Below are 144,179 nucleotides of genomic sequence, written 5' to 3' on the forward strand. Positions count from 1 at the left end.
GAAGTCGACACTCATCCAGACCATCAAAGATTAACAAAACTAAAACTCTTCAAAGCTGCAGATCCCTGCTTCCTATATTAAATGAAAAGGGGAATGATAGTTCACCAAACTGAACTTTTTCCTCATCAACATATTTAGCTCTCTGAAGGAAAATGGAAATATGAACTGGAAATTCTGTAATTTTGCCTTGTGCCCAGTCCAGCACAAACTTTTGTGACTATGACTGTTTTTATTAACTCTGTCATCACTGTTCTGATTGGCTTATCACTTCCTGTGAGGATTTGAAGATGTCTTCACGTCACAGTTATTTTGCTTATCCCTACCCCTTTGCTTGACAATGGAACCAGGGATTCCCTTTCCTAATAAATAGACAGGGGGCGACGGATTTGCTTCAGATCGAATTTGGAGATCTGTATTAAGTATCTCTGTTCGATCTCCTTGCAAAATTATTTGAAAACTAACCTCATTGTTGTCTCTCCTTCTTGTGTTGTTAATGAATGTTTTAGGTGTTTAAACCTGACAATATTCCTGCACAAGCCACCACACTACATGCCATATGAATCAAGAAGGATAAGCAGATGTATTCTCCCACAACATTCAGTCCACCAAAACTGAATTAAATTCTATTTAATTCAATTAAATTTTATTTATATAGTGCCAATTCATGAACATGTCATCTCGAGGCCATTACAAAGTCAAGTTCATCATATTATACAGATTGTGGTCAAAAAATTTCTTATATAATGGAACCAGTTGATTGGATCAAGTCCCTGACAAGCAGCATTCACTCCTGGGGAAGCGTGGAGCTACAGGGAGAGTCATCTGCATTGTCCATGGCTTTGCAGCAATCCCTCATACTGAGCATGCATGAAGCAACAGTGGGAAGAAAAACTCCCCATTAACAGGAAGGAAAAACCTCCAGCAGAACCAGGCTCAGTATGAACGGTCATCTGCCTCGACCGACTGGGGGTTACAGAAGACAGAACAGAGACACAACAAGAGAAACAAAAAAGCACAGAAGCACACATTGATCTAGTAATCTGTTCTACATTAGATGGTAATTCAGCACTTCATTCCCAAATAACCCATCTTCTGACAAAAGAACACAACCAATTGCAATACCAATCAACACCATAAACACACAAGATTTGTCCCACACACATTTAAGCCCCGGGGGGAGTTCTCATATACCCAAGCCCTTTTCAGTAAGATTAGCAAATTTTGCACATTTCTCAAGGCACAATTTTGGCACAGTCATAGTTAGAGATCTGAAAAACAAAGGTGCAATGTGTCATGATTTGTCTTAGATGAACCCGGACACAGCACACACACACACAGAGCTGGTTTCCAAGGTTTATTGAGACAGCAGGTAGTGGATGATGAAGCCAAAGTCATTTACCAGGCGGAGGTTGCGGGGGTATGGGAAACTGGCAGGCGAGAACAGACCGGAGCAGACAGGAACAGAACCAGGAGACGAGCATGAACGAGACAGGCATGGTGTTTCAGGAGACTGAGACGAATCGGCAACCAGGACAAACTGAAGGTGAGTCTTTATAGTGGTGAGAGCAGGTGGAGCGAGTCCGTGGCTGATTGCAGTCCTGTCAGGTGTTCCCAATCAGGGCTGCACTGAGGAAGGAACGAGGAAGTGTTCAGAATGCAGCCTTCAGGCTGCATCATGACACAATGATGGTTGCTTCCATCAATTCAAATCAATTCAACTTTATTTATATAGCACCAATTCACAACACATGTCATCTCAAAGCACTTTACAAATTCAAATTAAATCATATCATCTAGACAGATTGTCCAAAAAGTTTCCTCTCTAAGGAAACCCAGCAGGTTGCATCAAGTCTCTCCAAGCAGCATTCACTCCTCCTGAAAGAGCGTAGAGCCACAGTGGACAGTCGTCTGCATTGTTGATGGCTTTGCAGCAATCCCTCATACTGAGCATGCATGAAGCGACAGTGGAGAGGAAAACTCCCCTTTAACAGGAAGGAAAACCTCCAGCAGAACCAGAACCAGGCTGAGTGGGAACTGGGAACTGAGTGGGATCCGCTACGACCAACTGGTCGTTAGAGAAGACAGAGCAGAGACACAGAAAGCACAGAAGCTCACTTTGATCCAGGAATCCTTTCTATGTTATATGGTAATGGTAGGTGATATGCCTCACTGGATGTTGTTACAGCTAAGATAATGTACCTAGTATGAAGAGAGAAAAAAGGAGAGAAAATAAAGTTAAAAGTTGAAATAACAAGCAATACATATTGGAGAACAGTAGGACTCATTCGAGTGACAAAAATAGACCATCATGTCCTCCAGCAGCCTAAGCCTATAGCAGCATAGCTACAGAGCTATGCTGCTATAGGCTTTGTCAAAAAGGAAGGTTTTAGTCTTAAAAAGGGCCAAAACTGGGAGTTGGTTCCACAGGAGAGGAGCCTGATAGCTAAAGGATCTGCCTCCCATTCTACTTTTAGAGACTCTAGGAACCACCAGCAGACCTGCAGTCTGAGAGCGAAGTGTGTATTGACATTTTCTGTTTACATGTGGGTTTATTTGCATATAAGGTTGCACACAGGTCAGTTCAGTTTTTCAACTGAACTGTATTTACATTACTGTTTTCATACACCATTATACGTAATGTATACATTACGTATAATGGTGTAGCAGATGTTCACAACACATCTTATTTGGAATAGTTAAAGGTCTATAAGTTTTCCGTAATTGTACTGGTGCACATGGGAATGTACGGCGGATGCAGCTTATTTGTATTTATGCTTTGAAATGTAGTCTTCTTTATCCTAATGACAAATAGGCAATTTATCTGTTAGAATCAGACCTATTCTAATAAAAAAACATGATGGGTGTTCAATGTGTCTGTGTGGAAAAATATAATCAACATAACCATTTGAAAATGTTCATTTACTTTATGTAAATTGTTGTAAATGTCATGTTTATCTGTTATAATTACAGTTCTATAAATTTGTAAGTGTGACAGTGAAAACTATTTAATAGTTTCAGGGTGATCAGACAAGATCAGTCTAAATGCCAACATAATATTTTCTTGTGTGTAGCCCTGTTTTAGTCCTGGATTATGGCTTGGCAGTAGGTTTTGTAATGAACTATGACAATGATTATGACACCACCTTTCCTGTCAGCCCACTGCAGGAAAAACGAGCCACTAGAGTCGTAAAAACCTCAAAAAAACAAAAACAAAGCAAATCCAATGTGTATGTGTGAGAGATGCATTAGACTGCATTGGGTTGTTGTGAGATGTTAAATAATTATTACCCTGTATATTAAACCATTTTGTAACAGTTTTTGTGTAATAAAAGAGAGAAGAGAGAGACCTTATATTTAATAAACCACATCTAATTTGCTTCTTGTTTAATATATTTGTTTTTAGATTTTTATGATTTGTTCCTTTTAGATAAGTTTTTGATCTGTTAAGTTTTGGCCGTGGGAAAGACACCGTCTCAATAGGGTAATGGGTGGGTAACAGTACAGAAGCTGCAGAGAGGTGTGTTAAACTACGGCTCTGCTTCCTGGTCTGGACCCTGGGTTGTCAGCATTTAGGAGAAATAATGAATCCGGCCAGATTCCTAGAAAGAAGAGCTGCACCCTCCAAAGTAGGATGGATGCCGTCTCTCCGGATCAGACCAGGTTTTCCCCAGAAAGTTCAGCAGTTATCAATGTAGCCCACGTCGTTTACATCTACACTGACAAAAACAAAGCCTGCCCTTATTTTCTTGTTCCTCTACTCCTTCATCACTGACCTGCTAGACAGAATGAGTGAAGTAGAGTCCACAAGCTATATGCACATATACAGCACAATGCATATATTTCATCTTAAAATGAAGCGCAGAAGAAGATTTCTTCTAAATAAATACATTTTTGCGTGAATACTGTAACATTCCATTATGACACCCAAGCACCAGAGGGAGGTTTTGCTGCTAACACTTTATTTTAGGACGAACAGAATGGGACAGCTTTCACCCCGCCAGTCCCCGAACCACCACTCCTCTCCTGGAAGCCACACATTTCTTCCAGTATAAACCCAAAACAACCTAACCTAAAGAAACAGTTAGTGTGCAACAGCACTTAGCAATGAGGTCTAATACGGATCATTACAATACATTTTATTTATTGATTAAATTTAGTTTTTAATTTTAATGTTTACAAAGGAAATGTTTATTTACATGTCTTTATTGTGTGGGTAAAATACACAGACCGCCATTACATTTTTATCTCACACACCCGCTAGGTGTACTTCCAACATTTCCATATTTTTTTCAGGTGTGTTATGTTGTGTGGGGCAAAATGTGATTGTTTTTCTTTGTATGGGTTTAAACCATATAAGCCTAAACTCATGAAAAGAAAACATCAGGTTCAATGCTCCTTCTGTCCTGAGGCTATCCTATCAGGCTCTGCTCGGGTCCCATCCCGAAGCTCATCTGCTGCTTTGGGTTCCGCCCCTAGGCTCACCCACGGTCCTCCAGCTTCCTCCCGTCAGCCTGCTCCTGCACTCAGCTTCCATCTGCTCAGCCCAGTAACAGACTCTGGTTTTCTACCTCCCCAACTCATCTGCAATAAACTCTCAAAACGAGCTCTGTGTGTGTTTGTTTTCGGGTTAATCTCAACAAATCATGACAGAATTGAGTTTTTGTGCTTTGTTGATTGAAAAGGTTTGGGTTGTTGTCGCACATTTTAACAACTGATTCAATTTTGCGTGGATTACTACACTTTTACACAACATTAATTTTTGTACATGGTGAGTTGTGTGCAAAACATTGTGCAGCAGGGTTTTTGTGTGTACCCTCAAATCTTTCAATGGGGCTATGTTCAGTAGACTCAGTAACAGTTTCTACTCATGGTCAGTCAGGCTTCTGAAGTCAAAATAACACATGGACTTCTCAATCCAACCATACGTAATGCAATGTCACTTTTGTAAATCTGCTGGTCATGTGCAATTTTTTTCTAGCTACGAGTAATCTCCATTTTATTTGAATTATATTTTTTAACTTACAGTTTCTATTTATGTTCGATTTTATTATTTATGTGGTAAGTGTTTATTTTTTTTTAAATGTACTGTTCAGTGAATGATCTATATTTCCATCATGCCCTAGTGTATGACAACATAAAGCTATTTTATTCTATTCTAACAAGACTGCCTGCTGCACAAACAGCTGGCCTCTGGTTTGGAAAAGGAGGAAATCTTTCACTTGGTCACCAAGTTCATGATAGTTGCCAATGGTGGGCACGTCTAACCAAAAAGTTAGCTTCGCACACTAAAATTCTGCAAACAAATATATCAGTTTTGCAACCGTTAAACTTATGATAAATAAGGAAATACAGGAAGTTAACCCCAGCTACTTACTGATAATCACCGGCTGTCACTAAGTCTGTGTCACACGTCTTCAGACAGAAGGTGCTGCGCGCACACACGGCACATGATGAACATGCACAGTGTTGCATGTTTGAGGGGATAACTGCTTCAGCTCAGGATAAATGACTCAGGCTCCTCTCCTGTGGAACCAACTCCCAGTTTTGGTCCGTGAGGCAGACACCCTGTCTACTTTTAAGACTAGGCTTAAAACTTTTCTTTTTGACAAAAATTATAACTAGTGGCTCATGTTACTCTCAGCTACCTTTATAGTTTTACTGCTATAGGCTTAGGCTACTGGAGTATATCAGGATCTAATTTTCTCACTCTATTGAGTTCTACTGTTCTTCAATTATGCATTATGTGTTGTCATTTCTGCTTTAACTTTTTGCTCTCTCTCTTTTCTCTTCATAGTAGGTACACCTGGTCTGGCGTTCTGTTAACTGTGACATCATCCAGAGAAGACGGCTCACCCGCTACTACCATCTAATGTAGAACAGATTACTGGATCAATGTGTGCTTCTGTGCTTTTTTTGTTTCTCTTGTTGTGTCTCTGTTCTGTCTTCTGTAACCCCGGTGGGTCGAGGCAGATGACCGTTCATACTGAGCCCGGTTCTGACGGAGGTTTTTCCTTCCCGTTAATGGGTGGTTTTTCTTCCCACTGTCGCTTCATGCTTGCTCAGTATGAGGGATTGCAGCAAAGCCATGTACAATGCAGATGACTCTTCCTGTGGCTCTACGGTTCCCCAGGAGTGAATGCTGCTTGTCGGGACTTTGATGCAATCAACTGGTTTCCTTATATAGGACATTTTTGACCAATCTGTATAATCTGACCCAATCTGTATAATATGATTGAACTTGACTTTGTAAAGTGCCTTGAGATGACATGTTTCATGATTTGGCGCTATATAAATAAAATTGAATTGAAATTGAATTGAATTAAACTCTAAGTTTTACACAGCAGTGGAAGCTTTTGAGAAGAATATTCTATCCCTCTGTGCCCAGGCAGCTGCCTTTAGAAAAAATGGTGCATGTCAGGAAGCCACTCGCGTTGCCAGATATTGAGAGAGAAACCACCAACCAGCACAGTGTACCTTGTTAACAGTATAAATGAACAAGCCCAAACTCGCTGACAATAAGCAGACCTGGCAACACTGCTGGAAGGCTGGAACACAGTTTGAAGTGGAGATCCCTTTTCCTCTCTGTCATCAGACTCTTTTTATAAACGTGAAATAAGTCATGACGTTTTGGGTTAGTTAATGTTGTAACATCAATAATATCAATAGTGTTGATTCTTAATGTGCTCTATTTTTGAATTGAAAAGCATAAATAAAAACCAGTTTCATTATTGCTGTGTAGAAAGTTTTTCCTATTTTCTACATACTGGTTACAAATCCTGCAAGGAGAGCCATAGGGTAGCAAGACAGTAAGCAACCTTTTGTACGGAAGCAAGTTTTGGAAAAAAATAAAGGGTCCCGCTGAGCCAGTCTCCTTCCACTTCTTGCAGTGCCAGTAACAAACCTAGAAAGCTTGGTTGCACTACTAATTAAAGGGTTAGGGTCACACAGTGGCACATTGTTTACAGAAAAAAAATTAGATATCTGTCAGGGTTTATACAGGAATGATTAACCCTAATTTAATGCTTTTCAATGCTCTTTTAATGCTCATAGAATTTTAATGGCATCAACAAATACCCATATATATATATATATATATATATATATATATATATATATATATATATATATATATATATATATATATATATATATATATATATTATACCTATTCTAACCTATTCTTTAAAGGCAAAAATATGGAAACCCTACTCCAAGCCTTCATTCATCATGGCTGGATTAGTGTAATTCTCTTTATCTCTGAATCGGTCAGTCCTTACTCAGACGTGTGCAGCTGGTTCAAACGCTGCTGTACACCTTTTAATGGAAAAATATAAAATAAAGCATATTACCCGATCCTGGCTTCCCTTCACTGATTACCTGTTTTTCTTAGAGTTCAGTTAAAATATCTTCTGTTTATTTTTAAGGATTTAAACAGCTTATTGTTATTGTTGTTTTGTTTTTTTTAATTGTTGAGTCTTTACCCAAGTCATTTTATTAGATGTTATTTTGTTTTACCTTGTGTTAAAGTGCTCTTTAAATAATGATGACAATGATGATGAAATATGATCACAAGAAACTTTTGCATCTTTACCCAAAAGCTGGAAAGAAAAGAGACAAAAAGATTTTTCACACCTCACTTAGTAACTCAAGGAATTATTTTAGACTAAATATTTTAGGCTAAAATATTCAACTGTTTCTTGGTTGTTTTTTCATAATGTTTTTTCTTCAATCCCACTGTTATGTTTAGTAATTTCTGCCAAAAGCTGCAGCATTTTCATTTAATCCATCTGAAAATTGCAGAATTTGCAAGCCCTGCTCTGATTGGATGGAAAGAAACCTGTCTGTGATTGGCCGGTGAGGTGGAGTTTTTGAAGTCACGAGCACACAGACAGAATCCAGCAGCGAGCCGCGCACAGCTGATGTTGAGCGTGGAAGCAGCAGGTCACAGCATAGTGGGTTGAGAAGAGTTTATCAGAGTTGAGCGCGCACGTGGCGTTTAAACGCTGAATACCTGTCTCACTGCGCGCTCAAACAAAAGACACAGATATCGCTGCAGAAGTGGCTATACGTAATTCTGACTGAATAATAAGTGGCGATACGCCGTATACCCGCGTACACCCTGGACTACACTGTCTGACTTCATGTGAGATCGTGAAGCATTGACACCCATTGTGCAGCTTAATTATTTTTTTTACAAACACGGCAAATCCTTCGTCATCTTTACCGTTGACAGGCTGCAGCCATGTCCCGAATTCCTCGTTTTCCATCCACTTTTTTGAAATTTGCAGTTTCCCATTCTCTAGCTCTTTCTCCGCCTCGAGCTTCTTCCCCAACATTGTAAAAACATACGGCTTTACGATCAACCGGAAGCAGTTCAGCGCAAACACGCGGAATTAGTTATATCTGATAATATATCTGAAGAAACTGTTTTTATGACCGCATTTTTTTTTTAGAAAAAAAAGGCATTTTTAATGCCACAGATAATCACATGTAATGACTTTTATTGCCAATTAAGGCCTTAATTTAAAAAAAATGTATTTAATGACTTTTAATGCCCTGCGGAAACCCTGCATGTTTTTGAGTAACCGGAGCCGACCGCATCATAACAAGAAGAAAAAAAGGTAAGGAATAAAAAAGCATAGCTATTATCAATGGCTAGTTGTTTTTTTTCTTTTTTCTTTTGGACCCATGACTGACACTGCTTAGAGAAGTCTGTGCGAATATGTACTGAGAGCCAGAACAGTGATGTAATGATGTCAGTGCATCCCTCCTTGCTAGGAGCTTCCTTGGTCAATGGGCTTAATTGACAACCAAGTGTAAGTCACACACAAACCTTTGTTCTCAGGCATGCGGTCAGCCATTTAAAGTTGCACACCGCTCTATCTTTGTTCAGTGTTGACTTTTGTGTTATGAACATAAAACATTGAATTATACCAGGGTCTCACCTTTCTTTATTGGCAAACTTTTTATGGGGAGATTCAAAAAGACATTTTCTTATGAGACATCACCCTTAACCTGCAGACATGCTGGCTACCTTCCTGGCATCGATGAATCATTACATGAAGGTAAAAACTTAATTCTTCAGCCAACAATGCAGCTAGCCTTTGTGAACCTATGCAACCACCAGACTGAAGAGGAACCTTGTTTTATTTTAATGCATGTAGTCTTTTTATGACATGTATATGAAATGACAAAATACTTGAATATTGTGGACGAAATACAACAAAAATTGGTCACACGTTAACATTTATGATTACATAGCTCACATACCAGCAAACTACAAAAATTACTACTGTAGGTCAGAACTGAAAAGCAGTGCTGCAATGATCTATATGGTGTGAGCTGATCAATTTATACGAAAAGATAAAAATTTGGACTAGGACAATATTCACAGGCTTACCTCCAGTTTGACAGAATTCATAGTTCTGAATGAGCCTTACTTTTTCAATTTATGTAAAAAAAATCTACAAGATCTATGTTATGAGTCAGTGTTTTCAAGTTCTTTTTGGTTCACTAAATTCCCACCCCATTTAAGTTACTTCTTTCCATTGCTTCCAATAAATAAAGCAGATGTAGTGTAGATTTGATTCTCTATCCCATTGCACATGATGGCTTGATTGTGCAAGAGTTCTGTCCCAGTGCATCTGATTTCTTCACATTGGTATCTGTTCTTATCCTAATATATCCAGATACACAGGTGTGGATTTCATCAGCGCCAAAAGCTTCTTTTGAATCTCCTTAATAATGAGGCGCTGTTGTGGCTCCCTTTGCCAGCAGCCCAGCATGATATCATAGACTTCCTTTGGACAGGTTCTTGGGCGCTCTAATACCCTGCCCTGAGTAATGCATTCAATAACCTGAAAAGGAACAAAAACTTTGGTTAAAAATACAACAAATGCAAAAAGCCAAACATAAAGGCCATTATGAATTTTCAGAAGTGTACCCCTCTGAGATTACTTGAGTACATGCACTCATGAACACTAATTGGACATGTTAAAATAAAAATCTTGATGTATCTGACAATTAATTATAAATCTAAAAAGGGTTGAATAGATTAACCATTTTATATTATACCGTATCCAATATAAATACATAGGCTGTACCTCATTGTTGGCTAGCTGAAACCATGGCTGTTTGCCATATGTGAAGATCTCCCACAGAATAACTCCAAAGCTCCACACATCACTCTCTGTGGTGAATTTCCTGTACATGATGCTCTCTGGGGGCATCCAACGAATAGGAAGCATGGTATGACCTCCAACCTAAATAAGAAAGAGGCATTGGGTCAAAATATGAACCTGAAGAATATTGTTGTTTTTAGGTATTTTCAGAACTCAAAGCTAAGCTCAAAAGTAATAATAATCGTGTAGCTTGGCTACACATTATGCCATGCATTTACTGGTTTTCAATCATTGGCCTAAGCCAGACTTGAAATTCCTCTTCTTAAACTCACTTTGAAAAAAATAAAGTAAAAGAAAGATGGACCGTAATAAGCTAAGTTTCATTATTTTAGATAGAAAGAACTAAAAAATAGTGATGTGAAGAACTAAAGATATCTTTTTAGATGTAATATGGTATGACGGCACACATAATCTCTCTGTGCCGTTCTCCTACTTACAAAGCTGAGCCAGCCCTATGTGCATGTATGTCCATGTGAACAGCTGCCACTCAGGGCATATCATCCCTCCTCATAAAATGCCACCGTCAGAGCAGTGCAGCGTGTAAGCAACATGCCGACGAGCACGACCAGCGGATCAAAATGTTCTCTTACTAACATTATAAAGTTATGAGTTCTTACTTCTTCACCAGACATTTTCCTTTTAAAAAGTGGTGCAGTTCTGCTGTGTATTTATCCTTTGCAAATATGCAAATCATTTTGGCAGATTATCACGGACGAATGCATTCATTTCAAGAAAATGTTTGCAGTGCCTAGGAAGAAACTGGCCAGAAGGGGAGGGGATGGGTGATGGTGGTGGTGGTGATTGTTAGATCAATTTCTTTGCCAATTTATTCCTAAATTTCTGGTCTCAGAATTGCTAATTTTTCAGTATGTTCACCAGGAAATAATGTATCAATTTTTCCATTTTACTCTAAGTTATTATTTAGTCCATTCAGTAGTGAAGTTAGCAGTTTAGTGTAGCTGGAGAATTTATTGGCTCGTTCATATTAACTGTAAAGTTCAACTGCTTAAATGAATACATTCATATTTGTGCTTATTTTGTGTAAAGGCATCACTGTATGAAGACCTGTGCTTGTATCACCCCCTTACGGTTAACTGTTACATCATCTGTGCTGTCTATATTGACTTTGCACTGGTGCTGTCCTACCCTTAAAGACAATAAGAATGTTTCTTAACCAGAAACCATGGGTACATAGCACAATGCAGTCCCAGCATTCAGATCAGGAGACAGACTGGCCTACAGCACATCAAGAAGGCAAAGCACAGGTACATGCAGCACATTGAGGAACATTTCAACAGCAACAACCCACATAACAGTGGAGAGGCATCAGGACCATCATGGACTATAAGCACAGTGGCGAGCTGTTCAGCAGCAACCCAGCTCTCTTAAACACCATTTCATGCTTTAACTCTCCAAGCAGCAGAGGCCTGAGCATCTTTCGCAGACAGAGGCGTAGCATCAGCCTCTTATACTACATCAGCACCAAGACCTCCACCTTAAAGAAAGTCAACATCAACAAGGCTGCAGGTTCAGACATGGTCTCAGGTCTGGGGCTAAAATCATATCCTGAACAACTTGCAGGACTTTTTCTGGACATATTCAACCTCTTCCTGCAGCTCTCTATGGTCCCTGCCTGGCTGAAATCCTCCATCATTGTACCTCTGCCCAAAAAAACAACAACCATCACTTGCCTCAATGACTACCGTCTTGTTGCCCTGACCCCAGTCATCATGGAGTGCTTTGAGAGGATCCTCCTGAAATACATCAAGGGTGCCATCCCCATTGGCCTGGAATGGATTCCTACAGGGGGAATCGCTACGCAGAGGATGCTGTCTCAATAGCACTTCATGGGGCTCTATCTCATCTGCAGCATCCAAACACCTATGTTAGAATGCTATTTGTGGACTTCAGCTCAGCTGTCAACGTTGTGCTCCCAGATATGCTGGCTCTGAAGCTCCACAACCTGGTATTAGCGCCACCACTCTGCTCCTGGTTCAGTGACTTTCTCACTAACAGGCCCCAGTGGTGAGGGTATGAAAACGCACGTCTGCACCACTGATCCTCAACACTGCCATGCAGCAGGGTTGTATCCTCAGCCCTGCTCTCTTCCCCCCTGTTCACACTCAACTGCTCTGCTATCCACCCCACAAACATGGTTGTGAGGTTCGCGGATGACACCACGCTGGTGGGTCTCATATCCAACAACAATGTGACCCACTACAGAGAGGAGCTCCACAATCAGACACAGTGGTGCTTCAGGAATAGCCTAATCCTAAACACCAATAAAGAGGTTATAGTGGACTACAGGAGGTCAAGGAAGACTGAACATGCTCTTCTCTGCATGGTAGAGCATATGGACAGCATAAAGTTAGGGTATCAAAATTTCCTCTGACCTCTTCTGGACTGTGAATGCTTTCCACCTGGTGAAGAAGGCCCAACAACAGCTCTTTTTTCTCAGGAAACAGAAACAGTCTGGACTTTTTACTCAACTGCTCATAAACTTTTATAAAGATAAAATCTTTCCCAAAGCTGTGAGGGCTATCGCCCCTTGCTGATAATAAATAAACTAACAGCCTAGTTCATAGGCTGTTACATGTTACAAACTGTTTCCACGTCCTGACTTGATGAGAGTTATTTACACTGGCTCTCACATGCTAATGTCTATTAGCACACTTCAGTTTCTCAGGTAATGTCTGTTTGGACATCCAGGCAAATTGCACAGGTCTGAAACTTGAAAGTCTAAATTTATTGCACAGTCTTTTCCTGTGTGCACGAGTGAATCAAATGATGGAACATTCCTGTGATACACTCATACAACTGCACAATAATCTATGTCGTCTGTAAAGGGACTGCTGTCTGACCTTTTGACTGCGAAAATTAGCCTTATTAGATGCTAAGGATTATTTGCATGCTTTAAACTTGTTGGCCAAGGCAATCAACTCATTTATGGACAACAGGTTTGGAAAGATTATGTCTTGTTGTGCCTGTCTGTTATTTATAATCTGTGGGCATTCTGAGATGGTGTCTGTATCATTAAAGATTTCAGTATGGTAACACATAATGACAATATTGGAACATTTCTTTTCATATGAAAATTTATAATGTCATATTTTGACTTGACTATTTTGACTTTGTCATTCAATTATGCATGTTAAATTGGTCGGTTTTACAAGACACCTTTACGACAGCATTTTTTATTTACAGGCACTTTTATTTTAGATTATTTAATGAAAATAACAGAGAAAGTTGTGGTATGTGTGAATAGACAGATGTGTTTCTTACCCTGTAATAATCTGTGCTGTAAATGTCTCTGGACATGCCAAAGTCTCCTATTTTCACCAGAAGGCCATTCCCCACCAAGCAATTTCTTGTTGCAAGATCACGGTGGACAAAGTGTTGGGATGCCAAGTAGATCATCCCACCTGCGATTTGACTCGCTATGTGAAGCATCTGGGACAAACCCAGCTCCCCGTTGGTCTGAAGAGGAAGCCCGTCAACCAGGATTGTGGCATCTGGTCCATGGGCTCTGAGAAGACAGTGTCAGGTTTAAATACCCTGGTGTATGTTTGGTTCTTACTTTACTGAATACTTTTGAAGCACTGATCAAATGTATTGGTTTCACAGAAACTGTCTCAGAATTTGTAGAACATTTTTAGAAGGTAATACAAATCTATAAATTTTGTAAAATGCCCAGATACTCTAAATATGTATTTATTTTAAGCAAATCAACAAAAAGATTCCTCTTACATTCAAATAAAAAATTGTCCATAGTGATATTAGGTTTTTGATTAATTCACATTATCATGTAATACCTATGGGTTTTCAAACCAAAACCAAATAGAACAAAAACCATGTGAATATGTTATGGACTTACAAAGAGGAAGATTCTAGTTTTTCAGTTTATTTATTTTCAAAGACAGAAAAGAGTAAATATCTAATAAAAATAATTTGTTGCAACCCTACTCTTAAAGGGACCCATGATTACTTGAACATGTTGGGCTTAATATAATGTTGTCATATTCCTATTAACTTAAAAATTGCTGTTTGTGATACGTAAAAAATTTAATTACTTCAAAAAACTGTATATCCTTTCTTATGTTTTTCATTCATGGAGGTCGCAATTTTTTCACCTGGGCAATGTATGCTTGGATTGATGACCCGGTTAGGTCCTACAGGACTGGGACCTACAGCCTTAACACAGGAAGGTTAACATTACCCAAGTTTACAATGCAACACGATATTGCTGTTGGCTGTAATTTCAAAACAAAATCCAACAAAAAAAGTGAAGTGAGTCTTCATCGCTTTCAATTCAATTCCATTTTATTTATATAGCGCCAATTCATGACACATGTCATCTCAAGGCACTTTACAAAGTCAAATTCAATCAGATTATACAGATTGGTCAAAAAGTTTCCTATCTAAGGAAACCCAGTAGATTGCGACAAGTCTTGACGAGCAGCATTCACTCCTCATGAAAGGGCATAGAGCCACAGGGAGAGTGGAAAGAAAAACCACCCAAACCACCCGGGAAGGAAAAACCTCCAGCAGAACCGGGCTCAGTATGAACGGTCATCTGCCTCGACCCACTGGGGGTTACAGAAGACAGAGCAGAGACACAACAAGAGAGACAAAAAAGCACAGAAGCACACATTGATCTAGTAATCTGTTCTACATTAGATGGTAGTAGCGGGTGAGCCGTCTTCTCTGGATGATGTCACAGTTAACAGAACGCCAGACCAGGTGTACTTACTATGAATAAAAAAGATGAAATAACAACAAGCAATGCCAATTGGAGAACAGTAGGAGAATTCAGCAGAGTGAGAGAAATAGACCCTGATGTCCTCCAGCAGCCTAAGCCTATAGCAGCATAACTATAGAGGTAGCTCAGAGTAACATGAGCCACTCTGACTAGAAGCTTTGTCACAAAGGAAAGTTTTAAGATTAGTCTTAAAAGTAGACGGGGTGTCTGCCTCACGGACCAAAACTGGGAGTTGGTTCCACAGGAGAGGAGCCTGATAGCTAAAGGATCTGCCTCCCATTCTACTTTTAGAGACTCTAGGAACCACCAGCAGACCTGCAGTCTGAGAGCGAAGTGCTCTGTTAGGAACATACGGGGTAATCAGAGCTCTGATATATGATGGAGCTTGATTATTAAGGGCTTTATACGTTAGAAGGAGAATTTTAAATTCTATTCTTGATTTAACAGGAAGCCAATGAAGGGAAGCTAAAATTGGAGAAATATGATCTCTCTTGTTGATTTTCATTTTACCCAATGAAAAAAAAGAAGCGCGCAATGGGGAAAGCCGTTGGAAGAACCCATCTTCTGAAGGACCCGCATTTGTGCTCTCAATACTTCTCTCCTGAAGACTTTGTATCATTAACTGATTTGATTGACTTTGTTGGTATATTTTTACCAACAATCATTCAATTAATAAAAATAAAAAAACTTTAAAAGAACCTTGCATATGTGCAAAGGACCCCCTGATTATAACCTTGATTCTTTTTATTCATTTATTTACAACAGAATTAGCACTTTTCTTAGTGGGACATGTTTTTGCCAAAGTTTCAAGAATCTGTGTATTATTATTATTATTATTATTATTATTATTATTATTATTATTATTATTATAGTTTTTACCCATTTCAACATGCTCCTGTTCAAGCTGAAAAGATTTAGCATTACTCATTTGATTGGACGGAGCAAATGCTAAAGGACATGGCATACGTCATTTACCCAGAATGCATTGCAGTGTAAACAACATGGCAACGTCCGTGTATCAATATTTCCTTTAAATTTATAAAAGCTTAAACAGCTTGCACTATTTTTACTGTATTGTTTTTACATCTAAAATAGATATTTCTCAAATAAAGTCTATTGTTACATGTAATTGTGGATCCCTTTAAATCCAGATATGCAGCTTACAGAAGACTTCTTTTTCACAACCCGTTCTTGTGGGTTGACCACCCACAGCGCTTTGGGTGGTCAACATGACTGGAAAAGCGCTATATAAGTTCAGTCCATTTACCATTTACCATTTACCATTTTGTGCAGATCATTCAGTGTTACTGTCAGACACTTGACTATTTCTGTCTCCATAGTTTCATATTTTCTTTACTGTGTCATTTAGGATACATGTTGTATTATAAATATTGTATTGATGCTGTCACACAACATTAGACTAAGGATGTGCTCTTTTAAATAAAAACTGGAACTTTTTATTTTTTATGCCATGTTTTTTATATTTCTGTTTTTCTATTCTTGTTTCAACTTGAATTGTACAGGATGAATGTAGAATGAGTTTTGAAAAGGTTACCCTAACCCTAATGACCTGGCATTTTAACAGGGGTCTTTGAACCCCTGTTTCAATCATCTCATTCCAGCATTATAAAAAAGAATACATTGCTATGATTTTGTCTTTTTTAGTGGCTAAACTGTGATGTAATGACATGTTGGAAACCATGAGGTTACTTCTCACTTAAATACATGGTCAAAAAAATTAAAGATATTGAGATTGAGTGAAATTGCAATATAATGTAAAGAATATTTGAAGTTAGTAGCACCTACCTGAGAAACTTATTAAGATCTCCATGTTTCATGTACTCAAAAACCATGATAAGAGGGTCTCCATCCACACACACGCCGTAAAACTTGACTATGTGCTCATGCTGGAGGTTGGTCAGAAGCTCTGCCTCATGCTGGAAATCCTTCCTGGCTGCAAGTGTTGGGTCCTTTAGAGTCTGGAAGCAGTAGGAGACATGAAATATTTAAAATATTGAATATGATGGTGAATATTTAGAGGTTTAAACTTAAGCACATTCGTCTTACCTTCACAGCGACCAGCATTTTATCCTTGGTTGGGCTTAAGTTGTAACATTCAGCCAGGAAGACCTTCCCAAAGGCACCTTCACCAAGCTCCCTCTTCAAAATAATATCCCGACGTTTAATATGTTGAACATCTGAGACAGAACGATAGAAAGAAATTGAGTAAGAATTTAAAAAATTTGTTTTTTGACATAATTGGTTTATAATGTCAGATTGATTTTCCTGATTTGGCTGTCTCTTTAATTAAAGCCATTTTAAAATGGAATTGTTCATGATTTTATAAATTTACAAAAAAATAATAAATAAACAAGCACTAAAGTGCTTAAAATAAATATGCCAGTTGGAAGTAATTTACCAGACATACAGATCAGTCCAGAGTGGCTCGCTTTTTTTTAATGAAAGTAGGCTGACAGAAAGAGGGGTGGAAGAGGGGGAGAGATATGCGGCAAAGGACCGCTGGTCAGATTTGAACCCGGGTCGACCGCGTCCAGGACTAAGGCCTCCGTATATGGGTCGCGCTACCTGCTGCGCCACCAGCAAGCCCAACGCCAACCTTTTTGAAATTGAGAGCTACTTCATTGGTACTGTGCCATCCGAAGGGCTTCCTGTATTGACCTTTTTTTATTTATTTCTTTATTTCAGAAACACAAGTATACAATAAATGACAATATATGTCCTGGTAACATGAATAATTAACAAAAAACAGTCTTAAAAAGGGTGTATTGGCAAAAGCAATGAGTTTATAATGCCCACCCTCCAAAACCCTTTGAACTAAAGCTCACCTTAACTTCATGTAATATGAACATGTTTTTAATGCTTTTAAATCTTTGTAAATACAAGTATGATTAAAATGAAGGGTTATGCTATTTTCGAACAGGCTTGAGGGCACCACATGTGGTCCTGGGGGCCACCTGGTGCCTACGGGCACCATGTTGGTGACCCCTGAACTAGACCATCAAAAATATCCACCAAAGGGCAAAGGTGGAGGCATCACAAGTGAAATGAATATGATTTCTCCAAGTGTCCAACAGTCTATCATATCAGTTAATGATACAGACTTTTGAATTGTTTTACTTTCACCATACATGTTAATATATTTTTAATTTAATTTTTTTTGCTGAACCTAAGTCAAGCCTCAATGACTGCATGAATTCTAATAACTGAATGTAATTTTCTCTGGTCCCCTGCCTGATCTGACCAGTGATGACATGTTTAGCCGCACGTCATCATTCAACCGCTGGTTGTCTAGGTGGTGTCCTGAAAACGACGTGGGCTACATTGATAACTGGAGAACTTTCTGGGTAAAACCTGGTCTGATCCGGAGAGACGGCATCCATCCCACTTTGGATGGTGCAGCTCTTCTTTCTAGGAATCTGGCTGGATTTATTAGTTCTCCTAAATGCTGACAACCCAGAGTCCAGACCAGGAAGTGGAATCATAGTTGTAGAAGCCAATATGTACAAAGTCTATATAAGAAAGGAAATGATGTGTGTATGGTTGTGTGTTTCACCCGAAAGGAAAATCGGTTTTGACCGCTTGGCCGGGAAATGCTGTCACCACACAGCTGGCCGTTTGTATTATCTTTCGTTATAAGCAAGCAAAAAAGGAGAAATAAATCGGCTTTTAACTGCAAGAACAGCGTCTGGAAATTTCCTGTTTTCCACCTCACCCCGGCAAATACGCAAATACACTTAAAAACACTCCAGGGGCTTTAAGCATCGGCTTAGCCCCTACAGTAGTTTAACACACTTCTCTGCAGCTTCTGTACTGTTACCCACCCATTATCCCATTGAGACGGTGTCTTTCCCACGGCCAAATCTTAACAGATCAAAAACTGATCTAAAAGGAACAAATCATAAAAATCTAATACAAATCCATACGGCTCACCTTGAACCAAAAAATAAATCAATTAAATTTGGTATATTAAATATAAGGTCTCTCCCTCCAAAGACTTTGTTAGTTAATGAATTGATTTCTGATAATCAGATTGATTTATCAATCTGATTATCAGGCTACCTGGCTACAAGAGGACTACGTTAGTATAAATGAGTCAACTCCCTCCAATTATTCAAATTTCCACATTCCCAGATCTGTGGGAAGAGGAGGAGGAGGGGCAACCATCATTCAGTCTGATTTATTAATTAGTCCTAGGCCAATTAATAACTACAGTTCTTTTGAACATTTAACCCTCAGTTTCCCACATCCAAACGGCAAAGCAATAAAACCTCTTCTGTTTGTTGTTTTGTATCGTCCACCAGGCCCTTACACTCAGTTTTTGGATCAGTTGTCAGACTTCTTATCTGATTTGGTGATAAACACTGACAAGGTTATTGTAGTGGGTGATTTTAACATCCACGTTGACACAGAATGTGATAACCTTAGTGTAGCCTTTAAAACTATCCTAGATTCAATTGGTTTTGCTCAAAATGTACATAAACCGACATATTCCTGTCTTCATACTTTTTACTTTGCACTAACATATGGCATTAATTGCAAATAATTAATAGTATTTTCTTACAACCCTGTCCTATTTGGCCATTTTTAACAACCTTTGAGTTCAACTTAACTAAGACCCCCCCACCACAAAAAAAAAAAAGGTTTCATTAAAGCAGATGTTTATCAGATAATGCTATATCAGACTTAGAGGTCTGTCCTCCGCATCACAGAAATGCCAAGCAGATGGCAGCAATTGCTCATTCACAAATTGATGCCTTTGTTAATGGTGTTACTTGCTCATTGCCGTTCTGCATTAGACAACGTAGTCCCCTTGAAAAAGAAGGTGATTATTCGCAGGAAGCTGGATCTCTGGGCTAATTTAGACCTGCGTTCTTTGAAACACAACGTTAGGAAGTTGGAGGGAAAATCTAGAGGAATCTTACCTAATCTGGAAAATCAGTCTACTGCTGTATAAAAAGACCCACAGAGTTAGAGCAGCATATTTTGCTGCCTCAGCCAACCTATCCCTACAAGAAACCTCTTGTCTTGTCTCATGTGCCCTTCTGCCTTGACACTCCCAGTTCCTCTGTGGTCAGCCTGCTGGACTCAGAATCTCTGCTCATGTTCATTTCTCACTTATCTTCTACACTTCATCATAGGTTCAGGTCTGTCACTGCCTGCAACTCCGGGTCTGTGTGATCCTGCCTGCAAATTCTGTCTTAATTCTGCCTGCCATCTCACCTGCACCTGCTACTACTTTGTTTGGATGTGTAGTTGGAGCAAGGAGTGTGACGTGAAAGATGGATAAAATGCGACATGACCGTTCAGACTGCGGATGCTTTGAAAAATATCTGATATGTATCCTAATTAGGACCATATATGGAAGTGGCACAAGTTGGATTTTTTTTAGGTGAAAAGATCAGAATTGGAAAAATATTATATGGGTCGCATATGGGCCAAAAGATCAGATTTGAGTTGCACTTCCCTGCAGTGTGAACATAGCCTAAGTTAAATTTCTTAAAGTGAAAGTCAAAGGCCTGGTTCACACTGCAGGAAAACATGAGCCAAATCTGATTTTCTGCGGGTCAAGTGACCAGGTCAGATGTTCAGCACACCCCTTCGCTACTGGCTGCTAGACTTCCTCACCAACAGACCTCAGACGGTCCGGGTCGGGCAGAACACCTCAGATGTCATCACCCTCAGCACGGGCTCCCCTCAGGGCTGCGTCCTGAGCCCCCTGCTGTTCACTATGATGACTCATGACTGCGTCCCCAGGTTCACCACCAATCACATCGTGAAGTTTGCTGACGACACAACGGTGGTGGGCCTGATCAGAGACGACAACCACCAGGACTACAGAGAGGAGGTGGAGCAGCTGGTGGGCTGGTGCAGAGAAAACAGCCTGATCCGGAACATGGAGAAGACAAAGGAGATCATCGTCGACTTCAGGAAGAACCAGCCTCACCACGCTCCACTGCTCATCAACAGCTCAGCTGTGGAGGTGGTCAGCAGCACCAAGTTCCTGGGGGTGCACATCACGGACAACCTCACCTGGTCTGTGAACACCACGTCACTGGTGAAGAGGGCACAGAAACAACTGTACTTCCTGAGGAGGATGAGGAGAGCCCACCTGCCCCCGCCCATCCTCACGACCTTCTACAGAAGCACCATAGAGAGCATTGTGACCAGCTGTCTCTCTGTGTGGTGTGGAGGCTGCAGTGCCTCCGACTGGAAGAATGTGAGGAGAGTGGTGAGGACAGCAGAAGGGATCATCGGGGCTCCTCTTCCCTCCATTAAGGACATTTCATCTCAGCGCTGCGTGTCCCGAGCCCATAACATCATCAGGGACCCCTCACACCCCCACCATGGACTGTTCTCCCTGCTGCCCTCTGGGAAGAGGTTCCGCAGCATCCGCTGCAGGACCACCAGGTTACACAAAAGCTTTTTCCCTGTTGCCATCAGACTGTTGAACTGCTGAACTCTAAACTGGACTCTGCATCACACATGCACAGAACTGAACCATATAGCAATTTTGTATGATTATTTTGCACTACCAACATTGCTGAACTTTTATAACCCATTTAAATTTTAAAGTACACAACTAAATGTTTACTGCATTTTGCACCATTATTATTTTGCACTACCAACATTGAACTTTTCAAACTAATGCCTTTTTTGCACCATTATCTTTGTACTATAAACATGGTTGAATATTCTTCTGCACACTGTTTTTTCTCCTGCATTGTTACATTCTTATCACTCCTGCACTCTATATTGTAATGTTATTTTATTTCAGTTGCAATCTCATTACATTGTCGTAAACTGTATGCAATGAAATTTCGTTTTGTATTCATACTGTGCATTCAAAATAACAATAAATTTTGTCTAAGTCTAAGTCTTTTGTGAGGTCATTTTGGAGCTGCAAACAGTTCATACTGAAGTCAGATATCAGATATCAGAATCAGAAATACTTTAATAATCCCAGAGGGAAATGACAGCTATAGGCAGTGTTTTAAAAGTAATGGAAATGAGCTTGCAAAAAACCAATGTTTTCTTTTGCCATTCATGTTCTATAGCTCTTCCCATATTCAGTTATTAGTTTTGCTCTTTGGGTTTTGCCATAAGGTTCACATCTTCATGTTTTAGATTTGGAAGATGTTTTTCTTTGCTATTTTTGCCTTTGAGTTAATTCTTGCATTAATTTTTACTTGGAGTCTTGTGTTTGTGTTTGTTGGTCAGATTATGTCCTTGTATTTCTGTTCAGCTCCATTCATGTTTATTTCAGTCTGTCACTCTCTAACCATAGCCCCAGCAAATTTACCTCAATCCAGCTGTTCTGTGCTTATTATCCTGTATCTGTGTCACCTGGGACTTTGCATTTTTATACCTGCCTCCCACAGTCTGTCTCTGCCAGACCATCAGAAAGCCGTTGTGTGAGTTAACCTTCCAGCATTCCTTGTCTAATTGCCTGTTTTGAGCCTAACCTCAGGTTTTTGGATTCTCCCTGTTTGCTTTGCCCTTGCTGTACACTTCATCAGCTTAATGATTCTGGACATGGCCTTGGACTGTTTTGATCATGATTCCAGGCTAGCCCATTGTGCTGGTCTGCTTTCTCCTAACTGTCATCTCCTGCTGTGAGTAGTCTGCTATACTCTATACATTATCCTCGACATGCCTGTTTAAAAAAAAAAAAATAAATAAATTCTTATATACTTTTAAGCATAAATCTGTGTCCAGCTCGAATATCGAGTTCCAGTCGTACAAGCTTCACAGTAGCATAAGTCAAGTGGAAAGTTTTTGTGTCTCAAGTGTGACTAAAGTCCAAATCTCAAACTCGAGTTTCAAGATCAACTTACTCTTAAGACTGTATGTATGTTTTCTGACTAGAAATGATCTACAAATAAACATCACCAGAAACTTGGCTCCTTCTAGATGCCATTACTCACAGGTGGTTGGTTTGGTGCAGTTGTGTCCATGTCTAAAGTACTGTGGGTTCTCTATAATAGGGATCCTGGACATTCCAATCACCACAGAATCTAACCCAACATCCAAAGCACAGGGGCTTATAACGCCATGGTTGACATGGTGGAGGGGACTGGCAGAGTTTTCTTCCCCACTCATCACTGTTCCTGGGCCTGGAAAGCAAGAGAAAGGAATACTTTAATTTAGTATTGAACTAATAGCTATAACAAGACAACAAAATCAGCAGCCACTCTTTATTATTTGCAGTTAAACCCACCTCTGAGGAAAATAATTTTTTTAATACTTTTAATGTACTGTTTACATGAAAGAAAGCATGAAGAGCAACCCATGTATTCACACCATTGACAAGGATTAAGTGAGGAGAATTACAAAATACAAATGTTTCAAAGTTCAGAAAATCTGTTCCAACAAATTCAATTTCTACATTTTTATTTCCTCTTACATCTTCACTACCTGTGTCAAATTTATGGATTTACGGCTTGGTTTGTTCTTTTTTTACGTCTCGGCATTGCGCTACAACAGAATATAACATTAAAGCTACATAGTTTGTCTTTCAATCAAGAATCTTTACTGTCATGAAATATTGTCTAAAAATAATATAAGTGTGTGAGACTGACTCAGAATTCACGCAGATTCACACATAACATGCAGACATAGACAAGACATAATGTTCAAATCATTGAATACACTGACAACACTTCCTGGGAAGCTGAAAGTGTGCAAATAATCCTTAGCATCGGATAAGATTTAGATGTTTGAGTCAGAAAAGACAGATAGCAGTCACTTTACAGAATTATGTAAATCACTGATCACAAATGCTCCCTGAGAAGTTGAGAAGGGTGCAAATAGTCATTAGCAAAAATGTCATTAAAAAGTGCAGATGGTTCACAATTAGATCAATAACCTGTGAAACCAGCAGCATGTTCAGTGTCAAGTGTCAGTGTTCAGTGTCAACCACTGCTCACTAACAAGAGTTGAGCAATTATGCCAATGATTATCACTGTCTGAGAAAAATGAACAGCATTAACTAAAGCTGTTGAAAACAGTTAAGCAGTTATCAGCCAATTTAAAGGAATACATTCGGTAGTGTGGGGTAAAGACATCCTTGTAATGGTGTTATGCCATCGCGCTATGGCAAAATTCAGAGTGAATTTTGAACAACGTGTGACATGGGGAAGGAATCAAACTGCCCTGCTGCAGCTACAGCCCTCACAATAGAGATTCCCAGTTGCTACAAAACCTTTGCTCCCATAGGACAATCACTTTTCAGTCTTCACATCTTCTGCCTGGGACAGCTGGAGGAGAGCGTGGCTGGAACCAGACCAGCCACCATGCGGTCCTCACAAGGCCCAAATGCCCACAAGCTGCACAGAACAGGCCAGCTGTGAAACTCATCTCCCCCTGCATCAATGGAGTGACAAAAAGGGGGGGGGGGGGATTATCGTCCTCTGCGTCGGAGGACCCAACTGAGTTCGGAGATTCATCGACCAGAATCAGAAGCTGAGCTGCAGTCTAACTTCTGCGCAACCAGCCGCTCAATTAAAGTTTGTTTATTTTTGTCAGCTGTTGCAGGAAAGCGGACACGAGCCGACGCGGATCGGTCGCCTTCCCTCACCAAACGAGCTGAGAGTGAAAAGGAGCTGAAATGGCAACCGGGTCAGAGACTGCATGCAGGATCTGAGAGCTGCCTGCTCCGACCACGTTTCAGCTAGCTCATGGCCGCATGTCTACTGCTGCTACTCCTTTCGGCAGCGGGCTGCTCTCTTCCTTGGATGGCCAGAGTGAACCGAACTCACAGGAGACACCGACAGGTCTGGCAGGATCGAGGCAGGGAGACTTACATGGTTTGTGTGAAAAGTTTTGGTGTGATGCGGTTACATTGTGTTTTTAAATGATCACCACTTTTATGTTTTGTCTTTTGTGTCTTTTGCATGTAAATAGTTCCTTAGCTTAGCTTCTTTTTATCTTCATTTTGCTTAGTAGTTCTAGTTAAGTTTCACTAGCCTAGTAGAGAGGATTTGTTGATTGAAATATAGTCTCAATTCAGATAAACAGCATTCTATAGTGATGTTCTCTGGATGTTCACTTTATTTCTGTTATTAAATTTGTCACTCCTTTATTCTATGTGTGTGCGGAGTTTGCTGTTAAAAGATCGCCAGTGTTCAAATCATTCCTTTCAACCATTGTCCTGATATCAGCTCAAGAGCTGATATTTACCAGACAATACCAAACAGACAGTTATTTATTAAAAAACTTTTAAACAGTGTATAACAATACACAACAACGGGATTGTCTGAGAGCAAAGAGCAAAGTCACTGAAGGTTTATGTGCAACTGTGTTGCAGCAGGAATGACAACACACATACCTGACTAGCAACATATAAGTTCCTGACACTACTCTAAAACAAAGAAAGTTAGCAGTACTCAACACTAAACAGATCCTTTTGAATAAGGGCTTGGCAGTGTAACAAAGATATCATATGCTGTTTTTTTGTTTTGTTTTTGGTTGTTTTGCAGAACAATCACAGTTCCGGAAGAAAGATGATGATTATCATGATTTTGATCAGATTTAGCCAAGATATCAGGAAAGGGATTGTGAACCTCCACAATGTTGATTTATCCTTGAGTACAATTTCCAGATGTGTGAAGGTTCCATGTTCATACATAGAAAATTACTTTATATGCAAGTATAAATAACATGAAAATGTGCCGCCATCATACTGTTCAGGGAGCAGAATGCGTTTTGGTGTGAAATTTGTGTGGCATTACCAGAACAAAACCTTGTTAAGATGTCATGGACGGATCCAAAGTATGCCTTGCCACTGCAGCTGTGATCCCAGTTGGAAGCTTTGATTAAGAAAATATACTCCACCTCTCGCCCATTGACAGCTGGAGATAGGCACCAGCACCCCTCACAACCCCAACAGGGATAAGCGTGTAGGAAAATGGATGGATGGACCTATGACCTAAGATTTATGATTATCAGATGTGACCACCTGTGACATGTGACCTATGATTTATGACATGCAACCCTTAGGTTGTGACATGGTATTTATGACTTGTGACCAATGACTGTCTTAATGATGACCAGATGCTAGAAGGCGTGTTGAGACAATGGTCCTTATATTTAGCACATTACAGGCTTTAACCATATAATGACCACCAAACTCTGCAGACTTACACATGCATTTAGGATCTTACCCTTTAGTCATTTTGTTCTCTATAATTAAATTTTGCTATATTTAGAAATAGTACAATGTCATTATTCTTTCATATGAAAGAATCAGACTTTCTTTCAAGCTGTTATCAATATTGACGTTTTAACCATAACGTATACTTCACACATTTAAATAACTGCTTCAAGAATAGGTTTAAATTCTGTCTGTACCATTTGAACATCTCCTGATAGCGACCATCATGGAGATTACCGTATTTTTTGGACTATAACACGCTGTGGTATATAAGTTGCATCAGTCAAAAAATGCGTCATACAGAGGAAAAAACATATATAAGTCACACCGGACTATAAATCGCACCAAACTATACACATGTATTTAGACATTTGTTTCACACAGTCCAAGACTAAAAACTGACATTTATTCTGGTAAGCCAATTTATTAAATTGCATAGCAGCATCTACAACCGGACATAGAACATACCTGGGAGGACGAATGCGGTAAGTTAGCAACTTCAACCAGCAAAGTCTTATCCAGCACATTTCAGCGTAAGGGCCATTACACTGATGATTAAACCAAACTGATCTTGGTGTTATTTTCAACCAAGACATGTCAGTTAAATCCCATATTAAACAGGTTTCCAGAGTTTCCTTTTTTCACCTCAGGAATATCGGCAAAATTAGAAACATTCTGTCCAGGGGTGATGCTGAAAAACTAGTCCATGCATTTGTTACTTCAAGGCTGGACTATTGTAATTCTTTACTATCAGGAAGTCCACAAAATGCTGCGGCAAGAGTTCTGATGAAAATCAATAAGAGGGATCATATTTCTCCAATTTTAGCTTCCCTTCATGGGCTTCCTGTTAAATCAAGAATAGAATTTAAAATTCTCCTTCTAACGTATAAAGCCCTTAATAATCAAGCTCCATCATATATCAGAGCTCTGATTACCCCGTATGTTCCTAACAGAGCACTTCGCTCTCAGACTGCAGGTCTGCTGCTGGTTCCTAGAGTCTCTAAAAGTAGAATGGGAGGCAGATCCTTTAGCTATCAGGCTCCTCTCCTGTGGAACCAACTCCCAGTTTTGGTCCGTGAGGCAGACACCCCGTCTACTTTTAAGACTAATCTTAAAACTTTCCTTTGTGACAAAGCCCAGTTCTGCTGGAGGTTTTTCCTTCCCGCTAATGGGGAGTTTTTCTTTCCACTGTCGCTTCATGCTTGCAAAAAAAAAGCATTGCAAATATGATTATTGGCAATGACACAGTGCCAATAAAGTAGCTCTTGGTGACCCTTGGCTTAGTGGTTAGCCGTTGTAGCTCCATTGCTCTTGCCATAGACTTTGAACATGGCTGAGAGTCACAAGAAGCGAACCGCATTCATGTTTATGAGAAGAAGAGGAAGGACTGAGTAGAAAGAATTAAGATCAAAGTGGATTTGGGAGATTTTTTTCATGTAATCTCCCTGAAGAGCAGAAGAGCGAGGTAAGATGGTTTTGCGCATGTGCAATTATTCAAAAAGGGACTTGGGGAAACTTCCCGAAAAATCGCTGACCCCAGCTTTGAGTCAAAAATAGAACTTAAAATTCTCCTTTTTGCATATAAAGCCCTTAATAATCATTCAACATCACACATCAGAGGCCTGATTGCCCAATACTTTACTAGACTGCATGTCGACTGATGGTTCCTAGAGTATCTAAATGTAGAAAGTACCCCTGAATCATTTCTTCTGTGTTTTTTTTAGTGTAAGCTCTGTGTTCTCTAACACCCAGTCGGTCAAGGCAGATGGCACACTGAGCCTGGTTCTGCTGGAGGATTTGTCCTATAAAAGCAGAGCTTTTCTCTCCACCGTCGCTACATGCATGCTCGGTATGAGTGATTGGTACAGACCAAATGGTGTACAGAAGCACACACTGAACTCACATTGAGATCTCTCAAAGAGAGGAATATGTCCGTAAGGGGTGTTTATATGATTCTAAAATATATGTGTTGTGTATGTGAACATCTTGACCAATCATAAACCAGTCCATGTTTGTTGTCAGCCATTGGCTCCATCAGTTGTTTTGTTGGTGCTTTCCAGATGTTTCCAAAAAGCCATTATACAAAGTTATTCCTATCTGTCAGCATGACCCAAAAGGAAGCATGGTATCTATCAAACACATAAAGAATTAATGTTATGTCAAAACAGTATAATAACAATTATTTTTTCCCCGCTACACTTTTAACACAAATGTTTTTGAGTTTTTTTTTTAGTTGAGTTTGGTAACACTCACTCATCTAAAGCAAGAAAAGGTTAGTCTAATTTAATTTCTTAAACACAATAAATTTTGGTGTCTTGTTATTCAGTATAGGTAAATATTTGTCTTGAGCAATGCCAAAGAAAGACCATCACTAAATTTAAAATGAAATATGTTCCGTATTGTACAGTTAATAAAATCAATATTGTATTAAAACGGTCAAAAATTGCTTTTGCTATTCTTTCTATTGACAGACACAATTGCTGAACTTCATCATATAACATGCAATTAGACTGAGAAATGTGTTTCGTCCTTACCTTTAATGATGAGTTTGGATCGTCGTCCATACTTGTTTATCAGAACAAAAAGAAACACGAGGATTACACAGACAAACACCGCCAAGCCTACTGCCATGGAGACCTGCAGGAGGGGTCAAGTAGTTTGTTGGTGAGTCAAATCTAGAACAATTATTACATCTTTAATGTATTCAAATACAGTATACTTGACATCTGCACTCCATGTTCTGCACTAATATGCTCAAGTAAGTGACTATGATTAAAAGTTGTTTTTTATTGGACACTTCCCATCCCAATTTCTTTTGTTTTAACTGATTTAATAATAATATGGCCAAAGTGAGTCAAAGTTCATGTGACGACAGATAACAGGTGAGAGTCGTTTGTAAAAAACAACAGGCATATTTCACATAATTCTTTGTTAGTGCCTCAATTTTTGTACTCGTTATACTAATTATATGCTACAGACAAGTGGCACCTGAGGTTATCCACTAACTTCTAAATATTACTTTTAGAAATAAATATCCAACATTTGTATGACCCGTTGGTCAAAATGTCTAAGCCTTGTTTCCTTGCCTTTTGAAAAAGATTAAAAACAAATCAAACGTGTGAGGCAATACTCCAGCGACTCACCCCAAAAGGATCTTGTAAAGGTTTGTGTGGCTCCGCAGTTGGAGTTACTAGGAAGAAAGGCAAAGTTTATGGTAAACAGGTTTTGCAAGAACACTAAAAAGAAATAATTTAAATAATTTCCCTCTGGGATTATTAAAGTATTTCTGATTCTGGAGAACAAATTGTCATTATCTCCAGGTGTCTGATTTTGGATAGGCGTTTTAGTTCCTGGATTGTGCCTCCTTTGGTTCATTATACTTTAGGGTTAGTATTGTATTAGTGTTGATTAGTTAATGATTCTGCTTTTAGTTTATTCTATATCATTTTATATCATGGTCTGTTAGATTTCTTTGTTTCCTCCGTGTTTGTCCTGTCTATGATCTTCCCTCAGCTCTCTGCGCTCCATGCCTTCTTTCCTCACTTCCCCTGTCTATAAACTTCCTCCCATTCTAATGGTATTCACCTTCCATTTGTTGATTCCTCTGTTATGCTACCTCAGATTCATCATTCAGCTCATAGTTCTTTCTCTATGTCCAGCGCTTCACTGTTCAATTGTTTCTTTAAAATTAAATATTCTCAAATCACTATGGGTCCCCTGAGTTACTGTCTTCAGTTTGGTCCAGCTGCCAGCTTCCAGAACATAACACCAATAGAGTTGGACCAAGATAGAGCTGCGTTCATCTTTATACATTCAAATGCCATGGCTGGAGGGAACCCCGGAGATCCTAATCTGGCAAGTCAGATTGATAATATATGTACCACTCTCGGTTTAGTTCTACACTTCATCAGTCCTGATGGGCCTGTTGCCATCAACTCCGTTTGGGGAAAGGAACATTCGACCGATCACGATATCATGTATGTTAAAAATGCTCAATATGCTTCTTGCTGTTCCCCCTTCCAGTATGAAATCATGAATTGTGACAAAACAGACGTGATAGCAGTAGCTACACATGTGTTCCCCTGTGTGTAGAAGAGGTGGATAGGAGGCAGGACAGAGTGGAATTGTCACCCTGATGTATAAGAAATGGGAGGAACAGCTGAAACAAAAAAACGACATAACGTCCAAACTACAGCACAGACGATGTCTAAAAAAATGTAGGAAGTATGTGCATTAATCGCGCAATAAAAAAATGTATGTAGTTAAAAGAAAACTGCATTAACATGTATTTATTTGTCAACTTTGAAAGCCCTAGGTTTTTTTCAATGTTCGACTTACCATGCCACCTTTCATTCATGAACTCATAACTTTGTTAAAGTATCACCTGTAGTGTGCCTTTTTTAACTACACAATTACATACTGGGTTCATGGAAGGGGCAAGCGGTTTACCACAGGAATGACTGGGGAGATGTCCATTTTTCTCTTGAGCAAATTTTGGTCCCCCACCCAGGCAGCCATGGTGCCCTACGTGCCGTATGTGACACAGGTGGGCAGAGCGTCGCCACTGGTAGGACGGAGTAGGAAATGGACAGATGGATTGAGGCCTCAGCTGCAGTGATTCTTCCACTTCCCTAGTCTGTGACAGAAAAGCTATTACCTTCTAGTGGTTCAGCACCTTTGGAAGCAATCACCTACCCCTCTTGGACAACATTTAGGCACACTTATTTAGCCTGAATGACATTGTGATATCCTTCCTGTATATCCTGGTCAAGTAGATCAGAGAGTCTATGTCTTGCCCCTTCAGAAGCCAAAAAGTTTGATCAAGTCCACATTTAACAAACCAGGAATATGTCACGTCAGTCAAAATTTGATCCAAATGGCCAGAAAGAATAGCAGAAGTGAGAAAGAGGAAGAAGCACTGAATTTTACAAACTGACTGTTCACAGTCAATTTCATAACCATGGCAGACTGAGATTTAACATTATTTTCATTTTTCAAAGCAGTCTTTGATAGGTCAGAACACAATGTAAAAGAGGTGTCAGTTTAGAAAATAATAATTTATCAGATTTTATTTACAAAACTGCACTCTGCTATGCAGTTGATGGAAAAATATTTACTGGGATTAAGCTATCGAAAACATCTCATAGTTGCCAAGCAACATTTAGCATCTTTCCATTGATATCTTGAATATTTGTCTTTGGTGATGAGCTCCAAGCAGGGTTGGGCCAAGACATGAGCAAACTAAGCCGCTGTGCAGCTTCCTTTCTATGTAGCTTAGACAGTTTTGAAATTGGTGCCTAAACACTACAATAGGATTCATGAAAATGTACTTACCATAATCGTAATCTGAATCCATTGAAGAAGCAAATAGGGAAGACAAATGCAAACTGTAAGGCAATGTACAAACAATACAAATATTCAAATATTTATAGTAGAAAAATTAACATAAACGATAATATATAAAAAGGGTTGTTCTGTCCAACTACCATACAAAAATATTATATATTATGTCCTCTTCCAGATATGTGAGTGGTTCAATACTACAAACTATTGAACCACTACAAACCTAAGTGGAGGTTGGGGAGAGCATGTGATTCATTCACATGAACTGCCACAATGCCAGTTTCCAATGTCTTTTCCAAGTGAGACCATCTTCACCTTGAAAGCTGGTTCACTTAAGATGACTTAAGTGAACCAGCAGGCAGAAGTAACAAAAGGTGTCACAGTTAGAAAACTGGTGTGGCAGTGATAGTGGGTCAAAAAGCAGATCAGCAGAGCTGATTGAATATTATGGAGTGTTTCTGTGTAATCTGACCCAATCTGTATAATATGATTGAACTTGATTTTGTAAAGTGCCTTGAGATGACATGTTTCATGATTTGGCGCTATATAAATAAATTGAATTGAATTGAATTGAGTTTCTCTTCATTTCATATTTGAGATTTTTACTGTAGATTCTAATTGTTTGATATACAATATTTACCTTTTTTTTTTCTTGCTTTGATTCTGCCTCCAAATTGCATCTGCCGTCTATTAACATTTTGGTCCTCACAATACAATTAATGATACATATTGCAGCACAATATTATCCTAGTTATTTATGACAGCATTGGAAAAAAAGGGGATCTTGAAAAACCCTAAAAAAAACTTTAATTACCACCAGAGAAACACATTCCCATAAGCTGAATAGTTCTTTCTAATGTCTGGAGAAGTAGCCAATCATTACTTACACTGAATATAAAAGGGATACAATTATTAAACATATTAGGTTATAATTCCACTAGACATAAGCTCTCGATATTTTGACAGTCACATCTTACCAGAAGGGGGCATTTCAAGGAAGTGTCCATACACTGTCCTGTTGACCACACCCAGATAGTTGATTGCTTCCAAGGTATAGTTGCCATTATTATAGTGCGTTGGGTTTTTAAAAAGAAGGCACCCCTCTATGTCATCACGGAAAACAGCCATATCAGGTCGAATGTACTCACTGTGGAAAATTTCCTGAAAGGGTAGAATAGAATTGAATAGATTAGAATGGAATACAAATAGCGTAATGTCAGGCTAATGGAGGCACACACATACACATAAAAAGAGCAATAATAATAATAATAATGATAATACTAGATAAGACTGAATGTACAGTAAGGTCAGAATTGCATCTTGTGAAAAAGAGCACACTCAGAATCTAAGAAATATGAAAATAACAAAAGATCACCAATGTCACAGTCTTTATTATCAGTTTAATCTGATTAACAGTTATTTATATTATATATATATATATATATATATATATATATATATATTCTTTATATATATTTATATATTGAGAGCATTTTTGTACATAATATAAAAATTCCTCTGTAGGCTACAATATTCTTCCTATCATTTATTTATCCATAATAAAATGATGCTACTAGAGCTGCGCCTTTAACCCCTTGGGCCGCTAAAACAAATTGATTAAGTCTGTTTTCCACAACCTATCAGATTATATGGCTCTAGAGGGCACTGTTTCACTGACTCCTCAAGAACAAACGTAACGTCCTTCAAGTGCACAGACTCAATACGCAATCTCACAGCCCCAAAATTAAAAACTACAAAACATAAGCCTCCGTGACAACACTGTTAAAGGAAAGAATGTTATGTTATTTGATATTTTTTATAATGAGCAGGTCATTTTGTTTCATATCAGGTATCCTACATTAACTTATTTCAATTTGTTTTAGATTCTATGCTTAATGTTTTTAAATGCAAATAATGTTCGTATTAATCATTGATGCCACTATTAAAATCTAATATGGGGTGAACATATTTTTGCAAAGGCTGACTCCTGAAAAAGCTTCATCCTTCTAATGCTTTTCTTTCAGGAATTATGGAGTGAAAAAGTGAATAAATGTATGAATACAGCAACAGTATTGTTCATCTAGCTATACTGTTTTCTACTAATTTCAGATTAGATTGAGGTTGTAACCCTAACCCAAGGATCCAGGAGGTAAACAAAGACCCTTTTCTGCTCAGTGATACTTTACAGCTGATTTAGAGTGATCTCAGGGCATTCCCGTGATAAAAGGAAAACATAGTGCATGCAGTGTGTTCTCGGTGTGTCTCAGGGTCTCTACAGACTGCATATGATTAGTGAGAATAATTTCAAAGGTCTAAAATGAATGATTGCCTTATTACAACAAAACTTGTTTTACCTTATTTTCATGAAACCATCTTAATGTTGGATGGGGTGAACCCCGAACAGTAAACTCTATGCATGTGTCATGGCGGCGTTCAGGCTCCTTAAGCTTCACAATGGAGGGAGGAACTAAAGGGACAGAGGAAAAGAAGACCAGTGTCAAATTTAGTTCTTAAAAATGTTTTGAGGTCACTTACACTCATTGCAAACCATTTTGTTTTTTATTATTGTTAATTTATTTAAGCATTCACACTTTTTTTTTTTTTTTACTTTTTTAATCTTTAAAACAACAAAATGAATTTACATTAGTCATCTATATGCAGAGAACTAGCAATTCCTGCTGTTGAATACATGCGGTTGCCATTTGGGAGCTCTGAAAAATATAAGTACTGGTCACGGTTTTTGGTATGTGTGATAGAAGCAAAGGACTCCAAATCAGAAGCACCCGGAAAGCCATGGCAAGTCTAAAAAGATAGAGGAAAAAAATCTTGTTTCCTGTTGGTGAAAGCTGTCACAGTGGCGGTTTGCAGCTAACCTTTTTTTGTATGATTACCTAGTGTACTTTTTTAATATACTTTGTATATATACAAATGAGAGTTATTAATCTGTTTTCCATTGTTTGAAAAAATGACAATGTGAATTCTGTTCGATTCTAATGAGGAAAATAAAGCTGAAATATTAATGGTAGAAACAAATTTGGACTTTGAACCTCTGAAGATCTCACGTTTGTGGTCTTCACAATTAACAATTGAAACCTTTGTGATATCCAGTCAATCAAGGCAATTTAAAATCAATATGCTACTCTCCCGATGATTTTTACCACAATATGATATGTCCAAGCACTGTTGAGTAGAATGCTTTCATTCATATTCAGTGCTCATTTCTGGCTTCATGGAATTTGGTCAAAAAACTTTTTTCATTATCTAACATGATTTTGAGCTACTGTGGTAAAATATAATTGTAACCATTTAATGTTAAATTTAATCTGGTCTAATATCTTTGTTTGTGTTGTATGTATCAACTTACAGTGAACAATTAGGTGAACAGAAGCTTTGGCTAAGCCTACGATGTTGGTAGCAGTGCAAGTTAGCATGAAATTGTTGTCCTCCCTGCTAACGTTGACCAGTGTTATGTTGATGGAGTGAATACTGTTGTTATATACTTTAGCCTGGAGGGACAGCAGAAAACAAGAAAACAGACAAGTTGACAAAAGCAACAAACCTCTGATGAAAACAAAACGGGATCAAAGCTTCATAAAAAAGAATTGGTAAACAGTATGCTTAGTGGCCAAAAAGCCTTCCAGTGAAACATCAGTGTGTTCATGCAATACTGATTGATTCAGAGCACTTTATAATCATCTCAGGCCGACTTCACACTGACTATGCTCCATGTCTGCTCCATCATCCATTTCAAAATGTCCCGTGCGGCTATCCAAATTGGATATGTGTAGGATCCGTTCATGCATCCAGACAGCCCCACCCCTCCCCCCTTTATTTGTTAATATACCGCAACTGCTTTACACATACTGTCTGACCTTCTGTCTGACTCATGTGGTTTTTAGAAATTTCAGCAATTTGCTCCATCATCCATCAAAAATAGACTTGATCTATATTTTGGACAAACAACAAAGGAGGGTTGTCTCATGCTGTGGGGCCACAGAGCTCCACAGCATGCCTGCCCCACAGAGCCTGTGACTAGAATGGCTTCTATTTGTGACCAGAGTACACACGGATGATGGAGTCTGTGGGAATGAGGGATCAGGGTGGATGTTATACAGTGTTTTGAAGTTTCATAATGTAAAGCAGAAGCAAATCAGAAAGCCCAAGTGACATTAAATTATTATTCATATTAATTTCACTATATCAGGTCTCTGGATCAGACCAAGTTTGCTAGTTATCAATGTAGCCCATTTTTCTTTCGGGACACCACCTAGACAACCAGCAGTTGAATGATGACATGCGGCTAAACATGTCATCACTGTTCAGATCAGGCAGGGGACCAGAGAAAATTACAGAGTCCAACATTGTTTAACAAAGTTACACACCATATTTTTAAACTGAATACACACTGTATTTTTAAACTGATTTATCATAATATGACAAGAGAGCACAGTAGTTTAAGTTTGTGTATTTTCATAAAAGGATAAAAAGAAAGACTGAACTAAGGACCTTGCTGCTGCAATCTGAAAGCATAATTATGGCCAGAAGACAAATAGTCAAGAACAGATTTTAAACAAACAAATCATGTTATCAGCCAGATCTCAGAGCAGACAGGCATCATTCTTTGTCAGAAAATGTCTGTTGTTTAATCAGGTGATTACTCACAGAATGCACCAAAAAACATGTGCAGCATGTTACAGATAAGGGACATTATGTTTTTGAAACACATAACCCTCTGTATTCTTTTGCCTATAAAGCATCTTAAAGTAGCTACATGTTTCATAGGCAGAGCAGGCAATTATGATATTCACATAACAAAAGGGGGAAACAGATGTATCGACACAGACACCAGATCAGCTGCCATTATCCAAAGGATTCCTTGATCAATGCGTGCTTCTTTGCTTTTTTGTGTCTCTGCTCTGTCTTCTCTAATCCCCAGTTGTCCACTGTTGCTTCATGCTTGCTCAGTATGAGGGATTGCTGCAAAGCCATCGACAATGCAGACGACAGTTCACTGTGGATCTATGCTCTTTCAGGAGGAGTGAAAGCTGCTTGTCAAGACTCAATGCAATCTGCTGGGAATCTTGGATAGGAAGCTTTTGACCTCTATTGTACTCATTACTGGAGCTCCCCAAAGCTGTGTGCTAAGTCAGGCTGTCTATTTTTTATTCAAGCATTCATCTTGATTGCAACATATACAGCACAAATGTGGAATTTATTCAAAAACTAACAGATTAAGTTTAAAATACTTCTAAGATGTACCCACTGTATAATCTCTGCATGTGAGCGAGTGCATAATACATACCCCTTGTGCAGTGATAGAGTGAAAGTCTTTAACAGGCCAGTCCACCTCCGGTATTGGCAATCCAGAACCATTGCAGATCACTGTTACCTGACTACCTTCAACAACCGTTAGGTTGCTGTGACTAACACTGACAACAGGTAGGTCTGTAATAGAGAAGTAGAAGTTGTGTTTAAAAATTACAAAACATCTGATCAGGGATAAATTGGGATTTCTCATGCAAGTGCACAGATACGAGCCTTCAAATTTTCCATTGAAGTTCATTGTATAGTACAATATAGTCTTAAAGTTCTTTTGTTATTAGAAACATAGTCTGCCTATAAAGACATACATGAGAGAGGAGGTGAAACACTGACACTTGAAATCAATGTGCAGTTGTGCCTAATAATATGTGACTCCTTCTCGGTCAACAAGGTTAAGGCCTATCAACTATTGAATGTAGCTGGTATTTTCTTCCACAAGCTGGAAAGTCTTTTTGAGTAATTAAAGATTCCAACATAATAAGATCAAACACAGTACATTAATGCAAGTTTTTCAGACGTCTTTGCCATGGTCTGGAAGAGTTGTCCTTGTTTATTACAGGTTTAAATTGGCAAATAAAAATAATCTACACTCCTTTGTATCCCTGGAAATCAAGAAGAACATTTGCTAAGCGTGACTATAGAAAGGATTTAAAATGAATAGAAGTCAAGGGAAGTCAAGGCAATGTCCTCAGTTTGTATTTAAAACAGGGATGTGAGTGTTTTTTGTTCAGGATTGTGCAAACAAATTAACAAGTAAACACCAATACCAATATAAACAAATTAGTTAAAAAAAAAAAAAAAAAAAAAAAAAAAAAAAAATATATATATATATATATACATATATATATATATATATTTATATATATATATATATATACATATATATATATATATACATATATAGATATATATCTTGGGAGAGAGAAAGAGAGAGATAATGCACAACCAACAAGTGTATTTTCTACAAGTGTATAACAGTACATTCTGTTTTGATTAAGAGAACAAGCTACCAAACCGCCCTCCCCACACCCACTCTCTCCGTATAATAATACATAGAGCGAAAATTTTATTTAGCATATACATGTTAATTTAAAGAGCCAAAAATAAACAAAATTATTGAAAGAATTGAAACAAAATACCAAAGATTAACACAGATCAGTCTCTCTGGTCCAATTTTGCTAAAATATCAAGGAAGGGAGTTCACATCTCATCAATATCTAATGATATGTTGAATGGAAAATCTTTTCAGGAGTGCAGTACGACACCGGTTCGTTGATCCAATATTTCTGGTTTGGAGGTTCTGAGATTTCCAGTTTTTAAGTATACACTTATTTACCGCAGATGATGCTAGCAAAACAATGTATCTCTTCAAAGGAAGTAGCTTCAGAAATGTAACATCTCCAAGTATCCACATTTTAGGGTCAATATCCATAGAAAGTCCACACAGCTCTTATGTTATTATGATCACATAATTCCAGAAGGTTTATAGCTGTACACAACTCCAAAGCATATGGAGAAGATTCCCAACAGATATCCCACACCTCTGGTGTTTGTCAGTAATACCAACATTTATACATCGGTATAGTGCATAATATATGTGGTGAAAAATATTAAATAAAATGTGTCTATGTTTAGTGGAAACCAAAACTGTCTGGGATGAATGAAGTAATCTGCTCACCGCTGAGGCCTACCCGAAGCTCACAGACACGCAGCCTTCCACAGTGGCTGCATCCACAGAACCCCCCCCCACACACACACACACACATATATGACGTTCTTCTTTAATGTAACAGATTACAAGTTATTGTCAGGACCAGAAAAAGAGGACCCAGAATTCAACCAGGACAAGCGGCAGACATTTAAAGACAGTTTATTAGTATCTAAACTGCAGCAGGTTGCGGGTGAGCCATCAGCGTCTATGGCAGGAACCTCTGGAAGCGGAGACAACAGATTAGTGACCACAAAGGTTTTACGGGGTGGTTCAGTCACTGAATTGACCGTCACTAACCTTCTCATGATCCGGGGATTTGCAGGGAAAGTGAGCACTGGCTCTCGCTGGTGGACCAGGACACTGACACCTCTTGTTGTGATTCAAAGTCTGGTCAGAGTTACTATCAGGTGGATCTTTACTGAAATTCGGTGGTCAGAGGACAGGCAGAGGGTCAGAACCGTGAGGACTACAACAGGCAGGATGATCAAGGGGAATTTCCACAATCCAGGATCCGAGAGGAGGTCTAGTGTCAGAACCAGAGACCCAGGGAAAATCCAATGCGGAATCCAAGGCAGAGTCAGGGCACAGATCCAGGTCTGGTAACAGGCAGGCTATCAGATCTGACGGGTTAGGCAAACCCAGAGTATCAGGAAGCAGAACAGGTCAGGTAACAGGCAGGCAGGTAGACAGGATACAGAGTGCTGGACTAAACTCACGGGGGGCTCGTAATATTAATTTTTTCCCCCCGTGTGGACTATTTTAGTTTTCAGCTAATACACACAAGATGCCTCTTTACACCCCAGAGGAGTTAGACCTCTGAGGAAAAACGCTGTTATAGAAAGAATTCAACATGAAGTGGATATGGAGAACAACCACCCAATTCCAGCTAATCAGCAAAATCTGCCTGCCTTCACTACAGAAGACTTTGACAAGCTTCTACAGAAAATAGCAGTTATGGAGCTGAAAATCCGCCCACTCAAAGTAAATTTTGATGTAAATGCCGCATATGGAAATGAAACAACCCTGCCTGTGATTCTGAACTATGACCACCAGTCCAGCAACTAAGCAAACAAACATTTCCCTGAGGAAAATGAGAATAAACCCACCGGCAGCCATCCCTGGATCACTCTGGGCACAAGGCCAAAACCCCACACCTAGACAAAGAAGCTGGCTGATATTACACAGAAGTGTACCAAGACAAGTGAAACAACAACGGGCTGTTCTCACAACAATTGGCAGGAGTAAACCTCCTGCAAATGTTGGAATACTATTCCAACACAGATTTGCTCCGATCCAACATGAAAGCCAAGAAGATCATAACAACAATCAAAGGTATGTCAACAGCCCTTACTCTAAGCTACCAGAGAAAAAACAAGACAAGGGCAAAGAACACTAGTATTGTGCAATGGATCTGTAAGTGGAATTAAACACTTCTGTAACAAGAAGAGGACAGCGGTGTTGATCTATAATTCTTGAACTATGGCCTGGTATCTGATGTATCAGACATCCCTCCAAGCATCATGAAAGAACGTCTGACTCTGGAAAAACTCATAGTACAAGCCGAAGCCTTTGAGTGACGCTGTCTGGATAAGAAAATCAGAAGTATTGAAGAGGATTACATTTGTCTACTAAATTTAGTTCATGGCCAAGGTGTTTCTCAGTGTCCTTCATGTGCCCATTAATCGTGAAGATGAGATTTTTGAGTGAGTTCTGATACTAATCAAATGGCTGAAAGAAACATGCAGACAAACAGCTGTAACATTCATAGACAACTTTAACATCTTTTGGGAGAAAAGACATCTGTGCACCAGAGATGGTTTCTCTCTAAAAAGGTAAGGTCCAAAACGGCTGATTTAAAAAGTGTTCTATTCTGTGAACCATGCCCCTTCAGCTTTGTCCCAAAACAAATCTTAGCCAGTGGCAAAATAAATAACAAGCCCAGTACAGCCCGAACAAGCCAGGATAAAGATAACCAGAAAGATGTCACAGAAAGAGACTACATCAGAATTACAGGAGGATTGGACTCTGATCTCAACAGGACAAAAAGAGGACTCCCCTTTAACTGGCACCGAGAACCCAAAACTTCCATCCCCACAGACACCAGTCCAGACCTCACCAACCTCCCCTTTTTCTCCACAAAGCCCAGATGTACCCTTCCTGGATTTTGCAAACAACATGAAAGAGTTTTTTTTTTTTAAGATTGGCCTACTGTCAGGATTTGGGATAAAGGATCAAAGCGGCAACATAGAGAAAATAATATTTTAATGATCACGAAAACATTAAAATAGACAACTCACGAAATAACAATGTAGGGAAGGAAAACAGATGATGCAACACAGGAAGAACAAAAACCCAGAACTTAAACACAACTGTGAATCAACAGAAATTGCTCAACACAGGTGAGTGGGATTAACTAATTTACACAAACATTAAAGCATCATGGCACTTCCCCCCACGCAATCCCCCCCCCCTTCCAGGGCAGATTGCAGGCACCCACTAGACAAGAGACTGACGGTGTGGAACCTTCGAGGCCGGCAGCAACAGAGACCACTGAGATCAGCAACAGAGACCACTGAGATCATCCTCTGATAATACTGGAGACCACTGGAAAACTCCTCTGAAGATTAGAGACCACAAGGAAACTCCTCTGATGCCTAGAGACCACTGAAAACCTCTGAAGAAGACTGTAGACCACTTGGAACCTCTGAAAAAGACAGGAGATCACTGGGAATCTCTGAAGAAGACTGGATACCACTGGAAACCTCTTCTGAAGAAAACTGGAGGCCAATGGGAAACTCTTCTGAAGAAGACTGGAGACCACTGAGAACCTCCTCTGAAGAAGACTAGAGACCAATGGGAACCTCAAAAAAAGGCTGGAGACCACATAAATCCTCTGAAGAAGACTGGAGACCACTGGGAACCTCTGAAGAAGACTGAGGACCACTGAGAACCTCTAACAGGAATCCAATAGAGAATCCCAGAAGAAGCCTTGGACCTGTCATGCTGGTGTCATCTGCAGCCAAGACAGGGGCCTTGACCACCCAAACAAACTCACAGACCTCGGGTTTTGCAACACAAGACATGTCTACCTGGACATCCTTGTCGGAGACCTCGGGGTGAGGCGGCTGCAGCTTCAGGTGATTAGGTGGCTCGGAGGCCATCAGTCTTCTCGGAGCCGGTGTTGGTGCCGTCAGGCATCTCGGAGCCGGCGCCGGTGCTGACCACCGGTGAGGGGCATCAGCCCTGGTAAGTGAGGAGTTTCTTCCTCTTTGTCGGCCGGTATACCAGGACCTTATGCCCTGCTGTGGAGAAGAGTTGTAGCAGGTACCAGGAAGAGGGATGGCCAACCTTGAGCCCCAACCCGGCGATCACCGCTCTGCCACCTCAAATGCCCAGTGTATGTTCTTCTCCACTTGTCAACAGAAGTATTCCACTCCTGTTGCCTGTTCCTTCTCTTGGTTGCATCGTTCTGCCAAGGTTTGGGGGGAAGTGGCAGCAAGACAACGGCAGGCGCATACTGAAAATAATAATATTTTAATGGAGCCAACTCACATAATACACAACTTAGGAATGGGGAACGAAAACAGGGAACGAAAACAGACAATGCAACACAGGAGGAATGAAAACCCAGAACTTAAATACAACTGGGAATCAATGGAAATTGCTCAACACAGGTGAGTGGTATTAACTAATTAATGCAAACATTCAAGCATCATGACACCTACAGTTTACATCCTCCACATAGCGAATCTGACAACCCTAGCAGAGTCCCCAATCCTCCTCTGCTACATATCAAGAAACATGCCTGTGCTCAAGACTTTCAGATGACCTCTCTGTGATACACACCGGGCCTTAGCAGAAACCTTATCAGACGTGATAGTTTCCAGCATCAGCTTGGGCCTTTTGTCAGAGATAGCTCTGATAAATCTGTGATGATACATGGCAGAAATAACAAAATCAAAAGGATAACAAACAGGAATAAACAACCATACTTAAAATTCATAAATTGTGAGATGCAACCTGCTACAGAGAAAATATCAACCACTAAGTCATGTAAACCGGCTTTATTAAGCATTAGATCTCTGTCAGGAAAATCACTTTTAATCAATGACTTCATCACTGACAATAATCTTGATGTTATGTTTTTAACAGAAACATGGTTACATGAACTTAACAAAGCACCTATTCTGATAGAGTCGACTCCTCCAAACTACAATTTTCTTTGTGAGAGCAGACAGCAAAGGAAAGGTGGAGCAGTGGCAACAAGTGTAAAAAGGTGTTTCTGGAAAAATTCTACTCGTTTGAATATTTGTCTCTCCAGGCAAAGAGCCTGGTACAAACTGTGTTCTTAAATGTTTACAGGCCTCCTAAATCCAATTCAAACTTTTTTAATGATCTTAGTGATCTCCTATCTGTGATTTGTGTTGATTACAACTGTTTGATTGGTGTGGGAGACTTCAACTTTCACGTTGACAACCTTGAAGACAGAGGTGCAAAAGAACTGTGTGACACACTTAGAAACTTTGGTTTAAATCAACATGTTAAACAGCCAACACACAAACAGGGACATATTTTAGACTTAATCATCACTAAAGGTCTAAACACTTCCAAAGTCAATGTGACTGATGTTGCCAAATCTGATTACTTTTCTGTTACCTTTGAAAGCATAATTTCCAAAGACTCATTCAGCCAAAGGGACATCATAAGAAAATACATTGTTATTATTGTTATGCCACGGAAACTTTAATTAGGTGCCGCCATAGCAAATGCAGGGGGAGGCAGTCCCCTGCCTCCCCCTGCAGGGGCCTTGACCACCCAAAAGGTGGCTCCTTTTTTTGTGAAAAAGGAAAGTTTTAAGCCTAGTCTTAAAAGTAGACAGGGTGTCTGCCTCACGGACTAAATGTGTGAGCTGGTTCCACAGGAGAGGAGCCTGAACACTAAAATACCAGCCTCCCATTCTACTTTTAGAAACTCTAGGAACCACCAGCAGACCTGCAGTCTGAGAGCGAAGTGCTCTTCTAGGAACATACGGGGTAATCAGAGCTCTGATATATGATGGAGCTTGATTATTAAGGCCTTATACTGAGAAGGAGAGTGATGTACTCTGTTAGGAACATATGGAGCAATCAGATCTTTGATCAATGATGGTTGATTATTGAGGGCTTTATATGAGAGAGGGAAAAAAAATTAATTCTATTCTTGATGAACATGACTGAAGAACACACAACTGCATTAGTTAAACTTTATTTTATTTCATAATGTATTAAAACATTTCTATAAAATGTTTATTCTTACCACAGTTGGTGATGTTCATGTCCTGCAGGAGTATTTCTGTGTCTGCAGTTGAGCAGGTTAACTGTTGACTGCTAAGGCCTTTCTCTCCTCTCTGGTGCCACAGCTGCAGCCAGCGGATCTCACAGCCACAGGAAAATACAACATCTTCTACATGCCTGCAAATACAAGAGTACTGCCCCTGTCAGTACAATGCTGAACTTCAAGTTATGGATATTAGCAAACAAAATAACACAACAAGCAGTCTCCAAACTATTTTAGTCAGTTTTTGTCAGAGATAGTTATTGAATGATGCTAAAGTGGGTAGGAGCGTTAAAGTAATGACAGATTTTAACAAACTTACTCAAAACATAAAACAAAAGGTATGGGTGCACATTGAAACTGAATGGATATGATGTCGGTTTGTAAATTTAAAAAACTGGAAGTATTTCCTATTTTGGAATATTTTTTTTAAGCAGAGTAACTGGAAGCCTTTGTTGCAGGTTATAATATTCATTTGATTGTGTTAATATTAACACTAATTGTTGTGGTTATCTGCATTGATTTGGCTTGATTTGGGGTATGTAAGGAATATAGTTGGGCCCTGTGACTGGAGGAGGGGTGCGTTGGCGCCAGAATCAAGAGAGTCCACTAGTGGGACCAGTGCGCCCTTTTATACACTCAATACAAGAGTAAGTGAAAGCGCACTGAGTTCATCGTGTGATCATTCCTTCTCTTACATTTGTCCTTTTAAAAGAGGGCTAACACCTTTACTTTACAAGTATAAAAAAACAGTAAATGTAACATACTTCATGATTGAAAGTACATTCTTTTAAAAATATCACACTGTGTCACCATAAATCCACTGTTTGACTGAGGTGAGTGGGAGCCAGAGCTCATCTCACTAAATCTTTTACTACCCATTGTTAGAAAACTGGATTTTTGTGATGTAAAAAACAAGACCATGGCAGATCATTTCAAACCTTTTTCTATATTTATCTGGCAGAAGTTACCATTAGACAAAAATCCAGAAGTCGGGGAAGCAGAACCTCCCAATATCATGCTTAACACCAATGAACCAACTTGGAAGGAGGTCCGGCAAGTAGTTAAAAAGGCACGAACAGGTTCAGTCCCAGGTCCCAGCAGCCTGGGATTGAATACCATACAGGGTATATAAGAAATTACCAAAGCTTCTCCAGCAACTGTGAAGCTCTTATGGAAGATCTGGAAAAAGGCACTTTACTAGTAAGCTGGCAAAAAGAAGAAGTTTCTTCGTCACAAAATTCTGCTAATTCTGCAAATATAAGTCAATTTGGAACTATTTCCTTTCGGGGTCTGGGAAACTTTGCGTGGTAGTTTTCTTCTTCCTCACAGTGGTAGTTCTGACTCTGACAGCCTTGTGCTCTGTTCTCCAGATTCCGGCCTGGGCACTCCTTATCCTTTTTCGGCTCAGTTTCCCAGCATCCGAACCCACCTGCAAATCTTCCAGAGGACTCTGTGGTTCTCAAGTCCCAGCTGGTAGCCTCCAAGTTTTTCAGTCCTTGTGCGATCGCGCCCTGCTCACCCTCCACCTTGCTTACCTTCTCAAGATCTGGATCCATTTGAAGACTCACCTGCCTCCTGGAACAGACCCCACTCATTGCTCCTTGGCGGATCTCAACCTCCACCCCAAGTCTCTGCTGCCCCGGTTCGAGCTCCCATTTCCCGATTTCTGACAACTTGCATAATTTCCCTCAATAAACCTTTTTAAATCTCCTGAGTGTGTACTGTATGTGGATTAGATCATTGGCAAAAACCATGACAGAACACTCTGGTAAAGTTGACCCAGCAGACACGCTGAGGAGAGCTTTTCAGATCTACAACAACAGCTTCAATCCCAAGAAGTGACTCTCCGAGCTGTGCTGGATCAACAGATTAAGACACAGCAGCAACCCAATCAGGTGACAATGCTCCTGCAGCAAACATCAGTGCATCACTCCACTTATTCTGTTCTGTCTCTCCTCGAGGTTGGTCGTTTTTTCTTCAGCTCTCCAGAGCTCCTTATCTGCTATTACCCTGCCCCCATTCTCCTGCTATTTGCTTCGTCTGTGTCTTTTGTGCCATTTCTTCATAGCAACCGAAAGCTCTAAGGCAATTATGGATCTCGTCAGCTGGTCTCTCAACGCTATTGATCAAATTTTTTCAACTGGAAAGCAAAGGACCGGGGAGCGTGCCTGTCCCGACTGAACTTTTTTTGCGGGATACATCTTGGACCCGTGGCAGAAATGGTCCACGGTGTGCCTCTCAATTCTTTCTGTTGAGGATGTCGAAGATGTCTACTTATTCGGATTTATGATACTTGGATTCCTCATTTTTGGTCTTGGAGGATATTTAATGTATCAACACCTACAGAAGCTGCTGGCGGTAAATATGGCCCTGATGAGACTGCCAGTGGCAGTCGACGCGATCACGAGGTCGTTGAATGAACAGAACGGACGGCTTGATAAGCTGACCGCGGTTGTGGTCCACAGAGGTGAGGTGGGATAAAACCTGGAAGTGTGAACGTTACTAGCCCATCGATTGGATTATTGGAATATTGGATCCTGGAGCCAGCAGCGAAAAGACTCTAAGGCTGACAGAAAAGTTGGTGTCAGCTTGTTTCTCAAAACAAATTCTGTTTTCTTCAAATCGGACTCCCCGCTATCAAATTCTCCCTGGTTGTTATGGCGACATCGCACAAATTCCCTGCTACCCCACATTCCTGCGGACATCTGTGGAGGAGTCAAGCTGCAGCGGGATAGTGACAGACTTTCCATCAAGGACACTTGCCTGCCGGAGGACGGCCTTCATGGACATACAGATTTCCACACAACATGCACCCAGACACACATATGCTCACAAATACAGATGACTTTTACCCGACCAGACTCAAATGTTTACCTTCTGCATATATGTGTCTCGTCATTGATTGTGCTTTTTGTGCAAATGAGTTTTTTTTGTCGGATGCTTCACATTTTGTGCACCTGTCTTTTTTTCTTTCCCTCCACTCGCCCAGTGTAAATCTTTTTTCAACAGATCTCAAGGCAGCGCCTAGGGACCCCGTGTAAAGCGGGGTCTGGGGCAGTTCGGGGAACGCACCTCACGGCTGCGCTATTTAGCAGCGGCCGACTGGGTGTGTTCCTGGCAACGCAAGGCCTCAGTCAATCGTTCCCCCAAAATGTTTGTTAAGTGTATGTGATGGACGGTTGTACTGGAACTGAAATTTCGATTGTAATGCAAATTGCAGTTGACTAATAAAATTGATTGATTGATTGATTGATTCCCCTCTAGATGGCACTACCAGTTCTCCGGTCTCACAGCAGATGTCTCACACTTGTGAAATAACCTCACCTAACCCTGATACATTTTCTGGAGAGGTTGGTACTTGTGGAGGATTTCTCCTACAATGCTCATTAGTGTTTAACCAGTCACCCCAGTCGTTCCCTCAGAACTATGCTAAGATTTCCTTTATTCTTGGGTTACTCGCTGGTAAAGCTTTATGATGGGCAGAGGCCCGCTTTGCCGATCACAACCGCTTTGGATGTACTTACGATGAATTTATGCAGGAATTTAAATTGACTTTTGCTAATAAGAATGACCAAACCAGCATGTCTCGCCAGTAATGGTCTTTAAATAGTCCTGGGGCCCCTCCTCTTCATCATCTACCTCCTTCCTCTTGGCAATATCTTCCGCAAATTTAACATCCACTGCTATGCCGATAACACCCAGCTCTACCTCACCACGCAACCATCGTCCTCTCTTCCGCCCACCTCCCTGGTTCACCAACAACTTCCTTCAATTAAACAGTAGTAAAACTGAGGTTCTCCTCATCGGCACCAAATCATCTCTTTCCAAAACCGACAGCTTCCCACTTATTATTGACAGCTCCTCCATCTCACCCTCCCCCCAGGTTAAGAGTCTGGGTGACATCCTCGATAGCACCCTATCTTTTCAATCCCATATCAATAACATTACCCGGTCTGCCTACTTTCACTTAAGAAACATCAACCGCCTCCGTCCCTCCCTTACCCCACACACTGCTGCTATACTTGTCCACAGCCTCGTCACCTCCCGACTGGATTACTGCAACTCTCTCCTCTTTGGCCTTCCTCAGAAATCACTCCATAAACTACAACTGGTCCAGAACTCAGCTGCTCACATTATAACAAGGACTCCCTCTATCCACCACATCACTCCGGTCCTCCGACAGCTTCACTGGCTCCCTGTGCAGTTCCGCATTCAATATAAAACTCTCATGGTGACATTCAAGGCCCTTCACCACCTAGCCCCCCCTTATCTGTCAGGCCTCCCGCATGTTCCCACCCCCTCCCGTGCTCTTAGATCATCATCTGCTTTACCCCTGTCTGTCCCTTCCGCCCGTCTCACCACGATGGGGAGCAGAGCATTCAGCCGCTCTGCCCCCCGCCTCTGGAACTCTCTACCACCCCTACTGAGAAACACGGACTCACTTCTCCATTTCAAATCACAACTCAAAACTCATCTGTTTAAGAATGCCTATTCTCTTTAATTATCAATTTCCATGTTCCAGCCTTTGTATTTTTAAAATGTTTTTTATTCTGTGTTTTGACTTTGTTTCTAACATTGTGTTTTTATCCTTTTTATGGTGACCTTGAGTATCCAGAAAGGCAACTTTTAAATAAAATGTATTATTATTATTATTATTATTATTATTATTATTATTATTATTATTATTTAAAGCAACGGAACAGATCCGTCTCTGAGTTTTCTATTTAGTTCCGTAGTTTGGCAGCAGGATCAGCCTGGGATTCATGTGCTCTTAAAGCAGCACTAGATGAATCGTTAAAGGAGGAATTGACTCCTTTCGACAAACCAGAATCCTTAAACAAAATAACTCTTGCCATTAAGATAGGTAATAGAATACGAGAAAGATGTAGATCTAGACTAGAAAGATCTGCTGTGAGACCCCATCCACAAGTAAATGCAACACCTCTTTGGTCATCTCCCAGTTTCACCAACCCGGAGCCAGAACCCATGCAAATCAGCCAAAATTTCAGGAATAAGGACGGCTCCCTCCGCCCATGGACTTATTACAAGGGCCTAAATCAGATTACAGTCGAGAACAAGTATCCTCTTCCCCTCATCTCATGAGCCTTTCATCCATCTTCACTAAACTGTATCTCCATAACACATATCATCTAGTCAGAATTTGCTAGCGGAATGAGTGGAAGACAGCCTTCAAGACACGCATAGGTCACTTTGAATATCTAGTCATGCCTTTAGGTCTGTAATGCCCCCACAGTTTTCCAACCTCTAGTGAACGATGTACTCCATGATTTCCTCAACGTCTTTGTTTTCGTATATCTAGGTGACATCTTCATATACTCAAGGAACCGTTCTAAAGATCGTCGTCATGTCTGTTTGGTACTTCAAAGTCTCCTAGAAAATGGATTGTTTGTTAAAGCAGAAAAATTAAAATTCAACAGACCTTCAGTTACCTTCCTTTGCTTCATTCTTGAGGGTGGGCAGGTGCGATCAGAACGCGAAAAGATCAAGGCAGTTTTGGATTGGCCAGTTCCAGAGACCCGTAAGCACCTTCAAAGATTCCTTGGATTTGCCAATTTCTATCGTGGTTTCATCAAGAACCACAGCCAGACTTCCGCACCCTTAACAGCGCTCACATCTGCCAAGACCACGTTCCGATGGACTGATGAAGCTAACTCTACCTTCCTTACTTTAAAGGAGAGATTCTCCCAGGCACCCATACTGACTCACCCTGATGCTAAAAAGCATTTTACCTTGGAGGTGGATAGTGGGGGTAGGAGCAGTCCTCTCCCAACACTTGGGGTCAGATGGGAAACTTCACCCATGTGCCTACTTTTCTCGACGATTGACCCCTGCTGTACAGAATTACAGACCGAGAACTTCTTGCCATAAAATTGGCTCTGGAAGAATGGCGTCACTGACTGAAGGGTGCTGAACATCCTGTGCTGGTCTGAACCAATCATAAGAACCTCTCATATATCCAATCAGCTAAACATCTGAACTCCCAACAATCTCGGTGGTGCTTATTCTTCTCTCGTTTCAACCTGTCCATCACTCATTGTCCCGGTTCCAGGAACATCAACGCAGATGCACTCACGTCAGTACTCACTAGATGACTCAGACCAGAAACCGGCACCTATTCTACCACCTCTAGAGCTCTAACTTGGGAGATTGAGGATCTAGTAAACCAAGTGCTACAAAATCAACCCAACCCTGGTACTGGGTCCTCCCTAAGTCCGCTCCCGTCTCATCCACTGGTTTCACTCTGCAAAATTCTCATCTCACCCAGGTAAAAAACAAGACCATGGCAGATCATTTCAAACCTTTTTCTATATTTATCTGGCAGAAGTTACCATTAGACAAAAATCCAGAAGTTGGTGAAGCAGAACCTCCCAATATCATGCTTAACACCAATGAACCAACCTGGAAGGAGGCCCAGCAAGTAGTTAAAAAGGCATGAGCAGGTTGAGTCCCAGGCCCCAGCGGCCTGGGGTTGAATACCATACAGGCAGTGGTGTAGTGGTCCCTGGAGAAGTGGGTATACTCAGTTTTTGCCTTCTTTTAACACAGTCCAGAAAAATGCCCTTTTTTTAGAAATTATCACATGAAAGACTGCTCTATTTAGTTTACCCAAAAATCCCTCAGTAATGTTTGCTTATCGTTGTTATGATATTTGTCTAGGCTGAACCCGGACACAGCACGCACACACAGAGCTAGTTCTTAGGAGTGAGTTTTATTGAATGGTGTGGAGGATGGATGATGATGAACCCAGAGTCTTTCAACAGACGGAGGTGCAGGGTGCAGAAGCTGGCCAGCAGGAGGCGTGTGGAGAGACTGACTGGGAGGAACTCTGGAGCCGAAGACTTGAGACCAGAACGGAGCATCTGAGCTGAGGAGCTGGAGACCAGAACATCTGAGCCGTGGACTGGAGACCAGAACATCTGAGCCGTGGACTTGAGAGTAGAACATTTGAGCCGTAGACTGGAGACCAGAACATCTGAGCCGTGGACTGGAGACCAGAACTTCTGAGCCGTGGACTGGAGACCAGAACTTCTGAGCCATGGACTGGAGACCAGAACATCTGAGCCGTGAACTTGAGAGCAGAACAGCTCACCAGAAGATGAGAACAGGAGTGGGAACAGAGCTGAGCTGGATCTAGGCTGAGACTGGAACAAAACAAAGCTGACGGAAAGTCTATTGGCTGACTGTAACAAAAAACAAAGTTGAAGGAAGTCTTCAGGCTGACTGTAACAAAAAACTGAGCTGACAAGGATTCTGGCAGAGACTGAGCGGGAATGAACGCTATGGACCGGCGACGAGAACAGGATGAGGTGAGTCTTATAAAGAGGTGAACACAGGTGGCAACAGATCAGGGGTAATTGCAGCCTGACAGGTGACGGGAATGAAAACTAATTAGTGTCCAGAGGAGTGACTAAAGCTGAGCAAGGGAGAGCTAAGTGAACTACAAAATAACAAAGAAGCCAGACAAAACTTAAACCATGACAATCGTCACATAATTTCTGCTACTTGATCTCAGGGAAGAAGTATTATGAAATTACTAAACCAATAGTGGTCCAAAAACTAGTAAGAGGCAACTATATACTTGAGTAAACTAGTCCTTATTACTGAGTCCATGGATGGACTCTTTTGTAAGCTGAAATGATGACAAGCAACAGTTGTCATGGTTGAGTTTTGGTTTGGCTTTGTTTTTCTGTTATTTTCATTTTTTCATCTCTTTTGGGTTAGGTTTGACTTTATTGTTTTCAGTCATCAGTTATTTTCTGTCATTTCCACTTCACCTCCTCAGCAGTCAGTCACACCTGATATCATTTACCAGTCAATTAGCCAGACCCTGTTTCCACCTGTGAAGTGCTCTATTTAAACCTCCCTCTGCCTTCAGTTCAGCACTGGGCCGTCATCATTCCACACCTCTCCATGCCAGTCCCCGTTTTGCCTTGGAAGCTTTGTTTTGCTCCTGTTGTTAAGGTTAGTCCTGCCAGTCACTCTAAAGACTGTTTGTTCCTGGAGAGGTTCTGCTCTGTGTCCTGGTGTCTCCAGAGAACTGCTAACTGGACTAGCCATCCTGGAAAGGCTCTGCTCTGTGCCCTGGTGTCTCTCAAGTTCTGCTAACCTGACTAGCCGCCCTGGAGAAGCTCAGCTCTGTGCCCTGGTGTCTCTCAAGTTCTGCTAACCTGACTAGCCGCCCTGCTGAAGCTCAGCTCTGTGCCCTGGTGTCTCCAATGAACTGCTAACCTGAGTGCTATGAGGCCTGCTAGCCGAGCAGCACCTAGCAAGTGTGGACTCTCTGTCTCCGGGCCGTCAGCTCCTGCCATCACCTACATCCCTGACCTTCTGCAGCCCTGAACCTCCGGTCTTCATCATCCGCCATCCAGCATACTTCCTTCAAATAAAAACTCTTAAACTTTAGTCCCGTGTGCGCGTCCTGAGTTCATCGGTAAACAAAACCCTGACAGTACGGCCCAGTCAAAAGGTGAACTCAGGCGCCATGCGGGACTTACCTGCAGGAGTTGACGACCCGGACATCCTCGCATATGTGGAGATGTGCGAACGCCAGATGAGGGAGAGGTATGCCAAGATGGCTTTCGCCCGGGACCCTGCGCCACCCGTCCGGACCGACTCCACTCCCCAGGTGGTTTACGTGGGCGTTGTTACGGCTACCCCGGAACCCAGGAAGAGAAGCCACTCAGCCTCTCGTCGTCTCGGTCATCACCTCCATGACTCGCAGCTGGCCCCTCGAGTGAGGCTCATCGTTCCACCTAGCGGAGCTCCACGCATCAAGGAGAGCCAGCTGTGGGATTTCTTCTACGGTGACCGAGACGACCTTCTGCCCTGCTGGCCAGCGGCTACCTCCAAGACTGCCCCGGATTCCTCATCTGGCTCCTTCCGGCAAGGACGGCAGAAGCACCAGCACGGAGGGTCCGTCAAGGACGCGCTTCAGCCTCCAACCCTGCCGCCCTCCGAAGCCTGTAGCCCGGCGCCGCCCTCCGAGGTCTGTAGCCCGGCGCCACCCTCCGAGGTCTGTATTCCGTCACCGCCCAAGCCTCAAGAGGAGGACCTGCCTCCGCCCAAGTTCTGTGAGGAGGTCCAGGAGGACCTGCCTCCGCCCAAGTCCCGTGAGGAGGTCTAGGAGGACCTGCCTCCGCCCAAGTCCCGTGAGGAGGTCCAGGAGGACCTGCCTCTGCCCAAGCCTCGTGAGGAGGTCCAGGAGGACCTGCCTCCGCCCAAGCCTCGTGAGGAGGTCCAGGAGGACCCGCCTCTGGCCTCGGTTTCCGCCGAGACCTGTAGCTTGGCACCGCCTCCGACTGATCTGTTCGGCCAAAGCCGCAGATTGCGGACCCCGAGCCGCTTGACTTTGCCTCGTTGGGGCCGCCCTCCTCGAGGGTTTAGTCGGGCGATGCTGCTCCGCCGCCTGCCTCGTCCAGGACGACCTCCACGAAGACTTTTCTTTTTGCTTAGCAGCCATTTTTGCCTGAGCCCTTAAGGCCAGTGCCTTCTGTTTATTTTGTTAAAGCTCGGCCTTAGTTTAAAGTTTAGTATTCCTCAGCTTAGAATTATTTAGGCGGTTCTTTGTTTTCTTAGAGTTCTTATTCTTTCCTTGCTTTGTTTTCCCTGCTCTGTTTTGGGATTATAGATTTTGCCTTAATTTCTAGTTTAGCTACATTGTTCCTCTTACTTGAATATGGTGATGCGTTATATATAATTGCAGTCACTGAATTCAAAAGATCTTATTCCATTTGAATCTTTTTGTTCATTCCTAAAAAAATAACGACCGTGGGTCTATTGGACAATGCCTCTGGGTCTGAATTGTGAATTTTCTGTGTATTATTATGAATTTTCTTCAAAATATCATTTGCACTTATATTAATGCACTTTTTTCTTAGTTTTTGTGCAAAATACTGTGTATTTTAAGTAGAAGCCTGAAATTGTTTTATTATACTGTATTAGTAATGACATGTGCTGCTGACCTCTTAGTCAGATCAACCTTTGAAAAAGGGATCTTAATCTCAATGGAAGTTTATCTGGTTAAATAAAAGTTTTTAAAACTATTATAATTAATCTATTTTTTCTCCCCTTGTCCTCCTTGTGTCCATCTCTCAGCAGCATCATATCCACCAAGCATGGCACAATCACAGAGAAACTGCTACTGCAGTGTCCCACAGTGCTCGAACAAAAAAAAAAAAAAAAAACTTTCCATATCTCAGTGTTCACAACTTCCCGGCTGATGCTGAGACTTGAGCCCGTTGGGTGACGGTAATAAGAGACGAGGGGCCAAATTTTAAAATCCTTCACGGCAGCACTTACATCTGCAGTCAGCACTTCTCTTCCGAGGAGACCTACGTTTCTGCAAGTGGTCGAAAGAGGTTAAAGAAGGGAGCAGTACCATCTAAATTCCTGTGGAATGATTGGGGCAAAGGTAAGAGAACAGTATTTAAATTGGTAATAAATTACTAGATAACTTTTACTCAGAACTCAAGAACTTACCTTAAGGGGTTTATGCTAACTCTTTCTTTTAAAATAGTGGTTGCTGTTTTAAGTCTGGCAATCACATTGATAGTTTGAAATGACATTAAAACAATAACATTTTTTATTGTAGTAACAGATGAGCAATCTGCAAGGCGAGAAAGAAAACGCCTTGCAGCTGACAATGAGATGCCTGTTCCAGGGAGCAGCACAAAGGTCCCACCTGGAGGCAGTGCAAAACGATCATGACTACTGCTGCCATCCCTCTCCCGGTGATTTTTTTTTTAACAAATTAAACTCCATCTTTATTTCTTAAAGATAATTGAGTTATAAGTTTATTTAGCTTTTCCCAAGATAATTTCAGTGGGTCACCACGTACATTTTTATTAGAGCTGTCAAAATCAATTTGTTAATGAAAGGACATTAATCTGAGAAATTAATTAATTTCTGCACATACAAGTGGTTTTTAAAAATACTCACCTGTACACTGTGATCACACACCGTCTCCTTCTCCTGCATTGTTTACATTTCAATTGTTAAAGTTAAATCACTGCTGTAATTTACTGTAATTCTCAAGCTGTATGCAAACGAAATTTCGTTCTGTACGCACTCTGTGCATACAAAATGACAAATAAAGCTGTCTAAGTCTAATTTGTCTATGGATGAACCCAGAACCACACACGGGACTTAAAATGAAAGTCTTTATTTAAGGTTTGATGGGGTGGAGGGTGATGTAACCAGCGAGGTAGAACTGCACGGGAACAGGGTGATGATGTTGGCAGGAGCTGACGGCCCAGAGAGAGACTTCTTGGAACCAGGAACAGGCAGCACGGTCCACAGCTCGGCAGAGAATTGACAGTTCAGGGGAGAACCCACCAGAGCTCGGCAGCAGGCTCTTCTGTAAGGCAGAGGGGAACCGGAGCAAGGCAGCAGGATAAACAGGGAGCAAACCTTGAGGAGAAAAGTAAACATGGTAAACCAAAGCCGAATCAAAACTAAACTATCACATTAATGTTTCTAAACGAAATTATATCCACCATCATTTGGCACAATAGAGCAATAAAGACCTAATGTTCATTTATTCACCTCATGAAAATTAAGAATTATTGTTAAGCCTACTGCTACCTTCAAATTATGTGGATAAACCTAAAATGGATAAGTGATGCTAAAGTGTATTCTCCTCTTCTCTAAAGGTAAAATGGACAGAGCTGCTATGAAGTAGCAGGGCTACTATGTGATTACATAGAGCTTTACCTGCAGCACAAGAACACGACAGGCACTCTAGAGCCACGGGGTCCTCTTTGTTGTCCAGTGTAAACTGGAAATAGAGCATGCTGTTTTAGATGGATTTAACTAATGTTTAATTTATCAAAGCAGCAACATGAAAATTATGACTGTTGGGAACAGCAGATTCAAAGAAGTTTAATTTTCACTCACTGACTACATTTACATGTGTACAATAATAATCAGTGTTATCAGTATCAAATTACCCCTATAGGACACCGTTATTTGGACTGAAAGCTATAAAAATCCAATAAGACACCAGGTGTTGTTTCTATGGCATTCTCAGGCTCAATCCTCCATTTGACCTTAGTCAAGAACACTAATTCATGCGAGCATGATTTAGTCAAAATATTAAAAACCCAGGAATGCCTATCTATGTAATTAATAACTAAAATATATGAAGTGTGATGTCTGAATTTTTTGAAAATCCATGTTTTATTGGTCACTTCCTGAAAAATAACAGTATAGGACAAAAGGGGTTTGCCCCGACAGCAGCATAATCCATAAATACTATAATTAACTGATTATTAGTGTGCATGCAACATTATTGACAGCATCTTTCTCAGTCTATGATGTCCTAAACTATCACAGTTTTAACAAGAATGGGCAGAATTATTTTCTTAATTGAGGCTCCAAATCTACTGACGAGACTGAGAAACACACTGAACCCACAGAGGAACTTTGTGGGATACTGCAAAGTCTGCAACCGCAGTAGAATACTACACAAAAAAAAAAAGCTGAAGGGAATGAGGCTCCTCATTTTTCTTCATAGAGCTGTGACAGCGTGCTCTAACTGTGACCAAGTGGCCAACAGCATTGACACTGTTCTAAAACAAAGTATGAAAAGGCTCAACATTATACATCAACTATATCCCTGGTGTGACTCATTGGCTAAAAGCTGTGAAACAGAATAGCTGATATAGCAATAGTTTAATATATTACAACTAACGTAGCAATATAATGGAGAAATAGAAAACTAATAAATGACAAAAGTCCTGTTGGTAGCATAGCTACCATTATCCTAGCATCTATGCTAACAACAGAGCTAAGAAGACAAAGCTCTTACCTTCATAATCGAAAAGGTACTGTTCCACAAAGAACTTGTCATCTTTGTCGAGTTTGGAGGCTGGTGTGGCTGAAAGCTTTTGTGCCAGTCTGTGCACGTCTCCCAAATGAAATTTGGGTAGATTAGTGAGGGACTGTGTGAATTCCATATGTAAAAACACTGCTCGCGGAGAAAGCGGAAGTAAAGATACCCTGCTTCACCGCAGAACGGAAATTGCATGACGTCATCGAGAAAAAGGTCTATCGACCGCTAGTGGCAAACTCAACCTGGAAAAGTTGGATTTGCAATGCAAAGTCAGAAGTAAGGACTTATCTATTACAATAATTGCCACTAAAAATACAATAAACAAATAAATATGGGTAGAAATTAAATTATACAGTGAGACATAAATGTATATGTTTCTTTTAATTAGATTCTTTATTTATTCGCCTTTGTAATAATTACCCTATTTATTTATTGTCCGTTATAATCTTCAACTTTATTTATTAATTACTTATATTTTTAAGTATTTATTTATGTGCATGTCATAATATTTTTATCTGTTTTAGTCTTCCTTTGTATTTTTTTGTCCTATTTATTTCTTCAATGCTATTTATTTCTGCCTGTCGTTTTTACATTTCTGTCTGTTGTTTTTACTGACATTCATATAAATACAGACTGTGGAAGAACCACCGTGCTGGTTCTATTGGACCTCAGTGCAGCATTCGATACTGTCGATCACTCCATCCTGTTAGAACGCCTGGAGAACTGGGTCGGCCTCTCTGATTCAGCTCTCCACTGGTTTAAATCTGCTCTGTTCTCCAGATTATAGCCTGTGCACTCCTGATCCTTTTCCGGCTCAGTTTCCCAGTGCCCAAACCCACCTGCAAATCTTCCGGAAGAGACCCTGGTTCTCAAGTCCCAGCTGGCAGCCTCCAGGTTTTTCAGTCCTCCTGAGATCACACGCTGCTCACTCTCCACCATGCTTACCTTCTTAAGATCTGGATACATTTAAAGACCCACCTACCTCTGGAACAGACCCGCTCATTCCTCCCTGGCAGATCTCCACTTCCACCCCAATTCTCTGCTGCTGCGGTGCTTGCTAAGAGGTTGACCACGTATTTAATTGAAAATAGATAAGTTGATGCCTCAGTCCAAAAGGTGGGGATTCTAGGGTGTGCAGGATGTCTTGAGCACACTGGAATTTTAAGCCAGATGATGCATGAAGCGTAGTTGAAGTAGAATGACTGAACCTGGCTAAGGCCTATTGTCCCATTCCCCATTATTTAATCAGCGTACCACTGAAGCACTATCATATCCCAGATCACATCAAAGGAATTAGACTAAGACTAGGCTTAAAACTTTCCACTTTGACAAAGCTTATAGTTAGAGTGGCTTAGGTTACCCTGAGCTATCTCCATAGTTAAGCTTATTGTTTATTGTTAAAAAGATCCCCATTAGCTGTCACCAAAAGTGGGACAAGCTAGTCTTCCTGGGGTCCACAAAACAAAACTGCGCTGCAGGAAACCGGTAGCACTGCAGCGTGAAGACACGGGCACTTGGAGGGTCAGCAGGCAGGACACGGTGAGGGAGAGCAAGGCAGAGTGAGAGAGCAAGAGAAGTTCTGGCAGAGATTAGTTGGCTAAAGGAGGGTAGATATAGGCTGGTGAACAGGTGGGTTGAGCAGACCTAATGAGTGGTAACAGGTGGAAGTGATCTAGGGTGGAGAGAAGGCTGGAGTAAACTGGGCTGATTGAATAGTGAAAAAGGCCAGAAAATGTCCAAAGTAAAAACAAGCAAAACTTAAACCATGACAATGGTATGATTAGCACAATAACATCTGCATCAGTGAGAGGCAAGCCAAAACCTGGTTGAAAAACATTGAAAAATCTGGACTCCCAAAAGAAGCATGGCTAACCAACATGGCTTGCTTGCCAGATTGTTCTAGATGATGATGATGTATGAACTCCCACTCACAGTAGTTGAACATTTGAAGCACAAGATCAACCAGATCAGCATCAAGGTGATTGGGATTCCTCCAGTTTTCACATATGTTGGACTGTACATGAGATCACGGGAGTTATAACTACCTCTTTCATCCCTGGTGGAAGAGTCATAAGTAGCAAAATGTGAGGTTGTTATGACCTTTGGGTATTAAAGAGATGCCAAGATCAAGGACAAAGGAAACAAAAAAAACAAGACCAAGATGAAAGTGGGAAGCCTCAGACTTAATAGCTAAGGCAGAGGGTCCCCCTCAAACTTAAGAATATCTTTGGTGTTCCATGCACAGGAAGGCAGGGCCTGGGAATAACCCACCCCAAAAGGTGGGGGAAAGCCAACCCAATAAAAAAAGAACTATGGTAAAGGCAGAGGTAAGGAACCTAGAGGAAGGCCAGAAAAATGCAAGACTTGTGGAACTAGGATCTCAGGCGGCATCGGAAAGATGGGAACTTCCCAAAGGTTCCTGCTGAGGGCTGTCTATGATACCCTTTCAAAGCCAGTGAATCTGCATAGATAGGGCATGAGGTCCAGCATGTAAGGTCTGTGGGCAAAATGGAACTATGGCACACATTTTGACAGGATGTAGGACTGCCATGTCTCAGGATAGGTATAGGTGGGGCCATGACAAAGTGCTGGCAGTGTTCCCTCACATTTTGGAGCAGGAAAGAATAAAGAAATGCTCTTATAACATTAACCAGCACCCAAAAAAGTGCAATAAGCCCTCTGTAGACAGCCCAATAATAGGAGCTTGTGGTTGAACTAAAGAGAAGGCTTCAATTCCCAGATATCGTTCAGACCACTTTAGGACCCGATGCAGTATTATGTCTCCATGCCAAAACCTGGTTTTATTATTCTCTACTGAGGCAATGAAGATCATTCTGACCGAGTTAACTGTGCCATTAGAAAATTGGTATGAAGAGGCATTTATGTGGAAGTCAGATTGTTACAAAGAGCTGGAGCAGGGCTGCAGGGATAAGGTTTGGCAGACATGGTTATACACAGTGGAGACAGCAGTAGGGTTGACAGGAAGTGAGGGAAAACGAGCAGTGTAAAGATTGTCTAAGACAGCAAAGGAAGACTCATGTTGGCTATGGAACTGGAGGGAGGAGTTCAGTGATCTAGAATGGCTGCCTCCATAGCAACCACAGTGGCAATGGTAGAAGATGTAATGTTTTTTTGAGAACACATTTAAATCTTAGGTGAAACTACTAAATGAAAGCTTGTCTACCTTTCCTGAATAAAGATTATGAAAATATAATGCATACTTCCTGCTAGAAAGTCATCAAAATGCATATAAATGTTGAGATGACCACATAAAGGTTACCAGCTGTGAGCTGTGGCACTTAGCAACCAGATTGAAAACATTGACTATTTCCATACTTTATTTTCTGTAGTTTGGATGTTCTGACTGTATGTGTGTTTCAGTGAGCAGCACACAAAGACGCACATGTCGGCAGGTGTCATGCCAGTTCTCCTGACAGAAACTACAGCCAGCTGGCTGACAGGATTTTTTTCCCCCCCTTTCCCATTGGATGGGTCGGGGAGTGGTGGTGTTGGTCTCGGTTTGATGGAGGCAGACTTAAAGCATGCTGGCACTGTGGCTTGCTCCAGCGAGGTGTTAAAAATGTCTGTGAGGACACCAGCCAGCTGACCTGCACATTCCTTGAGGACCCGCCCAGGTATGTTGTCGGGACCTGGGGCCTTCTGCGGGTTGACTCTCCTCAGAGTCTTCCACATGTCGGCTGTGTCAAGGCGGAGGACCTCCTCTTCCTGATGGGTGACTGCTTTCACTGTTGGAGTGCTGTTTAGTGCCTCAAACCTTCCAAAGAAGTTATTTAGTCCATTGAGGAAGTCAGCATCAACTTCACCCACCGGGGGGTTGGGCGTGTTGTATTCAGTGATCGCCCGTATGCCTTTCCACATGCTGGCGTCATGGAAAAGCTCCTGGATTTTCTTAGTGTGGTTCCGCTTTGCTAACCTGATGGCACGGTTCAGGTTGGCTCTCGCTGTCCTCGGTGCCTCCTTGTCACCAGACTTGAAGGCTGAGTTCCTTGCTTTTAGCGCTTGACGGACCTCCACAGCAATCTAGGGTCATTGGTTGGCTCGGGTGATGATGGTCTTGGTGGTGCTGATGTCCTCAATGCATTTGTTGATGCCTTGAATGCGCTTTTAATATTTGTATAAACTAAGTCTAGAGTGTTCTCTCCCCGAGTTGCAAAATCCACATGTTGGTAGAAATGAGGGAGAACAGTCTTCATATTTGCCTAGTTAAAATCCCCGTATGTGCAGATTGCAGCCCAGAGATAGTCCGGTATAGAACACTCATGGCCTCTTTTGTATTAGCGCTTGGAGGAACATACACCGCTGTGATAATAACCACAGTGATTATTATCACTAGGGAGTGATAATAATCTCTAGGGAGATAAAAAGGTCTGCAGCTAATAATCAGGGTCTTGATGTCCAGAGAGCAAAAACTTTTGATTATTCTAGCATTTTTACACCAGTTGTTATCGATGTAAATGCAGAGTCCGCCTCCTCGGGTCTTACCGCTGAGTTGTTTATTTCTGTCGGCGCGGATAGTAGCTAGCCCCTCCAGGCTAACGGCTTGGTCTGGGATTGTTGAGTTGAGCCATGTCTCGGTCAGAATCAGAGGACAGCAGTCTCTAAACTCCCTCTTTACAGAGAGCTCGAGTTATAAATGGTCTATTTTGTTGTCCAGTGAGCGGACGTTGGAAAGCCAGATGGACGGGAGCGGTGATCTGAATGGGTTAGCCTTTAGCTTAGCTGCTATATAAGCAGCCTGGCGGTCCTGGCGGTCAAGCCTCGTTCATTACACGGACAGGTTTGCAACAGAGGACATGACTCCATTCACTGCAGCAGAAGCAGAGCCAAGCGCAGTGTTAGATCCTGCTGCGTCCAGTGCCGCACAGACAACAGGTGGAAGCAGGATAATAAACTAAGCTGAAGTAAGTGGTAAAACCCGAAAACTGATTCAGAATGACCCAATTCTAGACGCAGAACTCAATTCTTATGACCGTGCATATGGTCTCACAGTATTATATATGTTTGGCGGCAAGAATTTATCAAGCTTGATACACTGAGCTGCTCCACGCGGGTGGGTGCATGGAATCACGGTATCACAGTCCCTCTCTGTGTGTGCACTGACTGGTGTACGATGGGTGCCTGCTAGAAAATAAACGCTCTAGGTGCTCAACTCGTTAATCTAACATTTTACCATCTCTTCCCCCACTTCTCCCACTGTTAGAAAGTGTGTGAATTGTAGGAATTTGTCACAAGAAATGTAGGCAATAGGTACGCTCGACTATGCAAGGTTAAAGGTCCACGGAGAGTCAGCTCACAGTATGTGCAAAGTTCATCCTAACATGTGGGTGCATTAAAGCTAATTTCTTATTCATCCAGCACGACGTCAGGTGGAGGATTAGTCTTTAAATATTCAATATTGAGAAGTAAAACTAAATTTCAACACGCCATTCTAATTACACTACACTATATTACTCTACAGGGGAGAGCAATATAGTGTAATTTTCTGTTTTAACCCACTAACTTAAGGATGAGGTAACATCTCTATTTCCATGACTAGATGGCTGAAAAAGAAGTGGAAGCGACTGGATCCACTGCTCTTGCCCAATGCAAGCTCCGAGCACAGGAGCTGTAGTTTCTGTCGGGAGAATTAGTTGACATGACACCTGCGGACATCTGCGTCCATGTGAGCTGCTTAATGAAACACACTGTCAGTCAGAATGTCCACACGACAGATTCATAAAGTCTGGAATTACAGCGATGTTTTCAAATCTGGTTGCAAAATGCCTCAGTTCGCTGGTAGCCACTGTGACTGCAGTCAGTAGCGGCAGCCATTGATGCTAGCAGCATGAAGATTCCAGTATGGAAGACTGATGCTAACCTAAAAAAAAAGACTGATGCTAACCAACCAAAAGGGAGCAGTTGTCCCCTTAAAACCCACCCCCTCCTTGCTGTGTAATTTAATTGCTGCTTACATTTATTTATTTGCTGTATTTTTGAGCATTTATTTTATGCTTATGTATTTATTGAGCATGTATTTGTTTCTATATTTATTTTTGGTTATGTCAGAGTCAGTCCTCCACAGCTGCAAGTCAAATGAACATGCCAGATAAAATGTATCATTAAAATGCATTAAGGAGTCAATTTGTGACAATACTATATTTACCCCTATGGACCAACTTGTTTTTTTTTTCAGTGAGATCGGGTTGCCATTTATGTGTTATTGTTTTAAGGCTAGCTTTTTACATGTTGCAAAATGATAATTTATGTACAAGGATTCCTAAATTAAGTCCATCACCTACCTCTCCTCCTCCTTCTCTAAAGTTGTCCCTGATTAAGTTTGGCACAAACATTGGTCTAACATCTAAACTGTAATCACCCAATCTCTTTCAATGAATGCAACATTCTAACATTTCTAAATTGAAATGTGAGCTTGAATGATAAACACCTCTTTGTGCTTGGATAAGAGTAAGACATTGGTGTATGTTAGCATATGTGGCAGAGGGATGGGATCGGGGTAATGGAGAGGCCATTATCTCGTAGATCCACCTGGAATGTACCGGTTAAGTGTGCCAACAGCAGTTAGGTGAGAACAAATCCAGGGCTTACTTACAGTTCTTCCAGCTGCAGATGTTGAAAGACCTGCCAGGACAGTGTCTTCAACATAGGGTTCTTGGACAAGTTTCTGGGGGAGACATTGAGAAAAAGACAGAGATATATAAGGTCTACATAGTACGTGGGAAGATTTTGTTAGTCACATGTCTAAGGAAGAAGTAGAGAAAATTTCAGAAATTACTAGATAATCTTATGTGGATACCTTGCCATTAGCTCTGACCAGTTTATCTGACCCTACTGGAAAAAAGTATCAACACAGCATGATCCTGCCACTGCCATGTTTTCCTCTGACTAATGTATGTTCAAGGTGATGTGAGGTGTGAGCTTTCCACCATGGTATTTTGCATGAAAGATTTCAGCTGTACGCCATAATCAGCGATATTAAAACAATAAAAGGCTTGCAATATTTCAGTTGATTTGTAATGAATCCAGAATGTATGACATTTCATGTTTTTTAATTGTATTACAGAAAATAAAGAACTTTATCACAATATTCTAATTTTCTGAGACAGTCCTGTAATCTCATTTTAGTAAAGCAACTTCTCCCACATTTACTGAGCCCCTACAATGTTTGTGGCAACCTGCAACCAGCTTTATTTACCAGCTTTATTTCAGCAATGGTTTGGTCCTTATCATTCTTCCATAATGGCTAGGTTTGTTGAATGCTTGACTAATACGTGTCTGGCCAACAGATCTCACATCTGAGCAGTGAATCTCTGCAGCTTCCCTAGAGTTACCATGGGCTTCTTGGCTGCTTTTCTTATTAACACTTTCCTTGCCCCGTCTGTAAGTTTAGGTGCACAGCCTTTCATTGTGGTTAGCAGTTTTACAATTCTCTTTCCATTTTTAGATGAAAGATTGTTCAGTAGTTCCCTTAATTAGTAAACATAGAATTACTAAAGGTAAGTGGGTTTACACTGAATATGATTTAAGGGTAAAATAGAAAAGGGGGCAGAATAAAAATGTTGATCACTCTCTTAGAATTGTTTTTCCTATTATAATTCTTCTTTCACTTCACAGTATATGTATTGCTATTTCATAAAGGGTTGTGGGTGTAACATGACAAATTGTGGACAAGTTGGAGGTAAAGGAATACATTTATAAAACATTGTAATCCTAAAATCTCATCTAGATGGATGCTTTGTGTTCGTTTTGCTCCAAGGTTCAGAGTGCACAACTGGACTTTGTGGACTCACATGTAGCGCAGGTTGGGGTTTTTGGAGAAAACCCGAGTATGGAGGGCGTGCAGGCTGCTCCGGGTAATAGTTCTATTAAACACACATGCACACATTTAGAGAAAAGGAGAAGAGAGACCATCACATATGTTAATACAGAAAAGAAAATGGAGAAAAAACATTACAGAGCAGACCAGGATTTAAAAAATGCTTTTAGATTTCTCACATGGATATTTTTAATCACTCCAAAGTCTTTTCATTAAACGATTACTCCATATGGTTTGAATTTAGATTGCAATTAAAATCACATTGTATTTTATTGTATTATCCAAAATACTCATTGTAAATTGATTTACTTAAGTGTGTAGTTAATATGCTAGGTGACACGAAGCTTTTGCTGGCGGAGCTTGGTGTTTGCATTATACGTTCACCGATAAAAATCCAACTGACCTCATCGTATTAAACTGAAGTCAATATCACTTAACCCCCTAGCGTGCAAACTTCAGCAAGATAGAAGCTTAATTCATTATCACATTTCTACACCGTCAGGGTATATACTCCCTCATACCCATCTAAGGTTTTAAGTATGTGAGGTAAAAAAAAAATATATGGCCTCTTCCAGGTTTTAAAAGGTGCATCTATCCTAAAACATAAAAAAGACACCCAAACTGTCATTATCAAATAAAGACAGATGAAGCCAGTGGAATGGAATGCAATTGGTAGAAAAAAACTACAAACATTGTAGCTGCTTTCATAGAATTTAAAAGGGAAAGCAGTGGCCAAGTGCTGCTAATCAGAAGCAGATAATCAATGATTAACAGCTGTGTGATCAATTCTCTGAAAGCAAGGGTTTACTGGTCTGGAGTATGAATTCATGAATGAATGAAAAATATATATATTTATTGTCATTATGCATATTGCAATTAAATGGAAGACTAACATTATATAAAAAAATAACATAAATAAAAATTTAAAAACTTTAAGTAACGACTAGAACTGCAAGCAGCAACCAAGCCCAACCCATAAAATCAGCCCCTGGCCCCACGCCTCCCAGCCTGCCAGGCTCATATACTCCACCGACCCAATACGGATCTAGAATTTAACAAGAGTGCATATTTCACATGGTCAGATTAGAAGCACTGAGGCACCGAAAGGCTTACCTCTTAAAATGCATTCTGCATTTGACTCATGTGCAGAGTCTACTCTATCTAGCCTTTTCAGTGGCTAGATAGAATAGAACACAGTGGTAAGAAGTTAAGATGGAGATCCCTCTATGGGCCACTCGTGAGTCGTGGCCTCTCTCTGCTCTGTCTTCTGTAACCCCAGTGGGTCGAGGCAGATGACCGTTCATACTGAGCCCGGTTCTGCCGGAGGTTCTCCTCCCTGTTAAAGGGGAGTTTTTCTTCCCACTGTCGCTTCATGCATGCTCAGTATGAGGGATTGCAGCAAAGCCACGTACAATGCAGACGACTCTCCCTGTGGCTCTACGGTTCTCCAGGAGTGAATGCTGCTTGTCGGGACTTTGATGCAATCAACTGGGTTCCTTATATAGGACATTTTTGACCAATCTGTATAATCTGATTGAACTTGATTTTGTAAAGTGCCTTGAGATGACATGTTTCATGATTTGGCGCTATATAAATAAAATTGAATTGAATTGAGTTCATGCGAGAGTATGTACCGAAATTCCACCAGCATAAACAAACCAGAAAGAAACATAAAGCTGCTGCTCGAACAAGCTCAAAGATTGCTACTTCACTTTTTTATCTGTTTGCTGTACTTCTGAGCTCCTACGATGGGAAATAACAATGTTTATTGAGTATACCTGTGCAAATTCTCAGTTATCTGGGTCATCGCAACAGCAAACAGGCTTAAGTTGGAGGCAACTGGACTTTAATTCAGTTCTTTCTGAAAACATTTTGACACCTGTCCAGGAGTCTTTATCAGTTCTGGTAGCTCGCACTTGGGCAACCTGTAGTTGGCGCGCTGCTGTTTTAAGGACATAGAGGCCCATCCTCCTGGGCACATTCTAAGTCAGATGCAAATCAATGACCCACCTGCCACTGTCCTGGGTCATTACAAACTATTGCTTGATGTGAGTTGTGTACTTGGTCACCTGAATGTTGAATGTTGTTTTTGTTTCTCCTCTGTGGCAGAGAGAATGTTCTCAGCTTGGTAATTCACAGTTCTGATAATAGAGAGTCTGTGTTTCAGTGGGTGATGTGACTCAAAATGAAGATTTACTTCTGTGTGTGTGGGCTTCAGGTAAGCCTCAGTTTTGAGACAACCCATCTTCCTGTCCAGAAAAGTCCAGAAAAGGCAACCTGTTGTTCTTGGCATCCTATCTGATAAACCGTATGTTCCTGTCCACTGAGTTGATGTGGCTGGTGATTGCCTCCACTTCTTGGTTTTGGATTGTGACCCAAGTGTCATCCATGTATCAAACCAGTGAGTTGGTGGTGTTCCTTTGTAAGCACAGAGTGTCATGCTGTCCTCCTCCTCCATGTACAAATTGGCCACAATGGGTGACACTGGGGAGCCCATGGCACACCCATGTTTCCGTCAGTAAACCCTGTCTCTGTACTCGAAATATGTGGTTAAGAAACAGAGGTCCAACAAGTCACAAATCTGGTTTGATGTTAAACTGGTTCTGTCTTTTATCATTCATCGCGTTCCAGCCGAGTCCTGACAGTGTTCACTGCCTCTGATGTTGGAATGCAAGAGAAAAGAGAGGTGGCAAAGGAAACAATGTTTTTCCCTGCTGCCAGTCTCAGGTGTCAGTCTTTGGAAATGAAGTCTACGGAGTTTAGTATGTAGTGTGGAGTCAGCCAGCAGAGCCAAAATTGTTGCAAGATGTTTTGCAATGTTGTATGTGACCGAGTTAATACTGCTGTCAATGGGTCTGAGAGGCACCCCTCCTTTCTGTTTTTGGAAGTCCATATATGCGGTGAATGGCCTCACCTGGGTACAGCTAATAGTAGCGGGAGCGACTGATCACTTTCTGTTTTTCCAGTTTTTGTAGAGTCAGTTATATTTAAAAAAATGTTTTGTAGTTATTGGTTGGGGCCCTTTTCAGTGTCTCGTATGTTACTGTCCATCAGTACATGCATTATCTTCTCATGGTAATTGGTTGTGTAAAATACCACTGTGCATCTGCCTTGTTGTTACCGTCTTTGTTGAGGTATGTACCGGCCATACTTTCCTGTGGCGTAATGTTTGAAGTGGGCATTTTTGCACTGGAGAGTGCTGTTGTGACTTTTATCCTAAGTTCTCTGTCATGTTATTTATTATCGCTGATTCAGTGGCAGTAATGAGTTCTGTTATCAGAACGCCGACTTTAACTAGTCCGATGACTCTAAAGCACTTTACACTATGACCAGTCATTCACCCATTGACACACACATTCACACCCTGACAGTGGTGAGCTATATATGGAGTAATATGGAGTGTTACTGTGAATGTCTACATTTTAAACTAAGCAATTATTGATCTTAAAGAAAAGCAAGTTTAAAATGATATGTGGTTTCAGTAATAACTTAAAGCAGTCTAATGGATAGATACTTGATTTTTGGTTTTGCATGCTGTGCATTTAACACTACTGTCTTGGCCAGGTCACGTTTGGAAAACAGGTTTATATCCCAATGCATTTTTTCCAGGTTAAATAAAGGATACTACATACTTAGTCCTTTCGCAACACCCATGTCCTTTTCGACAAAAAGAAGATGCTACAGGAAGACAATGTAACTTTTGGCAACACTCCCATTAGGCAAAAAAGGTGGAATGCACTGATGAAAATTTCCTTCATTGTAATATACAATTTAACTTGTACTTAGACAATTATTAATATATGTTTCTGTCTTGATCATTCAGGAATAATCATTCAATAATTTGTTTATTTGTTCATTTTTGGCCTTTTCTAAAAGGGCAAATAAACTGCAACTGAAAGACACTTTCTTCCTACTATGGCTGAAATTTACAAGTGACCCAGTAAATAATAAGGAAGTTTTTAATTTCATAAGCTTGTATAAATTGAGATTTGTAGCATTGTTTAGCATTTGAAGAAGTTAAAGATCTTTTACATGAAGACAATGTTTGAAGTTGTCATGGTTTAATTTTGATTCGGCTTTTGTTTACCATTAGTTTTCATTATTTCTTCCTCGTTTGGGTTTTAGTTGTGATTTGACTTTATTTAGTGTTGGTTTTCAGTTTCCTCCTTCGTTTCTCACTCAGCCTTCCCTTCACGCCCTCTGCAGTCAGTCACACCTGTTGGTAATCAATCAGTGAGACTCATTTCTCCTGCCAGCTTCCTTATTTAAGCCTCCCTCCGTTCTCATTCCCCCGCCGGTCCGTCATCAAGCTACATCTTCTCCCTGCCTGTCTGTATTTGTCTCCTGCCTGCTACTGGAACCCCGTCACCTCTGCTTCTCCTCAAGGTTTGCTTTCTTCTGCCGTTCAGAAGAACCTCCTGCTGTTCTCTGGCTCGCTCTCTGTCGTGCATAAGACTCTGCTGCCGTTCTCTGGGCCTCCAAGAACTCTCACGCTCCGGGCCGTCAGCTCCTGCCATCATCTACACCCCTGCTCCTGTTCAGTTCTGCCTCTCCGGTTACATCATCCATTCAACCTCTCAATAAAACTCTTAATTTTAGTCCATTTAGTTCATCCGTAAACAAATCGTGACAGAAGTATGTTTTGTCTCTTTTCTGGCAATTTTCAACATGAATGGATACAAAGAAAAATTGTGGTGAGCTGGGCATTTTATTAAAGTAATGGAAACAATGTAATAGGGCTAACTTTAAACATACGCACAAATACTTTAGAACTTACAGCCTCTGTAAGCCCGGGTACAGCTCCATCTCAACATCTGTCAGTGTTGTCAGACCCGTCCAATTATCAAGATATCTGCAGAGAAAGAGACACAAAAATTACATCAGAGCCATTGTTAAAAACTTCCTGTCATTCAGTTTATCCAACTTTATTGTTCTAATTTAACCCTTTTTAATGTTAGGTAAAAGAAAAAAAATGTTAGGTTGTATTTGTTAAAGTCCTTTATTTGTTTGTCAACGGGGTTGTCTGGTCTGAAAAATTGTCTGAACCCAAAAAGATAAGATACTGAAAACTAATTTCAGGTGACCATTTATGGTATAATGTTAGAGTGTGCACTCCAGCACCTTTCTTTCCATTTCAAAAATAATGGGATGGGTAAAAAGTACCGTAAATACATAGTGAGAAAGAAGTCACATGCATGCCAACATTACTGTATCCCATATACAGTATATGAGTATTTAGTTTAGCTTATTGGTTTATTCCAAGCTAGTACAAATACTGTAATATATTATGTAATATATTATGTATAGTGTCAAATAAACATAACAAGTTATAACAATAATAATATCAGTAACGATACCAATTAATAACAATAACTAAAATATCGATGCATCCAAAATAGTTATTATTGCCATTGAAATACACTACAATTACATACATACAAAATCACATAATGCAGTGCAAGTGGACAATATATTCAGCTGTGTGTTCCAACAGGAAGCAATTTGACGAGAGTCTCAGCCCTTATATATATATTATATATATATATATATATATATTATATATATATATATATATATATATATATATATATATATATATATATATATATATACTGTATATATTCGCTCACAAAGATTTGTTGTGAACACTGATTCAATATCACTACTGCTTCTCATTAAAGTTAAGGAGCACACCCTTCTTCGAGCAGCACATGTCATATTTACACACCAACATATAAAAAAGATTCAGCACATATCCATACATACCCACACACACACACACACACACATATATATATATATATATATATATATATATATATATATATATATATATATGTGTGTGTGTGTGTGTGTGTGTGTGTGTGTGTGTATATCCCCCTTTTTCTGAATATATAATGTATTGACTACTTTCAGGATGGAAGGGCAATTTTACCCAGTATAAAAAAACTATAGCTTTAAGGCTCCAACAAACAACAGCTGGTGGTGTTAATTTCCTACATCACACATGGTGTGCAACCAAATCCCTCATCCTTGACTTTGAGCAGTTAATTGGCCTAACTGTTGACTAATTTTGAATCAATCGTTTATCAAGTCTGACGACCCCAAAGTGCTTTACACTACAATCTGTCATTCATCCATTCACACACACATTCACACCCTGATGGCGGTGAGCTATGTTAGTAGTCACAGCTAACCTGGGCAGACTGACAGAAGCGAGGCTGCCATACATCGCCACCACTGGGCCCTCTCACTACCACCACTCCGGATAAAACACTGCAGTTGTTTGTTCTGTTTCAAGGTCCATTCCTCTGATAAAGAAGATCTAACCTAGTTTCACATTTAGTCCTATAGGCCTTAAGCACTAATGCATTAAACAGCCATCTGATTTATCTGGAATCTATAGGTCTGCATATAACTGAAATTCTGGGACATGATTAATGCATTATAGCTGAGACAAATTGATTTCTTCTTCATTTTTATAATGGATAGCATTTTAAATTTGACATTAGCAATGGATTGTTCCATAGATATTGATGTTGTGTCATGATGTGTTTGGTTGAAAGCTCTGTTACAAAAGCATTAACAGGAGGACTTATACAATATGCTTGTTTAACAAAAAGCATGATAACAACGTCAGTGTAGCCTCTGTCAAACTGGTGCCAAAACTGAAGCCAAAATCTCTGCTAGTTGCTGAAAAACTTTCAGCAACTAGCAGCACTGCCATCAGAAGGTCACAGGTTGATACAAACCTCAAATCTGGAAATATAATCTGGAAAACCAAACGGAAACAAGCAACTGAACACAACAGAATTAATTAGAGTCAGTAAGTAAACTGTAAGTCTTGAATGGATTTTGTTTGACTTTTCAAGGCTGCGGCTCTCCCTGCTGCACCTTTTCCTACCACACTTCTTCCTTCTACTAAATTTGCTGTTAATATGCTTGGAATCAGAACTCTGTGAATAAGCAGCTTCCTCAGCAATGACCTTTTGTGGCGTTGCCTCCTCGTGAAAGGTGTTGATGACTGTGTTCTGGGCATCCGTCCAGTCAGTAGTCTTCCCCATGATTATGTCGCCTACTAACCCAGAGTGAGATACCATTTGGAGACTCAGGAAACCTTTACAGGTGTTTTGAGTAAAGTTGCTGATTAGGATGTGACACCATGAGTTTCCAGTAATGAATGTTTTCACTGTGTTCTTATTTTTCAAGACGCTGAATTGTGGGTTTTCATTATCTGTAGCCATAATCATCAAAACTACAAGAAACAAAGGCTTGGAATATATCACTGTATGTGTAATGATTCTATGTAATATATATGGATGGATACCTTTCACATTTGAACCAATATGGTACTGATACCTGGCACCTGGGAATCAATACCAGTACATAACGGTACCTATTTTTGGTACTTTTGTGTGTTTATGTAGTAATAAATGTTCATTAAGAAAATCTCAAATTTTTTCAATGTAACTTTTATTTCTCAATATTTAAAGTTGTTTTGATCTACAAATAAACTTTATTAGATAATGAATGTATTTTAATACATTGTCTGAATACACAGCACCAGGGCCGGATTTAGGAGGATGGGGGGCCCTGGGCTGGAGTCAGGATGGGGGCCCCTGGGCTAGAGTATATATATATATATATATATATATATATATATATATATATATATATTAGGGCTGGGCAAGTTAACGCGTTAATTCTGCGTTAATTCATTAGACTATTAACGGCGATATTTATTTTATCGCGCATTAACGCATGTTGCTCACATCATGCTTTCAGTCAGTGTCAGTCAGCAGGCGCGCTGACTGCAGCGCGCTGTCACGGCAGCACTCTCCTGCTCCCCCTCCCCTCTCGTACATGGCTCAGCGGCGCCAGCCAATCAGCACACAGGCTCAGCCTGGCCCGCCCACTCAGCTCTCACACAAACTTAACAAACAAACAGCTGAGAGAGACCGCAGCAGCGAAAAAACATGAACAGGGGAAGTAGCACCGTTTGGCTTTATTTTAATACCGTAGATGAAATCAAGCTGTATGTTTTGTAAAAAGCCGGTTCATTTTAGTGGAAACACAACAAATTTATCTAAGCACGTGAAAAAACATGAAAACGTCGAGCCCCAGAAACGGAGAGAGGAGACGAAACTTCTCTCATTGCCCTGACAGACCCACAGACGTCTCTGACTGAGGCGTTTCAGTCCTCCAGGGAACATCCAGGTAGATCAGTGTTCATCTTCAGCAGCAGTTCATGTTAACTTTCAAAGTAGATATTATCTATCATATGTTACTGGAGCTCACACAGAAAATGTAATTAAGACCTTGAAAGAACCCAGTACATATATTAAAAAGTGTCATTTAAGATAAGATAACATTAGCTAATCCTTTTTTTATCCCACGACAGGGAAATTTATAGGATTAAAGCAACAGGCAGGTGCACACAACACAGACAAAATTACATAACGATTGAAATATATAAGAGGTGGATTAGCGAAAAAACACTGAACATAACATTATTATTATTATTATTATTATTATTATTATTTTTTTTTTTTTTATTTAATTGTAATAATAAAATAAAAACCACAAAACCCAAAATGTCAACAGTTTCATGATACATCAAGCTTAGGGACTGGCTAATATACAGCAGGTCAAAAAAGGCCATATTTTGGCTGCAGTGCTTGCTGTTCTCTTATGAAGAAAAGATCAAATAGTGCACTAAATTCAATAGATGGGTTGAAAATATCCAGTATAAAATAAGTGCTACAAATGTTACAACACTTTTGTTCATATGGCAGCAGAACATTAAAATAAAAGTGCTCTTTACACTACTTTTGAATTCATTCTTGGAGTTTGTAAATACAATGCGATTAATCGCGATTAATCAGGGCGATTAATCGCGATTAAATATTTTAATCGTTGCCCAGCCCTAATATATATATATATATATATATATATATATATATATATATATATATATATATATATATATATATATATATTTTTTTTTTTTTTTTTTTTTTACAGCCCCCGGTTCTCAATAAAAGCAGAGGTGGGTGCAAATGAACAATTTTCATCTTATAGACCAAGGATTTTACGGAGAACATCTTGAAAAATATGAAGAACAAAATACAGATTTCCATTTATTAATAACTCTTTTGCATTCAACTTCTTTGTAGGAACTCGAACCACAAACACGACTTACATTTACTCAAACGCAAACCAAATAAGAAAACAATACTCAACCCTGAAAAGTTTGAAACTTTGAGCGTCTTATAATGCAGACATGCACAATCTTTGTTTTGTATCTACCCTCATTTAAATTTTTACTTTCATTTAGCAGATAAACTTTAAAAAAGACCAAGTTTGTTTTCAAAATTATTTTACAGCCCCAAAGTTGTTTTAACATAATATTAACCCTCATGTCAAAAAGTTTGGACACCACTGCCCTAACCAATAACACCAAGCCCTTTCAGTAATGAGTGAAAGGGTTATCAGACATTTAAGCCTTAGTCTGATATGAAATTTGAAAAGTTGCCCACTTTTCTGGATTTTTTTGCTGGAGGTTTCCCTTGATGCTCCTCCTCCCCAATGCGTAAGATGCGTCAAAAATGGACCAATAACAAGCAAGCATTCAAGATGGACGTTTGCCAGAACAAATGGCGTTCCGCGAGCGAGTTATTTTTAGAACGTGACGTCATATCACGTGGTACAGGTAGGGCAAATATGCATTTTCCTCCACTCTTTCGCTGTATGCTACCCTTGGTTTTACTCAGTAAAATTTTTGCTTTTTCTAAGTCTAAGACGTCTCCTAACCATGGTTTTTAAACATTGTTGTTATGGAACGTGCAACAGCGACTCGAGGTATGCTGATAGGCCGCATATGAAGGATGTTAAAGCCGCAAGCGGCGTCGATCGGCCCTCGCAGCCAAGCGCCATTGCGGTGTCGGCCGGCGGGCGGGGTCCTCACACCGCCGGCCGGCGGGCACTATCCATTCACAAAAATAGATAACATCCTTCGGGGCCCCCGAAATGCCGGGGCCCTGGGCTGCAGCCCCGGTAAGCCCCTGCTAAAATCCGGCCCAGCACAGCACATAAACTTTTTTTTAACCAAAGCAACAGTCATTAGAGGCACACAATGAACGAGGTGAATACGGGATTGAAGCTGTGTGTGAATAAAATTCAGGGAATTATTTTAGTGCAATATTCAGAAAAACAAAATTACATTAAAAACAGCATTTCATTTTGCTTTGTAAATCTGGGCGGAATACATTTGCAATCTTTGTTCCCTTTGCTCTGACTGCAGGCGAGTTACAGGATGAGGCTGCAGCAGCCTGCTGTCTGTCTGTGTCTGGTGATTGGAGAAGAACAATTAGTGGTTTCTCAGGAAGTCACCGATAACAGAAGAAAGTCGCTAGATTCTTCGCTAGTCACATTTTTGACAAAAGGTCGCTGGATGGTTCTGAAAAGTTGCTAAATATAGCAAGAAATTCGCTAAATTGGCAGCAGTGACCAGTTGCTTCCTCAGATTTTAGAAGTATTCCAGCCACTGGCCTTGTACTTACCCTCTAAAATAGTGCAGCGAGCAGTTTCCAAAAGCAGAGCCATACTTTCGAGCACTTTCTGTCAGCCATGCTTTGCTTACTAGACCAGTAATACACACAGATAATGACACGCATACACATCAGACTTAGTATTTATAGTTTTTTTCCCCACACGTTAGAGCATAGAAGTTTGTATCAGAGTCCGAGAGCGTTGATATCAGTCTCTTTTCGAGTGATATGAGCAATGTTACATGGATTAGTCCCTCCTTCATGAATCTCAAGTAATGAGGCTTCATTTACAGAAATGTGCAATTTGAGATTGTAGTGTGTAGCAGGGGGCAATAACCTTCACAGCTGTTGAAAAGAAGCTGTTTGAGTTTATTAGTTCTGGATTTGATGCTTTTTGTAATGTTTTCAGCTGGTGAACTCGATATTCCGGTGGACACAGAGATGTGTTTAAATGGTCTATTGTGCAGAGGAGTAGTAGCGGGTGAAGCAGAAAAACAGAACCAGACTAGACAGATGCACCTTGGCTGAAGGTGCAGGCAGGCAGGGATGAGCAGGAAATGCAAGCAGGCGGTGTAGACCAGGGAGCCACCAGAACATGTAGAGCCTCACGGAGAAACTGGCAGAACTGCAGCATGCAGACACAGGCCACTTAACTGCAGAATCCAGGTGGCTGAGCACACGGGATCTGGTAGAGCAGTGTACATCACAAAGGGCGCGAGAAGAGAGGAGATGTTGTGGCGGGGATGAGTTGGCTAAGGCAGGTATATGTAGGCTGGTGAACAGGTGACCAGATTTGAATCTAATTACTGGCAGCAGGTGGAGTTGATGTAGGCTAATTGACTGGGGCAGAGCTGACAGGATGGTGGCTGGTGGCTGAGAAGTGACAGACTGAGAAAAAGTCCAGAGGCAAAACAAACAAAAACCCAAATCTTAACACTTCTGAAGCGTTTGCCTGATGGGCGAGGGGCAAACAGTGCATTGTCCAGGTGGGTGGGATTAGTGGAGATGTGTCTGTATGGAGTTAGTTTCATGCCAAAACATTGTACACAAAAAAATGTGTTGCACACAAATATAACTTGTTTTGCTCACAAAAAGATATGTTCCACCCAAAAAAACTTGTTTTGCAAACTGTCCCCAAACGTTGCACTCAAACGTTGCACTCAAAATATCAAGTTTTCCTCGAGCACAAAACAGCCTCTGCTTGCAGAAAAAACAGCCTCTACCCACGTACGAAACAATTCCACACCCTCTGCGGTAAATTTGTGTCAAAAGTCACGTGATGCATTAAGAGTTGTTGTTGTTGTTGTTCAGACTTCCCGACAGCAGGGGGCGCACCCGACAAAAACTGAAACGCGCCGTTTTGGCTGAGGAAGAAAGATGTGATATCACAGCTAACAGCATCAGCACCCCACAGGTAAGTTTCAAAACTTTCCTGGTGAAAAAGTAATATCTAACTATGTCTTAATATGCAGATAGAGCATGTAAGATTTCAGTTAAAGGTACTGCTATGTTGCAGTAAGGGACCATGTTACTTTTTAGAGCAAATAACATGAAAGCTAGCCTTAGGTTGAACGCCATGCTAAAACAACTTTTGCTTTGTAATGTAACCCCTGCGGTTGGCTTCTGCCATTTCTGTGTTATGTCAATTAAATAGTACCTCATTGGATACCCAGATAAATGCATTGTTAACAGATTATAATTGTGGTTTTTATGTTGTTGTCAAATGACTGTCTATTGTTCTTATTGGTGTAAACCTAAATTGGTGTTTGGATTTGGTAATTTATCCTAAAACTGTCAAACCAATGCATGTATGCTCATCTGCAAAACGGATTCTTAAGCAATTTAAAATAATTGCAAGGACTGGATATTGATTATATGAAAATTGGTAAAGAAATTAATTAAAATTGCGTTTTTTAACACATGTATGAATGTTACAAGTAAAGCATATAGCAGCAGGGGTCCGTTCTTCGTACGTCGCTAACTCAGTTAGATTTGATTGTTGATGATTTGGCATGATCTTGGATCGTTTGGTTCTTCGAAACTCATCCTGGACTTGTTGTCATAGCAACATGTGCGCAAGCTTAAACCTGCTCGCGAGCAGGCTTATTTCATGTAAACAGGATTAGATTGCAGTTTTATAAGCGGAGAAGATAGGGAAGTCTATCCAGCCAGTGCACTTGGACCATCTCGTGGCAGAGGACGGGACAGAATTGTGGAACACCATTTTTTAATGTTTAATAAAAGACAAAACCAATAATGCTTAGTTCCTGTCATTTTATTTAAACGATTTTTTTTATAAAGAAAAGCCAGCAAGTCATCTTTTGTCTGCAATAAGAGATAGTTATGTAAAGTCAGCAATACTACTATGTGTCAAATGGTGTATTAGAATTTACTCTGAACGTCCTTTTGAATCAACTCGATCTCTAGTGCAATTTTTCTCTTTTTCAAGTTGTGGCGTTCAATTTCTCCTCTTAATTTGTGTTTTTTTCGGGTCAAAATGCAATTTTTTTGTTGAAGAAGCCGTTTATATAGGAAACGGATGGCACCCTGTGTCATTTTGTGAAAGAAAAAGAAAGGGTGAAACATGCCTCATGCAACAAAACTAAAAAGAACCTGTTTTTTTTTTCAGCCTTTTTCTTGGTGGCTGTTATAAACAGACAAACACATCATTTAACAGTGGCTTTTAAAAAAGAGGAAGAAGTTGCTTTTTAAAATACAGTTTAGTAATTAAAGGCTACCATTTTGTAGAATATTCTTGTATTTCACTTTTACTTGTCCCCATGTTCTAGTGGGTCCGGTGGAGGCTCTGATATAAAAGAACAAAGTAAATATGAAATTATTAAAATGCAAAAATACATTCTGTAGAAAGTGATAGAAGATGATTTGTCTGCTACTTTCTGCCAGCCCTCTCTCCTGGCTTTAACAGACTTTGAGGTGTTCACTGTCGTTTTAATTAAAGGCATACTATGCAACATTTTTCAGTTAATTAATATGTTCCATACCGATTTGGATGATTAAATGAGTCATTTCAGGTCGAACAAAGGTTTTCTCGGCCGCCCTGGGGGTCTGTGGGGGAAATACCGCACTTGCAATTGCAAGAGCTCACGGCCCGCACACACAGAAGTCTCGCTTTACGGCGAGAACTCCATGTGTTTTTGCCCTGCCATTCACTATATGCACGCGCGAAAGCAACAACAAAGAACCGTGTGTTAACGTCAAATAAGACGCTGCAAGAAGCTTGATGTTCATACCTTCACTGTGTTAGTCATTGTTTGTACTGCCGTTTTTTCCACTTTTCGTTGCGTTCGCCTGTCTGCTAAGCTCAAAACAACCGCGCCTGGCTTGATGGAGAAACCAGAACAGCTGAGCATCTTTACGACAGTGCACTTTTACTTTCACCCTCTGGGGGGAGCCTCGCTGGAAAATCAACCCCAGTTGCATAGTATACCTTTAATGACTCAAATTCGGCATTACCTTCCATTAAAAGCTCTTGTTCTGCTTGGGAGAAAAACTGAGGGCGTTCTTTGGCCATGCTGAACAGCCAATAGCAGCGCTGCTGATCATTGTTTCTACTATCGATACATTTCCCCTTTTAAACAAACGCATGAACGCGCAGTTATCTCAGATAACTCAATCCAGCCACACTAACCCTAAACAACAGGTGTGTTGGAAGAACCCAATTAGCCGGATCATGATTAGCCGGATGAAATCCTCTTGGATGTCTCATTTGATCTCGGATGTTTTATGCAACGTACGAAGAACGGGGCCCAGATCTAGATTATATCTCACTACCTTTATAACTCCTTAATTTCTTCAAAGTAAAAATAAGGTCATGTGTGCCCAATTGCAAATATGTGTTGTGCACAACACATATCTGGCTCGGCCATGGCAAAAACCACAGCTGGAATTGGCCACATGGGCAGATATTTTCTTGAAAAGTTTGTAGTGATTTATTTTTTTCCTTAAGAGGAGTATTATTCTTTACATAACCATAACACATATCTGTTTTTCAGCATCCGCTGATGAGGTGAAAGCCATCAAAGTTCTGGGTTGGATGGAAGCCTCCTACATGAACTCTCACCATGGAAAGTAGCATCAACCTGCTTTGAGACATGCCAACTTCCATCACAAGACTACCAAGACTTGAACAATTCAGGATTTAAAGGAATCTTAAAACACACGACAGAGGATTTGGGCTTGTTTAAAAATAATCTTAATATGTAACCGTTTTAGTTCCCAGTATTAACTACTTTGATCAGTAACTGTTGAAGCATGTCTTTCATAGCTCTTAGTGGAGCCGTTTAGGCTGGTTAGAAAAAAAGGCCAGGTTTGACATTGTTCTAAATTTCCTGACAGTCTTACATGCAGAAATTGTTTTTCATAGTCCTGTTTTTGGCTTCATCCATTTCATCAGCCAGTTATTTTTTTATACAGCCTGTTTTATGGTAATACATGGATTGTTTAGTGGGAAAAACCTGGAGAATTAATGGAGTTCTTTCAGTCTTAATTTCAACAATAAAGCAATCCTTGTGGAAAAGGTGTATTGACTTTGATTAATATTGGTAAGAATTGGAAATAAAGACTTTATCAAAGGGTATGTTTATTATGCAATGTGAAAAATAAAGGACTGTTTAAATGTTCCACAATGTTTGCATCCTCAGTTTTAGTAACAGCCCCATGTGCCCCTTTTTTCAATAACCTCAGCATTTTCAAAAGGTTTATACAGTACCATACACATTTACTATCACAATTCCAGCAATTCTACATTTTTATTCGGTAAACACACTAACTTAGTTACATTTTCCTGGCTAGATTTTACTACTTGAAAACCTTTTGCAACAATGGTAACCACGGTAAGATTAAACTTGTAAAGTGTTGGTCATACTGGACAGTAGCAACATATATATCTGAGCCATATGATTCAGAATATCCCAGTGCATCCATGGCTGCCCTCAGTGCTACCAGTTGTTCGGGTATCAACACGTTGCCAGTTTCAGGAATAGTGACCCCACAGTGTGGGTCATCAAGCAGTCTACTGTCGTCCCAGTCAATATGAGCCAGGCAGAGTCCCTGCAAAAAAGATAGAAATATATAGAGAATAAAAAAGATGCCATAATTCTGTTGCTACAACTTACTGAATATAATTTAATTCATGGAGTTAAGGATTGAAAAAAAAAAGACTCCAAAATCCATTAATTATTTTGAAGGACCATAACTATAATAGTAAGCACAAAAAATCCTTCTTACCTCTGTGATTTCTGGTTCTACGACAGAATGCTGGATGCTTCCCATCTCCCATAACTGACTGAGTGTTAGATTCCCTTCAGTTCTGAGTGAATGGTTATTCCAGCCACTGCTGATGGTGTCAAAATGTACATGTAGTCTTGGGACAAATAAATAGTGACAACAGAAGTTATCGAACATGTTTGACGGATCAAGCAAACTGTTGTCCTCTCATGAGTGCAGCACATTGTAGTTTGTGTGAGTTACTGCACACCACACATCTCTCCAAAGACGTTCAATTCTGAAAGGAGAGTTGAAGATCAAATCATAGTTTAAATATGTTTTTTCAAAAGTCTGTTACACGGCATTTTTAAATCAGAGATAAAACTAAACAGTGCCTTTAACTGAAATCTTACATGATCTATCTGCATAGTTAGCTATAACTTTCTCACCGGGAAAGCTTTGAAAGTTACCTGTGGGGTGCTTATGCTGTTAGCTGTGATATCACGTCTTTCTTCCTCAGCCAAACCGGCGCGTTTCAGTTTTTTTTGGGTGCGCCCCCTGCTGTCGGGAAGTCTGAACAACAACAACAACTCAATGCATCATGTGACTTTTGGCAGAAATTTACCGTAGAGGGTGTGGAATTGTTTAGTACGCGAGCATAGGCTGTTTTGTGCGAGCAGAGACCGTTTTGTACTCGAGGAAAACTTATAAATGATATTTTGAGTGCAATGTTTGGGGATAGTTTGCAAAACAAGTTTTTTTTAGGTGAAACATATCAACAAATTTTTTTGTGTACAACCTGGGTGCGATTTGCCTGGGGGGATGGGGGGGATTTACCCCCCCTCTGTTTGTGACGTCCCCCCCTCTGGTCATTCATGTTTTATCCCTGGGTGGGATACACTCCCCTCCCCCCCTGGTCTGAATAAGTAATAATATGGATTTTTAAAAATGTATATAAATTAGGTCTGTCCGTTTTAACGCGTTAACTTTGTTAACTACAACACCGAAATGTTTTTGTCGCCGGTAATTGCGCGTCAAAACACACACATCGTTCCCTAATGTTTTCCCCCGCCGTGCTCTGCAGACTGTTTCTTTTATCCTCGGCGCTTTCCGTAGTTTCAGAGAGCTAGAGACTGTAGCAAAACAGACCCGCGCTCACTGTTGCACAGACTGTTAATTTCATGCGACTTTGGACTTGTTTTATTCTAAAGGCGCTTGTAAATTTCATCAGTCATGGGTTGTGTTTTTTTGGGATGTTTCTGAAAGTGAAATCGCTTATTTGGGCTCTAAAATAAGTGACGAAACAGCGGTTATTAAGAGACCTGCCTGCACTAGACACTTTGTATCCAGCTGAAATATCCCTCCGCCATAGGAGCCGACGGTAGTAAAGGCAGAGAGAGCAACTCTGCACGTACTTTCTGCAGTTTACGGTGCAATAACCGGTGATAACTGCTGAAAGTAGATTACATGCTTCAGATCACCATTTTAAGCAGACATTGGATCTGAAGATGAGTTTTCAACATGCTGATAATATTGCTGAAACCCAACCCATAAACGTACTTTAATGCTTATTCATTTGTTTTCTCTGTATTTGACAAACTAAGGCTGAATTACGTTGCCAAACGAAGGACCTGGAGTTACTAAACAGTTGCTAAACAGTCTCATTCAGGGTATTAAGCTCCTGCCCAGTTACAAGCAAAGTGTAAGACTGGAATGACCTGGAAATTTAAAACCTTTTTCCAGGCTTAAACTCTATGAATATGGATAGAAACAGCAAGCAAAAATATTCAAAGAAGTTATTGTTGGTGTGAAAGCTCAGAATTGTGTGTGGGAGAGAATTAAAAAATTAACAATAAAACTTATGACTTTATTGAAATATACATTTTTTATTAATTTATATGTATATGCCTAATACCATGTCTATCTTTGTTTAAGAGGGAAAAAAAAATATCGGCATGGTATTAAATCGTGTTAAATACTTCCTCTCCTGCACTGTCCAACTCCCATACCACACAGTTATGCTGAGACATTTTCTATTGTAGCTCGGTAAATAGTAGCTTAGAAAGTCCAGTGCGTTTCAGTTGTCTGAGGAAGAAGAGCGGTTGTTGCGCCTTCTTCACCAGGTGGGAGGTTTTCACAGTCCAGGAGAGGTCAGAGGAGAAGAGAATGCCCAGGACTGCAATATTTTACGCAATATAATATATTTTTAGATGTACCTGTTGACAGGATCATGTGACATGAGTCAAGCTTCACATCAACCAATGCTTGGGTTTGCTGTACCTTTGCTGTAAGTCTTTTCTTTATAGTGTCCTGTCTGGCAATGTGGCATTAAGAATTGTCTTAATGCCAAAAACAGCCCAACAGATTTTACTTTAACAAGTGGAGCCGTACCACTTTCACCATAGTGCTCCGCTTGATTTATACATGTAAAGAGCTTTGTTATAATTTATGCAGGGAATATTTCATGTTATATGGACACTACAATAAGAAAGTAGAAGAGAAAAATAAAGGAAAGAAAAAAAAGGAGAAAGAAAGATGAGGTAAAAGGGAGAGAATGATAGAACAACCCCAGTCTGCTTCTTCACCTGCAAAGAGTGACATAAAAAGAACAGCACAACCAGCGTATAAAGTATTACATATACAATAAAGTAGCGCGTTGATACCACCACTGAAGTATATACAGTATTAATTAATACAACATGTATAAAGTGACAGCTGAAGATAAGAATAGGGGTATTCTGTATGGAAGTGAGTCTGTAAATACCTGGATCCAAGCACCTGTAGGTGTGTGCGAGAGTGCTCTTGTGTATGTAAAGTATATCCAACAGAAAAATGCTCAATAGTGGTTGTGAAGAGCCCCCCCCCAGAGCACCAAGGCAGACGCCAGGGGAACCAAGATCCCAGATACCCAAAGGGACCCCCCAAGAGGGGTCAACACAGGAAGTCTGCCTCCCCCACCAAGGGAAGAGGAGAGACGGCCCCAAGGAAACCCCTGAACCGCCACAATGCCGAAGCCCCAGGGAGCCACGGGGACAAGCCCGTGGGCTCCACCGGCAGCCAGCTATGCTGGAGTGGATCCGGCCATGGGCCCCAGGGACCCGAGGCCCTAGGGGCACCCCACCCCCTGCCGGGGGCCCTGACCTAGCCCCGGGAAGCAGCTGCCAGGAGTGAGCTGGCAACTGCCTGGGCACCCAACCCCAGACACAGAGTACCATCAATGCAACAGTGGGCCAAGGCGCCAGCCAGTGGAGGGGAGCAGGCCGGGGGAGGGTGCTCCACACCTAGTGGAGACCTGAGATGTCCTTGGTAGAGGGGACAGTACAAACCCAACCTGACAAATAAACAAACAGAAAACCGCATACAGTCTCATTCACTCGTTCCCACCCTAGTGCCCCCACATGCAAACACTCATTCAAAAAAAAGGGGGACGCAGTACACACATTCGCACTTACCACTCACACCCCATATTCCCAGGTCCAGGCCCAAAGGGGTACCAGACCCCTGGACCCATTAGGTGAGCCCTAAAATCAAGATGGGGAGGGGGGGGGGCATGGGGCACCACCATAACCCAACCTACCCGGTTCCTGCTTCAGTCCCAACCCCACATCCCGCACCCAGACCAGACGACCCCTGGAAACATGTTTTGGAAACGGGACGAACAGGTCAGCTGAGAGAGAGAACTGGCCACTCTCTCTCCCATCTGATACTTTGTTTATGGGTATAAAAAGGAGGGAACCGCTCTCAGTCGTTGAAATCCACCGTGGGTCCGAGTGGAAGCCCGGCCGTGTGGATTGTGCTCTTACTGGACTGACCGGCTTCCCAGTTCTGTGCCAGGGTAAGGGATGGAATAGCACGCTTGTCTGAAAGCAATGTTGCTTTAAGTGCTTGCTACTTTGCGTGTGCGAAGTGCTTGCTGTTTTGTGTTGCTGTATTCTGTGGGGATAATAAATATGGGCTCTATTATCCTAGCCAAAGCAGTGTTTGTGTTTTTATTTGTGTCTTGTCGATCTCTTCCGAATCTGAATAAAAATTTCATAAAACAATAGGTAAAACAGAACATTAGGGTAGATTGTGGTTAATGTGTTCAAATAGAGCTAAAACTAGTAATATTTTCTGTATCATCCATTTTGGATGCAGGGAAATTTGGCAACACAGATGGTAAAGTGGTGAATTGCAGCCAACCTATATCATGATTCCTCTCAGACTTTTAATTTCCCTCCATATCAGAATTTAATCATAGACTTTATCATAAGCCTTCAAAACCACTGGGTTATTCATTCTTGCACTTGACACATAACTCTGAATTAGGACCTTTGAGTTTAATAAAAAAAAAAAAAAAGCAATAAGCCACCTTAAATCTTAAATCAAAGTTTCATTTCATCAGTTTTCTACCATCACAACTCTCTCCACAATGATCACCTCGGTGACATGTACCATAGGTTACATTTTCAATTAGATTTAATTGAAAATTTTATTGAATTGATTGCTGTAAACATTTAACTACCATAGTGACACTTGTGTGTAATGCTGCACAGTGGATGCAGCAATGCTGGAAGATCTTGCAAAGGAAAATTAGGAATAATAAACTCCCTAGAATATTACATTCTGCTAAAACCTCCAGGGGACAGTGGCAACCCCCTCAGGTCCTGGGACCTAATCCAAACCCCCAGAGTGCAGAGGAGGCGCACTTTAGTAACACTCACTCTCATGCACAACTGTAGAGCGTGTCATTGGCCTCCTAAAATGCTGGTAGTGGTGTCTTCCTTACCCCGACTATGCCACTAACCCTCTACTCACTAATGAATCACTTTTTAAAATGCTGTAAAAACAGAATGAAATTGCTTCCAGAAAACCTAAAAAAAATTATACATGTGAAGGACTATCTCTGACATATTAGAAAAAATATATTTAAAAAAATCAATAAATACATGCTCAATAAATACATAAGCATACAATTACATGCACAAAAATACAGCAAATAAATGAATATATGCAGTAATGTCTTTCAACTAGATTTTTATTAGTTCACCTTTGTAATAATTACCTTATTTTTTATCATCCATCATAATTTTCAGCTCTATTTATGATTTACCTAAATGTATTAATTTCTGTGTATGTTTTAAATTTGTGTCCGTTTTCCTCTTCCTTTGTATTTTTTAAGGTATTTATTTCTTCAGCGTCATTTATTTATTTGCCTGTTCTATTTTAATTTCTGTATGCATTTCTGCCTCATTATGCAAATTAGGATGGGGTATATCTTTAGGGACAGACAACTTCCGGTTAGACTCACTGAGCTATATAATACACTGGAGTGCTGATTTTGCCTGAAAAACTGAAGTCACTGGCCGCCATCTTGCTACTCCCTACTCTCACAGAATCCCACAGGATTTGGTTGCAACAACAAGCAGTTTTCTGGCTGTGTGAAAATGTTTCACAGGTAATTCTACAGTCAGTGGATGTACTAACACTATCAACTACTAGGAAATTAGGTGCTGAAATATTTTACATGTTATTCATATTAAATATACATATATGTATATATAAATATGTGTATATATTGTCAAGATCCTGAGTTGTGGACTTGTTTCAGTTAATTAGTTGATTTACCTCACCTGCTGTTAATGATCCCCAGCCTGTATTTAAGTTCTTTGTTTGTTTCCCCGTTGTCGGGTCATTCTGTGTTCCTTTGTATGCTCCTGTGGTCTCCCTGTCGCTGCTCCTGCTGGAGTTTCTGTAAGTTTGCTTTCATTAAAATTCCAATTTCACTACGTTCTGCCTCCGCCTTGTTGCCGCCTAGGTCCACGCCACAGCCACCTTATATATATATATATATATATATATATATATATATATATATATATATATATATATATATATGCCCTCGAGGACCGGAGCTTGACGCCCCTGCTGTAGAGTGTATATATTTGTAAATCTGAACTCTGATGACGTCAGTGCCTCACCAGCTATGAACCCCTACCGCCACGTCGTATATGTATATATCTCTATCTCTCTATCTCTCTCTCTGTCTGTCTCTATATGTCTATATCTGTCTCTGTCTATCTCTGTCTCTCTCTCCTCTCTCTCTCTCTCTGTCTCTCTGTCTGTCTCTCTGTGTCTCTCTCTATATCTCTCTGTATCTGTCTGTCTCTATGTCTCTGTCTGTCTCTCTCTGTCTCTACTGTATCTGTCTCTATCTCTGTCTCTCTCTCTCTCTGTCTGTCTCTCTGTGTCTCTTCTCTCTCTCTCTCTAGTCTCTGTCTCCTCTGTCTCTCTCTGTCTCTCGGTCGCCTCCTCTTCTCTCTCTCTTCTCTCTCTCTCTCTCTCTTCCTCTCTCTCTCTCCTACTCTCTCTCTCGTGTCTCGCTTGTCTCTCTCTCTCTGTCTCTCTCTCTCTCTCTCTACTCTCTCTCTCATCTCTCTATCATCTCTCTATCTGTATGTATATGTGTATGTATGTATATGTGTGTGTATACACAGGCATGGACTGGTAATCGGGCGTACCGGGCATTTGCCCGGTGGGCCGACGTGCTGTTTGGGCCGGCAGACCCGACATGTATATTATTATTATTATTATTATTATTATTATTATTATTTTATATATCTGCCTCGTTATATTTGCATAATGCATGAAGAAAAATAAAATCAGCAGCGCAAGACACATATATATATATATATATATATATATATATATATATATATATATATATATATATATATATATTTATTTAAATGAATAAAATGCAAAATATTTCAGCACATGACTTTCTCAGTACTCTATAGTTTTAGAACATAACATAAAAGTATATGGCATTTGACATTTTAAAAGTTTTACGCCCCCCTGAACATGAGAAAATCCTCGTTATTCGATGCTGTAGCGCACATATTCCCTAGTTACTGGGGGGGAAATAGGGAGTACCAATATGGCGGCTGGTGGCTTCAAAGCGACTCGTTCTAACAGCTGGCTATTAGCAATCCAGTGTATAATATAGCTCAGTGGTTAGACTGCATAGCTCAATTCTACATGCTGCTGCTAGCTGCTATTGATATCAATAGCTGTCACTACCAGCAACAGTCACAATAGCTTCCCCAAGTTAACTGTAGCCTGGCCTGCCAGATCAGCCTCATATATGATGCTGATAAATTTGCCTCTCTAAATTCTCATTAGGTGTGAGTGTGTGGTTGCTTGTCTCTGTGTTGCCCAGTGATAGACTCTGTACCCCACTTCTCACCCATTGACAGCTGGAGATAGGCACCAGCACCCCTCGTGACCCCACAAGGGATAGACGTGTTAGAAAATGGATGGATGGATGGATGGATGGATGGACATATGATAGCTTAAAAAAACACATTCTTGCAGTTAATACTTTGTAGAATGCCTATTTACCCACAGGAGGGCACTCAGTCTTCTACAGCAATTCACAACAGAGCTCTAGGTAATGCTGCAAGTTTTATAGTGCATAGGTTTTACGTTTGACAACCTAAAACTATAATTCTTCTGAGCAAGATCAGCCAAGCTGAGCAAATTAGTAATAGTTGGTATAAGTGTATGGAAAATGTGCTGATGTTTATAAAGTGAGCTTTTCTACAACTTTATCTGCATAAAGAAAGTAAACAAATTGGATAAACCATATACGAGTTGATCTTTTCCATTAATGCGTGCGTAGCGCATAGGTTTTACGTTTGACAGCCTTTTATTTATTACTCCTGCTAGATATGGGTAAAACAGGCTAATTATTTCTTCTCTGTCTACACATATTAGCACTTATCTGTTTTTTGTTGTTGGCCACCCCAAAAATGATGGCATATCCATTCTGGGCACCCCACTCAAAATTTCCTGGCTCCGCCACTGATTGGCGCCACTTGCAGCTGTAGGTACCCTACTTGCTGTGAGAAGATGCTGCAGCCCTGCTCACTGCACAGAAGCTAACAGGCTGGAGGAGAAGCACGTGTCTGCAGACCCGGAGACCGCAGTTTGGGCTGGAGGCTAAATGAGACGAGGAAAGGCAATGGGGAGGGGCAGTTCACCTCTCCCAAATGAACCAGGCAACGAGGCTGCGTGGAATCCATTGTGCAATGGTCTAACAGAATTAGTGCCTAAAGTCAGTCACACCCGGGGGGGTGGAAAGGGAGAATTCCCAACCGGTCGGTCTGTTTCAGGCCAAGCCGGTCGGTGGTCGAATTGTTTTTTTAAAAATAAATAATAATAATAAAACGCAGCCTGCGGTGATGCGCGGGCGCAAAGCTGTCTGTGGCAGGTGCAGTACAACATCAGGCTGAGTCAATCCGATATTTTGCAACATACAAACGGCCCCTCATAATTTAGAAAAAAAAACAAGAAAGAAACTGGACCAAGTTATGGTAGCAAAAAGGAGAAAGAAGTGAGTGGAGTAGAGAAAATGTGTGCCAGATGCAGCCTGTGCGCAAAATTAACCAGGAACGTTTTCAGTTCTTACTGGCTCACCAGGAAAAGACAGACATTAGGGGAGACTCTGTGTTCGAAGGGTAATATTTCAATAACTATATGACTACACCCTGTTTTCTTGTGTTTATACAATAACTATGTTTTACAAGCCTAATAAAAATAAACTAAGTAAATAAACTGAGTAATTCCCTTACTGTGTTTGTGTGTTTAGCGTTTCCTTATTATTTATTTTTTATGGTATTTGTAATCTAACACTGTACAATGTCTATTATTGTTTTGTTATTGTTATTTGTAGCTGAGGAGGCCAGGTTTCGTCAAGGTAATGGAAGTCTACCCCATAGCTGTGGACTATTTTTCGGGGAAACAGACTCCCTCATGCCAGAATTCTGCCAGAATTTGTGTCCCAGTCCAGTTATTGTATTAAATGTATTCCACATGCTTGATATTTTGCTCACAAACACTTCTTATGCTGAATAACTACCACTGAAATGTTGCATGGGACAGCTTATGCAGATTGACTTTTTTTAAAGAAACTTTTACTGAAGTTGAAATCACAGCAGCACAGATCCAGTTAATAACACCGGCCCACAGTTCTGATCTGTTACTGATGAACTGGGTTTGGAAGAACACTTACATGCTGGTGATGTTCTGGAAAAAGTCCTCAATGTTCTCGCTCATGTTCCCTACAATGCCTGTCCCGTGGAAGGACAGCAGTGGGAAGAACTTGCCGCTGTCCGACTTGTTGCAGTAGATCTCGGTGGATGAGCAGGCACAGATGGGCGGACAGTCCAACAGGGAGCTCAGGTTGCTGTGGCAAAAACAGACTAGCAGAAGGAAAACCTTCCAGCGGCTATAGACCCTCAAAGGGGGTACCAAGGATGTCCTCGGAACATCCATGCTGGAATCACATATCATTTTCCCGCACATCTGCTCTGTGTGAAAACAATGAGAATATGCTTTCACACTTTATCTGTAAGCAGCAATGTTGTCTCTCAGTAGAGTCCAAAAGTAAAAATAAAGAATATCTCCTTCATATCTGTGGGTGGTGTATGGATCAGATGCAAAAACACTGCTGAAAAACCCAGTCTTCCAGTTTGGTTAGCTGGTGGAAAGGGATCTAAGGGCGTTCAGACCCTGTCCCTCTCTTTTTGTCTTCTGTCATTCATTCTGACATCTCCATTTCACCCTCTCTCTCTCTCTCTCTCTCTCTCTCTCTTTGCCTCAGCTAATATTCTCACTGGGAGGCCCTGTTATCTCCATATGGGGAGCATTAAGTCCCACCTACACATCCCGGCCCACAGCTTTCTAGCCAATGAGGGCGCGTTGACATTTTTGTGTTTGTAACAACTTGAAAAATGTCTAACAGAGAATTTAAAACATATTCATGTACATATAAATTATACAGCAGCCTCCACAACATCAACATTTGTTCTCACCCCTGGTAAAAAATGTGACATGTGCTGCCAGCCTTAACAGTTATTGAAAAATAAATGTAAGTTAAGAATTTTTATAATTTCAGTGTAAAATTTATAGTGAAGTGAAGATTCCAGCAATGCTCAAGACGCTTGGGAACAACTTTATCAGCCAAACAAAGTTCCTCCCTAGTCTTACCGTAGCAGATTTTTTGTCCCTCTCTATGCACCTTGGAAGTAGGGGAAGTTGTGCCAGAAATGTTTGGATCTCCATTTAAAATTTAGAATTATCACTTATATTTAGACCTTTCTTTTGATCCAGTTTCCAGGTAATTCTAAGTAGTAATGAAGGACCTCCTGAGAGGATATATGGTGTTATATGGTGTGACAGAAATCTATTTCTCTCAGTCATTGTTCAAATTGGAAAAGAGAAGATATAATTATTCAGAAAAAAACAGACAAGTGCTAATATGTGTAAACAGAGAAGAAATAATTAGCCTGTTTTACCCATATCTAGCAGGAGTAATAATTAAAAGGCTGTCAAACGTAAAACCTATGCGCTACGCACGCATTAATGGAAAAGATCAACTCGTATATGGTTTATCCAATTTGTTTACTTTCTTTATGCAGATAAAGTTGTAGAAAAGCTCACTTTATAAACATCAGCACATTTTCCATACACTTATACCAACTATTACTAATTTGCTCAGCTTGGCTGATCTTGCTCAGAAGAATTATAGTTTTAGGTTGTCAAACGTAAAACCTGTGTGCTATAAAACTTGCAGCATTACCTAGAGCTCTGTTGTGAATTGCTGTAGAAGACTGAGTGCCCTCCTGTGGGTAAATAGGCATTCTACAAAGTATTAACTGCAAGAATTTTTTTTTTAAGCTATCATATGTCTATCCATCCATTTTCTAACATGTCTATCCCTTGTGGGGTCGCAAGAGGTGCTGGTGCCTATCTCCAGCTGTCAATGGGTGAGAGGCGGGGTTCACCTGGACAGGTCACCAGCCTATCACAGGGCAACACAGAGACAGACAGGACAAACAACCATTCTCGCACACACTCACATCTAAGGAGAATTTAGAGAGGCCAATTAACCTAACAGTCATGTTTTTGGACTGTGGTAGGAAGCACAAGGAGAACAGTGTAAATGACCCAGGTATTTGTTATAACCAGGGCCGCTGGAAGTAATTTTGAACAGGGGGTGATGTGAAATTTTTTGTTTTTTTTGGACAAAAGACCTATGAGCCTATAGGCCTAATTAAAATACAATAAATAAATAGATTGAGATTCACTACTTTTTTGACAAATACACGTCTAATGGAGACGTCATCCAAAACAGCCAACTTGTATTGACTTGTATTGTGCAACTCTGATCTTTCATGCTCGTTAAAATTTTCAGTGGCTTTATGCCAATTTGAAAAGCTGGCATTTGAAGCTGGATGTTGGCTGGAACGGGTTGTCTAATCCAATCACGCTGGGTTGGGTTTCGGGTGCAGGGGCTGGGCCTGCAGGTGCACCCACAGACATAATATAAAGAGTAGACCCCGTATCGACCGCTTTTGCCTATGGGCGCTAACGAGATTTGGGGGCGCCATCTTCGGGAGGTCAACAGCTCTGCTCAGTGTAATAGAGGAGGCGCAGAATCAATTTGAATCAACTATAACTCGCTGGATATTAAACAAATTTTCACTTTTTTTGCTGAAAACCTTAAAACTATAGCTATCCTGACAAAGGGTTCAGTGCATGTAAATATTCTTAGTGGGGTTAAAGGTAAAAGATTATTCTGATAAATGTATGTATGTTGCAAAACACAGCCACTCATAAATCTTTTATTACTATATACACAACCACATGTATACTCAAATATATTGTGGGGAGTGGCGGCACAGAGGTTCTGAGTTCAACTCCCTGAGCAAGACCCTGAGCACACTGCTCCCCAAGGGGATGGGTTAAGATGCAGAAGTGAATTTCTCCATTGTGAGATCAATAAAGTTCAATCATTATTATATATAAGCTACATTCTGAAGCATGTAGCTCTGTGCCCCCTGAACTCTCTAGCCTGGCTCCGTCTGTGGCATGTGGCCTGGTGCCTCCTGAGGCTAGTAGTCTAGCACCCCCTGATGCCAAACTGCCGGCTAGCTTCTAATTTAGCATTAGGGGGGACCTGCATTATCGTCGAGGGGTCTGCATCGTCGACTCCGCCCTCGAAGGGCCCTGCTCTGTTGACTCCGCCCTCGAAGGGCCCTGCTCTGTAGCCAGGCACCAGACATACCGACACGCCAGGGCTGTCTCTGGGACGCCCTCTGGACGTATTGGGGTCTGTCCCTGGGACGCCCAAATAAACTGAGATCACCCTGTTTGGGTTGTTTTTGTTTGGATTTTGGTTTGGATTCTTGTTTGGACAGTTTTCTTTTTTCTGACTCTGACCCTCCATCCTGTACCTCCCTCCACCCGCCCGGTCTGGGTTGTCTTTTGTTTCTGAATTATTTATTTATTTTTCTAAAGGGGCGTCTGGAATTTGCCCTTGAGGGAGGGGCTCTGTCAGGATTGGAGTTTTGTTATTGGTTTGTTTTGTACTTCTTTCTATTTTACCAATTCTGTCTTAGGTTTAGGTTCTGTCTTAGTTTGGTTTATGGAATAGTTTGAGTTTTGTTGTGGTTTGCTTTTGTTCTTCATTTTATATTATCAGTCAGGGTTCTGCAAGCTTTTAGTTCAGTTCTGTTCACCTCCCAGCTCACCTCCCTGTTTTCACCCAATGAGTTTGTCACTCCCCTGTCAGCAGTCACCAACCTATCAGTTCGGTTCTCTGTCAGTCACTTCCCTGCCTCTGATTAGTTCCACCTGTTTTCCTGTAATTAGTTTCTACTCAGTTCACCTGCTCACTCTCCTATTTATACCTGCCTCTGTCTCCTGCACTCTGCCAGATCATTGTTTTCCATGCCTATTGGTGAGTCTTGTCCAGCATTCCCCGTACTCTGTTTGCTTGTAGACCTGACCCAATTAGTCTCTGGAGTTCTGAGCCAGCCTGATACCTGATCCTGATTTCCCTGCCGTGTACTGATAGCTTACCTGTTTACCGACCTAAGCCTGGACCTGTTTCTGTTTTTTTTTTTGCCTGTTTTTGGACTGCCTCTCTGTGTACCGGTTTTTGGATTCCCGTTTTGACCATTGAGACTGTCTGTTCCTGCACTAACCAGTTCTGTTCATTAAAACCTGGATATTCCACGTACCTCGCTTGTTTTTGGCTGAATACTGGGTCCATCTGTCCCTGCACCGTGACAATATACATATGCCAAACATATACAAAGACAAATATATTTATATATATATTATTACTTTATTGTATAACTATTATTACTAAAATTAGCCTATTTTGTCGGGAATAACTGTTTTGGCAAAACACTAGCACCAAACATTAACAAGTGTAGCAGGGACGTGAAGAGACTGTTGGAGGGGCAGGTGCTCGAAGTTAAAAGAGTGCACATGGGGCACGAATTTAAAACACGATACAGAAACATACCTTGCTATACAATCGGCTGAACTGTACCAACCCTTACTATAAAGAATGTAACATGGAATCAAGGCCGTAGGTTTGATTTGAACTTTGATTTGAACTTTAACCCAGGGACGTTTCATTGGTCTGACATCATTGGTCCTACGCAATATGCATGCTCCTATTTCTTTATGCTTGACTTGAGTGTCAGGGCGCGTTTCTTCTGTCTAAAGAGAAAAGCAGTATTTCTTGCTACATTTATACACATTTTATAAGCACAACACACACTAGATGCTTTTTGTTAATCTGGTGGCCTAGTGGTTAGAGCATTGAGCTTGGGTCCCAGAGGTTCTGAGTTCAACTCCCACCGACTGCCACTGTGGGTCCCTGAGCAAGACACTTAATCCAGGCCCAGCACAGTGGCAGCCCACCGCTCCCCGAGGGGATGGGTAAAGATGCAGAGGTGAATTTCTCCATTGTGAGATCAATAACATTCTATTATTATTATTATAAATTATTGGGACTTTTTCCCACTTTGAAAAAGTTTGCATTTGAACTTACCAGCAACAGAGACAGATGGTAAAAACTTGTCAATTAAACCAAATATTTTCAAAATATGTCTGTTGTCTAGATACATCCTCTATTTTCTTTTGAAGATATGGAAATGTGTAGAGATAAACCCAACCCTTTTTTAATCTAAGATACTCTGTCTGCATCATAAAACACAGCAAAATTATACATTCAAGGGACTGCAAATACATTTCTTGTATTTACTCTGCACTGGAAGTAGAAGCGTCACTGACACTGACAGCATTTCAAATATTAAATTCAAACTTCAACAAATGTACTACTGGGTTGTAGTTGCTCTGTGTAGCCCATTTCATGTAATTGATCTTAACATTCTAAACACATTTCTTACATCATATATCTGAAGTGTAGATAACAGCTTCTCCTTACCTACATCCTCTCAGACAACTAATTATTTCCCTAACAATAGTGAGTTATCAATGTTTAAATGTGCATTACATCTTAATACATAAGGAGCATGGAGGACCCAATACTGTACTTTGAGTGAGTTTGGTGACACCAAAACTGAATTGTTACATGAGCTTGTCCATTTCATCATTCAAATGAGAACAACATACTATTGGGATATACTAGTAAGACCATTAAAGAACAGCAGATTAAACTTTAAGGTATGTAAAGGCCTATATTAAATTAATTTTGCAACCACATCAACAGATTAAATCATTTTTACTTTTTTGGTGTACCAAAAACCCTCGTAATGAAGTAATATATTTTGGGCTAAGTCACTGATGATAAGAATGTTTAGCTCTGCCTCTGGTTTGTACTAATTTACTAATGGACAGTGTGGAAACCTTTGTACAACAAAAACAATGTAAATGTTGTATTTATCGTAATTCTAATTCGAAAAGTAGAAATAGTCAAATAAATAGCAATATAATTTTGTGAAATCCTAATTATGCTATTATAAATAAGCAAAAGTCTAAACAAAATATAGCAGTTGTTTAGGCAGTGTTGTTGTGTTGTATATCATGTAAAAGAAATATCACCTGCTATTTATACCTGAACTGCATCAGAGGGTCAACAAAAAAATTAAGCAATAATGACAACGAAATATTGGTAAAAGGGAAACCCTCGCCTTTTCTTTTTCAGGCAGCTGTGGCTAAGAATCTGAACTTTTAATAGCCTACAGTCTTTGCTTTTCCATCTTTCCAGCTGGCTTCAGAACTCTTACCTGACTCCGCCAGATAGATTTGCTCCGCATATCCATCTGGAAACCTTCCGTTAAAGTAATTTTGGGAAGGGGCGAAAATACTGGTTAGCTGATTGGCCTATGTTGGTGATAGACGGGCCAAATGAACCAATCAGATTCGTCGTCGCTCTGTTACGAGCGACGACGAAAACACAACCACAAGCCAAGCTACTCTTGCTGCTGCAGGTAAAGGCTCGTTAGCTCAGCAAAGAAATACTCTGTAATTCCGATAAAACTTGCTCGATAGCCACGCTAACGCTAGTTTCATCGGCTGAAGCCGCCATGTTATTTAGACTGAACTGACGCGCTTCCGGTTGCGTCACACCTCAACCCGCCTCAAAGCCAACGCTGATTGGACGTTCGTTTGGTGAACGGCTCCAAATTTTCTTTAACGGAGAGTAGCCAGACTGATCTGCGAGTGAAACCTTGAAAGCTCGCGAGATCAGGATGGTTTCACGAGGCTATCAGAACTCCTGCCTGGCACAGAATATTTAGTTTTATAAAAGAGATTAGGTTTCTGTTGATAAATGCATATACTTCAGAATTAGATGCTATTTTGAGATGCTAATGTTGGTTATTTACATTTCTCAAGTTCCATAAATCAAAACTCTCTCGCCTGCTTCTTTACAGAACTGCACTCAGCAGCTTTCACCTATTTTACTGCAGGTAATTAGTTTCTTAACTGGGACTAGTTAAGTATTGATTGTGGTAACCGCAGTATCCCTGTATCCCCGGATGAATCAAAACTAAAATCTCCGCTCCAAGCAAGCAAACATGCACAGGACGCACTAGAAAACAGCCAATCAGAAAGAGGGAAGGCGGGATTTAAAGCAGTATAACCTATGGCAGTGGAGTTAAACAGCACAGTGCACAGTCAAGTGTGCTGCAGATTTAAAAGGGGCAGGACAGACCGGGCAGCGCGAGGCAGCGGAGCTGCGAGCTGCGAGAGGAAAAGTAGGGCAGAGTGAGGGGACGTTATGTGGATCATGTAACCAGCCACGGTATATCTAAATTATTATTATTTTGGACATGCACACACACCAACAAACACGCACAAAAAAACCCAAAAACTGACAAAAGGGCACTTTGGGCACCAAGGGGCAAAGGGGCAGGTGCTCAAGACCCCCCCGCCCCCCCCCCCCCCCTGCACGTCCCTGAAGTGTAGTGACTACTTGTCCATGAAAGCCAAAAAACTCAAGAGTTATAGGTGAACAAAACTAAAAGTGACCCAAACAAATCAGTTAACTAATTAAACAAATTACTGACAAATAATTGTTTTCTAAGCAACTTAATTTAAACAAAAATATTAATACAACATATAAGTAAATAAATAAAAATGAACTAAATAAACTAAATTTCTAAAACGTAACAAAAATAGAGAAATTGCTCCCAGATCAAGCTTGAATTTCGTTGGTGGACAACAATACAGAAAAAGAACATTCTAATCAAAAATATCTGTTCATCTTAATTGTGAAAAGTTATCCCTCGATCACTGATGACAACGGTCCGTCGATTAAAACATAAATACGCCGCACAGTGCTGAGGCATCCTTCTGTTCAGCTTAAACCAGCAGGTTAGGGTAGCAGGTCAACCTCCCCAAGATGGCGGCCGTAATTTCTGCGCTGCGACAGTCAATGCGAGGCAACTACCATCACAGGCAGGCGAACAGTCTCCTCACTCCGGCTGCCCTCCGCTGTCGTGGTTGCAGTACTAGTGTTCTTCACTGGTGGTGGTGGTTTTCCAAAAAAATCCGAAATGCGTTTCTGTGCCATATTTCCTCCTCGTTTCTGTCATTAGACTATGTAAATTTACTAGTCTGCTGCCGCGAGCGGGATACCTCTTTACTCGGCAACCACTAGCTTGCTTGATGTTGCCATGACAACTTCCGTGAAGTTGTGTTGATTAGGCCTACAAATAATTTAATTATAATCCAAATACACGTAATAGTAAAGTTTTAAAAAAAGTCTAAATCATTTCCCTAAACATTTATAGGAAATTAATAAATTTTGCAAAGTATTTTGAATACATTTTATAAAAATCTCCCTCTCACCACTAGGGGGTGCTGCAGCACCCCCACTTCCCGCGGCATGGTTATAACAGATATTTTTCAGGCATACTTTCACTCATATATTGGCTTTTGTTTTTATGCCTAATGTTCCTGATTCTTCCGTTTTAAGTAATACATTTTAGATTAATAGTGAATTATGGCAAAAAGGTTTACGGGGCTTTTATTTTGAAGGCATACTTTCTATGTCTGGTTCCGGTAAAAAGAAAAGAAACGCTGCATTCCTACATCAATACCAGATGGTTTTCTGCTTGTTAAAGAAATTACGGGTTTCCATGTACATTTTATCTGGCATCAAGCTGGAAGGTGAATAGGTATAATTTGCGTGGTTGTGCAGTTTTATTTTTATGGTGACTCTAAGTTTATTTAGTTATTTTTTTATACAAATGAAGTTTGAAGAAAGCTAATAAGCTAATGCTAGCTAATGGCATTCATCCTTTATGGTTTTGTCAGATAAATGTGAAACGTGGTCATATGTTGGTCATAAGTGAAGTAATCTTTGTTTTATTCATCTACAGCTCTTACGGTGTGTCTATGGTGTAATTTCCTGTTTGTTGAATAAATGGGTTGGAATACCCACCATCAGTCCTCATCATTGAGTGCGTCGTCTGAACAAAGTCTGGCTAGAATGCTACAAACATTGCTACCCACTGTGCAGATCCCCATCATATGTCAGGATAATTAAATATAATAATGAGCAAGATGGAGGCACAGATGGCTGCAGCTCACCGGCTCTTTTTGTTTTTCTTTGCATTTTTGTTCATGTTATCACCACACTCTAATCCAGTATGGGAGAGAAGAGCTACTTGAACTGGGGTTAAACCCCGAGGTCCTTGGATTTGATCAACCGCCAAAACTGAACTCTATCCCTCCCGAAACTACTACGGACAACAGAAACCCCTCTCCCCCTACCTCTGAGGCCTGGACGCCGGCGTGAGTATAAAGGCGTGGCGGCCGCGTTTTCCCGCACCAGGCTAAAGGCAAATCCGCACAGACCGGCTGTGCCCAGTCTCCTCATGGCCAAGTTAGATCAGCCACGAAAAAAACAGGTAAGATCCGGCTGAGAACTGCCACACATAAGATAGACATCTGTGTAGCAAACTTCACGGAGACCTGGCTATATGTTAACGTACCCAACGCAGCAATGCCGCTAATAGGCTGCGCTTTGTTTAGAGCAGACCGGACTGCAACACCAGAGAGAAGAAAAGGTGGGGCTCAGCTATACACATCCACAACACTTTGTGCAGTTGCAAAATGTGATCAAAGCCGTCTACTCCCCTGATCTGGAATATCTGGCAGTTAAGTGCAGATCATTTAAACTAGTTAGAGAGTTTATCTCTGTTATTATCATTATGGCATACATACAGCCAAAAGCTAATAAAGATGCTCGCCCTTGAAGAGCTATATAGTTTTATCACCAGAAAAATGAACATCAATCCAGACACAGTTGTGAAACTTTAATCATGCAGGTGCAGCAGCTCCTCACGTTTGAGCATCCGATCATATCTCTGTGGACCTGTTGGCTACTTACAAACCACTGATTTGCAGAACTGTTCAGGTTTGGACTGAAAATACCAGCTTAGCCTTACAGGACTTCTTTAAACACACAGACTGGGGGGTGATTAAAGAGAGCGCTGATCTAGAGGAATATACATAATCTGTGTTGTCCTATATTCACTTCTGAACAGATGTTGTCCTACCCACAGATTTTTAGAATGTTTCAAAATCAGAAACAATGGATAAACAGCACACTGTGGTCTCTGCTGGAGGCCCAGGATGCAGCATTCAGACCAGGAGACAGACTGGCCATTAGCAGGGCTTGGAGTGAGTTGAAAAAAGGCATCCAGAAGGCAAACCACAGATACAAGCAGCGCAAAGTTTCCTCCTGTGCTGCCAGCCTCCAGTCCTCCATGCCTGAATGGTATCACCTCCGGTTTGCCCACCTGACTTCTTGTTCTTTTGGGACAACCCCAGGTTGCCCACTTTTTTTGTTCTTTAATTCATGCCAATGGGCCTTCTGCTTGTCCTGTCCTGCCTATTTTGAGTTTTGTTGTTTGGACTCTTGTCCTCCTTCTGAGGCCCCCTGCGCACACCCTACCTGGTGTAATTTCTGTGTTCACTTTGTGCACATCTGTTATTCGCCCATGAGAGGGAGAACAAAAAAAACAGAAATTCAGCTAAACACAAGGAACATTTCAAAGGTTTTATGAAAATCAATAGTCTGGTGGGAGACAGGAACTACTGCAAAGAAAAGGGACAGGTTAGTGTCATCATAAATTTTGATGGGAAAGAGAGCATTCAAAACAAAAGCCATTAACCTTCTCAAAGTCTGGAAGGGTGGACTGGATCTGTTTAGTTGTTCCTGGGGCTCTATCCATATAGTGATGGTTGTTGCAATAAGCAGGACTGAGGTTAACCTCTGGGAAAGGAAAACAAGCTAATGCTTTAAGGGAGCCTTTAATTCAGGATTGTCTTTATGAAGAAACACCCTTTAAAACAGGGCAGTAGGTTGGTGTCCAGAATACAGAAGCCAAAGGAGAATTTGACAAGGGCAGGCAAGGATGAGCACAAAAATCCAAAATATGAGACTGGGTCAAAAACAGGCATGCAAGGAACGCTGGATATTTACTCATACACAACGGCTTTCAAAAATCTGCCGTCAGCTGATGGTGAAAGCCTCATATATATAAGCAACAATACAGGTGGATGAGATGAGGCAAAGAGCTACCACAGGTGCAGCTGCTCATGCCAATCAGCTGGGGCAGAGAGTGAAGCCGGCCTAAGTAAAAGCAGAGCAAAGAGAAAAACAGAAAAGCACGGTGGAATAATACCACAGCCTTGCCCTCGCTCGGACACTTCATGTGTTTCTGTGTTTCTGACCTGGACAAGCCCTGCCTTGCCTTTCGGCTCTGTCAATAATTACACCACAGACTCTGCCCAGAGCTGCCAGAAATCCCCTGCCCAGAGTCGTGGAAGGGCGCCTACCCAAAGCTGTCCATGAGCGCTACCCAGAATAATAGGTTTCTGTCTGCACCAGGACAGTATTCTGCTACAATATCGGGATCGCTTTGTCAGCACATAGCATTAAAAAAACATCTACAGCACAGGAAATGGTTTTATTAATGTTGCGTGATTACACACTGTTTTAAGCTATTTAATATTTAATCAATAACTTTCAGTCTGTTAGGTTCATATTAGGACAATAATTGATAGGGGGATTTGAGCACTGGCATTCTTCTAACAGCAAACTGCACAAACGTAGAATAAAGGAGTGACAACTTCTCTTCAAGTTCAAGAATTAACTGAAATTTAATGAACATCCAGAGAACATCACTATGTAATGCTGTTTATCTGAATTAAGGCTATATTTCAATCAACAAACCCTCTCTACTTGGCTAGTGAAACTTAAAACTGCTAAGCAAAACTGATAGAAAAAGAAGCTAAGGAACTATGGACACACAAAAGAAACAAAACAACATAAAATGGTTAGAAAACCATCATCAGAATTATTACTAAAGTTCATCTTAAAAAACGTGGAATGAGGTTAAATTAGCTTAATTAATTTAGAACAACATTTGGTATGTGTTTCAACCCATTCCCAATGCAAATTCTGAGTTAGATAAAACATTTCATAAAATAACATTTTAAAGAATAATTTGCTCAGCAAAATCCATACCATTTTATTAATGCTGGGGGTGCTGTGTCGATCGGTGGCATGATGGGTTAATCCTAAAGTTATACAAAACACCATTAAATCAACATTAATGTTCCATATTATTCCAGTATTAATGCTCAGAGCAATATCAAGTGATGGCGGAGTGAAACAAAAACAAGCATTATGTTTAAAATGAACCGAAATTGCGTTGACTCGGTGGTAGCACTAATGTTATGTGGGCTAATAGTGCTATGCTAGTTTAGTGAATTCTAAACTTTCCCTGTTTATTTCTCTGCCAAACCTCTCCTAACAGTAATGATTTTATGGGATTCTTCATAAAGACAATTGATTATGTTAAAAATAAAATTATTGCCAGCCTCCCATTGTGCAGGATGAAATAAAAAAATTGGTGTTCACCTCAGGGTTTGTATGTTGACAAAACAGGTCTGGATTTTCAAATGTACATGCAAACACATGAAGCTAATGTTTATTGGCTAGGAGACATTTCAGGCCCAGTTGAAGATGTAGTCACTAAATGGGGCCGGTACATTAAAGCTCAAATTCCAGAAGCCAGAAAACCTTTCTAGATTACCATTGCACCACGTCTATGACATTTCAAAGAGCATGGAGTATGAAGAAAAATGGGACAGTTCTACAAAAAACAGAACTGTAAATCTTGAAACACAATGCATTGTTATTGGTAACCAAGGTGCAGCTTTAAATGTGAAACAAAATGATTTCATTTCAGAGTGGTACAATGTTCCAGAATTAGTACCACACATAACATTGTTTGTAAATAAAGGATTTCATACAAAAGATCTGGGACCAATGATGAAACTTGCAACTGAAGCAACATGGGAAGACACAGATAACCCATTAATTTCACAATCATGTGATGGAACAATGATCAAGATCCTATGTGAAGCGACAATGACAGCAAAACAATGTTTGTGACAGTGCCTGTTGATCTAAAAGATCAGTCTGAGGAAGATGGTTCCTCTGAAGATCAACCATTAATGCAGGACATGCTGTGGGAGATTACTTTGACTAAAAACCGTAAAAAGAAAGATGACACAGGAAAAACGAAGTCTCTCTGTTCACCAACTGGAGAACCCATTTATTTCATATAGCCGAACGTACAGACGGGTGCGAGCTAGAGTTCTGATTACAACATAGTGTACATGCATTTTATATCCCACAGATGGGTGTGTGTTACAAATAAGATTCTCTGTGCATCCATTGGTCCACGCTGTGACCCAGCAGTGTCCATGTGCTTCCAGCCTCCTTTGGCAGACATTGGTCTTATTTCTGGGAACAGCTCCACAAACGTTGAAAAACAGACAACCTTATCTTGTCAGTTGACCTCTGTTTGGGTCACACAGGATGTCATGTCCTGGTCATATTCTGGACTTCTGCTCCCTTCGCCTCGCTTTCAGGACAAACAGACTTCAGATGTTTTCCAACCCCATTAATGCAGGACTGTCATGATTTGTCTTTGGATGAACCCGGGACACAGCACGCACACACAGAGCTTGTTCTTGAAGTGAGTTTTATTGTACAGAATGATGGGTGAATGACGAGAGGAACCAGAGTCTTTATGGACGGAGGTGAAGGGTGCGGAAGCTGGCTGACAGGAGGAGCACGGGGAGACTGACCGGGAGGAGACTCTGGAGCGGAGGACTTGAGACCGTGAAGCAGCTGCGGAACCGGAGAGCGTGGAGCTGGATTGCGGAACTTGGGAGCGAGGAGCTGGACTGCAGAGCCTGGGAGTGTAGAACCGAGTTGCTGGACTTGAGAGCGTGGAGCGGAGTTGCAGGACTGAAGAACGTGGAGTTGAGTTGCAGGACTGAAGAACGTGGAGCTGAGTTGCAGGACTGAAGAACGACAGACTGAGCGGGAGTGAACACTACGGGCCGGCAACGAGAGCAGAAAGAGGTATGTTTAAATAAGGGTGGAACCAGGTGGAAGCAGTTGCGGGTTAATTGCAGCCTGCCAGGTGGAACCCATCAGGCTGCGCAGTAACGAGAGAGAGGGAGAGAGGCTCAGCATGCAGCCTTTAAGCTGCATCCTGACAAGGACATGCTAAAACATGGCTCTGAGCACTTATGGTCTAAACATGACACAGATGTGGGCTTAGTAAAATCTGCAGAACCAGTCTCAGTTCAAATAAAACCAAATGCACGGTTTCCTTTTCACCAGTAATACCCATTAAAACCGGAAGCAGAATAAGGCATCCAGAAAACCATTGATGGATTGATGCAAGCAGGTGTGCTGGTGGAAGTAGAAAGTCAATGTAATACTCCAATTTTTCCAGTTCTGAAAGCAGACAAAAACAAATACCGTCTTGTTCATGACTTAAGAGAAATACACAAGATATTAGTAGACGCAGAATCGAATGTGCCAAATCCAAACACTCTTTTAAATTCAATACCAACTGAAGCTCGTTTTTTCACCGTTATTGATCTCTGCTCTGCATTTTTCAGCATTCCGCTATCAGAAGAGTCGCAACATTTATTTGCATTTACCTACAGAGGTAAAAAACTCAGGTACACCCGGTTGCCTCAAAGGTTTAAACTCAGCCCGCACATATTTAATCAAGTGCTAAAATGTGATTTGGAAGGACTCGATTTAACTGGTACTGTGTTACAGTATGTGGATGATTTGTTAATCTGTGGAAACTCACTAAATAACTGTCATCAGGACTCAATCAAAGTTCTACAAAGATTAGCAGAGGGAGGACACAAGGTCTCCAAACAATAACTACAGTATTGTCAACCACAGGTAGATTACCTAGGAAGACAAATATCACAAGGAACAGTTGGCATTTCACCTTCTCAACTGGAAGGTGTCAGCAAAGCTCCAAGTTCACGGACAGTCGGCGAAATGATGATATTCTTGGGAATGACAGTATTCAATGCAGACTGGATTGAAAACTATGCGGAACAAACAGCACCGCTTAGAGAACTCATAAAAGAAACAGGAAACCAGTCGTTGAAAGCAGTGTTAAAATGCACGACTGAAGCTAAAATAGCTTTTGAAACACTAAAACAGGAAATGCAAGTGGCACCAACTTTGGCATTGCCAAACTAAGACAAACAATTGTACCTGTATGTAGCCAACAGGAAAAACATGTACGCTTCAGCTGTACTAATGCAAGAAACCTGTGTAGGACGATGAAAGCAAGCCATTGCTTATTACAGCACTAAACTAGATAATCTGGCCCAAAGCTGGCCACCATGTTGTCAAGGTCTAGAAGCAGTCTACTACGCTTATGTAATAACATCAACCATAACAATGGGTTACCCGGTAACAATACGGACCGGGGGCGGAGGTCGGGCACAGGCAGTCGTATAGTTGAATTGTGGTGACCCCCCCCTCTTGTGAGTGTTGGATGTGAGTGTTATGTGGGAATGTGTGTACAGCGTCCTTTTTTTCTTTTTTCTTTCTTTTTTTTTTAAATCTGTGTGTGGTGAGTAGGGCACTAGGGAGGGATGGTGTGAAAGAGTTTTTTTTTTTTTTTTTCTCTTCCAGGTATGGGTGTGGTCCGCTCCCTCTCCCAAGAACATCTCAAGTCTCCGCTAGGTGCGGAGCCCATCCCCCCACGTCCTGCCCTCCTCCGCTGCGCTGGCAGGCGCCTTGGCCCTCTGGCGCATTGGTGGGCCTCGGGTTTGGGGCGGGTTCCCGGGTGTGTGCCGGCCCATTCCCGGTGGCTGCTTTGCGGGGCCTGGCCCCCCGGAGGGGGGGACGGGGCCCCCGCCGCGGGGGCGGGGCGCCCCTGGGGCCTCTGGCCCTCAGGGCCGGGACCAAAATCACAGAACTGATAAATCAATCAAAATTTGTGATAACTCAGGCAAGATGTTTACAGTACATGCCACTTTTAACATATCCAGACGTAACTGTACAGAGGTGTACAACGAACAACCCTGCTGACGTGGTACTCTGAAAAGACCAGACGGCAGTCCAGTACTACATCAAAAACAGCTAAAAGAGCTGATTGCATCGATGATGCTGCCATCAAGGCTGGCAGTAATTAAATGCAACGCGCATCGTAAAGGTAATGATTTAATCATTATGGGCAGTGTGCGATTTGCAAAAAAAACAGAGGGGGGAACACCGGGGTAGGGTGGAGAAATCGGCTGCTGCTGCTGCTGCTTCTTGTCTTGTGACGCTGCCTGCAAATCTTCATCATCCACCAAAGTTGGTCCTGTAACATTACCATGGCTGTTCGTCCCGTCATCTACTCTTGACCTTTTCTGTTGATTTTTCGGGCCGAAATATGACAAAATACTTTGGGAGTGGGTATTAGTTTACTTTAACCGCTTCGAGCAGAAAACGTATTAATACTCTTTAAAAACAGACAACAAAAAATTAAATTAACAAATGTGAAGGACACAAGACATGTATTTAGATTAGGGCTTTATATTATATTTAAACAATTAAATTTTTTAATTTGAATCGATTAATCACATAATGTTGATAGTTAATTTGAGATTAATTGCAAATTAATTGCATGTTTTATTCTTTTATTTCTGAAAGTGTAATAGCCTGTTTGGGCATTTTAATATACAGTTTTGCAATAAATGACACTAATAAAATCCATGCTTGTACAAAAAATCAGCAATATTATCAGCATGTTAAAAACTCGTCTTCAGATCCAATGTCTGCTCAAAATGGTGATCTGCACCAAGTAATCTACTTTCAGCAGTTATCACTGGTTATTGCACCGTAAACTGCAGAAAGTACATGCAGAGTTGCTCTGTCTGCCTTTACTACCGTCGGATCCTAAGGCGGAGGGATATTTCAGCTGGATACAAAGTGTCTAGTGCAGGCAGGTCTCTTAATAACCGCTGTTTCGTCACTTATTTTAGAGCCCAAATAAGCGATTTCACTTTCAGAAACGTCCCAAAAAACCGCAACCAATGACTGATAAAATTTACAAGCGCCTTTAGAATAAAACAAGTCCAAAGTCGCATGAAATAAACAGTCTGTGCAACAGTGAGCGCGGGTCTGTTTTGCTACAGTCTCTAGCTCTCTTGAAACTGCGGAAAGTGCCGAGGATAAAAGAAACACAGTCCGGAGAGCACGGCGGGGGAAAACATTAGGGAACGGTGTGTGTGATTTGACGTGGTTAACAAAGTTAACGCGTTAAAACGGACAGCCCTACTTTATATACATTTTTAAAAATCCATAATATTACTTATTCAGACCAGAGGGCGGGGGGGGGGGGGGAATGTATCCCCCCCCAGGGATAAAACATGAATGACCAGAGGGGGGGACGTCACAAACAGAGGGGGGGGTAAATCTCCCCCATCCCCCCCGGCAAATTGCACCCAGATTATGGGGGAACCACGCCGCAGATGAGGCAGCAAAACTAGCATCTAAGTGCCAGATGGCTATCTTGGCACCAGTGGTCACCTTGGAACCAATGGTAACACCAGAAGACATCATTCTGATGCAGCAGGAGGCAGGTGTGAGTGAGCACTCTCTCTGGGCACAGAGAGGTATGACAATGAGTGAAAGTGGTTTGTGGAGATCACAAAGTGGACATTTAGTTGCACCAGTAGCATTGTTGACAATGTTGATCTCGGAAGCTCATGGTTTGGATCACTGTGGCAGAGGGAAAGTGATGGAGAAGTTGAAAAGGCAAGGTTATTGGTCACCTTACATGCAAGCAATGGTGGATGAAATTTTGAGCCAATGTGCAATATGTGCAGAAAACAATGTTCGTAAAGGCATAAAGTAACCGATTGGACACATTCCGGTCCCTGGGGGACCCTTTAAACATCTTGTGATAGATTATGTTGACATGATAAAGCCAGTACAAGGGAAAAGATACATGCTGGTGGTGATTGATGGGACTGCTTCAACCCATCGGCTGAACCGATCAAAGACATTGGGAGCTGATACAGTGATTAGGTTTCTGACGAGAGGCGATTCTGAGATTTGGCATCCCATCAGAAATCATTTCAGATAACGGTTCAGCATTTATCCAAAAGACATTGAAAGGTGTTTTGTCAAAGCTAGGAATGAAACAACGTTTTGGAGCAGTCTACCACCCACAGAGTCAGGGTATAGTAGAAAGGATCAATGGGACTTTGAAAGCTAAAATGAATAAAAATCTGTGCTTCTCTTAACTAAACTGGGTTGATGCTTTGCCGCTTGCGCTAATGAGCTATCGCATGCAGTTGCATTGAAGCACGCATTTAACTCTGCATGAAATGCTAACAGGCAGAACAATGCCAGTTCCTGAATGGAGGCTTCCATTCAAAGGCCCGGCACTTGAACAGCTACAAACGGAGTTGAAAGCATATATGGATCAACTAACTGCTATCCATAGAGCTATCTATCTGCAGGAAAAAGCCAGAAGTTCCTGTCCAGAGTCAGTGGTGAAGAGACCAGTCGAACCAGGAGACCTGGTGTACGTGAAGGTGTTAAGACGTAAATGGAACAGCTCGAGATGAGATGGACCCTTTGAGGTCAAACGAGCGACCGCGACCGCCGTCCAAGTACAGGGGAGTGATACGTGGTATCATTTGACTCATTGTACTAAAGTCCACGCCAGAGACACTGTGAAGCCAGACAGTGCAAAGATAGACACTGTGAAGCCAGACATTGTGAAGCTAGACATTGGAAAAGAGTGTGAACAGACGGTTTGCAGCAATGAGACTAATATTAATGACATTTCACCTGTGGATGTTGGGTGATGCTGTGGTGTCAGCCTGCAGCCGGCACCACAGCATCAGCCTGCATCAGCTCAACCATGAGTGGAGAGAGCAACGAGTAGTGTGGGTTGAGACAATCAACATCCAACCATAAAATGTGGGACTACTGTCTATAAAGGGAAATCCACCTTTGTAGAACAAGATAAGTACAACACAACGTTAATGGGTTTGAACAAGTACACACCAGTGTTTTTGCCAGCTGAACTAAAGTCAATAACTCATCTAGGTCTTAGAGAACAATTAAGAGAAAAAACAAAAAGGATGCGTAAGAAAAGAGAGACCCATGCTGAATTCAAATGGAAAGCAATGGTAACCGATACAGAATCTCGTATACAACTAGATACAGAGTTTGAGGTAAACATTTATTACAATACCAAGAAATTATGTGGGAAAAGTGTGAAACAGGAATATAAAGTTTATGGGGCAGACCAGTGTTCAGTTTTTCTACACGTTAAGGACAATGGTTTTGATGTAGAAACAAAAATAGAATCCCATTGGGATCCTGAGGACAATTACAAATATGACTTAACAATAAAGAATCTAGAAAACCCCAATGTAGTATCAGGGAATGGTGATTTAGAATGAATAGGAAACAAGGAGTTAGCTGCTACAGTTCAAATGTTTAATGATCAAATTAGGATACATGTGGAGCCAAACAGTGATAAATATGACTTGGTTGAAAGAAACGTGATTTTCTCTAGATTACTACAAAAAGGTGACAGACGAAGGATGTATAATTTGCATGCTAATGTAAGCCATCAATTAGCAAGTCAAAATCAAGAAAACATTAATTGTAAAATGACTGTTTGGAATGTAAATAGATGTTGGATTATTGAAGCAGATGTAATAGCCTTCCAGATTGACAAAACATACGAGTTGAAATTTGAAGACGTCAAAGTGGGAAAGTAGATTGAACAATGTTATGGAACTTACTGAAAAATGAGGCTTTACCAGAAGAAGTAAATTGTTTTCCCTCAACAACTAAGGCTACTAGAACTACAGCAGAAGTGAAGAAAATGACCGTCCCTAGTGGACATTTGACTTTACCTGCTCAAGTCACCACATCAGGACTAAATAAACCGCCAACTTTAACGGAAAAGACATTAACGGTCTCATCAGCATCTAAAATCTTAAATAGCACAATACAAATTTCAACAAATAATGGTAAAATTACAAATGTAAATACAAGTAAAGAGGAAGTGCAAGCTACAGAGGTTGCTAGCGACTTAGAAAACGCAAAACCTACGGTGATTCGACCTGAGAACATTATAACTGAACCTCCAACAACCGTTATAACTAAAACAAATCCGTGGACAATAGTTTCAAATACAATAAAACCACAAAGGAACTTTTAAATACTACTAAACCCTCGGTAATAAGATTAATTACAACAGTAATGCCTAATTTGAGTAAACACCAGATTTCAAACCGTATTACAACAGTACCTTCTCCGATTGAGTCAAATCAGGACAACAACCTAATATTAGAATTCACAGAACCAGATCCAAAACAGTATGGATGCTCTAAAAAAGAAGGATGTGAAGATTTCTCTGAAGGTTTAGATCAATTTTATGAAAAACACCATCCAAAAGTAGCTACACCAAGAGCAATAAATAAATTATAGGATATTAAATGGCATGGAATCAGACCAAGGGGTGATCCTTTATGGCAAAGAGCCATACATAATACATGGTATAGCTGGTCATGGTATACAGCAAGAGAGTTAACTAAAAATGATTGCGTAATCTGTAGTGTTGCTCCGGGAGCAGTTCCTATGGTTATTACAGAAAAATACACATCAAAGGAATGTGCATTTGTACAATGTGAAAAATGTAGGAATGGTGAGTTCACTTCAAGAGAAGACGCAGTGTCATTTTTTTAAATTACCTATGTGTGGTTTGAGTTGCAGACTCTTATATGGTTCAAGAAACTCTCATTAATATTTAGAAAAATGGAAAGGGTATAAATTAGAATCATTGTGTGCAGAATTTAACATCAGTACTACAGATAATGTTCCACCCACTGATTATGAAATAGATTATGACACAGAATACAAATGTTTCGTCAGTGGAGGTTTTGAGGACAATGAGGGAATTAATGTAGGAAACACATCTGTAAAATGTAATGTAACTTGGGTATTATCTTGGTTTAAGCATGCAAATGTAACACCAGTGAAAAAAAAACAGATTTTATAGAAGAGGACTGTAAAAATATAACTATGACGATTCCCAAACTTTTCTTTTTAGGAGATCAAACGTATCCAGTGGCAGACAGTTACTGGATGTGTAGTGATGACATGCTAATGAACACCTTACCACTTAAGTGGGTAGGACTTTGTGCATTAGTACGAATGAAAGTACCGGTAACTTTAGTGTATGAAGGGGTAAAAGAATTAGCTCAGATTGAAATAGGTAAAAGTAGGTCTCGTCGGAGTCTAGACGATTACGGACTAAATGAAGGAGTTTATTTAAATCTTATTGGTCAACCAAGAGGAATTCCAGATGAATTTAAAGCACAACATGAAATTAGAGCAGGTTTTGAGTCTATTTTACTTTGGGTTACTATTACTAAAAATGTTCAATGGATAATTTACGTTTACTATAATCAGCAAAGGATGATAAATTTCACAGTTGAAGGATTTATGGCAATGGGAGATCAACTACATGAAACAAGTAGAATGGTAATGCAAAACAGACAAGCCTTAGATTGGCTTTTAGCAAGTAAGGGAGGTGTTTGTCACATGTTCAGTAATCAGTGCTGTACATATATTCCCATGAACACAGCTCCTAAAGGTTTGTCTAGGGCAGTAATGGTTAAACTTATGAAACTTGAAGAAAAAGTAAAAGAGAATGCTGGTAGAAACAACTGGTCGTGGAATAATCTGGAAGAAATTTTAGGAGAATGGGGAGCTTTAACCGCTAAAACGGGACTCACTTTGGTGATAACACTGATTGTAATCTTTTTGTTTGTGTGTTGTGTTGTGCCTATTTTGAAAAGGTGGATTGTGGGAACGGTGTATAGATGGATGACATCAGGCAGCAGCCATCCGAATGGCTGACCCCCCGGCCGCCTGGACACGTCTATGGACTCATGCGTATACTACAGACTTAGGCCATATGGAAAGGAGCTCCGAGATCGGGACGGACTCTTTTTGTTTTGTTACGTGTCCATGCAACCAAGCACACGAACTAAAGATGACTAACCCTATTAACCTTGTTCAAGTTACTCAATCCAACAATAAATAAATAAAATATAATACAACAAAGCATTAGTAGACAAGGTAGCACAGGCGGCCAGTTAGTTTAAACTGTCATAACATTATATTTTACCATCCGTTTCTGTTTAACCCTCCATATCAGTATTATTAGCAAAGATAATTTGCATATATATAATCCATGTATTTGATATGTTGTTTGTATATGTTACATTCTATTATGTTATGTTATATTATATTATGTTTATGTACTCTTTTTGAATGACAAGTGCTGGATTTCATTGCGAGTAGTATGGCTGATTTCTAATTGATGCTGGTCGGTCAGGTGGCCGTGCTGACGGATGCTCGATGGAGAACCGAGATCCATGGGAGAGTTTTTCCCCCCTGAGAACAGTACATGAATAAGTGCCAACAACGGGGGTTTTCGCTTCCATATCTGTTGGATTGATGCCAATGTGAAAGCAATGACTGCTTTGTGTACTTATACTCTCTCAGTCTCCCACTCTCTAACTCTGTCTATTATTGGAAATATGTTATTGATTGTAATCCGCACTTATTACATGTCATTTTTGTTCAGCACTTATGTGGACACCTTGATTACATTAGTATATTATCCACTGGTTGTGTAAGTGATTACATTTTTTTACATGCTTGTTATTATTACAGCTAAATAACAACAAAAAAATAAAACATTAGATTGTAGATTTCCAATTTTTGTTCCTCCTCTCCCCCTTGGCACAATTTTCAGAAGAACAAAAGTTTCTCAGTGTGCCCCATCCAAGTGCAGTGGATCATATTTTTTGCTATTTATTTATTTCAACATATGAGGCAATTGTTGAAAATTTTTTAAAAGACAAGGTGTTGGAGAAATATGAATGTAATCATTTAAAGAGGGTTCCATTATAGTAATTATTTTATTTTTATCAAGTTACAGCATTTGGTTTGTTTTAAGAGTTTGCTTTCAGGAAGGTTCTGTTGTTTTTAACCTTAGACAGGGAGAACAGATGGTCCTCCCAGATAAGGAATGTCTTGCCTTATCCAGCTGTGCATGAAACTGGTGACTGATCACCATCCGGAACAAAGCTTGCTCCCATGTTGTAAATTCCTGACCCAACCCCCCTGACCCTTTTTTGATGTGTGACAATAAAGGCAAAAGGACAGAGATGGCCCGGCACAGTCGATCCCAGATTGTCAGGGAGTAAAAGTTCTCCGTTTGGGTTTATCCTCTGTCCTTTTCTATAGTACAGTCTAAACCTGTGTTGTGTGGTTTTCGTTCTAGGATAAAAGGGGTTATCTTTAATAACCCTATTACAAGGTTTGATTCCTAACTTTCAAAAAAGCTACAAAATTATTCCAACCACAATTTAGAAAATGTATTTAAATAGAGAAGTTGAGTCATTGAATAAATTAGAACATGTGGTATGTTGATAGTCACTTTTACGAACAAACGTACCATTTGAAAATAAAAATGTTTAAGCAGATACTAAACATAGTTTTAATAAAGCCCACATTTATGTTTTAAATATTGCTTCTTGTTAGTCTGACGCAATATTCTAATCTTAAATGTCATGTTTTCATTAGTTGTTGGTGAAAAAGCAAGATTATGAGCAGAAATAAAGCAACCCATGTAGCGCAACCCATGTACGGAGGCCTTAGTCCTCGACGTGGTCAACCCAGGTTCGACTACAACCCGTGGTCTTTTGCCACATGTCTCTCCCCCTCTTCCACCCCCTTCTTGTCAGCCTATTGTGTTAAAAAGAAAAGCAATCCACTAGAGCTAGGAAAAATCTCCAAAAAACAAACAAACTTCAAAACATCCATCTGTGTGTAAATCCGTCCGTCCGTCTTCTTCCGCTTATCCGGGGTCGGGTCGCGGGGGTAGCAGCTTCAGTAGGGAGGCCCAGACGTCCCTCTCCCCGGCCACTTGGGCCAGCTCCTCAGGAGGAATCCCAAGGCGTTCCCAGCAGAGAGACATAGTCCCTCCAGCGTGTCCTGGGTCTTCCCCTGGGCCTCCTCCCGGTGGGACGTGCCCGGAACACCTCACCAGGGAGGCGTCCAGGAGGCATCCTGACCAGATGCCCGAGCCACCTCAACTGGCTCCTCTGGACGTGGAGGAGCAGCGGCTCTACTCTGAGTCCTCCCCGGATGACTGAGCTCCTCACCCTATCTCTAAGGGAGAGCCCAGACACACTACGGAGAAAACTCATTTCAGCCGCTTGTATCCGGGATCTCGTTCTTTCGGTCACGACCCAAAGCTCGTGGCTATAGATGAGGGTAGGAACGTAGATCGACCGGTAAATCGAGAGCTTCACCTTTTGGCTCAGCTCTCTCTTCACCACAATGGATCGGTACAGCGCCCGCTTCACAGCAGACGCTGCACCAATCCGCCTGTCGATCTCCCGCTCCATCCTCCCCTCATTCGTGAACAAGACCCCAAGATACTTGAACTCCTCCACTAGGGGCAGCACATCCTCCCCAACCCGGAGAAGGCACTCTAGCCTTTTCCGGTTCAAGACCATGGTCTCGGATTTGGAGGCACTGATTTTCATCCCGGCCGCTTCGCACTCGGCTGCGAACCGCTCCAGTGAGAGCTGTAGATCACGCCCTGATGAAGCCAATAGGACCACGTCATCCGCGAATAGCAGAGACGCAATCCTAAGGCCACCAAAACGGATCCCCTCAACACCTTGGCTGCGCCTAGAAATTCTGTCCATAAAAGTTATGAACAGAATCGGTGACAAAGGGCAACCTTGGCGGAGTCCAACTCTCACTGGAAACGAGTCCGACTTACTGCCGGCAATGCGGACCAGACTCTGACACCGGTCGTACAGAGACCTGACAGCCCTTATTAAAGGGCCCGGTACTCCATACTCCCGGAGTACCCCCCACAGGATCCCTCGGGGGACACGGTCGAATGCCTTCTCCAGATCCACAAAGCACATGTAGACTGGTTGGGCAAACTCCCATGCCCCCTCCAGAATCCTGCTGAGGGTATAGAGCTGTGTATAAATAAATATCAGATATCAAGAAAGGATCAATTCCGGTTTTTTTTTTATTCCAGCAAAAGGTTCTTCTGTTGTGTGTAAATAATTGGCAGATTTACAATTACGAGTTATTTGCTCTGGTTCTAATTATCATTGATATAGCTACATGAATATGGGTGTGTTTTCCCTTAACTGCATGCCTAGTGTTATATGTAAATGTGGGCAAACTGTCTTAGTGCACAGCAATGCTCTTTGCATAAGGAAGCAATTTTTTGAGTAAAGTTGCCTTTGGGTCCACTTTTATAAATGAAAGCACATTGCAGTTAGGATTTTAGCATCTGCTGATGTGAATCTGCTCCTCAGTGTTTTCAGGACCAGAACTAAATTAAATGACGCAACATTACGTTTCATTCATAGTCAGTTCTGGAAAAAAAACTCCCTGAAAATCTCAAATAGGCAAAAAGGATTGCATCATTCCAATCAGGACAAAGATAGATTTATGTTTATTGCAGTGTTCCCCTTACGGTCTAAGAATACTTTATTATCATCATCATCATCATCATCATGACTACATTGAAACCACAACTATCCAGATTAACAACATTACAAACAAATATCAGTTTAGTCCTCTGTCTTGTATTTGTGTAAAATCTGACTTATCGTAGTGATGCATTCATTTTTACAAATACTTCTTGATCAATTGTATGCTTCTAATATCATTTCCATGTAATTTCCTGAAAGCACTTTGAACGCCTTTGTGTCTGAATAGCACTATACAAATAAACTTGCCTTTTTTAAAAACACAGAACTTCTATCAAGAACAAAGGGTAGAACTCCTCTGAGCTGCTGTGCAAGCGCTGGGTTTCTGAAATGAAATAACAGAAAATACAATTATAGAAATTGTGTCTTGTGTAAATATCATATTATATAAGAGTATTATTATTATTATTATTCCTTTATTTAACCAGGAAAAGTCCCATTGAGATTAACAATCTCTTTTTCAAGGGAGTCCTGGCCAAGATAGCGGCAAAAGATTACATTACAATTTACATTACAGTTTACAATAACATCTATCTAAATTAGAATTTCATAAAACATTGACAAACTATAGATCTCATTTCCAAACTTTTGAGCAATCGTTTAAAATGTCCGATCGGAATCAAATCCTTCCAGTCTTTCTGAAGAGTAGAGTGGATGTTTTTCTCTTTTAGTAAATTATTGCAAATTACTATAGTGCAAGAGTCCTCTGTCATTCAGTGGATATTAGGCATGACTTCATAATGCACCCATGACAGTAATGCATTACTGAGGAATTATTGATTCATAATAGCTGGTTAATGCACTGCTTGTCGGCCAGGCTATGGTTTTATGAGACTTAGATAAAAGTAACCTATTTTTACTCCCTCTATCCCTACACACACGCACACACACGCACACACACACACACGCACGCACGCACGCACACACACACACACACACACATACACACACACACACACACACACACACACACACACACAAACCTCCCATGTAATTAATCAATAATTTGTAACTGTGACCATATAGCTTGCCTATGTATTCCTAGATAATTTCGTAAACCTGGTGTTATTTACATGCATGATATAATAGAAAAGGTTTCATACAAATGTTGACATTTATTATTTGTTTCTTAGTGAAATTGTATGAAATCTTGAAATCCAGTTTAGATCCAGAATCACCTAGGTTTTTTTCTGTTTTTTTACAGAATCACTCTGTTTCTCTGGGCTGCTCCTTATTTTTTTTTCTTAGATAAAAGATAAAAGCTGCTTTCTAAGATTATTGAAGGATTACATACCTGCATACTCCCTCCAGAGCAATGCATATCTATCTTCCAATTTATTTGCGCTTAAATACATGAAGGTGTAAGTATTATGATTGTCTTCCTATACATTTTAAACAGTAGCACACAGTTTGATCACCCGATAAGCCAAGGAGCCACACATATTTTCTAAAAATGTGGTAACTGCTTTGGCACCTGTCTGCTGCTGCTTTTTAGTCACCCTGTATACTACACATGTACATTCCTGGTGCAGCATTTACAAAACTGCAATAACAGCAACAGTCCAATACTAACATAGTTTAATGCAGTTGAGGCACCCTGTTAGCATTGAAGAAGGTTCAGTCACTTCACCATGTAGATTGTTTGGAAGTGAAAGTAACTCAGATGGATTGCAGTACTTTAGATCAATTGTTCCTACAACTATTTGAGGCACTTAAAACATTTAAATTGTCTTCCCTGGCTATCAGATGATCCCAAAATATCCAAATTAAATAAATAAAGCATTACAGTGACATCATAGCAAAAGTGCTGATACTTGTCCTGGTAAAGCAGAATACTATGAATTTCACACCCTGGATCCTAATCGCATGCACTATACATGAACTATTCAAAAAGGACAAACATACTTTTAAGAGTCAAGAGGGATTTAAATGCCACAAAATACCTTACTTTTCCTCATGCATATGTTAGGGACCACACACACCAGCCAGAGAGACACCAGAAGTTCCCACAAAATGTTTACTTAACTCGCAAAAAGTTAAATAAAGTAAATATTAGGTTGGGGTCATAAAAGCACCTGGACTATCAGCACTGGTGCCCCCTAGGGGTGTGTGCTCTCCTCACTGCTCTTCTCCCCTTACACACCAATGACTGCACCTCAGGAAACCGATCTGTCAAACACAATGGTCATTGGCCTCATCGTGGAAATTTGTCTTGGAAGCGGGGCAATGTTGCAATCCAACAGACGCAGACAATACTTCAAATAAAATCACTGACAATAAATACATAAAAAATAACGAAAAACATGCATAATATCTAGACACATTTATTTCCTTTCAAACATTTCATCTTCATCAGAGCCTCCTGTTTCTCTGTTCAGGCCCAGCTAATCGTCCATTAATCAGGCTGATGGAGAGTGGTGCAAACAAGTGTTGATGGTGGTTGTATTTACACAGAAGAACCCCAAACCTCCTCACTGAGTTCAACATATGCTGATGCAAGCACGTGACGTATCAGACAAAATGTTGTAGGTGTAATAAGTCTGGGGTACCGATTATCTTGCCTGCCATCTTGACTGTATTCTGGATTAGAGTTTTAGATTTAACTGGGAGGTTTTCAAATCAATCAGTAATCCAATATCTAAGAATGAAATCTATGGTTACTTGGTAAAAACGTAACATAATTCTTTTGGAAATACTAAACAATCTAAGTTGTCTAAGAAAATGAAGACCTTTGCACAAACACTTGCCACATTTGTGCTCCAGCTAACATCAGTATCCATATGAACACCTGAGTATTTAAAGGAGGTGAGCTGTTTGGTGGAACCACTGTGTATGCAGTGGCGCCACCAGGGGATAGCCAGGGGTGACCGTGCCCCCTCCCCCCCATGCCATGTCTTGGCCACCCCACTGGCCAGTGTAAATTGTAGGCAGCCGCTCTTCCTGAGTTTCTATCGCGCTTTTAGTTGTATCTGCCAGTATTTAATTTCCCCTAGTAACTGTTTTGTTTTCCAATAAATTTATAAATGTACACATTATTCTAAATATAATTACACATTAAAAAGGAATTGTTGTACAACTCAAAATGTTAACTTTACTGTTATTGGTCTATGTACATTAGATCATTAGGAACATTAAAAATCCAAAAACAAACATTAAAAACCAAAAGATATTAGTAAGCATTTACTTAAGTCTTTCTAATAGTTTTCTACAGTAGCTTTATTACAACAGTAGAATAAAATCCTGAAATTCTGGCATTTAGTTTCAGTGCCACCCCAAGAGTTAAGTGGCTCCATCTGGCTATGACTATGAAACATTTCTGGAGGTGCCACTGTGTGTATGGGTACAGGACTCTAGATTATAATTGATTTAGGGTTCAGAAACAGTTCAACAGTTCTCAAAGTGTTAATCTGTTGTTTGTGAAAGTCACACTAATACACAAACTTATCTATGGCCCCATCTGACCCATGAGATTATTTTGTCAGGAGACTCAAGATAACTGATAACAAGTTTTGCGGTAAGGCGTATTGTGTCACTTCCTGTTGTCACGGTGTGAATTTGCGGTGTGAATTGCAGTCGGTTGCTCCAGACTCTCTCGCTCTTATCTTTAATATCTTTGCTGTAACCTCTGTTTCTAACACATAAGCACTTTTAAAACATTCTCTGTTGCTGCACATCGCGCTTGGGAACTCCTCATGTTTCACACGGTTTGCTTCGTGGCGTGGTAAAAGGGCGTTAGCCTAGCTTTAGCTTAGCCTAGCTTTAGCTTAGCCTAGCTTTAGCTCCATAATGGCTTCCCCCTTACTCTCTCCTCCGCTTCTCTGTCTCTGTCTACGTCTCCCCCTATCTCCTGCTCTCTGTATCAGATGTTTAGCTATTCCTCTGCCTACTTTAGTGATAATGGTACCTGTAATAAATGTAGTATTTTTGTAGCTTTGGAGGTGAGGGTGTCAGAATTGGAAACCTGGCTCCGTGCTGTTGAAAAACCAGCTGATAGCCACCCCTTTGCTAGTACGGAGCCACATAGACCTAGCGTTACTTCACTTAGTGGTCTTCCAGAAGCAGCACCCGTGCAGCCGGGTAACCATGCCGGCTGGGTGACGGTTCGTAGGAAGCATAGCTCTAGATTTCAGCCCCCAGTTCACCACCAACCCGTCTGCCTTTCTAACAAATTTTACCCACTCAGCGACGCACCCACTGAGAAGCCAACTCTGGTGATTGGGAGCTCAATAGTCAGAAACGTGGCACTAGAGACACCAGGGACCATAGTTAAATGCCTGCCAGGGGCCAGAACGGGTGACATAGAATCTTACCTGAAACTGCTGGCTAAGGATAAGCGTAAATACAGTAAGATTGTTATTCACGCTGGTGGTAATGACACCCGGTCACGCCGATCGGAGGTCACTAAAGTTGGTGTTGCTTCGGTGTGTGAGTTTGCTAAAGCAATGTCGGACTCTGTGATTTTCTCTGGTACCCTGCCTGATCTGACCAGTGATGACATGTTTAGCCGCATGTCGTCATTCAACCGCTGGTTGTCTAGGTGGTGTCCTGAAAACGACATGGGCTACATTGATAACTGGAAAACTTTCTGGGGAAAACCTGGTCTGATCCAGAGATACGGCATCCATCCTACTTTGGATGGTGCAGCTCTTATTTCTAGGAATCTGGCCGGATTTATTAGTTCTAAATGCTGACAACCCAGGGTCCAGACCAGGAAGCAGAGCCGTAGTTTAACACACCTCTCTGCAGCTTCTGTACTGTTACCCACCCATTACCCTATTGAGACGGTGTCTTTTCCACGACCAAAACTTAACAGATCAAAAACTGATCTAAAAGGAACAAATCATAAAAATCTAATAAAAATCAATACGGCTTACCTTGAACCAAAAAATAACACAATTAAATCTGGTCTATTAAATACATAAGGTCTTTCCCTCCAAAGACATTGTTAATTAATGAATTGATTTCTGATAATCAGATTGATTTATTTTGTCTCACAGAAACCTGGCTACAAGAGGACTACGTTAGTATAAATGAGTCAACTCCCTCCAATTATTCAAATTTCCATATTTCCAGATCTGTGGGAAGAGGAGGAGGAGTGGCAACCATCTTTCAGTTTGATTTATTAATTAGTCCCAGGCCGATTAATGACTACAGTTCTTTTGAACATTTAACTCTCAGTTTCCCTCATCCAAATTGTAAAGCAATAAAACCTCTTCTGTTTGTTGTTTTGTATTGTCCACCAGGCCCTTACTCTCAGTTTGTTGGATCAGTTGTCAGACTTCTTATCTGATTTGGTGATAAACGCTGACAAGGTTATTATAATGGGGGATTTCAACATTCATGTTGACACAGAATGTGATAACCTTAGCGTAGCCTTTAAAACTATCCTAGATTTTGCTCAAAATGTGCATAAACTGATGCACTCTTGACTTCATACTTTAGACCTTGTGCTGACATATGGAATTGTGAAGAATTAACAGTATTTCCTCACAACCCTGTCCTATCTGATAATTTTTTAATAACATTTGAGTTTAATCTAACTGAGTTCTTCACCCCCAAAAGAGGGTTCCATTATAGTAGATCTTTATCGGACAATGCTGCATCAAACTTTAAAGAGTCTGTCCCCCTCCTAATGTGGTCAATATTGCAGAAATGCCCTGCAGATAGCAGCAATGTTGTTTCTTCCCATTCACAAATAGATGTCTTTGTTAACGGTATGACCTCGTCATTGCGTTCTGCATTAGACAATGTAGCTCCCTTGAAAAAGAAGGTGATTATTCACAGGAAGCTGGCTCCCTGGTTTAATTCAGAGCTGCGTTCCTTGAAGCACAATGTTAGGAAATTGGAGAGAAAATGGCGCTCTACACACCAAAAGGAATCCTACCTAATCTGGAGGGACAGTCTATTGTTGTATAACAAGACCCTTCGCAGAGTTAGAGCAGCATATTTTTCATCATTATTGAGGAGAACAAAAATAATCCTAGATTTAACTTCAGTACAGTTGCCAAACTTACAGAGTCATAGCTCCGTTGACCCATCCATTCCCTTAGCTCTTAGCAGTAATAATTTTATGGGATTCTTATAAATAAAATTGATTCCATTAAAAATAAAATAATTGGCATCCTCCCAAACATGATTACCTCATCCTCAGTAAGTGAGGCAGCGTTGGAGGAATCTTTAGAACCTGCTCAGTGTCTGAACTGTTTAGAAGCAGTAGAGCTTTCTGAGCTATCTAAATTTTAGCTTTATCTAAACCTTCTACCTGTATGTTAGATCCACTCCCAACCAAATTGTTTATGGAGGTATTCCCTTTGATCAGTGATCCTATTTTAGGCATGATTAATCTATCCTTAGTAAATGGATATGTACCACAGGCTTTTAAAGTAGCTGTTATTAAACCTTTACTTAAGAAACCATCTCTTGATCAAGATGAGTTAGTAAATTACAGACCTATATCTAATCTTCTTTTCTTATCTAAAATTCTTGAGAAAGTTGTTGCTAATCAACTCTGTGAACATTTACAAAGTAATGACCTACTTGAGGAGTTTCAGTCAGGCTTCAGAGCTCATCATAGCACTGAAACAGCTCTGGTGAAGGTCAACAATGATATTCTCATGGCCTCAGATAATGGACTTGTGTCTGTACTTGTCCTGCTAGATCTCAGTGCTTCATTTTCACACAGTTGATCATAATATTCTCCTACAAAGACTTGAGCATACTGTAGGGATTAAAGGAAAAACATTAGGCTGGTTTAAATCTTATCTGTCGGACAGATTCCAGTTTGTTCATGTTAATAATGCCATGCTTTAAGTTTTGTCTGGCTTCTTTCTTGTTATTTTGCAGTTCACTCAGCTCTCCCTCGCTCAGCTATTAGTCACACCTGTCTGGACACTAATAGTCTTTATTCCCGTCACCTGTCAGGCTCCCTTTATAAACTCACCTCAGTTGTGTTCTCGTCACCGGTCCATAGTGTTCACTCCCGCTCAGTCTCTGCCAGAATCCTTTGTCAGCTCAGTTTTTTGTTAAAGTCAGCCAGAAGACTTACTTCAACTTTGTTGAGTCCTCGGCTCTGATGTTCCGGTCTCAAGTCCTCAGCTCTGATGTTCCATCCTGGTCTCAAGTCTTCTGATGTCCCGTCCTGGTCTCACGTCCTCGGCTCCAGAGTTCCTCCTGGTCAATCTCTCTGCACTCCTCCCACCGGCCAGCTTGTGCACCCTACATCTCCGTAAGTTAAAAGACTCTGGTTCTTCTCGTCATCCATCATCCACCCTGTTCAATAAACTCACTTCTAAGAACTAGCTCTGTGTGTGCGTGCTGTGTCCGGATTCATCCCAGAAAAATATCATGACATTATGGACCGGTCAAGGGATGAACCCGAGCACCCACAGAGCCTGGTGCAGAAGCTGGCAGGATCTGCCCTGCCTCTGGTTTCGTCTCGCCTGGGTCACCGTGCGGCGACGCCTCGCCTCTGGTTTCATCTCGCCTGGGTCGCTGTGTTGCGACGCCTCGCCTCTGGTTCGTCTTGCCTGGGTCGCTGTGCTGCGACGCCCTGCCTATGACTCTGTTCCACGGGATCGCTCTCCACGAGACCCGCCTCTGACGCTGCCCAGCGCTTAAAGACGGCGCTTTTAGTCGTCGCTGCCCAGCGTAACTATTGCCGCTGCCCAGCATATTAAGACTTTGCTGCCCAGCGCCTTCTGGTTTCTGTTTTTGTTTTGAGTTATTTTTTGGGTCCCTGTGTTTTGAGTTACTTAATGTTCCTTAGTTTTTCAGTGCTCCTTAGATTTCTTAGAGTTTTTAGGTTTGGTTTTGTTGTGTTGTAGTTCTGCTTTAGTTTCTAGTCTTGCTATTTGTATTTTTACTGTTTTAGAAGAATTGTTTCTGCCTTCTGTTCATTTGTTTAGGCTCAACCTTAGTTTTGGTTTACATAGGATTTTTTAGTGTTTTAGAGTTATTTAGTTTTTTTTTTCTTTAGAGTATTTAAGTTTTTATTTAGCTTTTGTTTTTCCAGCTCGGTTGTATTGTTCTAGGTTAGCTTTTAGTCTTCCGAGTTTTGCTTTTGAGTTCCAGTTTTTACCTTAGACTTCCTGTTTTGCTTTGTGATCTTATTTCTAGCTTTAGTTATCTAGTTTTTCATTAGCTTAGCTGTACCTGCCCTCGTCTCCCTGTTTTGCTTTGTTTTATAGTTTTGCTTTAGCGTTTGGTTCCCTTCCTAGTTTTCCAGTTTTGTTTTGATTTTTCAGTTTTAGACCCCGTAGTTCCGGCTTTAGACCCCGTAGTTCCTATCCTAGCCCTTGTAGTCCCTGTCTTGACCCTGTAGTCCCTGTCCTAGCCCTGTAGTTCTGGTCTTAGTTCTGTATTAGTTTTTCTAAGTTTTGTTTGTTTAATCCCCTTAATGTCTTTGTGTGTGGGTTCCTGCGCCGTCTGGGTTCCTGCGTTGGATGGGTTCCAGCGCTCTTTAAGGTCCCTACGCTTTTCTTCTCCTGTTTTTTTGTTTTCCCCTCTAGCCTTCTGTAGTTTTTATTTTGTTTTGACTTCCCCTGGTGTCTGTTCTGTTCCCCTGTTCCCTGTTTTCCCCGGTGTTTAATGGCCGCCAGAGCCCTCCGGCGCTTCCTAGTCGCCAGCTGAGCCCTCTGGTGCGCCCGCCCTGTCGCTGCCCAGCGCACGCAGGCTCCGGCCAGAGCCCTCCGGTGCTTCTAAGTCGCTGTCTGTGCCCTCTGGCGCGCCTGGCCTGTAGTTCACCCTCTAGTTCCTGGCGTTTGCGTTTTCTTGGTTTCTCGGCGTGTCTAGACGCTCTCTGTTCTCGGTTCCCCGGCGTGTTAGTACGCCCTCCGTTCTTGTTCCCTGGCGTTTTAGATGTTCCTGCTTCCCTTGTGCCCCGGCGTTTCCCTCGCGCCCCGGTGATCTCTTTCCTCGAGCCCCAGCGTTTCCCTGACGCCCCGGCGGGTTTCCCCTGGCGTTTCTGTACGCCAGTCGTGCTTCAGCGTGTGTTGTTGAGCCCTGGTGTTTTCAGAACGCCTGTTCTTCCCTCTGGCGTTGTCGTACGCCTGTTCTTCCCTCTGGCATTGTCGTACGCCTGTTCTTGCCCTTTGGCGCTGTGGTGTGCCCGTTCCTTCCCTTTGGCACTGTGGTGCGCCCGTTCCTTTCCTTTGGCGCTGTGGTGCGCCCGTTCCTTCCCTTTGGCGCTGTGGTGCGCCCGTTCCTTCCCTTTGGCGCTGTCGTACGCCTGTTCCTTCCCTTTGGCGTTTCCGTACGCCTGTTCCTTCCCTTTGGCGCTGTGGTGCACCCGTTCCTTCCCTCTGGCATTAAGTACGCCCGTTCCTTCCTTCTGGCGTTAAGTACGCCCGTTCCTTCCCTCTGCCGTTAAGTACGCCCGTTCCTTCCCTCTGGCATTAAGTACGCCCGTTCCTTCCCTCTGGCGTTAAGTACGCCCGTTTATTCCCTCTGGCGTTAAGTGCGCCCGTTCTTCCCTTTGGCGCTGTCGTACGCCTGTTCTTGCCCTTTGGCGCTGTGGTGCGCCCGTTCTTGCCCTTTGGCGCTGTGGTGCGCCCGTTCCTTCCCTTTGGCGCTGTGTTGTGCCCGTTCCTTCCCTTTGGCGCTGTGGTGCGCCCGTTCCTTCCCTCTGCCGTTAAGTACGCCCGTTCCTTCCTTCTGGCGTTAAGTACGCCCGTTCCTTCCCTTTGCCGTGAAGTACGCCCGTTCCTTCCCTCTGGTGTTAAGTGCGCCCGTTCCTTCCCTCTGGCGTTAAGTACGCCCGTTCCTTCCCTCTGGCGTTAAGTACGCCCAGTCCTTCTTTCTGGCGTTAAGTACACCCATTCCTTCCCTTTGGCGTTAAGTACGCCCGTTCCTTCCCTCTGGCGTTAAGTACGCCAGCTGTCGTACGCCCGTTCTTGCCCTTTGGCGCTGTGGTGCGCCCGTTCTTGCCCTTTGGCGCTGTGGTGCGCCCGTTCCTTCCCTTTGGCGCTGTGTTGTGCCCGTTCCTTCCCTTTGGCGCTGTGGTGCGCCCGTTCCTTCCCTCTGCCGTTAAGTACGCCTGTTCCTTCCTTCTGGCGTTAAGTACGCCCGTTCCTTCCCTTTGCCGTGAAGTACGCCCGTTCCTTCCCTCTGGTGTTAAGTGCGCCTGTTCCTTACCTCTGGCGTTAAGTACGCCCGTTCCTTCCCTCTGGCGTTAAGTACGCCCAGTCCTTCTTTCTGGCGTTAAGTACACCCATTCCTTCCCTTTGGCGTTAAGTACGCCCGTTCCTTCCCTCTGGCGTTAAGTACGCCCAGTCCTTCTTTCTGGCGTTAAGTACACCCATTCCTTCCCTTTGGCGTTAAGTACGCCTGTTCCTTCCCTTTGCCGTGAAGTACGCCCGTTCCTTCCCTTTGGCGTGAAGTACGCCCGTTCCTTCCCTTTGGCGTTAAGTACGCCCGTTTCTTCCCTCTGGCGTTGTCGTACGCCTGTTCTTCCCTCTGGCGTTGTCGTACGCCTGTTCTTGCCCTTTGGCGCTGTGGTGTGCCCGTTCCTTCCCTTTGGCACTGTGGTGCGCCCGTTCCTTTCCTTTGGCGCTGTGGTGCGCCCGTTCCTTCCCTTTGGCGCTGTGGTGCGCCCGTTCCTTCCCTTTGGCGCTGTCGTACGCCTGTTCCTTCCCTTTGGCGTTTCCGTACGCCTGTTCCTTCCCTTTGGCGCTGTGGTGCACCCGTTCCTTCCCTCTGGCATTAAGTACGCCCGTTCCTTCCTTCTGGCGTTAAGTACGCCCGTTCCTTCCCTCTGCCGTTAAGTACGCCCGTTCCTTCCCTCTGGCATTAAGTACGCCCGTTCCTTCCCTCTGGCGTTAAGTACGCCCGTTTATTCCCTCTGGCGTTAAGTGCGCCCGTTCTTCCCTTTGGCGCTGTCGTACGCCTGTTCTTGCCCTTTGGCGCTGTGGTGCGCCCGTTCCTTCCCTCTGGCGTTAAGTACGCCCAGTCCTTCTTTCTGGCGTTAAGTACACCCATTCCTTCCCTTTGGCGTTAAGTACGCCCGTTCCTTCCCTCTGGCGTTAAGTACGCCCAGTCCTTCTTTCTGGCGTTAAGTACACCCATTCCTTCCCTTTGGCGTTAAGTACGCCCGTTCCTTCCCTCTGGCGTTAAGTACGCCAGCTGTCGTACGCCCGTTCTTGCCCTTTGGCGCTGTGGTGCGCCCGTTCTTGCCCTTTGGCGCTGTGGTGCGCCCGTTCCTTCCCTTTGGCGCTGTGTTGTGCCCGTTCCTTCCCTTTGGCGCTGTGGTGCGCCCGTTCCTTCCCTCTGCCGTTAAGTACGCCCGTTCCTTCCTTCTGGCGTTAAGTACGCCCGTTCCTTCCCTTTGCCGTGAAGTACGCCCGTTCCTTCCCTCTGGTGTTAAGTGCACCTGTTCCTTCCCTCTGGCGTTAAGTACGCCCGTTCCTTCCCTCTGGCGTTAAGTACGCCCAGTCCTTCTTTCTGGCGTTAAGTACACCCATTCCTTCCCTTTGGCGTTAAGTACGCCCGTTCCTTCCCTCTGGCGTTAAGTACGCCCAGTCCTTCTTTCTGGCGTTAAGTACACCCATTCCTTCCCTTTGGCGTTAAGTACGCCTGTTCCTTCCCTTTGCCGTGAAGTACGCCCGTTCCTTCCCTTTGGCGTGAAGTACGCCCGTTCCTTCCCTTTGGCGTTAAGTACGCCCGTTTCTTCCCTCTGGCGTTGTCGTACGCCTGTTCTTCCCTCTGGCGTTGTCGTACGCCTGTTCTTGCCCTTTGGCACTGTGGTGCGCCCGTTCCTTTCCTTTGGCGCTGTGGTGCGCCCGTTCCTTCCCTTTGGCGCTGTCGTACGCCTGTTCCTTCCCTTTGGCGTTTCCGTACGCCTGTTCCTTCCCTTTGGCGCTGTGGTGCACCCGTTCCTTCCCTCTGGCATTAAGTACGCCCGTTCCTTCCTTCTGGCGTTAAGTACGCCCGTTCCTTCCCTCTGCCGTTAAGTACGCCCGTTCCTTCCCTCTGGCATTAAGTACGCCCGTTCCTTCCCTCTGGCGTTAAGTACGCCCGTTTATTCCCTCTGGCGTTAAGTGCGCCCGTTCTTCCCTTTGGCGCTGTCGTACGCCTGTTCTTGCCCTTTGGCGCTGTGGTGCGCCCGTTCTTGCCCTTTGGCGCTGTGGTGCGCCCGTTCCTTCCCTTTGGCGCTGTGTTGTGCCCGTTCCTTCCCTTTGGCGCTGTGGTGCGCCCGTTCCTTCCCTCTGCCGTTAAGTACGCCCGTTCCTTCCTTCTGGCGTTAAGTACGCCCGTTCCTTCCCTTTGCCGTGAAGTACGCCCGTTCCTTCCCTCTGGTGTTAAGTGCGCCCGTTCCTTCCCTCTGGCGTTAAGTACGCCCGTTCCTTCCCTCTGGCGTTAAGTACGCCCAGTCCTTCTTTCTGGCGTTAAGTACACCCATTCCTTCCCTTTGGCGTTAAGTACGCCCGTTCCTTCCCTCTGGCGTTAAGTACGCCAGCTGTCGTACGCCCGTTCTTGCCCTTTGGCGCTGTGGTGCGCCCGTTCTTGCCCTTTGGCGCTGTGGTGCGCCCGTTCCTTCCCTTTGGCGCTGTGTTGTGCCCGTTCCTTCCCTTTGGCGCTGTGGTGCGCCCGTTCCTTCCCTCTGCCGTTAAGTACGCCCGTTCCTTCCTTCTGGCGTTAAGTACGCCCGTTCCTTCCCTTTGCCGTGAAGTACGCCCGTTCCTTCCCTCTGGTGTTAAGTGCGCCTGTTCCTTCCCTCTGGCGTTAAGTACGCCCGTTCCTTCCCTCTGGCGTTAAGTACGCCCAGTCCTTCTTTCTGGCGTTAAGTACACCCATTCCTTCCCTTTGGCGTTAAGTACGCCCGTTCCTTCCCTCTGGCGTTAAGTACGCCCAGTCCTTCTTTCTGGCGTTAAGTACACCCATTCCTTCCCTTTGGCGTTAAGTACGCCTGTTCCTTCCCTTTGCCGTGAAGTACGCCCGTTCCTTCCCTTTGGCGTGAAGTACGCCCGTTCCTTCCCTTTGGCGTTAAGTACGCCCGTTTCTTCCCTCTGGCGTTGTCGTACGCCTGTTCTTCCCTCTGGCGTTGTCGTACGCCTGTTCTTGCCCTTTGGCGCTGTGGTGTGCCCGTTCCTTCCCTTTGGCACTGTGGTGCGCCCGTTCCTTTCCTTTGGCGCTGTGGTGCGCCCGTTCCTTCCCTTTGGCGCTGTGGTGCACCCGTTCCTTCCCTCTGGCATTAAGTACGCCCGTTCCTTCCTTCTGGCGTTAAGTACGCCCGTTCCTTCCCTCTGCCGTTAAGTACGCCCGTTCCTTCCCTCTGGCATTAAGTACGCCCGTTCCTTCCCTCTGGCGTTAAGTACGCCCGTTTATTCCCTCTGGCGTTAAGTGCGCCCGTTCTTCCCTTTGGCGCTGTCGTACGCCTGTTCTTGCCCTTTGGCGCTGTGGTGCGCCCGTTCCTTCCCTCTGGCGTTAAGTACGCCCAGTCCTTCTTTCTGGCGTTAAGTACACCCATTCCTTCCCTTTGGCGTTAAGTACGCCCGTTCCTTCCCTCTGGCGTTAAGTACGCCCAGTCCTTCTTTCTGGCGTTAAGTACACCCATTCCTTCCCTTTGGCGTTAAGTACGCCCGTTCCTTCCCTCTGGCGTTAAGTACGCCAGCTGTCGTACGCCCGTTCTTGCCCTTTGGCGCTGTGGTGCGCCCGTTCTTGCCCTTTGGCGCTGTGGTGCGCCCGTTCCTTCCCTTTGGCGCTGTGTTGTGCCCGTTCCTTCCCTTTGGCGCTGTGGTGCGCCCGTTCCTTCCCTCTGCCGTTAAGTACGCCCGTTCCTTCCTTCTGGCGTTAAGTACGCCCGTTCCTTCCCTTTGCCGTGAAGTACGCCCGTTCCTTCCCTCTGGTGTTAAGTGCGCCTGTTCCTTCCCTCTGGCGTTAAGTACGCCCGTTCCTTCCCTCTGGCGTTAAGTACGCCCAGTCCTTCTTTCTGGCGTTAAGTACACCCGTTCCTTCCCTTTGGCGTTAAGTACGCCCGTTCCTTCCCTCTGGCGTTAAGTACGCCCAGTCCTTCTTTCTGGCGTTAAGTACACCCATTCCTTCCCTTTGGCGTTAAGTACGCCTGTTCCTTCCCTTTGCCGTGAAGTACGCCCGTTCCTTCCCTTTGGCGTGAAGTACGCCCGTTCCTTCCCTTTGGCGTTAAGTACGCCCGTTTCTTCCCTCTGGCGTTGTCGTACGCCTGTTCTTCCCTCTGGCGTTGTCGTACGCCTGTTCTTGCCCTTTGGCACTGTGGTGCGCCCGTTCCTTTCCTTTGGCGCTGTGGTGCGCCCGTTCCTTCCCTTTGGCGCTGTGGTGCGCCCGTTCCTTCCCTTTGGCGCTGTCGTACGCCTGTTCCTTCCCTTTGGCGCTGTCGTACGCCTGTTCTTGCCCTTTGGCGCTGTGGTGCGCCCGTTCCTTCCCTTTGGCGCTGTGTTGTGCCCATTCCTTCCCTTTGGCGCTGTGGTGCGCCCGTTCCTTCCCTTTGGCGCTGTCGTACGCCTGTTCCTTCCCTTTGGCGCTGTCGTACGCCTGTTCTTGCCCTTTGGCGCTGTGGTGCGCCCGTTCCTTCCCTTTGGCGCTGTGTTGTGCCCATTCCTTCCCTTTGGCGCTGTGGTGCGCCCGTTCCTTCCCTCTGCCGTTAAGTACGCCCGTTCCTTCCTTCTGGCGTTAAGTACGCCCGTTCCTTCCCTTTGCCGTGAAGTACGCCTGTTCCTTCCCTCTGGTGTTAAGTGCGCCCGTTCCTTCCCTCTGGCGTTAAGTACGCCCGTTCCTTCCCTCTGGCGTTAAGTACGCCCGTTCCTTCCCTCTGGCGTTAAGTACGCCCAGTCCTTCTTTCTGGCGTTAAGTACACCCATTCCTTCCCTTTGGCGTTAAGTACGCCCGTTCCTTCCCTCTGGCGTTAAGTACGCCCAGTCCTTCTTTCTGGCGTTAAGTACACCCATTCCTTCCCTTTGGCGTTAAGTACGCCTGTTCCTTCCCTTTGCCGTGAAGTACGCCCGTTCCTTCCCTTTGGCGTTAAGTACGCCCGTTCCTTCCCTTTGGCGTTAAGTACGCCCGTTCCTTCCCTCTGGCGCTGTCGTGCGCCCGTCCCTTCCCTTTGGCGCTGTTGCGCGCCCGTCCCTTCCCTTTGGCGCTGTCGTGCTCCCGTTCCTTCCCTCTGGCGTTTCTGTATGCCCATTCTTCCCCCCTGGCGTTGGTGCACGCCTGTCTTGTCTCCCTGGTGTTTCCTTTCGCCTGTTCCCAAGAATTCTCTGGACTTTTGGTTCCCCAGAGTTTTCTAGCCTCTTTGGTCCATCCGTGCCTTTTGACCCCTAGTTTCCCAGTGTTCTTTAGCCCCTTGGTTCCCTAGTGTTCTCTAACCCCTTTGGTTCCTCCGTGTTCTCTAGCCCCTTTGGTCCCTCTGTGTTTTCTAGCCTCTTTGGTTCCTCTGTGTTTTTTGGCCCCTTGGTTCCTTGTGTTCTCTTGTCGTAGGTCCCCTGTGTTCTCTAGTCTTAGGTTTCCCGTGTTCTCTAGCCTTCGGTCCTCCGTGTTCTTGACCTTTTGGTTCCCTGTTTTCTCTAGTTCCTTTGGTTCCACAGTGTTTCTCCTAGGCTTTTGGTTCCCCTATGTTCTGTTTTTTGTTTGACTCTCTGCCCCTCCTCGGCTCTGATGTTCTGGTCTCAAGTCCTCGGCTCTGATGCTCCATCCTGGTCTCAAGTCCTCGGCTCTGATGTTCCGGTCTCAAGTCCTCGGCTCTGATGTTCCATCCTGGTCTCAAGTCTTCTGATGTCCCGTCCTGGTCTCACGTCCTCGGCTCCAGAGTTCTTCCTGGTCAGTCTCTCTGCACTCCTCCTGCCGGCCAGCTTCTGCACCCTACATCTCCATCAGTTAAAAGACTCTGGTTCTTCTCGTCATCCATCATCCACCCTGTTCAATAAACTCACTTCTTAGAACTACCTCTGTGTGTGCGTGCTGTGTCCGGATTCATCCCAGAAAAATATCATGACAAATAATAAATCTTCTTCAAACTCTAAGGTCACTTGTGGAGTACCACAGAGTTCAGTCCTTGGACCAATTCTCTTTACTATATATATATGCTTCCGACTGGCAAAATTATCAGACAGCATGGGATTAATTTCCACTGTTATGCTGATGACACTTAGCTATATTTATCCATAAATCCTGATGAATCCAATCAATTACTTCGACTGCAGTCACGTCTTGATGACATCAAAAGCTGGATGACTTTAAATTTCCTGCACTTTAATTCTGACAAGACAGAAGTTATAATCTTTGGAGTCCTCAAAATATAAACCTCTTAATCAATCATTTAATCTGTATGGCATTAACTTGGCCTCTGGTAATAAAGTAAAAGATCTTGGTGTTATTTTCAACCAAGACATGCCATTTAAATCCCATATTAAACAGGTTTCTAGAGTTTCCATTTTTCACCTCAAGAAATTGTAAACATTCTGTCCAGGGGTGATGCTGAAAAACTAGTCCATGCATTTGTTACTTCAAGGCTGGACTATTGTAATTCTTTACTATCAGGAAGTCCACAAAATGCAGTTCGAAGTCTTCAGCTGATCCAAAATGCTGCGGCAAGAGTTCTGATGAAAATCAACAAGAGGGATCATATTTCTCCAATTTTAGCTTCCCTTCATTGGCTTCCTGTTAAATCAAGAATAGAATTTAAAATTCTTCTTCTAACGTATAAAGCCCTTAATAATCAAGCTCCATCATATATCAGAGCTCTGATTACCCCGTATGTTCCTAACAGAGCACTTCGCTCTCAGACTGCAGGTCTGCTGGTGGTTCCTAGAGTCTCTAAAAGTAGAATGGGAGGCAGATCCTTTAGCTATCAGGCTCCTCTCCTGTGGAACCAACTCCCAGTTTTGGTCCGTGAGGCAGACATCCTGTCTACTTTTAAGACTAATCTTAAAACTTTCCTTTTAGACAAAGCATATAGTTAGAGTCGCTCATGTTACCCTGATATACCTCTATAGTTGTGCTGCTATAAGCTTAGGCTGCTGGTGACATCAGGGCCTATTTTTCTCACTCTACTGATTTCTACTGTTCTCCAGATTTGCATTGCATTACACTGAAATAACTGTCGTCATTTCAGCTTTTAACTTTTTGTTCTCTCTCTTTTTTCTTCATAGTAGGTACACCTGGTCTGGTGTTCTGTTAACTGTGACATCATCCAGGGAAGACAGATCACCTGCTACTACCATCTAATGTAGAACAGATTACTGGATCAATGTGTGCTTCTGAGCATTTTTGTCTCTCTTGTTGTGTCTCTGCTCTGTCTTCTGTAACCCCAGTCGGTCGAGGCAGATGACCGTTCATACTGAGCCCGGTTCTGCTGGAGGTTTTTCCTTCCCGCTAATGGGTGGTTTTTCTTTCCACTGTCGCTTTATGCTTGCTCAGTATGAGGGATTGCTGCAAAGCCATGGACAATGCAGATGACTCTCCCTGTAGCTCTACGCTTCTCCATGAGTGAATGCTGCTTGTCGGGACTTTGAAGGAATCATCTGGTTCCCTTATATAGGAAATTTTTGACCAATCTGTATAGTATGATTGATTTGTCTTTGTGAAGTGCCTCGAGATGCCATGTTTCATCAATTGGCGCTATATAAATAAATTTTAATTGAATTGTGTGGTTTGAAAATGTTATTATAAACTGGTTGGGTTGGGAACAGATGGAATTGTTTGTGTACAAAATGAAAACGTAAGGGGAACCAACACACCCTTTGGGAACCTCCGTGCTACTTAATTTGGAATCAGAGAGAACAGAGTTAGATTTTACTCGCTGTGATCTGTTTGATAAGAAAGAATAATAATACTTATTTCAAAGAGGGCTCATCTCCAACTGAACTGATTTTTTAAGGAGGATGTTTGTCAGAATAAAATTAAACATTGTACTAAAATCAACAAAAAAAAGTCTACCATATGCTGTGGAGCGCTTGAGGTGCTTAAGCGCAAGGTGTGTTAGTTTCAAATTGGCATCACTTGTGATGTGTCTTTACAATATGCAAATTGTAAATGATCAGGAGATGACTCCACCTCCTTTTGTAGTACCTGTGCTGGGAATCTCTCAAATGCTTTCATTATGTTGAATTTGAGCTCCACTGGGCGCTAGTCATTGTCAGTTTCTGACACTAAATCAGTGTCCACATGAGGCTGGACAGTGGTGTCAAAAGTACACACATTTGTTACTTAAGTAGAAGTATAGATACTGCAGTTTAAAAACACTCTGGTAAAAGTTGAAGTATCAACTTGACCTCTTTACTCAAGTAAAAGTGAAAAAGTATGTGCTCCAAAAACTACTTAAAGTATAAAAGTATAAAGTAACCTTTAAAAAAATGCCACTATATGAATTGAAAGCTTAATTTAAACACTGATTAGTTCTACATGTGGCCCAAGACACAACATAATCATTAACCCATTAGTCAAAGACAAAGTCACTCAAGGAGCATGTTCTCTCTCAAACTTTATTGGAATTTAATTCCAAACAGAGGTAGTATTCAAGCCTGCAGAACTGCCAGAACATAAATGTGTGAGTTCCATCAAATACCTAAGGTAAACTATACCCTTTGGTGCAAAAACATTCTATGTAGTTTGTGTGGGGAGGGAGGGAGGGAGGGAGGGAGAGAGAGAGAGAGAGAGAGAGAAAGAGAGTAACGAGTAACGTTTGTTTTAAAAATGTAAGGAATAGAAAGTACAGATACTTGTGTGAAAATGTAATGAGTAGAAGTCAGAAGTAGGAAGAAAAATAAGTAATGGAGTAAAGTATAGATGTCAGGGTTCTCTGTGCTGCTCTGCTCTAATTCTACTCCTCAGGTGTGTCTAGTTGGCTGAGGAGGCGTGGCCCACACCTGCAGCTCGTTGCAGGCGGCTTCCTCTGGCTTCTTAAGCAGAGTGCTGACAGATGGAAGACGCCAGAGCCTTAACCAGTCGTGATTTTTGGTGCTCGGAAGCACTCACCTGTCTTGACGTCTAGTCCGAAGAAACAGACCAGCAGAACCGTCTGCTCAGATTTTGCTCTGGCGCTCCCCTCATACTTCCTGGATGTTACCCAGCGAGGCCTGAGATCCCCTCTCCTGGATTCTGCTGGTTCTGCGTTCACTCTGGTCAATCCATCTGTCAACCGTTGCCGACGAGGTTCGCTCAGGATCCCTCGCCAGTTACATCTGCCGTCCTCAGCCACTAGCCGCCTATCTCCAGCAGAGTAGAATCATAGAGTACTCCCGACGCTACTTCTCCCCAGTTAGGTCTGCCCAGCCTAATGGTAAGCAGCGCAACTTCTAGCAGTTCTCCTGGTTCTCCTTTCAGAGTTACTTACTCCCTCTCTTTTGCAGACTCTCCAGCCGTGACGTTCTGACCCAGCTGAATCGCCTGTAGTTCCGTCCGTAGATCTGCCTGTTTCCAAAATAAACATCTTAAAACTGTGCATTGCCTCCCGATCGTATCTGCATGTGGACTCGTCACCTGAAAACCATGACAATAGATACCTAAAAAGTGTACTTAAGTACAGTAACGAAGTATTTGTACTTCGTTACTTGACACCTCTGAGGCTGGAAGACTTTATGCCTGATTGGAGAACGCTCCTCTGCAAAGTAACCTCTTACTGGTTTTAAGAGGGAGAAGAAAAACAAACATATTGTCTGGGCCTGTTGCTTTTTTTAAGAGCTTAAAAGCTCTAATTACAGACTGAAGGCCAATTTAAATTCTATACTCAGTAATATTTGTTGACATTCATTATGATTATCGATTTCAAACCATAAGTAAAAACTGTTTAGTTCATTTGCCTTTACATTCTGATTTATTGCAGCCAGGGCCTTTCACTTGGGGGTCAGGTTGGTCATGTCTCAGAGACATTTTCCACATTTTCCTAGTGTTTGAGTTAGACAGTTCCTGTTCTGCTTGCTCCATGTGCTGCAGCCGTGCCATTCTCGGCTGCTGATTGAGATCTTTTTGTGCCTTTCTAATACCTGCTGTTATACAGGGAGTAGACTAATTACTTTATGATCAGAATAATGTTAAGGCATAATGTTATAGTGAATTATATTATGAATTACATGAATTAATGACACTGTGATCAGTATTACTGAGGGGTGGTCTAGTTCTAGCTGATTAATGCATCCTTATAAACTCGAATAGGGCTTGGACTTGGGCTTGGGCGTTCCAATCCTCGGCTGCAGAAGCTGGCTCTTGGGACGTGGAATGTCACCTCTGGTGGGGAAGGAGCCTGAGCTAGTGCGCAAGGTTAAGAGGTTTCTACTAGAGAACGTCGGACTCACCTCGACGCATGGCTCTGAATCCATTGGGAGGGATTGGAAATTCTTCCACTTTGGAGTTTACCCTGGTGAGAGGCGCTAAGCTGGAGTGGGCATACTTGTTGCCCCTCATCTCGGTGCCTGTACGTTGGGGTTCACCCCAGTGAACAAGAGGGTGGCCTCCCTTCGCATATGTGTGGGGGGATGGGTTTGTGCTTATGCACCAAACAGTAGCTCAGATTACCCACCCTTTTTGGAGTCCTTGGAGGGGGTACTGGAGAGTGCCCCACCTGGGGACTCCCTCATTCTTCTGGGGGACTTTGACGCTCACGCGGGCAATGACAGTGAGACCTGGAGGGGCGTGGTTGGGAGGAATGGCCCACCTGATCTGAACTCGAGTGGTGTTCTGTTGTTGGACTTCTGTGCTCGTCATGGATTGTCCATTACAAACACCATGTTCAAGCATAAGGGTGTCCATATGTGCACTTGGCACCAGGACACCCTAGGCCGTAGTTCAATGATCGACTTTGTTGTTGTTTCATCTGACCTGCGGCTGCATGTCTTGGACACTCAGGTGAAGAGAGGGGCGGAGCTCTCCACTGACCACTACCTGGTGGTGAACGTGCTCCGATGGTGGGGGAGGAAGCTGGTCAGACCTGGTAGGCCCAAACGTATTGTGAGGGTTTGCTAGGAACGTCTGGCAGAGTCCCCCGTGAGGCAGAGCTTTAACTCCCACCTCCAGGAGAGCTTTGAACACGTCCCGAGGGAGGCGGGGGACAATGAGTCTGAGTGGACCATGTTCCGCGCCTCTATTGTTGAGGCAGCTAGTCGGAGTTGTAGCCGCAAGGTTGTCGGTGCATGTCGCGGCGGCAACCCTCAAACACGCTGGTGGACACCAGTGGTGAGGGAAGCCGTCAAGCTGAAGAAAGAGTTCTATTGGGCTTTATTGGCCTGTGGGACTCCGGAAGCAGCTGATATGTACCGGCAGTCAAAGCGGCTTGGCTGGTCGCCGTGGCAAAAACTTGGGCGTGGGAACAGTTCGGAGAGGCCATGGAGAAAGACTTCCGTACAGCTTCAAAGTGATTCTGGTCCACTATCTGGCGTCTCAGGATGGGGAAGCAGTGTAGTACCAACACTGTTTATAGTGGGGCTGGGGTGCTGCTGACCTCCACTCGGGACGTCATGTGTTGGTGGGCAGAATACTTCGAAGACCTCCTTAATCCCACCAACGCGTCTTCCATTGCGGAAGGAGAGCCTGAGGTCGGGTTCTCCCATCTCTGGCGCTGAGGTTGCCAAGGTTGTTAAAAAGCTCCTCGGTGGCAAGGCTCCGGGGGTGGATGAGATTCGGCTTGAGTACCTTAAGGCTCTGGATGTTGTGGGGCTGTGTTGGTTAACGCCGCTCTGCAGCATTGCGTGGACATCGGGGGCAGTTCCCCTGGATTGGCAGACTGGGGTGGTAGTCCCCCTATTTAAAAAGGGGGGGCAGAGGGTGTGTTCCAACTACAGAATCACACTCTTGAGCCTCCCTGGTAAGGTCTATTCCGGGATTCCGGAAAGAAGGGTCCGTCGGCTAGTTGAATCTCAGATTCAGGAAGAGCAGTGTGGTTTCCGTCCTGGCCGTGGAATGCTGGATCAGCTCTACACCCTCAGCAGGATCCTGGAGGGTTCAACCAGTCTACAAGTGCTTTGTGGATCTGGAGAAGACATTTGACCATGTCCCTCGGGGGGTCCTGTGGGGGGTATGGAGTACTGGGAGTATGGAGTACTGGGTCCTTTAATAAGGGCTGTTAGGTCTCTGTATGACCGGTGTCAGAGTCTGGTCCGCATTGCCGGCAGGAAGTCGGACTCGTTTCCGATGAGAGTTGGACTCGGCGGATGTTATGAACAGAACATGTTCATAACTTTTAAGGACAAAATTTCTAGGCGCAGCCAAGGTGTTGAGGGGATCCGTTTTGGTGGCCTTAGGATTGCGTCTCAGCTTCTGCTTCTGCAGCCGAGGATCAGAACGCCAAGGTCCCCGCCCTCTACTGCCACCCGTTGCACAATGCACCCGACCCCTTTGGCCCCTCCCATAGGTGGTGAGCCCATTGGAAGGGGGACCCATGTCGCCTCTTCGGGCTGAGCCGGGCCGGGCTCCATGGGTAAAAGCCCAGCCACCAGACACTCGCCAACGTGCCCCACCTCCAGGCCTGGCTCCAGAGTGGGGCCCCGGTGACCCGCGTCCGGGCGAAGGAACATGAGATCCATTAATCTTACGAGATCCAATGCCTTGGGATTGTCCCTGAGGAGCTGGCCCAAGTGGCCAGGGAGAGGGACATCTGGGCCTCCCTACTGAAGCTGCTACCCCCGCAACCCGACCCCGGATAAGCGGAAGAAAACCGACGGACGGACGGACAGACGGATTGCGTCTCTGCTTTTCACGGATGACGTGATCCTTCATCAGGGCATGATCTACAGCTCTCACTAGAGCGGTTCGCAGCCGAGTGCGAAGCGGGCGGGATGAGAATCAGTGCCTCCAAATCTGAGACTGTGGTCTTGAGCCGGAACAGGGTTGAGTGCCTTCTCCAGGTTGGGGAAAATGTGTTACTCCTAGTCGAGGAATTTAAGTATCTTGGGGTCTTGTTCAGGAATGAGGGGAAGATGGAATGGGAGATTAACAGGCGGATTAGTGTGGTGTCCGCTGTGAAGCGGGCGCTGTACCGGTCCGTTGTGGTGAAGAGAGAGCTGAGCCAAAAGGCGAAGCTCTCGATTTACCAGTTGATCTACCTTCCTACCCTCATCTATGGTCATGAGCTTTGGGTCGTGACCGAAAGAACGAGATCCCGGATACAAGCGGCCGAAATTAGTTTTCTCCATAGTGTGTCTGGGCTCTCCCTTAGAGATAAGGTGAGGAGCTCAGTCATCCGGGGAGGACTCAGAGTAGAGCCCCTGCTTCTCCACATCGAGAGGAGCCAGTTGAGGTGGCTCGGGCATCTGGTAAGGATGCCTCCTGGACACCTCCCTGGGGAGGTTTTCCGGACACGTCTCACTGGGAGGAGACCCAGGGGGAGAACCAGGACACGCTGGAGGGACTATGTTTCTTGGCTGGCCTGGAAACACCTTGGGATTCCCCCGGAGGAGCTGGCCCAAGTAGCTGGGGAGGGGGACGTTTGGGCCTGCCTACTGAAGCTGCTACCCTCGCGACCCGACCCCAGATATGCGGAAGACGATGGATGGATGGATGGATGGATGGATGGATGGATGGATGGATGGATGGATGGATGGATGAATGAATGAATGAATGAATGAATGGATGGATGGATGGATGGATGGCCTTGGACTCTCCGACCATTGTCTGCTCCACCTCATTCCAACGTATGGACAGAAACTGAAACCTCTAAGCCCGTGGTCCGAACTGTTGGACCGATGAGTCAAAGCATATGCTTCAGGGCTGTCTGGACTGCACTGATTGGAATGTGTTTGAAGCTTCAGCCTCTAACCTAAAACACCTATGTGCTCTGATGTACTGACATCATGTATCAGCTTCTGTGAGGACGTCAGTGCAGACTAAAACCACCTGCAGCTACAACAACACATCTGAGACAGCTGTGTCACACCAAAGCAGACACTTTGTAGAGAGGAGACCTGGCCCTTTAAAAGCAGACTAGAAACAAGCTTACAAAGGAGATCAAGTTAGCAAAAAGACACAAACGACACTTCTTCAGTATAGAGAAACCTGAAATCTATAACAGAATACCGAACACCTCTTCCACTTGCAATGTTGACCCCCCCCTCCCCCCGCCTAGCTGAGGTTTTGAACCACTTATTTTGCAGATGTAATTGTCAGACTTTCACACCTCACTCTCACACAAACCGCCCCCTCAACCCCCCCCCTGTTTTAAAACATGTGCTGACCAACTGTCCTCCATCTTCAACAATATATTCTACAAGTCTCCAGAACTATATGAACTTCCCACCTGTTTAAAACACTCTACCATCATCTCTGTTCACAAGAAATGGACCATCACAGGTTGAAATCAGAATCAGAATCAAATTTATTGCCAAGTAGGTTTGCACTTACAAGGAATTTTTTTGTTCTATCTCTCCTCGAGGTAGGTCGGTTTTTCTTCAGCTCTCCAGAGCTCCTTATCTGCTATTAACCTTCCCCTTCTCTCCTGCTATTTGCTTCGTTTTGTGTCTTTTGTGCCATTTCTTCATAGTAACCGAAAACTCTAAGGAAATTATGGATCTCGTCAGCTGGTCTCTCAACGCTATTGATCAAATTTTTTCAACTGGAAAGCAAAGGACCGGGGAGCGTGCCTGTGTGAACGTTAACTAGCCCATCGATTGGAATATTGGAATTGGATCCGGGAGACAGCGACGAAAAGACTCTAAAGCTGAAGGAAAAGTTGGTTTTAGCTTGTTCTCATAACAAATTCTGTTTTTCAAATCAGACTTTCCACTATCAAATTCTCCCTGAGTTGTTATGGCGGCATCCCAGAAATCCCCTACCCCCCCGTGGGCCTCTGGAGAGCCCCACGGAAATATAAACTTTCACCTAGACACACATACTGATGCTCACAAATACAGACGAACTGCACCTGACCAGCATTCAAATGTTTACCTTTCTGCATATATGTGTCTCGTAATTAATTGTGCTTCTCATGCAAATGAGGTATTTTGTCAGATGAAAGCATAAATTGTGAAGCACCTGTCATTTTTATCTCCCTCCACTCCCCCAATGTAAATCTTTCTTCAACAGATTCTCAAGGGCAGAGCCTGTGGACTCCGTGTAAAGCAGGATCTGAGGCAGTTTAGAGGAACGCACCTAACGGCTGCGCTGAAATAGCAGCGGCCGACTGGCTGCGTTCCTTGGCAACGCAAGGCCTCAGTCAATCGTTCCCCCAAAATGTTTAAGTGTATGTGATGGACGGTTGTACTGGAACTGAATTTTCGATTGCAATGCAAATTGCAGTTGACAAATAAAATTGATTGATTGATTGATTGAATTTGACTTGGTGTTGATGGTGCAGACAAAACAAAATAAAATATAGGTATCAACCTGTTCTCGGCCTCCCCTCGTTCTTTTATTTGATAATGTGGTGTTTGCATTGTAGACTTCTGTTGTAATAAAAAGACTCTTCAAACCGTAACTATAGTTTACCATATTTAATCTAAAAGGCAGAGGAATGGTATACAGACACATCAGCGCTGATGGGCTCTTGATCGAACATGACGCAACGGCAATGAATGTGGCAAGAGCCCCGACTGATCATTTCTTAAGCATTATAAGCATTTTTTTTTTTTTTTTATTTGCCTCTCTGCCTACTCGGACGCTCTTTTCTCTGCTCCCTGCTTGCTTGCATTTCCTCCCTTTTTATTTCCTTTTTATCTCTTAGCCAAAACTACAGAAAGTTGAATTTAGTTATTTTATTTTATTTATTTTCTTTGATTTATTTTTAATTTTGATTTTTTTCCCCGTGTGGACTATTTCAGTTTTCAGCTAATCCACACAAGATGCCTCTTTACAACTCCCCAGAGGAGGCAATTCTGAGGAAAAATGCTCTTATGGAAAGAATTCAACATGAAGTGGATATGGAGAAGAACCACCCGATTCAAAGCCTACCTTCACCACAATGGACTTTGACAAGCTTTTACAAAAGATAGCTGTTATGGAACTGAAAATCTGTCGACTCGAAGTGAATAATGATGTTAACGCCGCTGTGATCCCGAATGGTGACCACCAGCCCAGCGACTCAGCGAACAAACAGTCCCCTGAGGAAAATGAGAATCCCTGGATCACTCTGGGTGCAAGACCAAAGGATCAACGAACCCCGCACCTGGACAAAGAAAACTGGCCGAGACTACAGAGAGATGTCCCAAGACAAATGAAACAACAGCGGGCTGTTCTCAAAACAAATGATGGGAGTAAACCTGCTGGAAATGCTGGAATTCCGTTACTAAACAGATTCGCTCCGCTCCAAAATGTGACCAAGGAGGATCACGACAACAATCAGAGGTATGTCAACGATTTTCGTTCTAAGACATCACAGAAAAGACATGCCACAGGGCCAAGGACCCTGATATTATGCAATGGATCTGTAAGGGGGAGTAAACATTTCTGCAACAAGAAACAGAGGTGTTGATTTATAACGATATAAACAGTGGCCTGGTGTCTGATTTAACAGACATCCTTCAGACAGACCTTCCAAGGGTCTTGAAAGAACGTCCGACCTTGGAAAAACTCATAATACAAGCTGAAGCCCTGAAGGACGTCACCCGGATAAGAAAATCAGAAGTATTGAAAGAGGATTACATTTGTCTGTTGAACTTAGTTGATGGCCTTGATGTCAAGGTGTTTCTTAGCGGGCCTCGTGCACCCGTAAATTGTGGAGATGAGATTTTTTCCAGAATTCTGATGCTAAACAAATGGCTGGAAAAAACATGCAAAGAAACAACTGTAACCTTTATAGACAACTTTAACATCTTTTTGGAAAGAAGACATCTGGTCAACAGAGATCGTTTCTCTCTAAATAGGTCAGGTGCAAAACGGCTGATTTCAAACATCTTCTATTCTGTGAACCATGCTCCATCAGCTTTGTCCCAAAACAAAGTACATCCAGTGCCAAAACAAATGATAAGCCCAGTGCAGCCCGAACAAGCCAAAATAAAGATGGCCAGAAAGATGACACAGAATGAGGCATTGTCAGAGCTACAGGACGATTCATCCGAGATCTCAGTAGGACAAAGAGAGGACCAAGAACCTCCATCGTCACGAAAACCGGTCCAGACCGGACCCGCCTCCCCTTCTTCTCCACAAAGCCCAGAAGTTCCTTTTCTGGAATTTTCTCATAACATGAACAAAGTATTTAAGATTGGCCTACAGATGACATCCTCTCCACATAGCCATTCTGCTGTGAATAAACCAGGATTCTCCAAAGGCCTCAGAGCCTCAGATCCTCCTCCTCTACGTATCACAGAACACTCTGGTACTGAGGAACTCCAAATTACTTCGCTGTGATACAGATCGGGCCCTGGCAACACGTTTATCAGACATGACAGTTCCCAGCATCAGCCTGGGCCTTTCGCTGGAGATTATGGAATATCTGTGAAAATACGTGGCAGAAATAAGAAAAACAAAAGGATAAACAGGAACAAATACTTAAAAGTCATAAACTGTCAGATGCAACCTGCCACAGAGACATCATCAACCACTAAGTCATATAAACTGGGTTTATTAAACATTAGATCTCTGTCAGGAAAATCCCTTTTAATTAATGACTTCATTATTGACAATAATCTTGATGTTATGTTTTTAACAGAAACATGGTTACATGAATTTAATGAAGCAGCCATTCTGCTGGAGTCGACACCTCCAAACTACAATTTTCCTTTGTGAGAGCAGACAGCAAAGGAAAGGTGGAGGAGTAGCAACATTGTTTAATGATTCACTAAAGTGTAAAAAGGTGTTTTTAGGAAAATTTGACTCTTTTGAACATTTGGCTCTCCAGGTAAAGAGCCCGGTACGAACTATGTTTCTGAATGTTTACAGGCCTCCTAAGTCCACATCAAACTTTTTTAATGATTTTAGTGACCTGCTGTCTGTGATATGTGTTGATTATGACTGTTTAATTATTGTGGGAGACTTCAACTTTCACGTTGACAACCCTGAAGACAGAAGTGCAAAAGAACTGTGTGACACACTTAGAAACTTTGGTTTAAGTCAACACGTTAAACAGCCAACACACAAACAGGGACATATTTTAGACTTGATCATCACTAAAGGTTTAAACATTTCACAGGTCAATGTAACTGATGTTGCCTTATCCGATCACTTCTCCGTTACCTTTGAATGTATCATTTCCAGTGACTCATTTAGCCAAAGGGACATCATAAGAAAACGCACCTTTAAGGACAATGCCACGGAAACTTTTATTCAAGCTTACTCTGATACTTCAACCTTGGGCTGCAACTCAGTAGATGAGCTGGAAATCTGGGAGTAGTGATGGACTCAGACCTGAACCTCCAAAAGCATCTAAAGACAATTACAAGGTCGGCTTTCTATCCAGAAGAACATTTCCAGGATTAAAGGACTAATTTCTCAGCAGGATCTGGAAAAACTAATCCATGCATTTATTTTTAGTAGAATTGATTACTGCAACGGTGTTTTCACAGGTCTGCCTAAAAAGTGGATCAGACAGCTGCAGCTGATCCAGAACGCTGCTGCCCGCGTCCTCACTAAGACTAAGAAAGTAGAGCACATCACCCCAGTTCTAAAGTCATTACACTGGCTCCCTGTTTCTCAGAGAATAGACATTAAAATACTTCTGTTAGTCTACAAATCCCTAAATGGCTTAGCACGTAAATACATCACAGACTTGTTATCCGCGTATAAACCCTCCAGACCACTCAGGTCCTCTGGCTCCAGCCTTCTCTACATACCTAGAACACAAACCAAACACGGAGAAGCAGCATTTAGTTCCTATGCTCCGCTTATCTGGAACAAACTTCCAGAAAACTGTAAAATTGCGGAAAACCTGATTAAAAACACATTTGTTTAAAATTGCCTTTGAATGTTCAAGTTAAACTGTTTTATTGTTTTTAAATGTTCATTTGTTTTGTTTCTACATTCTATCCCTACTTGCTTTTATTCCTATATTTTAATCATGTAAAGCACTTTGCATTGTCTCTGTACTGAATTGTGCTATATAAATAAATTTGCCTTGCCTTGCCTTATAAAGAAGTCTAGGTACACGCCCATGCAAGGGCTGTACCCTTCCTAACATGTCGTCAGTAAAATAATGTGTCACCACTTGGGTGCTATCTGATGACCTTGTGTCCCAGCCTTGTGTCCCAGACTGTCAAGGTGTGCATGACGCTCCCAGGACCAACGTTCCACTCATTCATCCCATTTCTACATTCTACTCATACGCCACATTTCTAACAATATATATACAGAAGCTATATACACAGTTGACTGTGTGGTAATGTAATGCAGATGCTTGTTAGTCCTGAACGGGAGAGAGACAGTGTCCAGATTCACGGGCGGCTCTTTGCCTTGTTGATAAGGCCGGTAGCAGATGGGAAGAAGCTGTTCTTGTGGCGTGAGGTTGTGGTCCTGATGGACCGCAGCCTCCTGCCAGAGGGAAGTGACTGAAATAGTCTGTGACTGGGGTGAAGGGATCAGCCACAATCTTCCTGCACGCCTCAGAGTCCTGGAGGCGTACAGGTCCTGGAGAGATGGAAGATTGCAGCCAATCACCTTCTCTGCAGACTGGATGACACAGAACTACCCTTGTCCTTGGCGGTGGCACCAGCATACCAGATGGTGATGGAGGAGGTGAGGATGGACTCAATGATGGAGAAGTAGAAGTGCTATTGTCCTTGGCAGGTTGAATTTCTTCAGCTGCC

The 144,179-nt window shown here is 42.1% G+C and overlaps 1 protein-coding gene across 1 annotated transcript; it reads right to left on the reverse strand.

The window, feature by feature from the left end:
• Positions 1–8,933: 8,933 nt before the first annotated feature.
• Positions 8,934–89,895, reverse strand: LOC105918256 (NT-3 growth factor receptor). The gene is made up of 18 exons (XM_012853307.3): positions 89,324–89,895; positions 69,270–69,344; positions 64,467–64,538; positions 63,269–63,340; positions 43,785–43,939; positions 36,759–36,901; positions 34,821–34,962; positions 33,811–33,923; positions 32,434–32,617; positions 31,448–31,459; positions 29,257–29,303; positions 28,648–28,750; positions 22,887–23,075; positions 17,008–17,138; positions 16,747–16,919; positions 13,464–13,707; positions 10,104–10,262; positions 8,934–9,857 (listed from the first exon to the last, which is right to left on the reverse strand). Exons 1-18 carry the CDS (start codon positions 89,614–89,616, stop codon positions 9,672–9,674), a joined length of 2,493 nt encoding a protein of 830 aa, XP_012708761.2. The 5' UTR covers positions 89,617–89,895; the 3' UTR covers positions 8,934–9,671.
• Between the last annotated feature and the right edge of the window lie 54,284 nt (positions 89,896–144,179).

This window comes from Fundulus heteroclitus, unplaced genomic scaffold (genome assembly GCF_011125445.2).
Source record: "Fundulus heteroclitus isolate FHET01 unplaced genomic scaffold, MU-UCD_Fhet_4.1 scaffold_39, whole genome shotgun sequence".
NCBI lineage: Eukaryota > Metazoa > Chordata > Actinopteri > Cyprinodontiformes > Fundulidae > Fundulus > Fundulus heteroclitus.

What these genes read in the sequence shown, in the direction of transcription:
- LOC105918256 (XM_012853307.3), bottom strand. Translation starts at nt 89,616, where the DNA reads ATGTGCGGGAAAATGATATGTGATTCCAGCATGGATGTTCCGAGGACA. An exon ending in GATCTTAATAAGTTTCTCAG is followed by an intron (nt 13,708 to 16,746) that starts GTAGGTGCTACT and finishes CTGTCTTCTCAG; the next exon opens with AGCCCATGGACCAGATGCCA. An exon ending in ACAGCACAGATTATTACAGG is followed by an intron (nt 10,263 to 13,463) that starts GTAAGAAACACA and finishes TTTCTTATTTAG; the next exon opens with GTTGGAGGTCATACCATGCT.